This window comes from Phlebotomus papatasi, chromosome 3 (genome assembly GCF_024763615.1).
Source record: "Phlebotomus papatasi isolate M1 chromosome 3, Ppap_2.1, whole genome shotgun sequence".
NCBI classification, from domain to species: Eukaryota; Metazoa; Arthropoda; class Insecta; order Diptera; family Psychodidae; genus Phlebotomus; species Phlebotomus papatasi.
In genome coordinates, this window is record NC_077224.1 from 31,719,099 (window position 1) to 31,854,868 (window position 135,770).

The following is a 135,770-nucleotide window of genomic DNA, read 5'->3' on the forward strand; positions in this document are numbered from 1 at the left end:
CTGAACATGGAGGGTAGTTCGTACATAAGATATATTCCAATAACAAAAAAAATCCCTGAATAAAGCATTCCTTAATCTTTCATTTTTCCCCAAACGCATAGGACTTTTTTCAAAACGGAGGGAGTAGTTATATGAAGCCTTACTATCATTTAACTATAACTTATAACAACACTTAACATTAATTTTGGCTTAATTATGGATTCTTTCAATCATAGCCACTATACTGTGATATACGTGATATAGCACGTCCAGGATAAAATTGTTCCCAAGAAAAATGTTTCAAAAACAAAAACTAAGCCCGCTTCGTAATCCGGATGACGGATGATAATCCGTCTCGAATATATAAATACAAGGTTTTTTTTCTAGAATTAGAATAAAAGTTTTAAAGAAGTTTAAAAAGACATATTAAAAAATTTTTATGCTATTATACTTCATTTATTAAACAAAAACATCACAGGATAATTCATTTTCATTGCTGAATACTCGTGCATACAAAACCTCAAAATGATTTTAAATGTAACCGTCGATAATTCGTCCGGATTACGGCGATCCGGATTAGAGAGCGGGCACTGTATATTATTTGAAAAAAAAGGAAAGAAAAATATTTTTTAAAATGTTATAGATTACTTATTTATTTATTCAAGTTTGATTTATTTATTCAAGTTTTAATTAACCATATTTAGCAACTTATTCTTGATTCCTCCCATCAAGATTTCAGAAGATCATCACCGCTGTCTTCGTCGACTATTTTGTTCCACATTTTCTTGAAGTCTTTCAAAAAATTAGCAGAAGAGCAATATTACACCACAAAGTCTCGTATTAGATGTGACAAAAAGTAGGGATTCAAAAACTATGACAAGTTTACAAAAATAAAATCATAGTTTGGATGGCGATTTGCCCATTGTGACATCAAATCAAAGTGTTCATCATGCAAGAAATAATGATCTCGTCTATTTACATCAACGAGTGCCTCCAAAAATGCCTGTTTACCGTTTACTGGTTCTCAACAACTTTGAATCGTTTTATAAATCACTTAAAATATACTATAGTAGACTCTCTCAAATTCGGATATTTGGGACCGAAATGTCACCAGAATTAGAGAGAAATTCGGGCATCAAATAGTTTGAAATGCACCGATTTTTTGTTCACCTGCGTACTCATATTAAATGTACATGCTCATATTAACTGTAAATTTCACGAAAGCCCCTTAATAATGCAAAATAACATCACAACTGAGATAAAGCATGGCAAATTTGAACATATTTGCTTCATTCGATAATCATAATCGAACTTTAAAAATGTCAACAAACTTTTTTGAAATTTAACTGCTGCCCGAATTAAAAAGTAGCCCTATGTTAAAGGAGCCGAATTAGCGACAGTCTAATGTAATAAAATTTAAGAGTAATACAATTCATTTTCGGAAAAAATTGCTCGTGGGTTCGTTACCAGTTCATAACCAATTGGAACCGGTTCAGACTTGTCAAAAATTCCAAAACCTTTCCAACGAGTCCAAACGCGATAACACTCAGTTGAGTAATACGCTCTCTTACAAAATATTGTAATACCAAAAAAAAAAATTCACTTTAAGATATATCGCGTAATACGTGTTTGTTTGTAAAAATGAACTTTTAGCATCAACTTCATCAACTTTCAGACAATTTATTGAAAAGACGCTTAATACTGTTGGAAGAGTTGCAATAAATAATTTTTTTAATTGAAAATGATTTCCAATAAAATCACAAAAACTTTACGAAAATTTACTGTCCTGCAAGCGCTATTTCTTCACTTAAGCGAATCACTTTTAAAGTGAATCTTGAAGTGAATAATTCGTCTAAACGACAGAAGTGCCAACCGGGTTAAAACTGTACAACTACACAGGCATATGCATAAACACATACACAAGCACGGCACATGCGTTGCATGTTGCATGAACATAACACAGACGTTTTGTAACCTCATTAGCAATTTGACAGTCAGACAACTAAAAGCAAAAATTGTTTAAAAATGGACAAGAAAAGTTACGAAATTAGAAAGAGAGTAATCGCAGCTGTGCGTCGACGTCGTGCAATTTACGATACACGAGTGAAGGAGCATAAAATTGTCCATCTGAAGGAGAAAGCATGGGCTGATGCAGCTCAAGAAGTCAACATGTCAAGTACTACATATCTATGTTACTTAAGAGAATTCACATAAACAAAACATATGATTTTTAGCCAGAATATTGATTCATATTCTATATTTTCTTGCAGTAAATGACACAAAAATCACCTTCCAAAGTCTCCGACAAAGATATTCAAGAGAGCTGAGGAAAGTGAGGCATGGAGTTGCACCAGAAGACATTGATAAAATGTGGCCATTCTATAAACATTTGGGTTTCCTCTATGAATTTGTTAAACCGAGAAAACGTGGATGTCCAAATATTGAAAATTATACGAACATGAGCTCATATGACGATTCTATTGATTCTCCACAAGAATCATCACAAAATATGTCACATGACGATCCTCTGGATGATGATACTGACTATCTCAAAGATGCTATTATAATGGAATCAGATGCTTCAAATGTGTCCGCAGATTCTTATGAAGAGAAACCCGTAATCCAGGCAGGAACTCCGGAAGCATCAAGCATTGAAGCTAAGACTGAGCAAATATCCTGGAAAACCAACACAAATAAATCAAACCGGCCAGTGGATACTGCACCTCAAGATGACTCAACTCCTGACCGCACTGATGTTATTACATATTACACTAAAATTATTGAACAAAAATTGCGAGCTATGCCACAGTATAAAGCAGAATCCTTGGTTCTCAAATTTATTGTTGACCTAAATTCTGAAATTAAGAAAGTTGAGTAATTTTTTCTTAACTTTCTTAACTTCCAAATTTATTTCATGGTATTATTTCCAAAATTACTAATAAAGAATTACTCTAATGAAATTGAACTAAAAATATGTCTTTTATTATTCAATGGTTCATATAATGTTAAAAATAAAGAATCCTAAAAAGTTTCATTTTCATGCAATTTTATAAAATCAATTGCACAAATTAATAATTTTTGTGAACATAGGGCTTAGCTCTTTCGTCTCCTTTGGGACTCTGGGTAACCCATGGAAAAAAGAATTTTTTTAGACTATTTAGAATAGATAAAATTCCGATTCTTCTGGATAATTACAAACTATAAGGATGTCCAAATCTAGGATATTTTTTGCAGGATCCCAATTAACTCCTGAGCTAAGATATTCTTGGTCAAAAATCGTGAATTTTCGATTTTCTGCTTCCTTGCAGATATTGTGACTTTTTTGATATTTCTAGACCCGAATAAGGAAAAACCTCTCGGGGCCAATAAGTATGATAACTAACAATTACAGATTACATAAATTCGAAAAACAATTTTTTCATAAATTTTCAAAAAACTTGTTCAAAGTTGATGGGTACTCTCGTCCCCAAAAATCTAGAGGTCAAATATAAGGTTATCCCGCCAATGTCCGCCATTTGCTTTTTGACACCAACCTTGTAAGAAAATTCAAGCGGGAACGAAATTTTTGTCAATATAGCCGATAATTTTGACATTTGGCAGCGAAGGAGATTGCTTTCGGGGAAGTTTTTCCTATTCTTCCAGATTTTGGTGAATTCTGATTGTCCAGGAAGTGTTTTTTTGGCTTTTGAGAAAGCTTAATGTGTCTGCAATAATATCCTGTTGAGAGAAATGTGTGTTAAAGTGTTATTCTGTGAAATATTTTGAGGAATCTGTTGGCAAGCAGGAGCTGGGTGTCCTTTTTAGCACTTCCTGGACATCACAGAAGATACTGGTCAATAATTCTTCTTGTTTTAGTGATCAATATTGTAAAGGAGTCATTTGACACGCAAAAATAATTCACAACATTGATATTATTGACTTTTGGAAAATTGAAGTTTGTCCAAGTTTGTATCGTTTGCTTTCTTTAGGGGACGAGAGTTCCCATGAGTTTTCCAATTTCCCAGAGGCGGAGAAAATTCTTTCTCTATAAAAGTATCATATTTGACCACTAAGACTTACAATAAAGTGAGTTTTACTGAAATTCGTTCGCTGGATATGTTGTGGTCCGGAAAGAGTTAGGGTACTGCTTTAATAACATAAAGATTTTATCCCCCGGATAAAAAAAATATGCAAAAATTGAAACTACCCCTTCCTCCCCTATTACATTCACAAAATTTTTTCAACAATATTTTGTAATTTTAATTTGATGAAAAATTCTAAAAATTAACACATTAATTGATTAATTAAAAATTTGATTATTGTTTTGTTACACTATAGTGTAAGTAAAACATTATGTCAAAGTTGTTGAAAAAATTTTGAATTTAAATTTAAACCTTCAAGGATGAGAGGATCAAAAACCGGAGGTCAGAAAATTAATTTCTTGTGACTTTGTTTATAGAGCAAAACACAATTTTAGATGTCCATAGGAAAAATTGAATTTTTAGTTTACCGGTGACTGAATTTCCCTTAAAGGGTTAAGATTTTAAAACGTATATAAGTTATTAAGACGGATGAACGGACGGGAAGGCCACGAAAATTGATTTTTAGTGCATATCCGTCATCTCTAAGTAAGTGTCAAAACATATGTATGTATATACAAAGTTTGGGCGCGATCTGACAAGGTCGCATTTCACCTTAAACTACAAAAGCTGAGATTGCAAAGAACCTCAGATAAAAAGCGGATTATAATAACACTACTCTTTAGAGCAGTAGGGGAGACCCTGGAGATTTGGGACACTTTTTCATGTTTTGACTTTGAGACAGTATTCCAAAAAATTACGATTATGTATTACAATTTCACGCGGTCTATAGGATACTTATGGGTATTGACTTTATAAATAGTACTCGATAGAACTTGGAAAACAACTGAATTTATTGGAGAAGATAAATCATTTAACTTGACGCTTTGTCCCATACCTGCCCGTTCTGGGGCAGTATGGGTCGCAAAAGGGGATGTTTGGGACGCATTTTTTCTCACATAATTTGCATTATTGGAGCATGTCAATTAATTTTAAATACTAGATTAAAAATATTTCTAACAAAAATAAAAATGTTTAATCTTTTATTTTATACAGTAGACTCTCGCTTATCCGTGAGAGCGGGACCAAAATGTCATACGGATTTTGAGAGTGATATTCAAATTCGGGCGACAAACTTTTTGAAATTCAACGATTTTTTATTCATCTGCATACATATATTGCTATTATATGCTCATTGCTATTATAAATTTCATGGAAACCTCTTAATAGTGCAAAATCACATCAAAGCTAAGACCAATCATGACAAATTTGCATCATTTGATAATTATAATCGAACTTGAAAATTGACAACATACTGTTTTCCAATTTAACTGCCACCTGAATTATAAAGTAGCCCGATCTTAAAAGAGCCGAATTAGCGAGAGTCTACTGTAGTTTAGGTAATTAAAAAAACCTTTAAGTAAAAAACAAGAGTATATGATCACGGAAACTTTTATAAAAATATGTTTCCGGATTACACTGCTAGCTAATGAGATAGAAAAGTTTTGATTATATATATAGCTGATATAAAATACAAAGAGGAAAACTGAAACGTCAAAATATACTATTTTTATCAATTTAAAAAATATGTTCGAATAGAATTTAAGCAATAGAACTGAAGATATCCATTCTTTTAGTCAAGATACATCTTATGTTGCCTACGATTGAGTAGTGGTTAAATCCCATTTATTTCAATAAATTAATGAAAAAATCGCCTCGTCCCATACTACCTTTGTCCGAAACCTCCCCGGTCTCCCCTATAAATGCAAAACCTGATACATTGAAGAATCTGCAATTTTTTCAATTCCCCCTCATTCATTTTTTTTTCTAAAAGTATGCTGTCGTGACTTTTAAAATGCCTTATCAGTATTGATTTTGCATTTTGTCATTTCGCTCTTTGAAGTTCTCCTTTTTCACTTCAGTTCTTGGACAACCACAAAAATAATTGGTACTGTTTTTGTTTCTTACTGAACTTTTTATTCTAAAAATTTTAATTATTCTAATTAGAAAACATTATCTAATCTAGCACATGAATATAATAAAATGTTTTGCTTAAATTCTAATTAAAGAGATACGCGCGTAAACTAAATAATATTCACAGTGCCAGTCTAACTATAGCAATGATGGAGTCAAGTCAACCAAGCCTTGATTACATTGACTATGTGTTGTTCATTCTTGTGCTTTTAATATCATTCCTAATCGGACTGTACTATGGAATGTTGTCCAAAGTTAAACAAGACACCCCAGAAGAATATTTTTTGGGAAATAGAAATATGGGTGTATTTCCAGTATCCATATCCCTCCTAGTGACCTTTATATCTGGTGCAAGTATTATTGGATTAACAGTTGATGTTTATGCCCATGGAACTCATCAATGGCAATATGTATTTACGTGTTTTATAATGCTTATTGCAACGTGGTACATATTTTTACCTATCTTCTATGAGCTACAATTGCCATCGACCTTTGCATATTTGAAACTTCGCTTTGGTCGACAGACTCAACTACTAGCAAGCTTTATGTTCTTCTGTGTAGCGACTCTTTCTGCATCAATCTGCATCTACATCCCAGCTTTAGTCCTTAACCAAACCTCCGGAATATCTCCAGCAATTACAATGATTATTTTAGGTTTAGTTTGTATTTTCTATACGGCCATTGGAGGTTTTAGAGCTGTAATTTGGGTGGACTTATTCCAATCCAGTTTAATAGTTGCATGTTGCATTGCCATAATTGTCATAGGACTTAAGCTCGTAGGAGGAGTTAATGAAGTTTGGGAAGCTTCCAAACGCGGGGAAAGACTGATTCTTTTCAAGTAAGTTGTGTTTAAGAAAAGTGTAAACCAAAAACTAATTGAAATATTTTTTTCCATTCTGCTTCACAGTTTCAATCCAGATCCAACAATTCGTCTTACAACATGGATCATAATTTTCGGTCATTCTTTTCAAATGATCCAATTTGGATTTTCCCAAATGACCATCCAGCGTCTTCTTAGTATACCAAGTTTAACCAAAGCACGTGGCGTTATGTTTATATTCTGCATAGGATTTTTATGCAGCATAGGTTTCTCATTAGCCATAGCTTTAATATTATATACATATTACGAACAATGTGATCCTTTTAAATCAGGATTGATATCAAATATCGATCAACTGGTGACTCATTTCGTAACCGAAATTCATGAACATTTTCCCGGTTTACCAGGAATCTTTATTGCCGGAATCGTAGCAGGAAGTCTATCTACCATATCCTCATTTCTCAATAGTATAACTTTGTGCCTATTCGAGGATTTCATTCTACCATTTCTCCCAGAAATGTCACATAAGAAAACCTGTAACATCATTAAACTCCTAGCATTTATCCTAGGAAGCATACAAATTGCTCTGGCTTTCGTTATCGGGAAGATAGGAACAATTTTTGTCATTGTTCAGACTGTATTGGGGTTGACTGGAGGAGCTTTAATTGGACTGTTCACTATGGGAATGTTGCTTCCTAAGGCAAATCAAATAGTAAGTGTATCAGATAATCAAAAATCGAGTAGAGTGGCGCCATTACTTATGGCCACTGTCTTTATTTATTGCCTCCTCGCAAAAAAAAACTTTATAATGTCATAAAACGATTTCGAACAACCTAAAAGTTAAAAATATTTTATGAGTTCTGCTAACATATCACTTTTTTGGTTTTCGAAATCATTTTCTGGCAAAAATTGCAACAAAAAGGAAACATAGGCCACCCTATATATTGATGATACTTTAATAAACTTTTAGGGAGGAATTGCTGGAGCGATATCATCTTTGATTGGAGTTGGAATAATCATATTTGGCAGTCTGTCAAAGAAAGCTCAAGCTTCACTTCCAATGCGAACTGATGGATGCCTTCATAACATTACCAATTTTGTGAATAGAGCTTTACCTACCGAAATTAATGATACTGAAGATGATGTTCCTTGGATCTTTCGCATTAGTTTCATGTACTATTCTACGATTGGATGCGTTCTGGTATATCTTATTGGATATCCTGTAAGTTTGCTGACAGGAGGCATCAATGTTAAAGATCAACGTCTTTTAGCACCTTTTATAAGAAAAAAGGCCTCCAACAAATTACCTCAAAATGTTGAAGAACTCCGCCCAATATCAGATCAAATTTAGAAGATTACTCAAAATTCTTTTGTATTCATTTAAAAATTTCATTGAAACTTAAATTTTACGAAAAATAAAACTGCGTATGTCATATCTATACTACATGTTCACTGATTGTAAGTCAAAGTAAAACTTTTATGAAAAAAAAACACATTGTTTTAGAAAATATTTTAAGAAAACCCAAAACATGTGTTGAATATAAATTCTTCATTTTGTCCATTTTGTTTTAACAAATTCTAATATCTAAAAATATCGCAAAAAAAACATATTTTAATTGACCAAATTTATACAATTATCTAAAAACAGAAACGGATTTTTTTCTATGAGGACTCCAATGTACTAAGAAATGCGCTGGAGGGATCGACACCGTGCAAAATTCCACACCAAAATAAAAGGAACAGATAATCCTAACCGGCTTATGTAGGTGAGATTCTTAACGTGAGCAAACTCGGAATGCATGCAAATTCGATTTAGAGCTGAAGTTGGGGGATGTCATAGTTATCTTGAATCAAATTCGTGAAATTATACAAATTTTGTATTTAAACCAAAATATGAAGGATTTGGATGGACTGACAGAAAAGTGATATGTGGGTGAAAATGATGTATGGACGAAATATAGAGACAAATGTCCTCTACAATTATGTCGAAGTAATCATCAAAATCGGTTCATCGACAGTCGAGATAATTGAGGTTACGTGATATTGAAATTAGTTTTTCGATTGTGGCGCCCTTGGTGTTGGTCCCACGAAGTTCAAATGTTCTACAAAGTTTGTGAGATCTTTCATTTGAGCCCTAACTCATCAAAATCGGTCAAATAAAACCGGAGATATGACGTTTTGCATTTCATAAACTTTGACCCCTCACTGAAGAAGATCCACACACCCAGGACCGAAAGCTCTGGGAAAGATTGAAAAAGTGTTTTTCTTTGTGCAGTGACTTCAAATGCACTGGCCACCACCGGAGAGTCCCCTATCAATTTGACCCCTCTTATCTCCGATTCTATTGTAACCACAGCGAACCCACAGCACTTTTTGTAAACTTCATAGACTAGACTACAACACTCTAAAATTTTAATTAACTTGCTCAATGACGTTTTTGAGAAAAATGAGTTTGAATTTTGATGAATTTTGATGCTATAGTAGCACCACCTGTGGTGACTTTTTGAACTTCCATCTGAAAGTGCTCATCGAAACGAAACCAAAAACCCAAAATTTAGGTCAAAATGTTAATTAGAACCGGAGATAGAGGCTGGTCAATTTTCGAAATTTGACCCCTTATAGCTCGGGTCAGGGGTTATCGATTGACTTAAGTATTTTTTGTTTGATAGGTATAATCAGCGGCTAAAACATACTAAAATTTCAGTCCGATGCATAAAGGAATTTTTGAGTTATTATTTAACTTAAAAAATTGAAAAATCTTCTTTGTAATAATTGCGCCCCTAGCGGTGGTTTTATGAACTTGCGATGTTAGAAAGGGAAGTGACATTTCACAAGAGCTTTCCAAAACGCCATCACTTTTTAAATTCTGACAATTAGAACAGGAATTATAGCCGAAAGCTCTAAAGGGCGAAGCTATTAATAAAACAAAAAATGGGGGTATTCAAAATGGCGGAAAGAGGGGTGGGGAGCGGGGGATCAATGCACCAAGTTGCAATTTTCATCCGATATATAACCTTTGCCGAAACTGGAAGTCGATATCTTTCTTCTACAGAAAGTGCAGTATACAAAATCTCTCGATTTTGAGTTATATATTCATATTTCGATTTCTTACCTTCTCTAAAGAGTCATATTTTGGTAAAATTTTGGAAATCTGAATCATGCTCAAACGGTTAAATTTGGGGACTTGGGATATGTCGACCCTGAAGCAATTTCTCCTCTAATTCCCCCACTCCTTTCTACCCTCCAAAACCATATTTTTTGGAATTGCTCGAAAACGCATCGTGTGCTTTTTTTCATTTTTGGATATATTCTAAAGGTTATCCAGGCTGACATTTCGGTCCTCATACGAAAACACCGTTTAATCATTCCTTATAACGGTTTTAAAGGGCAATTGGATACAAAGGCTCTAGAGAGCGTATAACGCAACCGAATGGTATCATGTTTAAGCTTGTTGGAAAGGTCTTGGAATTTTTAATCAATTTGAATCATTTTGACTATTCCTTATCTATTTTAGGAGTTCTTCTGAATAATTTATCAGTCGGTTTAAATTGGTTGAGAACATTGGTTTGAGTGAACCGCGAACATTCATTAAAGATTGATTTTTTGATCATAATTACGTTAAGCCGTCTCTCGGCTTAAGTCGTAATTGTGTCTTCTAGGGCATAAAGGTCTCATGTTGAAGATGTCAAAGGGTGATTCTATATATAATTATAAAGCTGACAAATATAAAGCTGACATTTTTGGCAAAAATAGTAAAATTGTACAAGGATTTATACGTTTACAAGTTGGGAACAAATAGATGAGTAAAGATGCGCGTAATAATCAAATTCCTCCAAGTTTTGGGCTCATTTAATAAAAACCCTTACCAAATTTCATTCCAATTCTCCGATTTCTTTGTCTTGCAAAACTTTCCTTTTTAATTTTCTTTTAGACAATGAATTTTATAAGAGTATATAATTTTTCAAAATAATTGTTCTTTTGATTAAAAAAGGCCCTTAAATTAAATTAGACTGTATTTTAATATGTTCTCGGAGAGGTTTTGATTAGAAAGAAACATATTGAAATGATTGAATGTCTGTAGGATTACTCCAAGAACTAATTCTTTATTCCTATAAAGTTTTAAAACCCATGGATTGGCCTTACAATTTTGACTTCAACCCGTAATTTCATTTTTCCTAAGGGCCGTTTTTCCGCACGCTTTAGCAATGGAATTGCTTTCGGAATCGGAAGTCCTTTTGGTCTGGAATAATTTGGACCAAATTGTACTCTTAACATTCTTCCAATGAAATGACATTGAGATGGGACCACCCGATGGGTACGAGGAATGAAACTGGGATAAGCTATGTGAATATGTTAATGAGCGTGATTAGCAAGCAATGTCGTTTTCTCAGCTGATTTAACGAGCTTTCGCTGGGATTTATTGTATCTCACTCCTAGCAAATGATTTTTCGCTATAGAACACTTACTTTTAGGATGAGAGAAAATCTGTAACCCACCCACTACATAGGCCATTTTTTCTTCATCCCCTTGTCATATCCTCTCGTAGGCATGGTTGAAAGCTTATAATATGATACTATCACAGAGTAAAAAAAAACATATTCAACAATGAATAATACATGGGGCATTGATTGCAAATGTATCTGTTGCACTTTTTGTCATTTTGATGGATACTTCCGGTACCACCTACTGTTCTTCCAAAAATCTCATCAATCTCTGTCACCCCGTATTTAACAAGCCAAAGGATATCTCTTGGCCAGAAAAACAATATTCTTGATATATTTCCCTCCCAGATAAATTGGTGGCATTTACTATCTTATTTTCGTAAGCTTTACACCATTCCGACATAGTATCTTATGGGACGTGAGAAACGTGACTTCTTTAGTTGATGCTAATTGTTTCTGCAGAAACGCTCTCTTAATACTTTCTCCACTAAAGAAAATTTCAATTAGGTGTTGAATTGATGTGTAAATTAGTTTTTGAAAAGACATAAATTATTTTACAAGAGAATATCTTGAATGTCTGTCTTCTGTTCTTCTTATCGAAAGAATTGAATTTACTGTTTCTGGTAATTGTTAGAATATTTATCGATTATTTGAGTATACTTTTAAGACTGAAAATTTTCAAGAAAGTCTTATGTCAATTTAAATTATGTGAAAGAACTGAAAAGCATAGCTATATATCGTCAAACCCTGAATTATGTTGTAAGAGTAATGTAAGGATTGTGGGACCATATGTTGCCAATTTACAACATATTGATAACTCAGTTCACTATCTCAGTTTTGGGATACTCCTCTTATCAATATTACTTTTGGCTGATTTTTGTGTGAATACGGCATACTGTGAAATTCATAACAGTAATAAAACCAAGTAACAAAAAATTATTTAAATAATTAAATAAAAATTCAATGTCCTAATGAAAATTCTACTACTTTTTTATAATTTCAAGATTATTAAAGTAAAATAATTTATGAGTTAAAATCGATAAAAAATTTGTAGAGAGACCGGATATTTTTTTCTAAATGGATAGGGGGAGGTGGGGCTACTTTGAGTAGCGAGGCTACATTGAAATACGATTTTTTATATATTTTCAAAGGACGTTGGGCCTTATCATAATTTAATTTAGATACAGTATTGTCTTCTATCTAAATTAAATTATGGTAAGGCCCATAATTTGGCCTTACTTGAATTGACATTTTAAAATTAAACTATTTATATTATTTTTAACCCTTTAACGACGAGACACTTTTTACGGGCTAAAAATCAACAATAAAAATTAAACTGAGAAACATAATCAATGATAAGTCTTACATCTAACCTTGGAAAGTCCAACAGAGTCCAACAGTGTCTGATTTGGTGTATTTTGTGCTTCTACGAACGATAGGGACGAAAGTAATTTTTCTGACAATACCAATGAATAATATTTTTCGCTTTAATGAAAAATATTACGTATGAGTATTGTAGTTTTTAATGCCAAAAGGGTTTTGCTTAAAAAAAATTGGAAGTATAAAAAATTAAAAAAATCAATTATGAATTTGAGAATTTAAAAATTCGCCATTTTTGAACTTAAATATTTACTGCATAACAAATAGCTAGAGACTTGCAAAAAATATTCTAGATTCCTTAAACCTTCTACTTTACAATTATGTACAGGCATAAGAAAGAAATAACTTTATGTAGTCAGGAAAAATTATTTTCTTTATGGGACACCGGTGTTGCAATCGTCCTTAAAGGGTTAATTAGATAATACACAAGTTTTGTAAATCGGATTTAATTTAATTTATTATTTATTTTATTTGTTATTAGGTTTAATTTATTTTGAAAAGTGAGCATGAAAAAACGTTTAAATTTCTCAAATATCTCGAGTTTCTCATATACGCTCCCATGCTCAAAAAACAAGGACATGTTATCATCAAAGAGTTCAAACTCAAATTGATTTTACCCAGAGTAGATATTTCAATATACTTAATTGTATTTCAAAAAGCTTGAAAAATTATTAGAAATAAAACTCGTAAGTATCTTTCGATGCAAATCTTAGAATAACAATCACAATTTCTGTGTGATTCCTGAAATCGAAATCAAAAAGATCTAGCTTCACAAAAATCTTTTTAAATTGGTTATTTGAATCTTCTTCAGTAATCCAGTGATTGCATTAGTATGCAACAAATTGAAATATTTCTACTCGAGTTTATAATCAATGATAAAAAGGGAAATGTAGGATATGAGAAGAGAATGCACAACTTAAAATATTAATTGAATATACATAAATACAAATACGATAAATATAGAAGACATATACAGAAATAGTCAACAATAAATGTCTAAAAAAATAAAATAAAAAAAGAAAGAAAGTAAATTTCTCTTACTTGTAAAATGTTACAAATTGATATCCTTACATGAAAAATTTGTTTCACAAACTACCACTTCTACCAACCAACAAGACCTGTTCAATTACATTTTTAGTTGAGATTACAATTTCAGCTTTAGTGGTTCTAGGTGAAATCCTACCTCGTCAGATTGGACACAAATTTTGGATTTACACGTTTTGACACTCGTAGATCACGAACCATATACACCAAAAATCGATTTTCGTGGCCGTCCCGTCCAATCCACCCGCCCTGTCCCTTCCGTTCCTCATATAACCGGTTTTGGCGAGTAAACGGAAATAGATATCGACAAACGGTTTTACGTTAAGATGTCGATGTGTGGCTCTAAGTTGGGGATGTCAAATCCACCCCTTACCCCCTTCCGCCATTTTGGAACACCTATAAATTTTGTTTTTTTAATAACCTAGCCCCTATTTCACAGGGGTCTTACATACGTTATAGCTGGTTTCTAAAGGCTTCCGAGTAGAAAAAAACGTAAGGCCGATTGCAATAAGCTTTCTTTTTTTTTGATAGCATGATAGCATTCTCCGTGTACTCAAACTAAATAAAATAGAAAATGACCGATGATGAGCTTATGGTAGCTGAAATTTTTTACAGGCGACTGTCGACTCCGGCCGTACGGAGGGTTGATCAAAAAACAGAGAGATGATATGAAATAAAAAATAATAATAATTCAATTTATATTCGAATTTTCACGCAGTTGCGAAGAAAGAATATAAAGAATCTCCGATACCATTAGCTTATATGGACTTATCACTAGTTTTCTTTTGTTTTAACACTATTAATGTGTCTTTTTATAGTAAAAAAGAAATAAATTTATTTCGTGGAATCAGGAATTTCAGTCAGGAAGCTCTACTTCTGGTTTCACAATAAAACTCAGGAATATATATACATTATATATTTATGTGAATGAGAGAAATTTTAGTATCGTAATCTTTTGGGACGACTTTGCCACCTTATAGGAGTTGTCGTCGACATTCCAGGAAACGCAAGAGTAAACTTTCAATTTGCATAAATTGCTCCCTTTCAGTTTTCTGCTAAATCTCTGGCTAGGATCTACGTGAAAATTAATTATCCACATGCTCGCTCGGGGAAATTTCGATGATGCATACAATCCATTTAGAAAACATTTTCTCTAGCAGAAGGAAAATTTTCGCCGTGTATTTTCTGTGTTCGTCTCCACGCTGCTGTGAAAATGTTTTGAAAGCAGAAATTATTCCTCGTAGCTGACGAATTATTCAACAAAAAGTACATGTAACTCTATGTAAGAAAATAACTTGTTTTTTTTTCTGATATGCAATTATTTCTCAAACTTATTCCTAGAATTTAAAAAAAAAAGTTGCACAATATGTTTTCCTTAACTTTTGCAAGAAAAACGGATTCAAAATTGTATTTATTTATGTTTGATAATACAATCAACTTCATTCGTACCAATGTGATTATAATTAGGTTATTAGGTGTTTGTCATCTAACGCAGAAATATATATTTCGTTATGTGTAGATACACATTTTATGGCATTCTGTTAACTCTTTCGCGTCCATAGGGTCATATATGACCCGGGGAAAAAAGTTTCTTTTTGGCTATTTACATTAATTGAAATCTAACTGGAGTCTTGAGAAAATGAGCCAAGAATCTTACATCCTTCTATTATGATGTCGTGCACGAACAGATAGATTTCAATTAATGTAAATACCCAAAAAAAACTTTTTTCCCCGAGTCATGACATTACCCTATGGACGCGAAAGAGTTAATATTAAAGGAGAGAAACAGGAAGATGTGATATGTGGAATCGTTGCATCATCGCTTAAGATATCCCAAGATGACATTCTAACAGCAAGATAGTAAATTTTACTAGCTTAGATAGTAATTTTAATCCAAATTACTGTCCACCGTTAAATTTGACTGTTGATATCTATTATCCGGCTAATAAAATTTACTATCCGGATTTTAAAATATAGGAAAGGCTTGAGTTTAAATCGAAAGGAGGATATAGAATTTACCATCCGGCTATTAGCATCTAATATTCATAGGATAGTAAATTCTTAATATTCAAGATAGTGAATTTTAAAGGAAAATGTCTATAGAGGATGGTGTTTTATACTAATCTTTTGTCGCAGTAGAATCAAAAAAATACAATTTGTAGATAATACTGATAATAATAAAATAAATAAATAATGGTTGATTTCTTTTATAAAATACATTGTAATTTTTATTGCCAAAAATCTCAAATATTTGACATCTGCCAATGCTACATGGCCATGTCACGGTTGCAGAATCACTTTTTCAAAGAAGCTTTCCTGAGATTTGAAAGATTTTTTTTGCAATAATAACATTGCCAGAATGGTACAGAATTCCCTACTGGATAGCTTTGAGTTCCCCCATGTGTATTAGTAGGAAAGCCGAGATTAAATGAGGGCTGTTTAGATGATTATCACGTAATTTATAAAAATTAAGCACATCTCGTAGAATATTCATTGCATGTGAAGTATCTTTCTTACGCAGAAGACCCCTTTTTCATGCAAGAGATTTAATGAGAAATCAATTCACTCGATTTTCCTGATTTTCCCCCGATAATTCAATTTAATTTTATTTCGTTCGCATTTACCTTATCTCGATAATTCAAACAGGTGGTAGGAAAGTACCACGGGAATAAAAGATAGGGTGGAAAACAGTTATCAACAATATACATGTATATAAAAGAATATTCACACGAATCTTTTCATATATTGAAAAACCTTAAAATATACAAGAGGGAATCTTTTTCCATTACCCCCGACTTCTCATTCTCATTCACAGTTTTTTTTTAACTCTTCGCTGGATACAAGAACTTATAGCATTGGAAAATTTTCTCTCGAGTATCCAGATGTGCTAATCTCACGGCAAAAAAATATTAAAATTTAATTAATTTCATCAACAAAAGCCCAGACAGTTTTGCAGTCTAAAAATAAATTGAATGAGAAAGCTTAGTTTTTTGGAATGAAAAAGCTCACATAGGAATATCTTCAGTGCTCGCGATTAAATAGATGAAAGAAATTTTAATTAATCCAATCCCGAGAATAATACCCCTGTCGAGAATAGCCACTCATAAGTACTTAGCACTTGCCCCCAATATTTTCTAGCATACTAGAAAAGGTGTGCTCCACATCTATGATATGACTTTCAAATATGGGTGGGAAGATGAACAATCCAAAGATAGGCAAAAGTTAACTTCCCCATTTTGCCATGATTCTCATGCATATGTATGGTATGGAGGCATGGTACAACTTATAGTTGCTCCTCCGGAAATTCAATGGAAATTCCAAATGGAACAATAATAGATTTGGCGCTAGAGAGAACTACAATAAAACTACCTGTCAGAATGAGGTGAAAGCAGGTGAGACGTTGTTTGAAAATGATTAAAATATATCCTTCCGATTGCAATCATTTCAAACTCAAGTGCTTTGCAGACAAAGAGTGTGTTTCCCAGAAGGAAATGTTCAACCAATTGGAAATTCGACATCATCCTGATAAGTTTTGTGCTAACTTTACCGTGATTTATTCGCTCCTGAGAAAGAAGACATTCCACTTAAGGAAAAAGTTGATAGAAGTTTCACGTATAGTTTAACTTTGTCAGACGAGAAGAAATATTTAAAGAATGCAATGTAGAAGTGTTTTTAATTATTAAAAACTTCAATTCGGTTTTTCGTAAGAAAAAGAAGAAAATAAGTGAAGTTTCAAGTCGAATAGTTTGTATAACTGTACTGTACTATAATTCTATTTGTAAAAAGTAAAATTAACAAATAGTTTTTTTTTAAATATTAAACTTAAACATATTTACTAAACTTTTTTTGTTACAAATTTCACTTATGTATCCCAACATCCAGATTTTCTTTGGACCTTTAGTCTTCAAACTGTAAGACAAAGTAACTTAGATCCTATATGAATATCCTATACAAATCGATTTAAAGGTTTATATGTGGGTCAAAACAGACAAAAAACAGTACACTTTTTTCTAGGGGCCTCTCAACATTTCATTTTTCCATACGTTTTTGCATGGAGACACTGAAGACTATTGGCAAGTGTTTTCCTAAAGAGAATTGACTTATAAGTCTGATATATTTCGAAATCGTGCACTAAAAGCCATCTAAAAATACGTATTTCATAATGTTCGCCGAAATAATACAAAGAACTACTAGCAAATTTGTTTAAGTCGCAGTGCAATAGCTGCAAAATTTTTACAAGGGAATTTAAAAAATATCTTCACTTTTTATTAGGCTTGATGGGCCCCTGCTTTTTTCTATTTTTTAACTTATTGAAATAATTATTTAATTCAAGCTCTTAAACATAAAAGCACAATATTAGAAATATATTCTCTGAAATTTTTATTTAAAATTTTTAAAATTTCAGCCTCAGGAACTTGATTTTCGCAGACCTTTCAGATAAAAAAAACCATAATTCTCAGTGTGCAAGGTTACTTCGGAACTGGTTCATCTGAAAACCAAAAACCAAATATTTCCTGTTGGATGGTGAGTTAAACTAGTCCTTGAACGAAAAATCTAAAAAAAAATAAAATTTCAATTTTGAGAAAAAATGGATATAATTTTTGACACATATCAGTTTCGTCTTGTAGAATAAGTTGTGATCAAGTAAATATAAAATTTTTCCTTTAACCCTTTAAGGACGTTTGGGTCACCGGTGACCCAAAAATGAAACTTTTTCTACAGCCTCATAAAGTTGTATTTTGCTCTAAAAAGTTAGAAAAATGATTTTTCTGATCTTCAATTTTTGACCTTCTCGTCCATAAAGGGAAGGACTAGTTTAACTCATTAGCTAACAGGAAATATTTGATTTTTGGTTTTCAGATGAACCAATTCCGAGTAATCTTGCCCACTGAAAACTATGCTTTTTTTTTAAAGAAAAAAATCTTTAAAACTCAGATTAAATTTTTAAAATTTTTAAATGAAAATTTCAGAAAATATAGTTTAAATGTTGTCCATTTATATTTATATGCCTAAAAACTTGTAGTGGAATATAGGCATGGTTCTTACAGAGCGAACCTTCAAAAAATGTGAATCTTCTCTTTGTTTGCAAAGAACTGACTTACCATTTCTCATCGTGTCTCATGAGCTTAATAATTATCCATCTTATGGCTAAGAAATGACGAACTATCTTTGTATCTCTCTCGAACTACAAAAAGAAAATTTGCGTTGTTTAAAGGTTCACTCTGTGCGAACCATGCCAACATTCACCTATTAAATAAATTTTTTATTACGCTAAAAAAATTAGAAGAATTATTATGTTTGTTATGACGTCAGTCGAATAACTCCGATCATAATATTAGTTCATATCTGTAGTGTACCTGTAAACTGTAAATAATGCTAAAGAACTTTGGAGGTATAGGATATACGAGCTTGAGCATTTTTCAAATTATGGGACGCTTTGCCAACCCTTTTTATTTAAAGAGGCCTCTCATTAAATGCAAAGTTATCTTCACACCCCTTCCGTTGTGTGATGATAGATTGTGAAAGTTTACTTGGAATTTTGGGCAATATCCAAAGACTGTGCATGATATAACTCGCGTAAGGTATTTGGAAATGTGGAAAATCACTTTCATTGAACAAAAGAGTGGCAAAGTGATCTGGACTTAAAATAATTCTTGAATTCACATATCGACACTTAACTTTGAAAATTAGATTTGTATTATATTAAATGTAAAAAAACGTTTTATACATACCGTCGTTGCGGGTGACTTTGCACGTTTTTTCGCTATTTTTCAACTTTGCTCTCTAAAAGTGAATAGTTAAAGTGAAGGGAGGGGGGTTTTTGAGTAAAATTATTTGTATTCAGTTTTTAATGAATGGATTTTGTGCCACTAGCATTAATTTTATAAAATTATACTATGTTTAAAAAAATCAAGAAAAAAGGCTTGCAGGGGATAAGGTGCGGGTGACTTTGCACTTTTTAATAAATACTAAAAAATCAACAATTTCTGATAATAAACGACAATGAAGATCTTTACATCTAAGGGTAATATGCACGAGATCTACAAGATGACATGATCGCCATCTTGATTTGACGTTTCTGCCCGCCATTTTGAATAACTGTCAAAACCTAAAACTGGTCCGTTTGAGTTGAAATTTTAGTATGTTATAGCTGATGTCAAGACCTTTTCAGAACGTATCTATGTCCCAGTCTACGTCAAGTATTTACCTAGATACAGAGGCTCAAATTTTAAAATTTTGAAATCATCATATTTTGGTGATCTTTATTTACTAATCCTTAATTTTAAAATCTAAATGAAATGCCTCAGTAACCATTAAAAATGGTTGAGGCTTTTATTTTATATATTTATTTACTCTTACATAATTAAAAAAAATAAATGAAAAGTGCATTTATTAATTCTTTTATTTTTTCATTTTTTCATTTTTGCAAAAACAGTTTTTCAGATCTTCAAATAATATGCTGTTATAAAGAAAAACATTACTTTTCTTTTTGTTTGTTATTTAGATCTCATCGCCTAACGATAGCACTGCCTTTTTTGTGATGGTTTCGATAAAAGAAGCTCTCCGTAGTTCTGTATTCATGAAAATGTCAAAATTTTGAACTTGGAGCTCCTGTATCCAGGCAATCGCTTGACCTAGGTCGGATGTTATATATGTTCTGAAAAGGTTTTGACATCAGCTATAACATACTAAAATTTCAGCTCAATCGGACCAGTTTTAGGTTTTGACAGTTATTCAAAATGGCGGACAGAAACGCCAAACCAAGATGGCGACCACACCATCTTGTAGATCTCGGTCACTTTATCTTAAATTATCAAAAAATTGGATAATTTTTAGCCAAATACTTTTATAATAAAGCTTTAGAAAGACCATTACATGCAATTTTATAACATAAATCATGCGTTCTTAGAAAGATAATAGGGAAAAAAAATATTTTAATAAAAATAATCAACAAAATCGAAGTGGATTATTCTAGCCAGATAAATTTAGAATAGATTTGGGCAATTTACTACTCTGAAATCGATTTTGAAATTGCACCTTCAGATAACTTTTTCACGGAGCAGTTTTTTGACAAAATACCTATATTAGCATTTCATTGACTATTACTGAAACTACAAGAATCCTTTTGGGGATCATTGTACCTTACTTGGTACATAATATATCCCTATATACTTTGTCATGGTAGACCGGATCGGCGAAGACTATCAATAAGTGCTAGAATTGTTCAAAGTCTCACGAACAGCAGAGTTGCAAAGTCACCCCCCGAGTGCAAAGTCACCCGCAACGACGGTATATTAAAGATGATTGACCTATTAGGCTCTCAAAAAGCAATAAAATTGCTCGCTGTTTAGAATTTTGAGATCTTCGGAAACTGGGCTACACCTCTAGTCTGAAGACCCTTATACTTTACGTGTGGTTCAAAAATACACTAATTTAGATAATTGGTTTTATATTCGGAATGACATAGTCTAATTAGTAAGTTACATATTTTATAAATACTTAACAACTCATTTTGATGATACGAGGAGTGCTTTGGGCGTTAATTCAGCTCAATTGGATTACATGAACTAGTAAATGGCTCCCTCTATTTATTTATTAATAATATGAGGCCGTGTTACGTGCAATAGTCAATTAAATTAATTTTTACATGTGATAGTCTATTATATTCTTTCTCTTTCCCTTGAAACTCTTCTGAAAAAGAAAATAAGTCTGTTGATTCAACAATTTTGTCAATGAATTTCTCATATTAGTTGACTTTTTTCTCGTTTCAATGAAATTTAATTGTAAATTGTGTTTCGATCTCAATACTTCAGAATAGTAAAGTCGTATCAATTAAAAGTATCAACTTCATCAATTGTAAAGTATCAACTGAAAATTATTAGGTAAGTTAAAATGTTGAATGCAAAATGCAACTGAATGCATAAGAAACGTTCAACACGTTTTTTATAAATGGCTTTATAAAATTCAAATACAGGTTAAAAAAAAATACTTTTTACTACTATAATCTCTGGAAACGTTATTATATACATTATGTATTATTGGAGTGTTTTAAGCATATGTTTAACTTAGTTTGTAAACCCAAAGTATTTTGTTATTGGTTTCTGTCATTATATACAGATTTTTAACAGTGTAGGAAGAGGTATTGACTATTATTATTATTAATCGTATCGGAATATTTGTTACAATGTAATCATGTTATATGTTACGGTTGTTCCATCCTGTGTTGGCAAAATCTACTAGTTCGTTTGTAGACTCACCCAGTGGATGCTTCTTCCAAGAATATTGGCTTAGGTCTAAAGTTTTATATTTAAAGCTTATACTTCAGGAGGGTAACGCATATAGCTCTATCTATACAGCTTGTGAACTAAGGGGAGTATTACAGGAGAGATATTCACCAGCTTACCTTGAAGAAACATCATTCCACACAAAAATAAGTTTAGAAATATGACTCCAATAATATCACAAATACATTTCCTGCCCAATTAATATTGCTATAGATTCAATAGAACTATTCGAGTTAAAAAATAAATTCAATAAAATGGACAATTTTAAGAGAGAAGCCTCGTACTAGATAATTAATAGTTTCAACATAATAACAAAATATAATTCAATTACCACATAAATTCTATTTAGGGATCAGTTATAAAACGCTATGTACTATGTATACTTTTATTTGGATCAAAGTAAAAAAAAAGACAGAAATTCAATACCATTGAGTTTCGATTTGATTTTGATTCAAAAGCTTATGGCATTGTGCAAATGCAGTAAAAAATTAATTTTATCTGAACAAAATTTAATATTTTATTTTAAAACCACATTCAATTTTTCATTGCTTATTTTTTTTTTCAATTCAAAGTAGAATGGTCAAATCATGGGCGCTGTTCATGGAATCGCCACTAACGATAGTCGGCACTTTTTGTAGATACTGATATAAGATTAAGAAATTGCTGGGAGCCTGGACGATAAACGCTGGAAGTCCTTGTAAAAAAAAGCCTTTATCCTTCAGAAAAATCGCTGTTTTGATAATGAATTGTGCAAGAATGGGTGAAGTGATCTTTACGAAATTCGGTATAGGGTCAGTGTACAAGTCTCAAGTGTACTTGAGATGATATTTATGTAATAATTTTTTGCATCGGAGGGAAATTATTTTCACAGTGGCGGAAAATTCGCAAGTATTACACTGTGTGTGGTTTCAAACACTGAATGTGTGAGCGTTCGCACATCCATCAGACAACTCCAGATTGAAAATCATAACCTCACTAAATCGCTGTTTTAATAACGAATTGTGCAAAAATAGGTGAAGTGATCTTTACGTAATTCTGTATAAGGTCAGTGTATAAGTTAAACTTTTTATTTATGCATACCACCCCTTTCCTCAACACTTAATTCTGGTAGTTCTCATACAAAATGAAAGCATTTTACCTTATGACTTCTTCCTGACTAAGAAATAGTTTTTATGTTCTAGAACTTCTTCTCCATAGTTTAGAACATTGGTCCCAGAATAAAAGTTGTTACCTATACCAATGTCTATTCATTAACATAGGTCCCGTTTCTGGCGATTCCGGGCCCGGATTTGACCATTCTCCTTTTGTGTGACATTCTTTAAATGAATTTTAAAGAAAGTTAAACTTTCTAAATGAAAAATAAAACTTCTTAAATTAAATTTACAACTTTAGAAGCTTCTTTAGAGCTTGTGTTGTTTGGTTAACAGGAATTCTCTCAAAACCTACAAATTTCCTCCTAGCCTATGTCTTGTCCTTCTAATTGTTCAACTTGTATATATCTCATCTTAACTTAAACATACATTTCTATTAAATATTAATTAGCTTATCATCAATTGATTGATAAGTATGAGTCTTTTAAGAAAAGTAAAAGAAAATTCACATTATTCGAAGGCATGTACGTTCGAAGGGAGAGTACTTTCCCCTACCTTCGAATTTAAAAATTCTTTGTCCGGGTTTTAGAAATATAGGTTAATAGTTTGGCGGTTTTTTTACAAAAAAAAGTCTAAAACTGAGTAAACAGAACCATTCTGTGATTTTTTTTTCATTTCACCACCTTTTTCCTGAGCATTCCTGAACGTGCATAATTGATGGAACTGATGTGAGTTTAAATGAAGTTTCAAACTCAAACACTGTCGACACAGAACATCCCATTTCATGTTCTTGGGACACAAAATAATGGAACTGGTTTAGCATATACAATACATAAACTATAAGCATTTATGTGATTGAGCATGATGCATTCAGATAGAACATTGCGATATATAGAATATCTGGGTGAGTACAACTTGAACGACTTAAACTCAATATGGATGAAATCATATATGCAAATTGTGAATATGATCCGAATATAGTGCTTCGCTATTCAATTTATTTTAATGTGTATTGAACCAATAAGATACAGTGTGCGCTATTCGAATTATCTAATAAAAATCACAGTCAAGTAAGAAAAAATAACTTTCCTGAATGTTGCATAGCACCTTATGAGTCCAAATGTGTCCAAAAAAAGATTTGACAATTTTTTTAGAATTTTCTTTAAAAAAAATGTGTATAAAAATGTTTCAATGACAAGAACCATGAATTAATCCCAACTAGTTTTTGAAGGTAAAATACTAATCAACTAGAGAGCGTATTTCTAAACCAATTGAAGTATCTCAATCTATCTGAATCCGCTTTAACGGGTAATTTACCGATAATAATTCTTTATCCCAAATTCAATTGTATTACTTCTATGGATTTTTGGAGAAAATTAGAAACTATCTAGAATATCAGTTTAAATCGATTGTAACTTTGGAACGATGCTTGCAAAAATCTTCCACCACTTCTTAGTACAGCTCATCATACACAAGAGTTCAAGCATTCTTCAAAGCTGGCACGCTTAGTAATTTTATTTTTTAAATATTCATGTATCATTTATAATAAAATACTTATGGCATTTAATTTAAAATGAAAATCCACCCTTTTGTCTTTTTATGCCAAATTGGATAAATCTATTAAATCTTAAATTGTGGTAAATTATGTATAGGGCCTTTATAGGCAACATTTCATTAAAATGGATGTGAAATTTTAATTTATTATGCATGATAAACGTTATGCAATATTTTGTGAACGTCTAACTTTAGGTATCACAATAAAAATGTGTCATATTAAAATTTAATTACTCAGTTGTGCATATTTGTATCCGGATCATAAGCATATTACCACAAAAGCTGGTACAACGTTATGAGGGAATTATTGGTATCATACACCAAACGAATTTATTAAATTTAAATCACAGTGTCGCATTAACAGGGAATTATCTTATAATTAACCATCCATGAGAGATTATTACCAGTTAAATTAACTCGGCATAACTAAATGAGAATAATAGTAATTATTGAAAGAGACATGATTGAAAATTAATATTAAATTACTTTAAAATAAATACACAAATAAAACATGGAAAAATTTAAAATGAAAATCTGTATATTAATTTTATTTTCATTTGAGCTCTATGTCAGACTGCAAATTTATGCATTTTGTTGTGTTGAAGATCTATGTCCCTTTATTGCTTAAAAATTGGCTCAATCAGTAAAACCTGTCGTCCATTAGATGATTAATGGACAACCCAATTGACTTTGAATGGTTCTAGCTGGTTCACACCCTTTATTCGCGAATGCCCTCATAGTCCTCATAGTGTTTCATGCAGATTTTACTGGATTTGGTGGCTGTCGTCAACTTTTATCGATTTCTTCAGCCCCAAAAATAGATGATGAGGAAGAGATGGATGAGCGGACAGTAATGCTGGACACCCAAATGTACACGACATCATAGGGGATAGAGGCGATCAATCAATCTCATTTAATACACACTTTGTATATTTGCAGAGCGGATACATGCTAGAAGAAAATCTACTTAAAAAGCCGGAAAATAAATGGGTTCTCAAATTTCCAAAGTCCTCTTATATGAGTCCACCAAATGTAAGGAATATTTGCCGAAAAAAAATGGGGAGGAAAAGATATATTAGTCTAAACCTTATTAGTGGTTGTGTTTTCAACATATGGTGTAAGAAAATGATATACTTTTGAATAACATGGACACAATAAAAACGCAAGTATTGCATGTTTTAAGCCAATTTTCAAGCTTCTCATGGCACTTATCCCATTAAAATGGGTGCAACATTTTAATAGACTTTATGGAAAATTTATTTACATGATGAGTTTAAGACCAACTGAGCATATAGAATTTCCATTTCGTATTTCATAAATAATTCGCATCGATATCGATTTAATTTAATATTAAATTCCGCAATATATTTAGTTCAATTTTTGATTGACCGAAAATGGCAAAAAAGCAATATGTAATTACCCAATTACCCAATTACACAATAACCCAATATAAAGCTAAGTTAATTTTTTAGAGTCTCGCTATAGGCCATCGCTCTATAGTCCACAATTTATCGACCGTTGATTTCAAAACACTGATTTTAAGTTAGGTTATGTTTTTTAGTATGCGACATGCATAATTATTTTAATATTTTTGGCAAACTTTATTAAGTAGTTGTGATAATTGTGATCCACAATGAACAGAGCAAGGACAAGTACCACAATCGCAAAGAAAGTGGAAGCCGTCGAGCAATTTCAATACTAAAAATCGTTGATAATTTTAAAAAATTACATGGACTATACCCGGCTGACACCAGCTGCTAAGTCTCTCAGCATGCTGATACACTGAGCACATGATCAGCAATACTTTCAGCTAGAAATAATGCTATTCTCAGCTCAATTGTATAGTGCTGATAATCGAGCTTAATTCAGCGCTTTTCTCAGCACACATTCCAATACAAGACACTAGCGGTCGTAGCGGCTGTTACAAAAATTACAAACCGGTATTCCTAAGGTGTGAAACGAATGTCTTCTTCTTCTTTATTTTATTTTTACGGCTGTCGGATAAAACGAATGTCAAAAAGTGCAAAGAAAATTGTGTGGTGTGCACAAAAAAGTGTTTCTTTTTAGGAAAAGCAAGCAATCTAGGTAAGATGACTTCATATTACATAAATTTCATTTGGAGGATGGCGAAAATAGAGCTTATTCTGGTCATGGGAAAATAGTTTTTTTATCCAAGAAAAGTTCTCCATTTCAGTACAATTTTTGTCATTTTTCACTAGAATTTTCCGTCCAGAAGTGAAAATTTGTCTAAAATGCACAACTTTGTGGCTGATAGATTAGTTTAAGATTGAATATTAGGACTCTCCTGGCCAGCGGAAGAATTTTTTTGTCATTTAAGGCAAGTTCCCCCAAGAATCGCTTTACAGCAAAATTTTAGGTATTTTTCTCTAGAATTTCCCGTCCGGGAGTGAAAATTTGTGGAAAATGTACAACTTTATAAGCTGAGGGATGAGTTTATGATCGAATGTTAGGAATTCCCTGGTCTGAGAAAGAGATTTTTGTCACTCCAGAAAAGTCCGGAAGCAAATATATTTAATAATATTACTTTTTGTATTAACATTTTCAGTACGATGTCTAAACTAATTTTCAGAAAAGATAGCATCAAATTTAACCCTTCTAAGCTTCATGGGCGATGACTTGGTCATGAAACTCAAGCTTGAGCGTAGGCCCAGAACCAACAGCAGTACTAAATGTTCCAGTCTATGGAAAGGTATGTATCACAAATAATTTTCTTTTATGATGAGACTATCTTATAAATCCTTATTATTCTATATAAAAAGGACATTGCAGTCCTAATTGAATTTTTGTTTATTCTTTTCAGACGCATCAACAGCTTAGAGAAATTGACTTTTGTAAAACTCAATAAAAACGTCAGATTCCAGCAGCATAATCCCAAAAATCTTCTGCAAAATATTTGGTAAATATAAGTCAGAGAAAAAGACTGCAGAATTAAAAGAAAAGCAAGAGAAGCAGTCATCTAGGACATCATGAGAGTCCCCAATGCCGAAGAAGATTAAATATCTGGTCTGGTACACTTTGTTTCATTTTTGTAAAAATTTTAAAAGAAATAAAATATTCTGAATTCAAATAATTTCTCTTTTTCATTCTAAAAATGTCTATAATTTTGCTGAAAATATCTGCTGAGAACGAGCTAAAAACTCAGCAGCTAGTTCGGGTGATCGACCACCATGAGCGCTGACCCGTAACATTTTCATATATTGCCTCAGCACTAATTTCATACAATCCTGCTGAGTTTTTAGCTCAGTAATCAGCAGCTTTCAGCGCTGAACTCAGCTAACGGTGTCAGCCGGGTAGTGCGACCCAAGTGTCAAATTTGAAACCAAATATGGACTATAGCGAGATTCAAAAAGTGACCGAAAGGCTATACAAGCCATTGTGAGTAGGCGTCGACCTCGAGGCTGACCTATGACAATGTGGTTGAATCAAATTCAGAATCTTGCCTTGAAACGCCTTGGGATCGAACCCGAACGTCTTCCTGAAGTGGCGGAGGATCGACAAACGTAGGCTGCTAGTTTGGATATCATGGACCCGTGACCCCAACAGGGATAAGCGGTTGAAAATGATAATGAGGATGAACGCCCGAAGTATGAACTGATGGACCTGAAAGTTTTTAGCCCCAATTTAAGGTGGCATCAAGTGCTCGATCAAATGGCATTAACCCCTTAATGACGAGACACTTTTTACGGACTGAAAATCAACAATAAAAATTAAATTGCGAAACATAATCAATGATAAGTCTTACATCTAACCTTGGAAAGTCCAACAGAATCGGATTCGGTATATTTTGCGCCTCTATGAACGATAGGGACAAAAATAGCTAAAAAAAATTTAAGTAATTTTTCTGACAATACCAATGAATAATATATTTAGCTATAATGAAAAATATTACGTATGAGTATTGTAGTTTTTATTACCAAAAGGGTTTTGCTTAAAAAAAATTGGAAGTATAAAAAATAAATAAAGTCAGTTATAAATTTCAGATTTTAAAAATTCGCTCTTTTTGAGCTTAAATATTAACTACATTGGAAATAGTTAGAGACTTGCAAAAAATATTCTAGATTCCTTCAATCTTCTATTTTGCAATTACGTACAAACATAAGGAAAAAGTAACTCAGGTAAAAGTAACTTAAGGAAAGTTAAAGTTACTATTTACTACTAAGTTACTACTTAAAGTTAACATAAGGAAAAAGTAACTTAGGTAGTCAGGAAAAAATATTTACTTTATGGGACACCGGTGTTCCAATCGTCCTTAACGGGTTAAGGAATCACAAGAGATATAAACGTGATATCAGCCGGGAAATTCCAACGGTTGTTGAACTGTTTAAATTTCAAATTTGGTCTAAACAAAATTTTGGTTCTTGTACTAACCGCTCCAGCTGCCTACCCGGAGCGCTAGTTGTTTTGTTTTGATAAAATATTTACGTGTTCATTCATATGCTCAGAAATTATTAAAGTTTTTTCTAATAATGGCTGGAGATAAATATTCAATTCTCCTGCCCACGTACAATGAGAAAGACAATCTGCCCATAATCATTTGGCTCATTGTGAAACACATGAGTTTAAGGTGGGTAAAAAGCAAAATAATTAAAAGATTGTTCAATGGACACGTCTTCCTTTGCAGTGGTTTTGACTACGAGATAATTGTAATTGATGACGGAAGTCCTGACGGAACTCTTGAAATTGCCAAGGATCTGCAAAAGGTCTACGGGGACAAGAAAATAGTGCTGCGTCCACGAGAGAAAAAGCTGGGCTTGGGAACTGCATATATTCATGGGATTAAACACGCAACTGGAAATTTTGTATTGATCCTTGATGCTGATTTAAGTCATCATCCCAAGTACATTCCCCAATTCATTGAGCTACAAAAACGTGAGAATCTGGATATTGTGTCCGGGACGAGATATCGAGGAGACGGAGGTGTCTATGGATGGGATTTCAAGAGGAAGTTGATTTCTCGAGGAGCAAACTATCTCTCGCAGATTCTTCTGCGTCCCGGAGCCTCTGATCTTACAGGTTCCTTCCGACTCTACCGAAAGGATGTGCTGGCAAAGTTAATCTCACAATGTGTCTCCAAAGGCTACGTCTTCCAGATGGAGATGCTCGTCCGGGCACGTCAGAACAACTACACAATTGGAGAAGTGCCCATCACGTTCGTGGATCGAGTATACGGACAATCTAAACTAGGTGGAACGGAGATCTTTCAGTTTGCCAAGAATCTCCTCTATCTCTTTGCCACAACGTAAAAATGTAGCTTATTTGAGAACAATAAAAGGCATTGGAACTTCCTTCTAACCCTGTTTTTCTCTCAAATTCCTGTGGAAAAAATCACAGCTCTTGCGAACAATTAAAAAATGCTTTTGCGAGTTAATGACTAGCCAAAATTTTTTTAAGTTCCATATTTTGCAGGAAAATAGTATTGGGCCTTCCTGAGCAAATTCCATTCGTAATAATTTTAGACCACGCCCCTTCAGGACTAGCTAATTTTTTTGTGAAAAATCAATACTTAAAAATCAGAACCTTTAGTATCGCTAAAGAAAAAGATCATAATAAGTTCAATTTTAGGGGAAACTCGAAGAATCCACTCACCAAAATATACGCCACGCCTTCTATACAAGTCTTATACTTTATATAAAATAGAAATATGATTGCAAATTTCATAATTAATTTTTGAAAACTTAGTTTCTTTCAAGCACCTGTATGAGCTTTATAGAAAAGTGCAAGGCCGTTTGGGTTTGACTGATATCAAATTAAATTTACACTTGATACTATTTATTTGATTCTACATTATTGTATTAGGCGTAGTGGGCGTAGTGTACTTATAAAAAAAATATGACCATTAAGCTCCTATCCAAAATTAAATTTATGGAAATTACTCATTCATGATGGTAGCATACTAGAAAAAATACGAATTTTACTGACTGTGAACTATTTAATGGGCGTGGCCTAAATTTCTGATAGAGCTTACACAGAAACGCTATTAAAACTCTTCTATAAAACATAGCATTTAAAAAGCAATATGATATTTCCACAGAAATCTTGTTCATTAACAAATGAGCGCAACAGAATGGACAGTATTTTGGCGCAGATGGTACATATAATAAAAATTCAAATTTGGTTAGGGTAAGTGTGCCAAATTTCGGCATAGTTGCATGCAAGCGTCAAAATATTAAGTTTGAAATGTAATATTTTAAATACAAATTGATTTTTTTATTCTTTCTTTTGTAAGAGTGTTGCTTGGAACCTTGTAAAGAGTTTATCGTCTTTATTTACTCTAAAATAATTCTTAATACATTTTAAAATGAATAAAAATGTAGACATAGCTTTGGTGCCCTATTTCGGCCACCTTCATTCTCATAGTTCCTTGCCCTTCGGGAATTCTTCCAATATCTTTTTCACGTCATCTCGTTTGTCGAAGCTACATTTTTTGTTATTCTTTTGCATTGTATAATCTCTAGAGTACGTAAAATCTAAAATTTCATGGAAATTCGAGGAACAAAAAAGGTGGCCGAAATTGCAAGCTGGCCGGAATTTGGCACACTTACCCCATAACAAGTAAAATAAGATCCGAAATAAATTGAAAGTGATCAATTATTAAATCTAAATTAGGTGTAGATAATTACTTAGTTAGGTTTTGTCAGTAAAATCATAAATTTTGGTCAGTAAAAAATCGTTCTTGCTCAGTAAAAATCGATTTTGATTAGCAAAAATATCTCATTTGCAAGGGGGAGATATTAGGGTCAGAAGTGGTGTACAACTGAAAATGAAGTGCTTGGAAGTCTTTGGAAGTGGGAGTGTCCGAAAATAAAGTCATCTCTGTCTAATTCCGAATTTTGCAGACTGTACGATACTTTCAGCTCAGATTTTAAATTCGATTGGCCGAAAAAGTTTTTTTTACATTTTATAAGTTTGGTTATGATAATAATTCGGAGTAAACGCTAAAATATATTATAGCTTAAGTAGTAGCTATTATAGCTTATACTTAAGGAGTATCCCGTAGGTTTCCTCCAGCATTTAGGTTTACTTTTTTGCTTTTACTGGTAAGATTATATTGCCTTTTGTAAAATAAGTAAGGAACGAAAAGGTACCTTTGTAGTATTTAATGTTAGTCGAATTTTGGGAAGGCCTAAGTGATGGACTTCCACAAAAAAGCATTTTGGGGGTTTATTTAGATCGTGTTTAAATGATTGAAAAATGGCTTTAGAAAATTTCGATATAAGGATATAATTATTGAAAAGATCAACTTTACTTTAAACGGTCTCTAACATTGATGGCAATATTGTGAGTATTCGAGTGGAAAAAAAATTATCGAATTGAGAAGATTATCAAGTTTTTGAAAACAATAATTCGATAGTATTTCGCTATTTAGAAAAGCTTGGATGTATTTAAAAGCTCGATACATGAATGCCACATTTTTTCACTGAAAGGAATAAGGAGAACTGGTATGAACTGTATGAATTTACGAGTTATTGTGGTACTTCTTGCTCGTAACCTTTTAAGCAAAGACCTCTCTATCCAATTCCGGAATACACGATTTGCTGGATCCCGTGCTGTGTTTACACGGGTTTGAAGTCCTTGGAGATAACGGCAATTAAGTAACCTTACGGCCTCTACACATTGGGAGCAATTTCTGTCAAAAATTGCTTTTTTGAAGGAAATTCCCTGCAGCGTTGTAGGGGGAAACGTCAAATTTCTGTCAAAAACGCAATTTTTGACGAAAATTGCTCCCAATGTGTAGACGCCTTTAGAGACATCTCACTGATCTGACTGCTAACCTGTCGGATGATTTAATTTTCAGAGTAACTTGAGTAATTTTTTCAAATATAACAAGAAACTTTTAGCCGATAAAAAATGGTCAATTTTTGGAAAACAATTATTTTTGATACAATATTAAATAAATTTGTTTTTGAAATGCATGAATAATATTTATGGATTACAGGCATGAAAAAATAAAAATTTGAAGGATGATTTTCAATTTGATTTTTAATTTGAAGAATATCTGCTGCAAGAAATTCAAAATATAAGCAAAATATTAAAAAATACATATATATACGTAAAAATAAATTTCTTGAGAATTTTTTAAATAGATTTTTCATAATATTAAATAAATTATTGATTACTAAGTATGAGAATTGCATGAAGTGTAAGAAGTGCCGGAAGTATTGCAGCTTTTTCGAGAGTTTTCCGAAATGCTGGAAGTGTGAAGAGCTCTTCCATATAAATTGTGGAAGTGTCTGTAAGTGGTGTACACATTTTCACCCCAATATCTCCCCCTTGCTCATTTGTTTAAAAAAAATCAGAATGGTCAGTTGTTTATACAAAATGAACTCGGTCAGTAAAAATTTAATTTGATCAGTAAATAAATCAATTTTTGTAAGTAAGAAAATTGCTTTTGGTTACTGAAAAATCTATTTTAATCTGTTAATAAATTTTGCCCAAAAGAAACCTATTTTATTTAGTAAGGCAGTGCAGTATATTTTGTAAAGTAAAAATAGTATTTGCTCAGTATAAACCAATTTCTCTCAATTAAGGTCACTAAAAGTCATTTTTTTTCGTTTAAAAAATCTAATTTGCTTAGTAAGAAATTCAGATTTTTCTGTTGTTCTTTCAAAATAAAGGTGTGAAAATTCAGTAAGTATTAGATTAGTAAATCCGATTTTGGTCCAGTTCGAATTTGGTCTATTAGCTCCGGTACACTTTTTAGAGCAGCAAAAATTTCATCAAATAGAAATTCAAGTAACCTTTCGTTCCTAAACTTTTTACATAAGTCTATGCCAATTTTTCACATTCTTTTTCGTCTTTTTAGCATCACACCAAATGAAATTTTGTCCAATCTAATTTTGAGAGCGAAAGGGTGAGACAAACATATGCAAAATGTTTAAGAATGAAAGGGATAGTGAATTTTGATTTCATGAAATTATCTTGGTCTAAAAGGTGTGCGGGAGCCACAATTAAAATTAATTTGAATTTCTGCCGATCCTGGTCAGTAAGAAAATTATTTTTGATTAGTATAATATAGATTTTATTCAGAAATTGAATTTTGACCAGAAAAAAAATCTATTTTGGTCAATAATAAACACTGAACACTTTTTTTTATTTTTAACAAGTTTTTAGTAATTTTAATTTATTTCTCCAAATAATTTTAATTCTTCTTATAGCCAGCATTAAAAATGCGAGTTTTGTGTTTGAAGAAATTACACTAAATTATTTTCCTTGTTTTATTTATTTATTTAATTTTTTTTTTGCATAGAGTGTTTTGCCAATAAACGCATATAAAAATCTCAAATCGCACAAGCTCCAAAAAACTGATGAATAAGGAAAAGACCGCTAAAGCGCAGACTCATCTCAGCCTGTGGACAGGACTCCATCCCTCCGATGAGTCGGAATCGATAAAATAGATCTTCGTGCACTTGACACGCACTGTGGAAATTTTCAATCATCTTCTTGTGCTAATAGTCCAGGAAGTTATCCCTATTTCATGCAGTCCTTTGTACTCTGTTCTGTGATTTAGTAATAGATGTAGGGAATTATGGCCAAGAAGATACCTTTTAGTGTGATTTTTGCCACAGGTAAGAGTAGAAAAAATAGGTTTCGTCATAAACGAGCCTCCTTGCCAAATTCACATTTCTCGGTCAGATGAAGATCCAGCTTTTCCGGCCAGTGAATTAAACAGCCACGGACCGACAGTTCAGGGATGGCGTACCAGTGCCAACTCCAGTGTCCAACCACAGGAACTTATCCTCAAGTTCCACTATCCCGCGAGAGTGTGTCGTATCCAAGTGCTGGGCCATCAATTTATGATACGTGAGTTCTTAATTGAACCCTCAATTGCCCTTTAGAGTTTTTTCATTGAATTATCTTTCTAGCTGATCGGATTGAATTGTGGCTGCACAATGCCCCAAAAGACTCTCCAACTACACCTTCAAGTCAGAATTTTGAGTACCTAGGCTTCATTGTTCTCTCAGACAATTCCACGTCCCAATATAAATCTCGAGAACTTCAGAGTGTCACTGTGACTCCAAGGATGGGAAGTCACTTGAAACTGCGAATGGGAGCACCCTATGTAAATGATTTCAATGACGCCCACCAAGTTGCTCTAATTGGCATCAATGTCCTGGGAATGGATCCTGTTGACGATACAGGAGGACCACTTGTGGCCCCTGAGACTCTGGCTTCCATCTGTGACTGTCTCTCCTTCTCAATGTACGTGGAGGAGACAATTTGCGACGTGGTAAAGGAATTGGAGGCAAAAAAACATCGTGCTGTGATTGGTGAGTTCTTTTATGAAATCTTGGAATTATTGTGAAATGAAAGCCATAAAAATACCTTTCTTTATTGTTCGCATTCCATATAAAAGACAATGTGTAAAACTCCTCGATTTTTCTATATAAATACATTTTTCCGTCTCCCATGTCCACCCCCAATATTTGGCATAATTTTATGATTCACAAGAATCTGAAGTTGCAAAAAATACTATCACCTGTTCATCCAATAAATCTATGTCACACATATAGCCTCTTTATAGGTAAAGCGGTGGGAGATAGAGATACCCAGGCCTTAGGGGACCCCTAAAAAATTGAACCTTAAAATTACTTTGATTTTCGTTCAACCTTTTGCATTTTATCCAAATATATACGTTTTCTAATTCTCGGACACGTTTTTTTTTACAATGATTTTCCAGGAATTTCTAAATACTAACACTGATAGGGGAAAGTGGGGCACCTTTGAAAGCGGGGCACCCTTGAAATTGGGATTTTTCACCTATTTTTAAACAAAATTGAGCCTTATCGTGATATGATTTAGGTGCACAAACATATTGAGAAGCTAAATTACATTATAATATGGCTTAATTACACTTAGGGGGAAGTGGGGCACATTTGATGGTGGGGCACCTTTGAAAATTAGGATTTTTCATCTCTGTTTACGTGCAAATGAGCCATATCATAATGTAATTTAGCTTCGCAATCTGTTTGTGCAGTTAAATTATATCACGATAAGGCTCAATTTTGTTTAAAAATAGGTGAAAAATCCCAATTTCAAAAGTGCCCCGCTTTCAAAGGTGCTCCACTTTCCCCTAAACATAGGAAAAAATCCCAATTTCAAAGGTACCCCACTTTCAAATGTGCCCCATTTCCCTCTACAAAACTAACTATTTAACAGTTTTTCATGTTAAGAACTGAAAAAGCTGTGGAAAATGTAACTTATTTCCTAACCAAGATCAAAAAGATCCCTTAACCGGATTCAAGCGGATAAAGGACGAATTAGAAGACGATAATTGATTTCTTTTAAAAATCTGTTATTCATTAGTAAAATTTTACACAGATTATAAAATTATGGGGAAGTGGGGCACTTTTAAAAATGAGGCACCCTTGAAATTGGGATTTTTCACCTATTTTTAGATAAAATTCAGGCCTATCGTGATATAATTTAGCCGCACAAGCTGATTGAGAAGCTAAATTATATTTTGATATGGCTCAGTTCCACTTAAAAATAGAATAAAAATTTCAATTTCAAAGGTGCCCCACTTCCCCTATTTTAAATCTGTTCAAATAAATCTGTAAAAACTGCAAAATGCTAGGTATAATAAGCACTTGACATTATTTCATGAAATAAAACATAAAATAACATAATTATTTAACCACTTCATTTTCATTTCAACATTTTTTTTTTTTGCGAAATTTGATTTTCAATAAAAACATCACACTCATAAGTTTGCGTATTCCACGAAGTCATTTCACTTTTTATCTCTTATTATTTATTGTTACCGCTTTTGCCAAAGAAAAATCAATACCTACCTTACATTATGTTCATTAAATCTTGCAAAGCTTTGGACTATTTTTGGAACCTTCTGTTTGGAAATCATTGGAACATTCATGAGCCATTCCAATTCTTAAGAATTTTTATGCAATCATCAAGATAAAAAACTGAAAGAGTATTTCATAAACTTAATTTTGTATTATTGGCTTGAACTCAAAGAAAAAAAACCGTTTTAATAGAAGCTTTTGCAAAAAGCTTTATTTGAAACTAGGGGAGACTGGGGCAAAAAGTCACAATTCGAAAATATTAAAATTCAGTATCTTCCAAGATAAATAAGATAGCTGGTTAAATTTTTTCCATAGATAGCTTCCATAGGTCTTCTTCAATATCGTAAGTTTGTTAGAATTCGAACAAGGAATTTAGAAAATAAAAAATATCGAAATTTTTAGCCATATTTTTCAAATATTTTCCATGCAAAAGATAACAATTATTACCTACTTATTATTTTAAATTTAATGCACTGGTGAATATTTCCCAAATTATCTGGATATTCTTTGAATACGAATCCGCTATCTATTTAAGAATTTTACAATGATTCTTTTCTCCAGAAATCCTTTTATTAAAAACGACCACTTGGGGTAAAAAGTAACAAAAGCTATGGAGCAAAAAGTAACAAAAACCGAAACAATTTCTAATGTCCTACGGTGAAAAGAAACGTCAATGCTATGTGTCGCCGCTTGTTGTTTGCATTGGTCAAACGATTTGCAGTCTTTTGTAGTTTTTTGTAAAAGGGACAGATAATCCTAACCGGCTTATGTAGGTGAGATTCTTAACGTGAGCTAACTCGGAGTGCATGCAAATTCGATTTGATGCTGAAGTAGGGAGTCGCCATTCAGTTATCTTGAATCAAATTCGTGAAATTATACAAATTTTGTATTTAAACCAAAATATCAAGGATTGGGATGAACTGGCACAAAAGTGATATATGGGTGAAATGTAGACCAGAATGTTCTCTATAATTTTGCCGTAGAACTTGAACTCATCGATTACTCAGAAGCCAAGATAAGCGAGGTTTTTTGTTTCTTAACTCGTTTTTTCATCCAGAGTGCCCCAAGTAGTCATTTGTTGAACTTCAACTATATCAAAGAATTGTTGTATTTTGCGGGACTTTCCATTTAAACCCCTATTTTAAGTGTCTTGCTCGAGTAGAGGCAGTCAAATTGGCATCTGAGTGATTTCAAAGCGTTATTATTGGGAAAATCAATTTTTTCACACTTAAACGGCAAAATCGGAGTGATAGCGTAGTCTGAGTGGAAAATGATGTATGGACGAAATGTAGAGACAAATGTGCTCTACAATTATGTCGAAGTAATCATCAAAATCGGTTCAGCGACAGTCGAGATAATTGAGGTTATGTGATATTGAAATTGGTTTTTCGACAACATACTAACACTACAACATACTAAAATTTCATTAACTTGCACAATGCCGTTTTTGAGAAAAGTGACTTTGAATTTCGATGAATTTTGACGCTATCACAGCGCCACCTATGGTGACTTTTTGAACTTCCATCTGAAAGTGCTCATCGAGACGAAACCAAAAAGGTAAAATTTAGGTCGCTATGTTAATTAGAACCGGAGATAGAGGCCGGTCAATGTTCGAACTTTGACCCCTTATAGCTCGGGTCAGGGGTTTTAGATCGACTTAAGGTTTTTTTTTGTTTGATAGGTATAATCAACGGCTACAACATACTAAATTTTCAGCCCGATGCACAATGGAATTTTTGAGTTATTTAACTTTTAAGATTTAAAAATTTTCTTTTTAAAAAAAGCGCCCCTAGCGGTGGTTTTATGAACTTGCGATGTTAGAAGGGGAAGTGGCATTTCACGAGAGCTTTCCAAAAAGCCCTCACTTTTTAAATTCTGACAATTAGAACCGGAGTAATGGCCATTTTAAGAAATTTTTTTTGGACCCTTATAGCTCGGGTCAGGGGGGTCGGGGGACCTTAAGTTTGGTATTGATGGAAAGCTCTAAGGCCCAGCTATAACATACTAAAATTTGAGTCCGCTGAATGCCATAGGGGCGGAGCTATTGAGAAAACAAAAAAAGGGGGGTCTTCAAAATGGCGGAAGGAGGGGTGGGGGGTGGGGGGTCTATGCACCAAGTTGCAATTTTCACCCGATATATAACCTTTGCCGAAAACCGCAAGTCGATATCTTTTTTAGTTTAGGAACTATTAAGCGCCAAAGAGCGGCCGGCCGGCCGGCCGGCCGGGAACGTAACTTAGCCACATATATATTCGGAATCAGGAAGTGGCGAAACACATTTTGGCCAAATTTGAGGTCGATCGGACGACATGAAATTTTGTTAGGATTATAGTAGGTGAGATTGTTAAGAATCTCACCTAATACAGCTTTAATATTTCAATCAGATGTAAAAGTGTTGCATCACTTAATTATAGCCTTAATGTTAAAGTATATTCCCCAATAAATTGAGTATATACGATAGATATAAAAAATTAATAAACCCATTCCTAAATTGTGAATAGAAGTAGACTGCTTTAATACTTTAATCTGATGTTGTTGAATTATAGCCTTAGTACAGAATCACATTGACAACCAAATGCTCACCGTCACCGTCAAAGCCTCACCGTTTTTTCTTAATTGTAGAGCTCAGAGGCAAAATGACACATATCCTATGGCTAAAGCATAGGATATGTGTCATTTTGCCTCTGAGCTCCACAATTTATGCATTGTGTAAAAATTGCAATAAAAATGCATAAATTAAGGAAAAACGGTGAGGCTTTGACGGTAACGGTGAGCATTTGGTTTTGAATTTCAATATATTTCTACCCTTAATCTAAAATTATTTCGCTATTACATATATATATCTATAGGGTAAATGTGCCAAATTCCGGCCAGCTTGCAATTTCGGCCACCTTTTTTGTTCATCGAATTTCCATGAATTTTTAGTTTTTATATACTCTAGAGATTATACAATTGCAAAAGAATAACAAAAAATGTAACTTCGACAAACGAGATGACGTGAAAAAGATATTGGAAGAATTCCCGAAGGGCAAGGAACTATGAGAATGAAGGTGGCCGAAATAGGGCACCAAAGCTATATCTACATTTTTGTTCATTTTAAAATGTATTAAGAATGATTTTAGAGTAAATAGAGACGATAACTGTCTACAAAGTTCTAAGCAACACTCCTTAAGTAGAAGGAATAAAAAAAATCAATTTCTATTAAAGATATTACATTTCGATCTTGAAACTTTGGCGCTTGCATGCGACTATGCCGAAATTTGGCACACTTACCCTAGATCCGGCTATTATTGAAATATAAAAAATTCTGAAAATAAAAAATCTCTTCCTAAACTTTCAGTAGGTAAAGAGCTTTAATATTTAAATCAGAAGTAAAAGTGTTGCATTACCGAATTAGGCTCAACGCCTTTGGCTTAGATTTAACAGATTTAACATTAAGGCTATAATTCGGTAATGTAACACTTTTACATAAATATATTTGCCTTGAATTACTTCTTTCAGAAGAGAGATTCGAGTATGCACGCAAGCTGAAATTGTGCATGACTGCTCTTAGAAGTGCTGGGGAACGCCTGGGACGATATGCTCTGGCCAAAAGACAAGCTGTCACCCAGGAAGATTTCGCCACAGCACGTCTTCGAAAGGAACAAATTGAAATCTATCGCAATGCCGTCTTCTCCCAATTGGAAGTGGAAAAGTTGCTTGAAAAAAATGGTCAGGTGCCTGAGAATGATCTCATATCACCTGTCTATGTAGCCAAACCAGTCCTTCCATCCCCACTGAGTCTCCAGGAAGTGGCTATACTACTTCTGCATGATCCCAAAGAGCAGCACAGCCCTAAGCCACCTAGCGTTAAGACCAGTGAGCCAGGAAAACAAGATGAACCCTATTTCTCTCCACAACTTAGCAAAATTGGACGAAGTCCTAGTCGCAATTCACCCACAAATACCGGATCTCTCAGGCGCAGGAATAAGAGTGCTCCGAGAAATAGCTATGAGGACTATGAGGAGCGAACTCTGCCCACGCTGAGAACGTAAGAATTTTGTGCAATTTGTGTCTTTCGATGTGATGCCATTTGTCTCCTAAAATGTTAAATTTCAGTTCACAAACTAATGAATTTTTAAGGGAATGCCAATCTACCGCGGAAGTAGAGGCGAACACTCGTGGCAAGTTCAAGGTGATGAATGACCGAGAGAAGAGACAGGCTGCACTACCACTCCTTGTCTTTGGAACAGAACTGGTGTGAAAAAAAACGAAGCAGAAGTGTTCTTGCAAAATTTTACCAAAAAAACAATTTTTTTTCTTCAGGTGGAACTCTTCTATTCGAAGCAATTCCAGGACCGAGAAGAAGGACTCACACGTCTGAGGAACATTCTCAGGAATCCCACTGTGATTGAGGGCACAATTGGGCCCAACAAAGTGGCCAGGAGCTCAACATTGCTCCTATACCGTGCCGTTCGTGACGCTGTCTTTTCCGTCTTCAGCCAAGCTGCTGAGACAGTGAGAGCATTGTTTGTGGACTTCATCCCACAACGCATCTCAGCAAACGAGGTCTCACGCTGTGTGGATCGTCTGTTGCCCGAGCTATTGGCCAAAAGTGGTGATCCCTCTCCCCGAATTCACACTCTGGCGCAGCATACGATTCTTAGCATTGCTTCGTGTACTGAAGTACGCCAGCAAAATCTCGTTGCACCCGCATTGTCTCGTCCCGTGGGCTCTGGCACCCATCCTCGACTGGCACTCAGTCGTATCCAGATGTTGGAACAACTGGTGCTGAGTCAGGGTATCAGCACGGATAAACAAAGTGGACTTACATGCCGATCTCTGACCGAATGTGGCTGCTCAGGCATTCACCATCCGTCGGAACCAGTGCGAAAAGTAGCTGAACGAGTACTTCTACTCGTCTACCGCATCAATCCGCGTCTCATCAGGAAGCAATTACCCCCAGATGATGACATTACCCGACGCAATCTTCTCTACCGTCAACTCTTTACCGAATTCGACAAGATCGACAAAGCTAGACGCAGTGAAATGATGGAATCCCTGCGAGATGAGCAAGCAGAAGAGGAAGAGGGAGCAGCCTTTGGGGAATCATGGGATGTTGAAGAACTAAAAGTATCGCTGCCAAATATGGCTAATGGAGACAAGAACGGATGCAAAGAGACTGTGTAAGTGTATCAAATGAACTTTAAAATTTATTTCCCCAGGAAATTCTTTAAATAAATGCTGCAAAAAAATTAATACATATTCCTCAGTAAAGGGTCACGCCTTTCGCCCCATTATTGTCTTCTTTTTAATAGATATGAAAATATGCGAGATAAATTCTATATGATATCAAAGACACACCCAATACAATTTGCCAACACCCAGTTGCCCCAATTACATATTCTGCTCAAACATTTTTCAGGTTTAAGCATTGCCTACAACAAGTGATTAACATTTTTTAATTCAGTACCACCGCGTATTCTGATTGGCTAGAGCTTGAATGCAATCGATGCATTCACAATATTCATAGCTTAAACCAATGAGAGAACATGATTGGACTAAAATTATTTTATGGAATTAAATATCGAATCAAATCCCGGTGGTCTAAATCAATTTTGATTGGGAAAAAATCAATTTCGATCAATATAAATTCAAATTTGGTCAGTGTAAAAGCAAATTTGTTCAGTAGCTCAATTTTAATTTCGATGGCTCTGGTACACCTTTTAGATCAGGAAAATTTCTAGAAATCAAAATTCGCGTTCCTTTTTTTTCGTAAGATTTGCATTAGTCTATCCAATTCTTTCGGACTTAAAATTGGATTGAATTCAATTTAGTTTAATGTGATATTCAAAAGAAGAATGCGGAAGAATAAGATAGTCAAATACAGCAAATACAAAACTTTTAAGAAAGAAAGGAATGCGAATTTTGATTTTATAAAATCTTCCTGATCTAAAAGGTGTGCTGCATCCACATTTTACCTCTTTCAAACACCAATAAGATATAAATGTCTCTTACCGTCCTTACTGTCAAACGAAAATGAAAATTGAAAATTAAATTGAAACTTCAATTTTTATTTTGTCAGAATTATCAACTGAAAATGAAAATTTAAATTCAAAAAGATATTAAAATTTAAATTTTTATTTGACGGACAGACACAATTATATCTCGATTATTCTTAGATTAAGTAAGGAGTAAAATTTCTATTTATTAAATTTTATTTGACTAAATTGAAAAGCTGTGCCAGCGCCATATGAAATCAAAATTCACATTCTTTCTTTTTTAAACTTTTAGCATAAGTCTATTTCACTTTTTGGTCTGAATTGAAGTGACCCAAATTGAATTTCTTAATATTTAAAATAAGAAGAAGAGTACTTCGAAATAAAGAGTGAGACAGACATATGCAAAACGTTGAGAAAAATAGACGTCAATTTTGATTTCGTGGAATTCTTCACTGAGAAAAAAAAGAGGGTGCGATTAACATTTTTTTCTCATAACATTAACACTTTTTAGGTGTAAAAATATATGAACATTTTTTAATGTTAATTATACACCTTTTTAAGGGTAAAACGGGTAAAATTAACATGAAAAAAGGATAACTTTAACCCCTAATACACCTAAAAAAGGTATTATTTACCCCGATTTCGGATCAATACTGCAGGGTAAAATTAACATTTTCGGAATGTTATTTTAACTTTTTCGGATTTCTCTCAGTGTTCTGATCTAAGAATGTGCTGTAGCGTTTATTGATAAAATTCGATTATAATGGCTCCGGCACACCTTTTAGATCAGTAAAATTTCATGTAATCGAAATTCACACATCTTTCTTTCTCAAACGTTTTGCATATGTCGTCGGTTGCGTCTACCTCTGTCGTATCTGCATTTCTTTTGTGTCAGCATTTGACGCAAGAGGGGACGTCTGTATTGTAGCTTGCACCAAATGCAGATACAAAAGAAATGCAGATACGACAGAGGTAGACGCAACCGACGATGTCTATCCCACACTTTCGGACTCTTCTTCTTCGTTTAAACATCAGACCAATTTAAATTTAGTTCAATTTATTTTCAAGCGCGAAAGAATGAGATAGATATATGCAAAACGCGTGAGAAGGAAAGTGATGTGAATTTTGATTTCATGAAATTTCCCTGATCTAAAAGGTGTGGTGGAGCCATAAAATTCGATAAATTGGCCAAAATTGATTTTTCTATTAAAACCGGATTTTATCTGAACAAAATCATTTTTTTTATGTCTCTGGCATACCTTTTAGATCAGGGAAAATTCAAGAAATCAAAATTCACACTTCTTTCTTGCTTATTAAAATTGCATATGTCTATCCCACTCTTTCGCTCTCTCTTCTTTGTTTAAACATCACACCAAATTCAAATTTAGTTCAATCTAATTTGAGGTAGACGTACTCAAGATGTATGAGAAAGAAAAGGATCTGAAATTTGATTTCATGAAATTTTCCTAATCTAAAAGTTATGCCTGAGCTAATACTGACCAAATTCGATATTTTACTGCCCAAAGCTGTTTATTTCAAATCTCAGTTTTCGTAACCAAGTTCAATTTTATAATGAGCAAAATTTTATTGTTTTCTCAGCATTTCAATACAGTAGACTCTCGCTAATTCAGCTCTTTTAAGATTGGACTACTTTTTAATTCGAGTGGCAGTTAAATTCGAAAATAGATTTCAAGTTCGATAATGATTATCAAATGAAGCAAAAATGTTCAAATTTGTCATGATTTGTCTTAGTTTTGATGTGATTTTGCATTATTAAGTGGTTTTCATGCAATTTATAATAGCAATGAGCATGTAAACTCAATATGAGTATGCAAATGAACAAAAAATCGTTACATTTCAAACAACTTGACACCCGAATTTCTCTCTAATTCGGTTGACATTTCGGTCCCAAATGCCCGAATTTGAGAGAGTGTACTGTACTTTTTTAACAATTTTTACTTAGCGTTGGCAACCACCCTTATTTAAAAAAAAACAGGTTTTTCAATTTTTAACGCTACCGTAGTTTATTTTTAATTCTTTTGCTTGCTTTTGAAAAATGTTCAGTTTAATGCCCAGCACACAATAACTTTTATTTGTAAACATGTTTTCAAAATTTTATATGAGAGTGAGCAAGATGACTAGATCTAGATCTCACTCTCTCTTATTGAAATGTCAAAAATATGTTTACAAAACAAACGTTATTGTGCGTTGGGCATAATGCCCAACGCACAATAACTTTTGTTTTGTAAACATGTTTTCAAGACTGCCTATAAGAGTGAGCGAGATGACTAGATCTAGATCTCTCTCTCTCACACACACAGAAAGCTCTGAAAACATTGTTTACAAACAAAAGTTATTAAAAATTAAAAATTTTTAATAACTGGGCATTAAAAATTAAATAATAAATAAATAAATAAATAAACAGACCATAAAATCTGGAAGGGCGTTGTCTAAAATTATTTTTGGGAGGAGCTTAAATCAGGAAGTAAATTTCACAAATCGTTCCTAGTTTGAATACAATTCCTGACTTTCAGGCAATGTTCCTTCTGTGATTGGACATGTGAGAAAGACGGAGCGCAATTGGACAAACACTACTGGAAAACTTGCCCGATCCTCATGAAATGCCCTCAGTGCCAGTGTGTCCTAGAAGTATCTGCCTATTCGCATCATTTAACAAGTAATAAGCTCTAAAATGATTTCTTAAAGACCCATTTCAAAAAAATAAATAAATAAATGAACTTTACGTTTCAGACGAATGCGAAGCTAAGGAAAGCTACGTAATCTGCAAAAGATGCACAGAGGCCGTCCACATGGAGCTCTATCAGTTGCATCTCCTCGAAGAATACTGCAGAGAATTGCCCACGGGCAAAGTGAGGTGCCCACTGTGCCATGAGAACATCCCAGAAAACGGTTGGAAAAAACATTTTCTCGAACCCACGCACTTCTGTCGCGGAAATTCCCGACGACGCAACGGTAAAAAGTAGATTCTGAGCTTCGAACACATTTCAAATTAACAAACACCTCTAATTCCAAATCAATTTAAATTTATATTATTGTATGTAAAACTGCTTTTGACATTATTAAAAAAAAAAGGGAAAAACTCACTATTAAAAATAATTACAAAAATTATTCGGTGTTTTTTCTCGACCCCTTCTAGAAAAAAAGTACAAAATTGGACGGCTGGGGTTACATTTGAGATTCTCATGGAAAAGTGAGATAATGCAAGGCACTATTTTTGTCTTTTAGAAAATACTTTTAGAAGCACTGTAGTTCTTTTGCAGAGGGTGCTCTCGGTTAATACACGAACACAGTTGCAGATGGCACTGTATGACCATTATATCAGAGACACAATCTTGAAACTGACAATACTAACATTACGAATACTTAGGGCCAATTTTTGAAATTTTCCACTCGCATCCGTGAGCTTTTTAGTGACCGAGAGAAATCCACTCGCACACCTCGCAGATTCAAATCCTTCCGTAAAGACTCCTTTATAACATAAAGTACTCGTTGCACGTAGTCAAGAATCTGCGGGGTGTGCGAGTGGATTTCTCTCATCCACTAAAGAGCTGACGAGTACGAGTGAGTTTCAAAAATTGGCCCTATGATTTGATCATTTCTGCACTCAAAAGGGCAACTAACAAATAAAAGAATCTTTGGAATGCTCTAATTCATGAATTTGATAATTTGCATTAGAAGTTCATTTCTCGAAAACAGAGGGCCTACACGAAATTCCGTTTTAACCCATTCAGTCAATGTACCAGAAATACTTGAGATAGAATTTTCATATTTTGGGATTAGTTTCCTACAGGTTAATAGATGATTTTTTTGAAAAGCAATAATTTTTATCCATTATGGGGCGCGGGGAGCCGCCCTCAAACACGCGTCGTAACGGTCACTGAATTTTAAATTCAGTTCATCAATTTATTACAAACTCTATTGATTTAGATAGAGTAACTATCCAAGAAAACACATTGGCAACCAGAATTCAAATCAGGAAAGAGGATGAAGGTCAATTTTAACAAATTCGACGAGATGTCGCATTTTCCGTCCTCCATTTTGAGCAAAATTTTTGCATGACTTCACGTGAAGCGAAAAAAGAACAATAAAATCGCTCCTTGGAAATTACAAGGGGCCAACTCAATCTGAGCCATTTTTCAGGAGACAGCATGAAAGATTCAACTTTGTATAAATAATTATCTCAATTAAGTATGTTAATAAAAACAAATTAATTCTTTTCTATTTGTATGAGCATTATTATAAACATCGAAACATACATATTTTTATCTTTCAAAATATGTTTTTTTATGAGTTAGCTCTTTGTCATTCTAAATGATGCGCAAATTTTCATGAAAAATTAGAATGACACGGGATCAACTTGCTTGAGTTAGTCCCTTGTTTCACAAAAATTTGAACGATAAATCTATTTTGTGCCCCTTGACTTCAAACAAAACCGCGCAAGCAATCATAAATAGTAAAATTTTGAAAAACTTTTCTAATAACGAAATTTATTGACTCATATCATCTGAAATTTTATTAAATTCTCTGTCTGAGTGCATTAAAATCTCAAAATTGCCAAAAAGTGAGTTGGCCCCTTATAATTTCCAAGGAACGAAATGTATTCCCATCTCTCTCGGGCTATTTTTTCCAAGTAATTGAAGGACTAAAGTAACTAAAAATTCATTCCCGACAGAAACTCGAATATCAATTGCCCTGGAATAAATCATCTAAAATCACTCAATTTGCGTATGATGTATAATATCATGGTAAGGAATGGGTTAACTGACATTTTCGGTACGGAAAAAAGCCCTCGATTTCACTGATACACAGAAAAAATTGCAAAATAGTTTGAATTAAGACATAAAATAGTAGCTTGAAAAGCCGATCACAAAAATTTTCTATAAGAGCGTTCTGATTGAAAATCATCTCTCTGGTATTTCATGAATGAAATTATGAAAAAATAAAATTGGTTTCGTGCGTCTCGGTTTATATTGCGCCAGGCTCTCCTGTTCAAAATTTCAGAATGGAAATTTTCCTTTTTCTTCGCACTTAAATATTTTTTTTTATTTTAAATTTAAAATTTCGATTTTAAAGTTTTAATCAGGGGGGTGACATTACCTCTGAAAAATGCGACCGGTTTTAGTGTAATTTTTTCCCTGTTTTCGTACGCATTTCACGAGATATCTCCAAAACTACGCAGGTTGCCAATTTAGGGTTTTCGGTTACCTCTTCGTTATTAATTTGGCGTTTATCTTGTATTAGTATTTTTTGCTAATTCATTCTACAATGACAGAAAACAGCTAATAAACTCAAAAGTTTTTTCGGCTCGCTAGAAACATATGGGAAATATAGGAAATGTCATGCCCCTGGTTTTAATCATAATCAATTTTAAGCAATAAGCGAAACAAGGAGGGATAATGAATTTCTGTTTTCGAGATAGCCTTCAAAAGACGTAACTTGAGATTTATGACCATTTTCGATTTTTTTTATAGGTTAATAAATTGAATCTATTTAATGTATTTTTATGACCTTGAATTATTCCTCATTATCGAGCTTTCGAGGTCAAAAGTTTAATACCTCTAGTGAGTGTACTTCTCAGCCCATTTAACTAAAATGGGATATTTTTGAAGAGCCTTTGAATTCACTACAAACGTGAACTGGTTCAAAAATCTATGAATCGATAATTATGTTTTCGAATATTTATTTCTTAGCTTTATAAATTACTAAGATTCCGCGAATAAAAAAGAAGATTTGAGGATAAGAAAAAATAAGAAATAAGGATTATGAGGATATCCATTTTCTAAAGATTCTCGAATATAGGTCAAATACTCTTATTTCGTAAATTCTATTATACTCTTTAAGGACCGTTGGGTTTTATAAAATAAAATAACAATCGAATTACACCTGATTCTTATTTATGCACTTTAAAAATAGTAAAAATACTCTTTTATAAAAAAAAAATATTAGAAAAAATGTCTATCTCAAAATTTCAAAATTCTGAGTTCGAAAGTGTCTTTGCTAAAAGTGTATGGACTAATTGTTTCCTCGAGAGCACCCTATTTCTAAACAGTGAATAATGTGATATTTTTTTGTAAAAATTTTACCCTAATTTCCAGGTGAGAAGTGGCATGAAGATCGCAAATATCCCTAAGGATACCTTTAGCGATGGTACACTGGCTGTGTTGCATCCATCTTTACTGTTGCAAGTACAATACTCGAGGAAGATGTTGTAGGTGCCCGTTCTCATGAGGCAAAACCTCTCATCACCCTCAATTCCAGGTTCTCCCATGTAAGCACAGCTTCTGAAGTACCTCCACGCTCCGTGAGCTGCAACAAGAGAGCAGAAAATATTGCAGGAAATATACAAAATACGTAAACTTTTGTTATTACCCTTCTGACGAATTTTCCTGCACATTGTTGCTTTGACTCCAGGCAAATGCTCCAATTGTGGAGACTGAGCACAATCGGTGATTGAGAGTGTACTATTGTCAAACGGATCACCGCATTTTGGATCCTCATCCGATCTGCATTCCCAGCACTTTATAGAAAGGCCTGAAAAGACGGGAAAATGCAGCATATTGTTTACCAACTTCCGGTGATACATTTCCACCCAAACCGCCCCTGCTCCACCCAATATTTCTTAGCCTTATCATGACGCTCTCCTACCTTGTTGCACGCACACGGCAAGTAATATCGATGAACAAATAATCAGCAAACTACTTTTTGAAGGCATTTTGTGTTTGTGGCACGAAAAATCAGAGAAAATACAAAAAAATTCTAAGCAGAACGCAAAACACAAACACTAATGACAACTCCCGTCGTGACACGCCCTGACAGGTCGATTCGTCGAAAAACTGGTCTAATACCCGGCTGTTAATCTGATTAACAAAACTATTTATTATTTCTCCTAAGAGCAAATTCATTTCGTAAGCCTTTATTGTCAGGTCAGAAAGGGCATTATGTGTAACAATATGACAATGTCATATGACATTGGTGGAAAATACGAGAGCATCAGAACAGCATAAAAGTCTATTGAACAACAAATAATTATGATTCCCGAGCGAGGAAAACAGAATTTGGAAATAAGAAGACGTTTCCCTTCTTTCGATGTCCACTTTATTCTCTCCTTATTTCTTTTGATACATGATACTATTTATATCATTGCTCTCCCTTCGATCTTCTTTGTTTATTATCAGATATCTATTTTTATAATTTTATAATCTTATGACGATTTGAATTTCGCAAGAAGTATATTCCTATTCAAGGTAATATAAACATTGTGATTTTTTGTCAATTAAACATCAAAGAGTGATCCATATAATCCGAAACTTTGAAAGATAAACATTCTCAGAAAAATGAATTCTCAGAAAAAATAATATGAACATTTCCACATTCTTATGTCACGTCGATTCAAAAATGAAGAAACGTAATATATCATTTGTGATCGTGAGAACTAACTAAATGGAAAAAGATGTGTGAAGCTCGCAGTAATTGACACATATAAATCATATTTTCGAATAGTTTTCTGGAATTTGCCTACAAAATTTTAAATTACCTTCCGTTCTGGAAGCATCCATACAAAATGAGAGCATTTTACCCTTTTTTCTGAGAAGAAGTATTTGCTTCGTAAAAGAATGAAAAAAAATTAAATAACTAATAACGTTAACAATCATTTTCTAGATTTTTAGGTGCATTTATAGACAGCTTTTTTATATTTTATTTTTCGCCTCGTTAAGATCTGTTAGTACCTGAAAGAAAGAGACATATCCCCATAGTATAATCTAAAAAATGGCATTGTGATTTTTTTGATATTGTGTTTTTGGAGTTGCTTTTCTATTTATGTCTACAGAAGTTCTACTTAAAATGTAATTCAGTGCATTAATAACAATTTGTGCGAAGGGATTCATTTTATACTAGAGGAACAGACTATCAGATGGTGGGTGGGGGTGGGGGTCTTATGCATATTTAAAGAGTATTCCCTAAGCATGTCGAATTACAGCTTTCTGCCTGCGCTAAGAAAGGAGTTATAAGATAAAATGTTTTCATTTTATATGGAAGCTACCAGAAGGTGTGATGGACAAAGGGTTTGGTATGTATTGTTTAAAAGTCTTCTTTAAGCCTTGTTCACATGCCGTATTTCAGCTCTTTAGAGGCCGAGAGAAATCCCCTCGCACACCCGGCAGATTCAAATCCTTATGTAATTACTTCTTTATAATATAAAGTACTTGCTGCACGTACTCAAGAATCTGCGGGGTGTGCGAGTGGATTTCTTTCGTCCACTGAAGAGCTGACAGGTGCGAGTACGATTTCAATAATTTGCCCTGAGTTTTCTATCTTAGAAAGGAGTTATAAGGTCAAATGGTCTCATTTTGTATAGGGACTACCAGAAGGGGTGATGGAGGAAGAGTTTGGGAAGTATAGTTAAAAAGCCTTCTTTACCCCTTTAAGGACGAGAAGGTTTAAAAATGGGTGTCAGAAAAAATGATTTTTTCCACCTTTTTTTAGAACGAAATATGACTTGACATGGCCGTAGGAAAAATTTAATTTTTGGGTCACCGGTGACCCAATCGTCATTAAAGGGTTAAGCCTTGTTCACATTCTAGCTTTGTACCACCTCTTCAGAAAAAGGTAGAGTTTTAAAGTAAAGTAAAATGGGGGCTTCCAGAACGGAGGGTGGGGCGAAGGTGTGGTATGCATGAATTGAAAGTTTAAGTAATACACTGACCCTATACCGAATTTTATCAAGATCGCTTTAGCCGTTCTTGTGTAATTCCTTGTCAAAACAGCGATTTATCGGAAGGATAAATTCCTTTTTACAGGGACTCCCAGCGTTTATCGTCCTGGGTCCCGGCAGTCTTTTAATCTCATATCAATATCTACAAAATAAGCCTACTCTCGTTTGTGGCGATTCTGGGACCAGAGTGTCCATATAGTTTTCACCATTCTCCTTTTTTGTTATTACGTACCAAGCGAACAGAAGTCTGTCCAATCACTTTCACACTAATAGTCCCTTAAGTCCTTTGAATGCCGATTATTAATTTCTTTAATATATTTTTTTAATTTTTATTCCCTTTAAGGCAGTCTACATTAAAAAAAAAATTATTATATTGAATATAGAAAATAAATTCTACTAAAACAATTCTTTCTTAGTGCTTACGCTACGCTTAGCGAAACAGGAAAATTATTTGGGAGAATAAACTCGGGTTTTACAGCTGGGTTGTTTATTTGACTTAGCTTTTGGCAGTTATGGATCGCATTTGGCAACACCATAATGAAATTTTATCGCTGATTTGTGCAATTTCATTCTCCTGAAGTGGTGATAAAAACAGCAAAAAAAATAGTAATTGTCGAACAAAGCGCATAGCAAAAACACGTGTGAGGGATAGTGGACTGATTTAGTAGCCGGATTGAATAAAAAGTTCCTGACAAATCCGTGTATTTACGTGATTATTGCGTCTCAAAAATTTTGACAGATTTCACAGTGGAAACGTAAACAAAAAAGCCCGGAAGCAAAAAGAACTCCGTTGCTAATAGAATTACAGTGAAAAGTGGGAGTTTCTCATAGTTATTCCTTCAGGACGGTCGGATAGATGAGATCTGGAATAAAATAATTGTTCCCGACCAGGCACAAATTGTGAAAAAAATGAATGAAAATTTGTATAAGAAGTGAATGATCGCGTGTCCTTCAAGTTTTTGGAGCAGATTTCTCTTATCTTCCGGGAAGTTTTGGCTTGAAACTGACCCAGTGAGACAAGAAAAAGACCTAAGCTAAGTGATTAATTGTGGAGAAGCACATGAAAATTTGGGGCTAATGCTCGTCATTCCTCATTGTGGCTGCTCAGTCAATTGACAACTTGACTCACTTTGATGACGAAAGTTCTACGCAAATTAAAAGCTTCAGTAAAATGTGAAAATAAGCATGAAGTATCCATTTTCTAGTTTGTCGTGCAAATTTGTGATAGCAGCTTTAACATTTAGGTGAGTTCTTTTGGACACGTCCAAATGGGAAGCCCTAGAAAGACGTTAAGTAAATCATATGCCTTGCAGTTTCTTGGTCTTCTGTGCCGCTTCAAAGTCGACTCCTTCTCTGACCAAGTGGACAAAGGCAAACAAATCCAGTGAATTAGTCTCAAAGTACGGCTCTCAGTCAAAGAGTATCTTCCGAGATGCATCGAGTATAAAGGAGTTGTTATTTTTAGAGAGACCTTCACAAGACAGAAAATTCATCTCAGAAGGGTGAGCAGAATAGATCTTTCTCTTACATAAACCCGAAATACCAGTCGCTTTTGCGTGGACAAAAAGTCTTCATCATTAGTGTAATGTTACGAATGTTAGTAAAATTCAACCTCTATGACACTGTGGACAGTTTTGTCTTTAAATAATTCATAGACTCAAAGCGAAAAATCAATATTCTTGACCGTTCTTGAGCTACAATAATACGAAAATAAATAAAAGAAAATATTATATGTCACCGGAGAAAAAAAAACAGGGCGCTAATCCGATTAATTATTGAAATATGACCCCGAAAAACGCCTCTTAGAATTTCAATACAAATAATATCGATTGTTCAATTTTCTCTTGTTGATTTTGTGTTCACGGTAAAATCTTCTGCATGCGGTGATTTTTTTTTCTCAAGATCTTATTTGCCTATTTCATATAATTATTCCAAACATTCAATGACGAAAGAGCCACAGAAAATTGTTCAATAAATGTGTTTACCATATGCTTGGGTTGGAGTAGAGCAATAAATAGCCACGTGCTCGTTTCTGATAGGCGAGAATCATCAGCAGAATTATCAGTGGGAATTTCTAAAACTCATTCCAAATATGCTGGGAATCACCTGAAAATGTTGGGATTGTTAGATAACTGAGCTTAAAAGGGATGACGAAGCGCATAAGATTTTGTAGATTGCTTGATTTCGAGAACTATTCATACAATTTTCTATTTAATAAAAATTGAGACTTCAATACTTCGCTGTATTTTTTATTATCTAATTTTTTAACAATAATATTATTTCAAATCTGAAATCCTTCCAATATTTTTTTCCAGATCAAGCATCCTTGAATATAGCAAACGATTTTTTTTCTAATTTTCATTTTTAATAGGGTAAGTGTGCCAAATTCCGGCCAGCTTGCAATTCCGGCCACCTTTTTTGTTCCTCAAATTTCCATGAAATTTTAGTTTTTATATACTCTAGAGATTATACAATGCAAGAGAATAACAAAAAATGTAGCTTCGACAAACGAGATGACGCGAAAAAGATATTGGAAGAATTCCCGAAGGGCAAGGAACTATGAGAATGAAGGTGGCCGAAATAGGGCACCAAAGCTATATCTACATTTTTATTCATTTTAAAATTATTAAGAATGATTTTAGAGTAAATAAAGACGGTAATGTCTTTACAAGGTTCCAAGCATCACTCTTACAAAAGAAAGAATAAAAAAATCAATTTGTATTTAAAATATTACACTTTAATGAGACTTTGACGCTTGCGACTATGCCGAAATTTGGCACACTTACCCTATAGCTTTCCTTAATGGATAAAAGTCTTTAAAACTTTCTCAAAATATCAATAATGAAAGTGTTTCTTTTTTTTATTTTTTTATTTTATTTTTTTTTGTGGAAATGTGTAATGAGAGAAGCTATTAGTAACTCGGGTAGTTTAATTACTCTTACTAAGTTCTAACTCGTCGTGAGCATGATTCTTTTTTCATGTAGATTACAGCATCGAGGTCATGAATAAGTACAAATATTCTGCAAAACTTGGTCACTTTGCACCTTTTTACTGCACGAACTCCACAGAGAGCGCAGTATATAATCCCTATATTTTTTCTCCCCTCAAAATTTCCACCTTCTAACCTCCAGAGACCAATTTTTTTCAACATTAGCGTTACAGAAGATTTCTGAGAAATTGTCCGTTTGTCCGTCTGTTCTGTCTGATCTGTCTGATCCGACTGTCGCCAGCTGTAGAGACGAAAGGGTTGGAGTTAGAGATTTGGGACCTTCGGGAAAGCCCCTATAAATCAGCCCAAAGATCGTTAATGCCCCTCATTTTTCCTTCGTTTTTTGGGATTGCTCGAAGTTGTTGTGGAGGTTACCGGGTTACCCAAGTGGGAATTTCATCCATATTCGAAAATACTGTTGAATCATGCCTAAATTTTTTTCAAAGTCAAATGCTAAAAAGGCCCTAGAGAGCGCATTTCTCAACTAAATGATATCATGTTTGGGCTCTTTGGAAAGGTCTTGGAATTCTTGACAAGACTGAATCGTTTCTAATCGGTAATGAACCGGTTCATAACTAATTTTTTATCCGTCCTAAAGTGTATTTTAGGCAATATTTTGAGTAATTTATAAATCTGTTGTAAACCGGTTATGTCCCGGTAAGTAATTTTCGTAGTAATTATTACTGTTTAAACTATTTTGGAAGATCTTTTGAGTGATTTATGAATTGGTTTAAATTGGTAAATGGCAAATGTGGCGAAAGTAGTTTTGAGATATAGAACCTAAGTCAAGAGTTAGATCATTTCGCAAAGTATTGGACGCATTGCCATCCCTTTTAAGTTAACCATAAAATATGGAATTCTGCGTAATAAAGGTTATTTGTTGTTTTTAAAGTTATAAAGAACACTTAGGGTAAGTGTGCCAAATTCCGGCCAGCTTGCAATTCCGGCCACCTATTTTGTTCCTCGAATTTTCATGAATTTTTAGTTTTTACATACTCCAGCAAAAGAAAAACAGAAAATGTAATTTCGACAAACGAGATGACGTGAAAAAGATATTTGAGGAACTATCGAAGGGCAAGGAACTATGAGAATGAAGGTGGCCGAAATAGGGCACCAAAGTTACGTCTACATTTTTATTCATTTTAAAATGTATTAAGAATGATTTTAAAGTAAATAAAGACGATAAACTCTCTACAAGGTTCTAACCAACACTCTTTAAGTAGAAGGAATGAAAAAATCAATTTCTTTTAAATATATTACATTTCAAACATGAGACTTTGGCGTTTGCATGCAACTATGCCGAAATTTGGCACACTTACCCTAAGGTGTTTTTTTTTTATTTGTTGATAACAAATATTACGGAAGCTGTGACTTCTACAAGAATAAGAGCAAAAAAAAATATACCAAGAACTTTTCCGATAACTCTCGTGTACACAAAAATTTTAAATTATATTTCCAATATACATGTTCTGTTTATATTGATATAAATTTTGCAAAAATTCAGCAATTTCAAGTGACTCTTGCAAATAACACACCAACGTGTTTCTTTCATCTTTGTGAAAACTCGATCCTCAAAAGCTATCCGATGACTTTGTGTGTTGAAAACGAGTCAAAAAATACTTTGTATTGCAGAGATATATTAATTTCGCTCTTGTTGTCGGGCTATTGAGAGTGAGTCGCAGAATGAATGGAATTCATAAGAAAGTGCGTAGTGATTTGCAAGTGTATTAGCTTTTGCAAAAATAATTTTGTTGTTGGAAAATGATGATATAAATATAACTTTTATTTTTTAAGTTTTTACTCAACACATTCGATAGTTATAATGTGAAAAAAACACAAAACAAAGAAACTGAGTGCAATAAACAACATTGAAGGGTATTTAGAACATCTTTCAAAGTAAAAAAAAAGAAGTTGTGTGTGCTGTAATTTTTTTTTCTAGTTTTATACTTTAGTGGAATACAGCATTGAACAAGTGCGACAGTATTAATTCACTATTTGTCTGATAAAGATCGTGCATTGCTGGTACTGTTTCTAAATGTCGGTTGTATCACTCCTCGAGCAGCTAATTATTCTTTCCATTCTATGGTAAATAGCTTTGCTTGTTTTTTACATTCACACTTCCGAAAAAAAACAATCATCTAACTTTTAAAACACTCTGCACTCTGCAGTCAAAACCGATTATATATATTTTTTAAAATGATAAAGAAAAGCGGTATTTTGTGGAGAATTGAATCAAGAGAGAAATGTAGCTTATTGGTTCATTTAATTGCTCGAACTCAAAGAGAAAACAATATTGATTCTGTATTATGAAGATTATTTAATTAATCCACCACCGAAAAAAAATTTCACTTCGATATTCGTCCTTAATCTGGTTACCAAATGCAGGGAGCAAACCATAGATCCTGTCGACTATCTTTAAAATTGCTCTTACGATAATTTTTACCGGATGTCGCAATATAATCCAATCTCTAAACTAAGCAATTGATTAGATCAAATACTTTTTATTTTAAAAGATTTTAAAAATTAGGAAAAGGTTGAAATTCAATTGTAATTTTTTAGGAACCGGTAGGATTTTAAACCGGTATAAAAAATCATTAAAATTTTGCAAATTGCTCAATTTTTTCTGATTTCAAGCTCTATGAATTTTCCATTGTTTTTATAAGTGCATAATAAATTATTTGAGAGGTTTCTCAGAAAAAAAATCACGCAACGTAAAAGTTCAATCTGAGAATATCCATTGAAAATCGATTTATTTTCAATCTGATACTGATGTTATGAAATGTTGTATGGAAACTATAATTTCCGGCACGATATAAAATATTTTCTATTCACAAGCAATTCATCTATAATATTGATAATTATTATTTTTAGTTTTCATGAAATTACAAATTTTTAATTTTTTTTCTTAATCCATTAGAAAAAAATCTAAATATTAGAGATAGAATATTCTAATTTTGGAACTAGCTCTTTACAAATTAATAGATGATTATATGGAAAAAATTATAGTCAACTATTAGGGGCGAAGGGAGTTGCTATCAAACATATGACTTAGCAGTCTCTTAATTTAATTCTTCACATATTAAACCATTGAAAACACTATTTGTTGATGTAGTGTGACTATCTAAGATAGGAATTTCCTATGCAAAAAAAATATTAAAATCGACGCTATGTCTAATTTTCCGAGCGTAAAGAAAAATGCTTTAAAACCCAAAAATGAAAGAGTAGAGGAACCATATAATGCCATATGCGTCACTGGATGCCACTCCTATAAATTAGTATTTTCTTAATTTATTTGGATTTTAGTATATTTTTAAGTACTAATCAATTACTTTGATTTTGCAATGTTAATGTTCCAAAATATTGAAAAGATATTTTTGATTCACTCGTACTAAAAGGGTAAAAGATTAATGACGATAATTTTAATTTCAGTAGGGTAAGTTGCATAAATTGGAACAATTTCCAGAGGCTCGAACTTTGATACAAGATTAAAGACATTATAAATACATTTTTCCCTGATGACATACATAAATTTGCTCCTTGATTCTTCTAGAATATTACCGTTTCATGGAAATTCTTGAAAAACAGTTTGAAAAGTTCTTAAATACAAGAAAAATACGTGAGTGCAAAACAATATAATTTGGACAGGGTGGGACAAGTTGGACGTGGGAATTTGGACAATGCGTAGGGGAAGGTTGTGCAAGTTTCAAGATTTTTTACTGAATGCCATACACACTGAATCAATTGTACCACTAGGGTAAAGTGTATAATTAAAAAGTAAAAAACATTAAGGCTTAGATATATATTATTTATTAAATCTTTTTCTTGGATATTTTAATTTTCTTGCTTTGCTCCTTTTCTTTTATTTTGAACCTTTCTTCCTGTTTCTGAAGTCTAATTCTTTTTTTTTCTTGCATAGCCTCTTCTTTTAGTTTTCTTTAATCATACGAATTGTCACAAAGAACTTCAAACATGAATTTAAAAACTCCATAGAATAATAATAGATACCTGTCCACCTTTGGGCGAAAGCATTACACCCGTTTCGTCAAGATTAAAGACGCGATCAGGAGGAAGTTCCAGAAGATCTTTGGATTTTAAATATTCATGAGTTTTCTCAAACCACTCAGTGGTAATACCAGCTCTTTGGGTTGTGTATGCTTCTGGTGTACGAAGTCTCAATTCTGTGTATCTGTTCAAAAAGCTCTTGAACCAAGAGTATCCTGGCCTTCCATCGGTGAACTCGTTGACAATCTTGAACTTCTTACAAATAATTTGCACAGTGTTGAGGACTTGATCTTTTGTTATAGGATGCCACTTGTCACTGCATCCTAAAATCCATTCAACGAGCTCATCTTCTATATCTTTTGGCAGCGTAGGAGGCCTTCCCCCAGAGCATTCTTCCGGACATTTCCCGGTCAGCTTATTAAAAAGTGTTGTCCTTGGCACCCCAAATAATACTGACACCTGACTTAGTGACTTTCCTTGACGAAAAGCTTCCAGTGCTTTGTTCACTTGGTCTTGAGTATAGGATTTGTACTTTTTCAATTTATTTGCCTTTTTACCCATCTGAAATAAAAAGAAAACCCCTGCAATACAATCGTATCTCCGGATGTCCAACTTGTCACTTTTGCTCACGCTTCAAATAAGCACTTTTTCTTCATACAGTTAGTAATTATATCAAATAAAACCATTACGTACCGTTAACTATCGAGATTAAACACTTTATTCCACTAAAATTTGCCAGAAATATTGAGAAATGTCAACAGAACCGAAAAACCAAAGTCACTCTTCTTGTGTTTTTATTAGGAAAAAATGGCCGATCGATGTATTTTTTCGACGGTGAAAAGTTACACTGTCAATTGAGGTGAGAATTTTATACGTTAAATCTTATTCATATGAATGGATTTTCACTTTATTTGCAGCACAAGGAACCAAATAATTAAACTATAACATAGAAAAATATACAAATTAAAATTTAGTACTGTATTTATCAAGAAAAAATTGCCTGTCCAACTTGTCCCAGCGAAATTTTCCAACTTTTGCCATTGTCCAACTTATACCAATTTACCCTATTGTTAAAAAGATTCACTCGACTAGTTTTAAGATTAAAGGCAACTTAAACATGTTTGACATTTTCAATTCTTCTTTTTATTGTAATGTTTGATACGATTTAGTAAAAAGAATTAAAAGAATTCGACATTTTAACAATTAAAGGTCGTTATCGGAGTATGCGATTCAGCTTTTAAGAGCCATTTTAAAGATTTACCCCTTAATCCTTATCGATTAATCCTTAGAGGAGCAGCCAATCACCGATCTTGAATCACCCGTTACACACTCGTTTGCGAAGGTTTAAAGTTAAGTAATTAAATGATTGAGCTGTCTTTATCGCAGAAGCAAGGGTTATTCTCACTAATTGGTTTTTACCATTTTTTAAACAACGTATAGTTTAAAGGGAACAGAAGTCTAAAGAATATGTACGTTTAAATTCGTAGGGATCTATAAGTAAAATGATAAGGTGGCAAAAAATCTCACAAAAACTTCACCTTTTGTCATCAAATGATTTCGAAAAACCCGAAAATTAAAAATATTTCATGTGTTATGATAGCTTATCACATTTTATTTCTAACAAAAATTGCGACGAAGCTATAAGTAAAGACAGGCCACGAGTAAGGCCACCACCTTATAGAACGCAGGTTGTCCTTAAATACAAATCCTAGATGAGATTGCAATTAAAAAAAAAGACAAAGAACAGCTTATTTCTCCATTTTTTTTTCAACTTAAAAAAAATATAATTCAATTTCTTAAGCTTATAAAAGTATACGATATTTGAATTATATTTTATAAAATTTTACCTTGAAAAAATCAAATAATCAGCAATTGGAATTTGATTTATGGAAATCTTTTTGAAAAAAAATTACTTTGCGATCGACAAGATTACTCAGAATAGACTTATCTGAAGTGAAAAATCAAAATTTGTCCTGTTACCAGATAAGTTAAACTGAACGAAAGAATTTTTGTTCCCTTGATCACAGCTTATTTTACAAGATAAAACGTTGTGAAAAATACGTCGAAAATGATAATTTTTCTATAAAATTCTTCCAAAAATTCAAATTCAATATAATCCTTTGTTCAAGTTAGAATTTAGCGTATTTGCTGAAAGGAAATATTTAGATAAACTTCTAAACCATCACGGTTTTTTAAAGGATTCCGGAAATTATGTCCAACCGTTCAAACCGTTCAAACCACTGAAATTTTAAAATTTTTAAATCAAAATTTCAGAAAATATAGTTTCAATATTGTACTTTTATGTGTTTGAGAGCTTGAAATAAATAACTTTATTTTATTATTTTGAAAAGAAAAACAAAAATTACTGCAAACATGCTGTTTTTAGTTTTCCTGACCCACGTAATTCTCGACGTTACTCCTCAACTCTTTTGTATCTTTTGGAATACCCAAAGTAAGTTTTTTGAGTACCGAAAGTAAAATACGGATATTCTGGGAAAAAAAAAATCATATTTCCAGGGTTTCCTATTAAAGCATTTGCAGACACTTCAAAAAAACCCTTTTAGTTCACGAAATAGGTAATTATTTCATTTGAACACTTTACGTACCGTTAACAATAAAGACTGGCAATTAATTTAACTAAAATTGGCCAGAAATAAGACATAGATGTTAAACTAAACGAATAAACAACAGTCACCTCATTGTGTTTTCATTGGAAAACCTGGTCGATCGATGAAAAATTCTATGGTAACTTTAAGCAAAATTAACTAAATAATGAAACTGAGGTATAGAAAATATATAAATATAATAATTTAGTACTGTATTTATCTTGAAAACAATGACGTTTCCATTTGGAGTAACGAAAAAATTCCATTTGGAGCAGGTTTTGAATTAGCTTAATTTACCCTACCTGAATTTATTTTTTTCTTATGTTTGTACGTAATTGCAAAGTACAATAGACTCTCTCTCAATTGGGCATTTGGGGCGAAATGTTATCCGGTTTATCGATAGATTTGGGCGTCAAAGCCTTTGTAAATTCCACAAAAAGCGCTTAATTATAAAGAAACACGATAAAATAGGAAGAACTACGGCGAATTTGAGCAAATTAGCTTCATAAATTAAACGTGAAAATTGTCAACAAGATTTTTCGCTCGATTGAAAAAGAGCCGATTGAGCGAGAGTCTACTGTAGAAGGTTGAAGGAATCTAGGATATTTTTTAAGTCACCAGCTATGTGCTATTATAGTAAATATTTAAACTTAAAAATGACGAATTTTTAAATTCTCATATTGAAAAATTATTATAATTATTTTTTATATTTCCATTTTTTTAAAGCAAAACCGTTTTGGAAAAAGAAACTACAATACTCATACAAATAATTTTTATTAGACTGAAAATTATTATTCATTGATATTTACACCGCCGCATTAGATTGGGATTGAACTGTTCCAAAATTGGATTTCAGATAATTAAGTCTAAATTTACGGCCGCAATCTAAACGGTTTCATAGACGTCATTTAGATTGTCGCATTAGATTCAGACTGAATTATCCCAAAATCCGATTTTGGGACAGTTCAATCTCAATCCAATGCGGCGGTGTAAAGAGCCTCATTGATTTTCTTTATCGGTTAAATTTTAATTGTTGATTTTCGGTCCGTAAGAAGTGTCTCGTCGTTAAAGGGTTAAGGCATATTTCGAAAATGATTTCACAAATTGACTCCCAGTGGTAGCGGTAGGCAAACATGCATAATCCCTATGAGCATAATCCCGAAACCTAATGTATAAGAATATCTAAATCTAGGATATTTTTTGCAGAAGTCTGATTAATTTCCGAGCTAACATATTTTTGAACAAAAAATAAATCGTTAAATTTTCTCGCTGTATATTTTAGGTAAGGGTTAGGTTAGTCAAGAGCAATTAATTTACAAAAATTTTTCATATAAAAGATATATAGTACTTTATAGATAAGCATGTTGATATTCGAATAACCTTTCAAAATTCTTTGCAATTGCGGTAGTTGTCATTTTAATAAAGCTGATAAAAATGAATAGTAATAAGAAAGTTCAACGACGGGTTTTTGTTGAGAGAGTTATTTGCTAAAAGCAATGATGGCGGAATTATGGAAAAAATACTTCTAAGAAATCACAAAAAATTTTTTTAAGGAAAATTTTGCGGTATTGAGTAGAGATTCATAGTTGAATGACTTTTATTGTATAGTTTTATATATTTTTAAAGTTTTATAAAAATATTTCACTTATTAAAATATTGTTTTAAATTAAATTGATCAATTATTGAGCCAAACATAACCATCAGCGGGAAAATGATGACGTAAGTTATGCTAATGCTTTTAAGGGTCAATTTTTGGGGTGTAAAAATGTGGCTATCATTAGCCTTTTAACCTCTGACAGCGGCATATATTTATGGTTAAAAGGAAGCACGAATAATTTTATTTTAATTTTAATACAATAATATTTTTCAATATTTAAGCAATTTATTGAATGAATTTAAATTAATTTTGAGGCGTGCGCTCTAAGGAAAAGATTATAACTTCAAGAAAATGTAAAATGCAAATTTTGTTCGTATAAAAAACATGCAGAAGACTAAGTTGATATGGTCATTTCTGGTTTTAGAGGGCAATTATATAAATTCTCCGGGCAAAGTGTTTGTAAATAACAAGTTTGCAGAACTTAGGTACGCGGTCAAAAACTTGCACCAATTTGTCCTCAATTGTAACAAAATTGCGATTAATTTCTAATCGTTTTATGTATATATATATGTATCTATGCCTTTTGCAGTAATTCATCGACAGATTCATCATCATTTTATGGCCAAAAGCCAGATGTTGTTGAATTGGATTTTGATAAAAAATATGAAAATACAATAGAATTGCATCTTAGTGAAGATGATGAGAGAAATGTGACTGAAGATGGGATTGAAGAGAAGCATGAAGATGACAATGGGAGTACTTTATTGGACGTTAGTCCAGGAGAAGATGATGGTAGTTTGATAGTAAATGTGAATCTTAAATCAACAATTGGAATAACACCAACACAGCCATTTGAATTGCCAGATATTAATGGCATTGAGGAGAATATAATTCCTGTGTTCTCAGAATGGACACAGAAGCAAATGGAGGAGGCTGAGAAGAAGTTGGAAAAGGAAGCGACAAATTCGTCAGCAATGAAGAAAAATTCAACGGATCAGGGTCCGTCAATTAAGGTGAAAGTACGTGCCAAAAATTATGCATCACCTGATTGTGGTGCAAAGATCATAATTGCCAATCCGGAGGCTGAGAGTTCGAGTTCTGTACTATCAGCATCTAAGGATGAGTACCTGTTGAGTCCGTGTACTAGCAAAATATGGTTTGTGGTGGAATTGTGTGAGCCAATAAGGGCAGAAAAGATTGAATTGGCCAATTTTGAGTTGTATTCTTCATCACCAAAAGATTTTAGTATTTCTGTGAGTAATCGCTTTCCCACACGTGAATGGCTCAATGTGGGTCAATTTATGGCTAAGGATGAGCGTAATGTACAAAAGTACAATCTCAATCCGTTAGTTTTTGGAAAATTTATACGTGTTGAGGTGAATTCGCATTATAGTAAGGAACACTTTTGTCCAATATCACTTTTTCGTGTCTATGGTACATCGGAATTTGAGGCATTTGAAACGGAAAATCATCCAGAGATTATTGAAGGGGATCTCTTGGATGATGATGGTGACATTGAGATGGGTGACAATAGAAAAAATAATGCAAAAAATAATATTTTTAAATCTGCCAGTGATGCTGTTTTGTCAATTGTAAAGAAGGCAGCTGAAGTATTGGGAAAGGGTGATGCTGCAGCAGATACTAATGCCACAGCAGATACTCAAATGCTCAATTCATCTACAGAAAATTGCTTTACATTTGCCTATTTAGTTAACTGTGTCAATTGTTCCAGGGATTTTGTGGCACAAGTTACACATTTGTTGAATTGTAAGCACTCTTTTATGCTCAAACTCCTCCAAATGCCACAAATTCATGAGATTATTTACAAATCAGGTGAATGCAAGAGGTTTATTGATGTTGATCTCATGGAAATGCCACAAATTAATTTGCAGAAATTTATATACTATTCCCACCTACTTCCACGTACATACATGATAGCATTGTGCAATTTGGCGGCAGCTGTGGAAAATTACATTGGATTCAATCCCAATCTCAATATTTGGAATGATTCTGTGACAAATGCCATTCCGGAAAATGAAAAATTTCTCACGGGATTGGAGAAATTTGACAAAGATGTGGACAAAATTAAAATGATTCCCCTTGAAGATGATAAAATGTACACTCATAACACCTCAAAAAATGATATAAAGCCACAGGTTGATGATAAACCGGCTAAAGATGCCCAAAAGCCACGAAATGATGGGAAAAAGCAGAATAGTAGGGATACGACGATGACAAAAGAGGGCAAAAAGCCCAATAAAAAAGAATCTCAGGGGAATAGTGAAGGAGCAAGGGGACAACAGCATCATCATTCTGCACAAGAACATGCTCAATCTAATGGAAATGGGAATCACAATGGTAAAAAAGTTGTGGAAGAAGCCCAGAAAGATGCCACAAATGGTGATGGAAATCTAGTCGAAAGTGAGCCAACTGAGGTGAATTTGTCACAACAAACTCATGTGAACAACACGGAAAATCGTTTGGATGAGAATGAACAAGTAGATCATAAGGTAATTCCATCTCAGATGCCACAACAGCACGATAGTAGCACAAAAGACAGCCCCAATGGAGCAACCCAAGACAGTCATATGAACAACGAAGTTCCCAACAATCTCCCAGCACAGCAATCGTCTGCCCACAGTGAGAGTGTCTTCCTCCGGCTCTCCAATCGCATTAAGGTAGGCTTCCCAATTTAATTGCATGGGGATGTAAAAACTCACCTCTTAACCCATTCCTTACCATGGTATTATACATCATACGCAAATTGAGTGATTTTAGATGATTTATTCCAGAGCAATTGATATTCGAGTTTCTGTCGGAAATGGATTTTGTGTTACTTTAGTCCTTCAATTACTTGGAAAAAATATCCCAACAGAGATGGGAATACATTTTGTTATTCTTTTCTCGCTTCACGTGAAGTCATGCAAAAATTTTACTCAAAATGGCGGACGGAAAATGCGACATCCCGTGGAATTTGTCAAAATTGACCTTCATCCTCTTTCCTGATTTGAATTCTGGTTGCCAATGTGTTTTCTTGGATAGTTGCTCTATCTAAATCAATAGAGTTTGTAATAAATTAATGAACTGAATTTAAAATTCAGTGACCGTTAAGACGCGTGTTTGAGGGCGGCTCCCCGCGCCCCCATAATGGATAAAAATTATTTCTTTCCAAAAAAAATCATCTATTAACCTGTAGGAAACTAATCCCAAAATATGAACATTCTATCTCAAGTATTTCTGGTACATTGACTGAATGGGTTAAAATACTCAATTATTGAGTTAAGTTCGAGCATTTCAATTCACCGCTCGTTTCTAAATTATCTGGATCTCAAGAAATTTTAACGAATGCTTAAAATGCATAGAAATAATAACAGTGTTACGAGTTTAAGACTGGAGATTTAACCTAATTCCCGAAAGTCTCGAAATCCTTATTAAGCAATTTTAATTAAGCATTTGCCTTAATATCCATTCTTAATATCCAATTTCAAGTCAAATTTTTTTTTAAAAAATCTTGTCACACAAGCAACGATAAAAGATAAGCCTAATATAAGATGAGCCTAAAGTGGTCTTCAGACTAGACGTTTAACCCTCTAACGTGTAAGACCGCATCCAGGCGGTCATTCTATAAATCGCATTTAAATCGCATCGAAATTGATAAAGAAGCAGACTTCAACAGTGATAATGAATTCCCTAATTCGTCCTTTAATGCCTCAGATCGTGAAATAAAACCAGAAGATAAGCAATGTATTTCAAAGGACCTTCGAATTATACAAGAAGATGACGTTTTCATAGCCGATCTGTGACCTATTCGGTAAAAATCAGTTTCATTGAAACACCTTGAACTTCATTAACGTCTAATTATAAAAATTATAAACGTTTTTTTCCTAAAAATTATTATTTCTTAGATAATCATACAACATTCATCCATAAAAAACGTTTAAAATTCATTTATTTTACTATTTGTCCACTATTTTTCAATAAAAAGGGACAGATAATCCTAACCGGCTTATGTAGGTGAGATTCTTAACGTGAGCTAACTCGGAGTGCATGCAAATTCGATTTGATGCTGAAGTAGGGAGACGCCATTCAGTTATCTTGAATCAAATTCGTGAAATTATACAAGTTTTGTATTTGAAGCAAAATGTCAAGGATTTGGATGAACTGACAGAAAAGTGTTATATGGGTGAAATGTAGACCAGAATGTTCTCTATAATTTTCCCATAAAACATGATCTCATCGATTACTCAGAAGTCAAGATAAGCGAGGTTTTTTGTTTCTTAACTTAACTCGTTTTTTCATCCAGAGTGCCCCAAGTGTTCATTTGTTGAACTTCAACTAAATCAAAGAATTGTTGTATTTTGCGGGACTTTCCATTTAAACCCCTATTTTAAGTGTCTTGGTGGAGTAGAGGCAGTCAAATTGGCATCTGAGTGATTTCAAAGCGTTATTATTGGAAAAATCAATTTTTTCACACTTAAACGGCAAAATCGGAGTGATAGCGTAGTCTGAGCGGAAAATGATGTATGGACGAAATGTAGAGACAAATGTGCTCTACAATTATGTTGAAGTAATCATCAAAATCGGTTCAGCGACAGTCGAGATAATTGAGGTTATGTGATATTTAAATTGGTTTTTCGACTGTGGCGCCCCTGGTGTTGGTCCCACGAAGTTCAAATATTCTAGAAAGTTGTAGCATTTGGTGAGATCTTTCGTTTAAGCCCTCATTCATCAAAATCGGTCACATAGAACCGGAGATATGATTTTTTGAATTTCGTGAACTTTGACCCCTCATATCTCCGGTTCTATTGAAACCACAGCGCACATACGCACCATTTTGGAAACGTCCTAGACTGGACTACAACATACTAAAATTTTATTAACTTGCACAATGCCGTTTTTGAGAAAAGTGACTTTGAATTTCGATGAATTTTGACGCTATCACAGCGCCACCTGTGGTGACTTTTTGAACTTCCATCTGAAAGTGCTCATCGAGACGAAACCAAAAAGGTAAAATTTAGGTCGCTATGTTAATTAGAACCGGAGATAGAGGCCGGTCAATGTTCGAACTTTGACCCCTTATAGCTCGGGTCAGGGGTTATGGATCGACTTAAGGTTTTTTTTGTTTGATAGGTATAATCAACGGCTACAATATACTAAAATTTCAGCCCGATTGCATAAGGAATTTTTGAGTTATTTAACTTTTAAGATTTAAAAATTTTCTTTTTAAAAAAAGCGCCCCTAGCGGTGGTTTTATGAACTTGCGATGTTAGAAGGAGAAGTGGCATTTCACGAGAGCTTTCCAAAAAGCCCTCACTTTTTAAATTCTGACAATTAGAACCGGAGTTATGGCCATTTTAAGAAATTTTTTTTGGACCCTTATAGCTCGGGTCAGGGGGGTCGGGGACCTTAAGTTTGGTATTGATGGAAAGCCCTAAGGCCCAGCTATAACATACTAAAATTTTAGTCCGCTGAATGCCATAGGGGCGGAGCTATTGAGAAAACAATAAAAGGGGGGTCTTCAAAATGGCGGAAGGAGGGGTGGGGGGTGGGGGGGTCTATGCACCAAGTTGCAATTTTCACCCGATATATAACCTTTGCCGAAAACCGCAAGTCGATATCTTTTTTAGTTTAGGAGCTATTAAGCTCCAAAGAGCGGCCGGCCGGCCGGCCGGGAACGTAACTTAGCCACATATATATTCGGAATCAGGAAGTGGCGAAACACATTTTGGCCAAATTTGAGGTCGATCGGACGACATGAAATTTTGTTAGGATTATAGGGGAAAGTGACCATGCTTGATACGATCCAATCTTGATAATAACTATTTTTTTCCTATGTTAATCAATAGTTATGACTCATCGCAATATATTTCAATAGCTGGTGCTAAGCCTCACATTTCCTAAAAAAATTAGGATCCTAGCTCTTTTTTCCTAGTTTCAGGAAGCAAAAATCAAAAATAGGCCCAAAACTGTAATTTCGATACATGACATTTCATAAGTATTTCTTAATTAATGTCGCTATTCAGGAAAACTATTATCATAGGCACATAGAGGGTTCATCAGTACTAATATTTATGTAAAAATATTTTTAATTGGTGGACACTGTTTTTGTGGGTGGTAATAAATTCATAAATTCTACTTGTGTCCATCCTATATTCTAAGAAGGGTCCATGAATGATAATTTTAATGTGGCAACTATATCATTAGATGTGGTTATTTCATAATTACACATATTGCAATCCGCCAATTTTATCGACAATTGACATAATCTTCAACCCTGTTGCCTTAATTTTAAGGTTGCAGAATGACATTTTCATGGACTCAAAGTGAAAAAATGGTTTTCGCTAGCGCCCTAATGTCATAAAAACATGGTTTAGAAAAATTACATAAAAGTGATTTTAAAACTAATAACCAGTCATATAAACGATTTAAACAGATAGATTAGAGTTCCGTTTAAATATTGATGTGCAATTTTTTGTATCCGGTGAATTTTTTGCAGTGAAAATGGGCCTCCGAATTGTCGAATCAATTATTATACAGGAAGGCCCCTGACCCAACTTGTATAAAAATCACCACTGAATATCCATTTTCTTCTTGAGGAAAATCTAAGGATTTCCAGGAACTATTTGAGGTGGGATTATGAACCTAATAAGTGAGACATTTTTTTAACACAGTGGAAGAATCGCTTCGGTTTGTGTGTTAATCAGAAAATAATCACAAACCTTGGACATCATTTTACAGTATCAAGCATGGTCACTTTCCCCTAGTAGGTGAGATTGTGAAGAATCTCACCTAATATTTCAGTCTTTTTATGCCTTAAACGGATATGACTGCCTGGAGGCGGTCTTTACCTTTTCTCACCTGGCGCCCAAGAGGAAAGAGATAATGAAGAATGGATGGTATTTTTGAGTTCAGCGGACCATTAATTACCCTAGACAAAATTATTTAACTACTTTTTTTTAGATATTAAAGAAAACACCGTTAGAGGGTTAACCCAATTCCTGAAGATTTCAAAATCCTAAATAGTAACCAATTTTATTGTTTTTTTAATCTAATAGGTCACTTGTCCTTAATAATTCAATTCTAAGTTAATTCTTTCGGAAAAAAATTTGATTGATAAGAATTTAGAGCAATTAAGCCATATGGTGCAGTCTTAGGTCTGAAGCCCGTATAAGATACAGTGGCGACAGTATAAATAGTACAGTCTCGGACACTGTAATATATGCTTTGTTTTTTCAAAAATTATGCTATTGAAGAACGAAAGTAATAATAATAAATGAACTTGTATATAAATACATTTTGAATATGAAGAGAAAACCTGAAAGTTCTATCAAGAAATTTAGTACGATCAAAAAATTCTTGAAATGGCACATATTAAGAAGACAATATAAATAGCACACCCCTTAAGAAGTGATAGTTTTCGATTTCTACTGCAATTAACAACTTACGAATTCTATTTGAAAATTAAATTTGGATTAATTAGTATACTTAGTTAAGTAACTTTTCCAAAGAATGAACGCTTGACAACGAAAGATCATTAAAGAAATCAGGATTTGACACTATTCTAATGTTATTGTATTTCATGTAGTATGGATATCTACTTAAAATTATTCCAAATTAGTCACATTCGAGAGATTTATCTTATGGTCAATCTTGTCCTTAAAATTCAACAGGATTGAGGTCCTTAGACCATCCCGGCCATTCCAGAAGGTCAATTTTGTTCTTATTGAACCACTTTTAAAAACTCTTGGCAGTGTGTTTGGGATCATTAGCTTGATTAAAACTTAAAAACCAAAAGCAAGTCCTTTTCGATTTTGAAGTACATGTCTTGTCCAAAGATATCCTTGTAAACAAATTGGTTTATATTGCCTGATATTCCATATACAGGCCATAAGTCAGTTCACAAAAAGTAACCCCATATTAAAAAATTACCACCGCTAAGTTTTACATTCTTAGTTATGTATCAAGGACAAAATTCTTGACTTTTGGGACATTTAATATTTTATTATGTCATATTCTGTGATATTAAACAGGAATGCATCGGTTCAACGAATATTATTTCAGAATTACAGTTCCTTCTCCATATGCTCTTTAATAAAAATCAAACAACAAGTACGGTTTCGTTTGAATACTAACTCTGTATGTTTGGCAACACTTCTAAACTGGGTATTTTTACATAATTGGCTTTGAGTATCAGTAGTGCTCACATCAGTTACTTTATCAAATTTTGTTCAATTTGTTCCTTTATTTTTGGAACGGCGGCAAATAAATGCAGGTTTACTATAAGAAGAATGGCAGAATCTTCTCTAGCAATTGAAATTTTTTCTCGAAACTTTCATGTTTTTGTGTGATTTGTAAGTTAGATCTTAAAAAATTATTGAATTCATGGTTATCTTCCTTGAACAATATAATTTGCAAAAAAAAAATTGTTAGTTATCCTAAACTCTTTTACGTAAAGCCTATAAATCTGCGCCAAAGGCTTTATTTACATGATTTTTTAGTTGTCATAATTTTATTTTACGAAATCTTGTGGCATTAATGCCTATAAATGATCAAAAATAAATAAATATCATGAATTTTAAATTAAAAGTGAATTTCAAGTAATATTTTCAGAGAAAATGAAAGTGTGCTATTTAAATTGTCCACACGAATTATACCTAGATTCATAAAATGACAAAAACAGATAGTTCTATAACAGATACAAATATTAAATAATTATCATTTTTATTCATAATATGCATTGTATTTTCTAAAAAATAAAGCATGATCAGGTATAAAGATAGATATTGTATCATAAACATCAAAATAGGAAAATCCCTGAAGGTGTGCTATTTATCTTGTTGCCACTGTATGACTCTAAACCTTTAATTTGAACCTCGTATAACAATTAACACAGAGAAATATTTTTTGCAGTAAAAATAAAAACTGCAACAGATTGGGCAATATCAGTATAAATCAGTCAGTTTCAATAAAATTCATTCGGTAAATAAATGAAATTAAAATCCACAAACCAGTGATAAGCCCAGATAAGCTTATGATAGTTGAGATTCTTTATAGGCGACTTCGAACTGGGTGCTACTCGGAGTGCTTGCAACTCGAAACACTTGAAAATACGATTGTGAGTTGAATTTTGGGGGTAAAGAATCGCGTCCTCCGTGTTGCACGCATTCCGAGGTTGCCTCAGAATCTCAGCTACCATAAGCTTATCTGGGCTTATCAATGGTCATTTTCTACAGTGCTGTCTCTCTATATGCACAGCTTTTGTGTCGGTTGCATTCAAAATTAATTTTGAATCAAATCAAAATCAATATTGACAAAGTAATAAAGAAAATTATTTTCTTGGTAACTAATTTTTCCTGTTTTTAATTTTCCTAATTTTATTTTTTCTGTCTCATATTATATATATTTAAAATAACACGGGAAATTCTAGAACAATAAAAAAATGATAATTTATTAAAAGAAAGAAAAAAACCGTTGGGAATTTCAAAAAAAGTTGTGCATATTCAGAGAGAGAACTGTCAAAAAAACTACCCAAACTGTGCATATAGAGAGACAGCACTGTATATCAAATAGTCTGAGTACGGAAACCCAACAAGAGAAAGGGGTGGCAAAGCGTCCGAGGCTTTGCGAGCTGCTCGAACTCCCGAGAAGGAGCTCTGCCTTATATTACTTTTCGTAAATTTCTCTGGTCTTATTGTAGAATTAAATTTGTCTATAAATTACCTCAAAACCTATTTTTTGACCAATTTTTGGGGGATAGGGAACGAATGAAAGGGGAAGGGGAGAAAATAAAGAGGTCACGTTTGAGATAATGTCATTTGAGGACGGGTCATCGAAGACCAGAAGTTGATATCTCTTACAGTTTGAATTTTATATGGGTTAAAAGACTGAAAAAGTACGAAAACTTCACACAGAAAAATTTTGACTCAAAATTTAAGAATATATAAGATCCTGGGAACTTAAATTGGACGTGAATCCCCGAGGCGTAAGCTCTGAGCGAAAGAAATGAGCTAGAATCCCTAGCTCTTTCAAATGAAGAGATCGGGAACTTAAGTTCACCAATAGCTGGAAAATGAAAAATGTCTACAGATTTGCAACTAAAACTAAATGTTCAAGGATTTAGAATTAGGGCATTGGCATTCATTGGATGGGATTTGAATTTAAATTCCTGGGTGTTTCTGTTTAAGAATTTTCCATTTTTCTGTGTGTTCTCTCTTACTTAGAGTTCGAGCAGTTAAAAAAATCATTGAAATCGGTTATTAAACTTTAGAGATAGAGTCCGGTCAATTTGGATATAGTAAGGGTCGGGACGGGATACGGTATTATTACATTTCTATTGAAATACAAAATTGTAAAATTTCATTGAAATCGCTTCATAATGGCTCCGGCACACCTTTTAGATCAGGAAAATTTCATGAAGTCGAAATTCGGATCCCCTTCTTTCTTTCTCATTCTTTCGCATACCAAATTCGATTGAGCTAAATTGAATTTGAAGTGATGTTTAAGAGAAGAAGAAGAGTGCGAGAGAATGAAATAGACATATTCAAAAGATGTGAGAAAGAAAGGGATCCGAATTTCGACTTCATGAAATTTTCCTGATCTAAAAGGTGTGTCTGAGGCATAAATAACGAAAATGAAGTCCGGTCAAGATATTTTTGATTGTTGCTCAGATCAGAGAGCATCGAGAGAAAAGTGCGACCCACTGTTATAAAGCTCTTGACCTCTATTTAAAATTTCATCAAAATTGAAAATGGAAGTCATTCCTCTACAAAAGCTTGAAGAGAACGGATGTCAAAAATTTAAAGATGAGAAAAATTCAATCTAAACAGTTAAATAAACTTAAATTCAGTGAAAATATTACACAAAAGTGTTTAAAATCAAGTGATTATTTGAATATTTCGAGATTCAAAATATCTATTGTGAAATAATTGACAATTCGAAGAGTTTGATGGCGTAATGCCTAAAAACAAGAAAATCAAGAATAAAAGAGTGAATTCAGTGCAAAATAGATACCAGAAGTCAAAATATCAGCGCAGTGAAGAGATTGATAAACAGAGATTTCATCAGTGTGAAGAAAAATCCACGATGAGTGATAGAGAAATGGATGAAGATGGAATACTGGTTCCTGACGACGACATGCGGCAAGGAAGAAATCAGCAAATCAAAATGGCGGATGATATCACCATCTCTTCTGCTCAGTTAGAGGATATAATTGGTGTTTCTTCTCCCAGCCAACAGATGACGCCAAACGATCCAAAGTCAAAAACTGAGTCTCCACTCAAATATCAGTTGAACGACAAAGGACCATTCTTCATAATAATGAAACACGAAGAACTGCGTTATACTGAGATTGCTAAAATCGTAGTGATCAGCGTTGGGAGACCTAAAATTGACCAAATCATCAAACTCGATGATCACAGTGTGAAGGTAAAACTAAAGGACGCTGATTCTGCAAACAAGATTCTCAAAAGTCAGAGTTTGGCCAGACTTCAAAATGTGAATGTTTCTATCCCACCAATGTACCTAAATTCAATTGGTATAATTGACAACGTGGCTATAACACACACAACAGAGGAAATTCTTGAAGCCTTGGACAGTGACAACCAAATCACAAAGATTGAAAGAATGACTAAGTGGGATCCAGTTTACAAAAAAGCAACACCGATGGAACAAATCAAAATTCACTTCAGGTGTTTTACACTTCCCAGAACAGTGAAGCTATTCATGATCAACTTCAGGGTAAGATTTTTCTTTCCCAGGCCAACTTATTGTGTCAAATGCTTAAGTTATGGTCACTACAAAAAAATTTGCCGACAAAAGCCAAAATGTGCTATTTGCACAAAGGAAACTGAAGGACAACATGAATGTGAGCAATTCTGTAAGTTTTGCGAAACCACGGATCACCAAACAAATGACAGAACCTGCAAAGAAAGAATCAGACAAGCGGAACTAACCAAAATCATGATCAAGGAGAAGATGACCTACAAGGAAGCAGTTCAAGCTTTAAAAGAAGGAGAGAAGAATACAACAGCGTTTCCCAGACTCCCAAGGATTGACTTGAGTGAAGAATACGCAAAATTGAAGGAATTATCACAAAAAACGGCAGATTTGCAGACCCAATTGGACAACATGAAGCTGCAAAATGACAAAGTGAAACAGGTGCTCCGAGAGATCTGTACCCTGGCTACTGCAGAGGAGAGCCAAAAAAATCATACACTCATGATGAGAAGGTTGCTGACAATTCTTGAAGAAAATCAAGATATTTTGGATTAATGATGATTAAGTTATGTCAGATCCAGAATTCTTTTTGGATCTCCTGCTTTTTTTGACCACTCTAAAACTGAATACAACAGTTACATCAAAAACCCTCTTCAAATAATTGCAAACCAGTCGTTGAGAACAATAATGGGTTACACGAAATCGACACCCGTAAATGCTATTTTAGCAGAAACAGGACAGCTTCCCATACAATTAGACATTGAACAAACAACAGCAAAATACATCTCCAAAAAAACATCAATCAACATGGATGCAGCAAATCTACCACAAATAAATACAGTGAAATCTAACCATTCTTATTTAAAAAACATTGCACCAATATTAAAAAATGAGACCAATCCTAAAAATTTAAAAGTGCTTCCGTCATTAAATGGCATTGATAAAAAAAATGAAATAAATAATATAATGATTAAACAAATAGTGAATGAAGAACTTATAAGACAAAGTGATTATGAACAGATATTTACTGATGGATCAATACAAGGAGAATCAAGAGGTGTCGGAATATATTTTAAAAAATCAGAAGAAATAATGCAATTTAAACTTTTACAAAAAGTGTCTATAAAAGAAACTGAACTAATAGCGATTTACTTAGCTGTATACTTAAGTGTAAAAATGAAAAAATCTAAAATAATAGTGTTAACAGACTCAAGAAGTGCGTGTTTATCAATACTAAATAAAAGTGAAAAGTTCTATGAAAATAAAATCAAAAACTTAATAAACAACAGTGATATTAATGTGATAATTCAATGGATACCGGGACATTGTGGATTAGCAGGAAACGAAGAAGCTGATAGAGCAGCAAAAAGTGCAACAAACTCTAATAATGAAGTCAATAATTTAATTACTATACATGAATCTCATAAAATTAGAAAAGAAATTATGTTGAATAAATGGAAAAGAGAATATGAAAAAGTGTCTAATGAAAAAGGAAAATTCAATTTTGAAGTTAGAAATGGAGAAATTAGTCAAAAAATTTGGTTTAAAGAAAAAAATATTAATGTTAACAATTTAAAAATAATATCACGAATAAGAACAGGACATTGCCTAGATAAAAGATTCCTTCACTTAATAAAATTAAAAGATAATAATTTATGTGAAATATGTAACATAATTGAAGATTGTGAACATTTAATTTTGAAATGTAAAAAATTTGACAATATCAGATGTAATTTCAAAAATTTAACACAAAATAATAATGATCTCAAAACAATTTTAAAATCGACAAATAACGAAATTTACAAAGAAATTTTAAAATTCTTAAAAATGGCTAAAATCAATATTTAAAAAAATATAAATAAATAAATAAAGAAAGAAAAATACTTTGTTAAAACAAGATTATAAACTATTGAAATCATTCCTTGACTTTATTTAGGTCTGCGATTTCAGAGATGAAAGGGAAATGTGCGATCCTATTAATACGCATTTACTGTGATAACAATAACAAATGTAAAACAAAAGAACAATAACTTGTAACAAACAATGTATAAAAGGAAAACCACAAACAAAAACACAACAAAACTGTAAATATGACCGTTGGCTATATGGATCTAAATTGAATCCGACAGCCGTAAAAATAAAATAAAGAAGAAGAAGAAGAAGAAGAAAATGGAAGTTCCGAGATATTCAACGTCGAATTTTCAAAAATCTATTTTTCGATTAATCGGACCTTCGATTAAATCGGATGCAAATGAGATGCTCAAATGGATCCCGAACGCCAAAATCCAGTATTCTTAAACAAATTGAGGGAAAAAAGTATTCTTAAAAATGTCATAGCTACACCCATGATTGCACCCGCGCTTGATGTAGGCAAAGGGAAATTTTCTCTCAGGAAATTATTCTACATATTATCCTCCATATAGTTTCATCCCTTTTAGGATTTATGATAATTTTTTGACAGCGCAACATCTTTCTTAAATTTGCATTGAGAGAATATCAATTTTACACGTTTTTGATCGTATAACTATACGATAATGTCAATAAATTCTTTTGTAATATTATTAGACGAGACAATTTTTATGCAAATCATTAAAATTAGTAATTCCAGCGTTTTATGAAGTATTTCAAGAATGCGATTGGGCAAACTATTGATTAAATTTTCGATGAACTTATCTTCAGGCTTATTCCAGGCTCCAACATTGCAGATTTTAACTCCAAAACGTATGTGTACCCATTGGCAAACATCGGCGTAAATATGGCAAACAAGAATTCCCCAAATATTTTCAATTGGATTGAGGTCAGGAGTTCAAGAGAGCAGGTGGTCAAGTCAAGATATTGATATTCAGAGCTCGAATTAAATCTAAAGCTTTTGCGCTCACATGGATTCGAGTGTATTTAATAGAAATGTGTAAGAAAAAAAAACATATAATTCGAAAGGTTCGAAAGCATGAACGTTCGAAGGGAGAGTACTTTTCCTTACAATAATTACAGTAGACTGTAGCACCAAAGCAAACCAATATTGGTTTTTTTTAACAATTTAAGCAAAAAATCGTGATAAAGATCATGATTCTAGCGAAAAAAGATTATTTTTACCAATATAAAGACCCGTTCTCAAAGACAGACGTTCTAACTACTTATATCAAAATTAGGAGATTCGAAATACGAATTTTTTGACCATCTATTTGTCTGTTTGCTTAATTTGACTACCAGCGACTGCTGTTAGTCCCGAAGCCTGAAGCCTCCATCGAGAGCATTTTTTGATGAATGATGATACTGCAGTTACTTGAAACTTATTCAACAATACTTTCGGAAATTTGCTTACACAATGGAATAGAATTGTTAGAGGGTCATTGAGCTAAGTGCATTGAAGTCATGGGAGACTACTTAATAGAATAAAATTAATGTTAGATAAGTAATTGTGTTTTTCACGTCCGGCCTCAGAATTTTTAACCCGATCCGTGGATCTTCTCGACCAGGCTATCACGTTTATGTTCCATTATGGGTAAAAAAAATTAACATAATGCGTTGTAAATTTAATCTATCCGAGTTTTAAAAAAGTGCAATAATTAACAAAATATTAATTTTAGTCTAGTACTACATAAGACAAATAGGTGACTCATTGAGTAATTTCCATCTTTAAAGTAATGTCAAACTCATTCGAGAGTTGTTTAACTAAACGTGATATTCCTCTATTGGTTAGAGAAATTATTAATGTTCTTGAGTTTAATGCCTTTTACTATGAAATTACATTTCTTTTTTCAAATTGTTATCGCATTAGAAACTAAATTATTTTCCACACAGTTCTCCGGGTGTTCTTATCAATTTATGCCAGAGAGCACAATTTCTATTAATAGCTGGTAAAAGAGAGTTATTTCTTCTGATAGTAGAAATTTTATTACTATGCTCAAAAACAACGTGGAATCAGATTGATTGTTTGGGAAAAAACAGACTTCAATCAATTCTTGTAAAAATTTCTCACTAATATAATTTTCATTTGTTTGAACACGTGAGGTATGCTCAATTTTTGCTTTATCAAAAAAAAAATAACATTCCATTATTAATTTGATTAGGGATAACAAATTTGCGACTTATCGTCTGGGAAAATTTTCATATCCACGCTGTGAGATTTCATTGGGCAGCTAGAAATTTATGATGATCTCTTATCATGTCTCTTTGTTTATTATCACTTGAGATTGCCATTATTTTTTGTGATAAATATGTACATTGTGGGAGTTCCGTCTTGTTACCTATATATATTTCATTTTAATCTCAAGGGGTTTAATGATGTTTAATTGGTGAGCAAATTGCTTTATAATACACAGCTCTGAATGATCTATGATGCCGATTGAAAGCTCCAAGGGAATATAGTTCAGTAATATACTAATTTATAGATGTCACTGATATCATTCAAGATAAAGTTCAAGTAATAGAGCATTTTTAAGAGCAAAAAAACATCCCTATAAGAGAGATTAATACGCAAAAACAAACCATTGCTATTCTCTAAAATTAGAGGCCATAGAGTAAGATGGGGGCGGGGTAAGATGGTGTCTATTTTGGGGTCTTAAATCATGCTTGATGAGGGTTTAACATGGAGGGATCATACTATTAATATGATTGTGTCTGTGGTGACATTTTGAACTTCCATCTGAAAGTGCTCATCGAGACGAAACCAAAAACACTAAATTTAGCTCAAAATGTTAATTAGAACCGGAGATAGAGGCCGGTCAATATTCGAACTTTGACCCTTTACAGCTCGGGTCATGGGTTATGGGTCGACTTAAGTTTTTTTTTTTGTTTGATAGGTATAATCTGTAGCTATAACATACTAAAATTTCAGCCCGATGCACAATGGAATTTTTGAGTTATGTATTTAACTTAGAAAATTGAAAAATCTTCTTTTTAAAAATAACGCCCCTAGAGATGGTTTTATGAAATTGTGATGTTAGAAGGGGAAGTGGCATTTCACGAGGGGTTTCCAAAATATCCCCACTTTTTAAATTCTGACAATTAGAACCGGAGTTATGGCCATTTTAAGAAAATTTTTTTGGACCCTTATAGCAGGGGCCTCCCAACATTTCATTTTTCCATACATTTTTGCATAGAGGCACTGAAGACTATTGGCAAGTCTTTTCCTAAAGAGAATTGACTAATAAGTCTGATATATTTCGAAATCGTCCATTAAAAGCTATCTAAAAATACATATTTCATAATGTTCGCCAGAATAATACAAGAACTATGAGCAAATTTGTTTAAGGCGCAGTGCAATATCTGCAAAATTTTTAAAAGGAAAAATGAAAAATAGATTCACTTTTTATTAGGCTTGATGGACCCCTGCTTATAGGTCGGGTCAGGGGATCAGGTCAGGAGACCTTATGTTTGGTATTAATCTAAAGATGTAAGGCCCAGCTATAACATACTAAAATTTGATTCCGATTGAGCCATAAGGGCGGAGCTATTGAGAAAACAAAAAAGGAGGGTATTCAAAATGGCGGATGGAGGGGTGGAGGGTGGGGGGTCAATGCACCAAGTTGCAATTTTCATCCGATATATAACTTTTGCCGAAAACCGCAAGTCGATATCTCTTAGTTTAGCAGCTATTAAGCTCCAAAGAGCGGCCGGCCGGCCGGCCGGGAACGTAAAATAGCCACATATATATTCGTGATCAGGAAGTGGCGAAACACATTTTGGCCAAGTTTGAGCTCGATCGGAGGACATGAAATTTTGTTAGGATTATAGTAGGTGAGATTATTAAGAATCTCAGCAAATAGATCATCTGAACTAACACGCACGACACAAAACATAATCTTCAATGATCAAAAACTTTTAATTGGAAGAAATTATCGTATTCAGCTGGCAGGATGGGGTCATATGACTAAAAGATCTTTTCCAAAGCATATCTTGATGTCGATTTCTTGGACTCAATACTTCTAACGAGGCTATAGGGGAGACCGGGGTATAATTAGCCAGGGGTAGAATTAGACAGTGGATTTTTCTCGTTTCCCTTAAAATGTACATTGAGCAAAGTATTTTTTAATGAAAGCAGGAATATATCCCCATATTCCCAGAAATATTTGTAAGTCTGATCTTGTTATCCTACAATTTAGAAGCATTTTTATAAAATGGGTATAAAATAAAATTGTAATTTTGATGGTACAGTTTTTGGACCAGCATTTGGTTTTCTGAGTTTCTAGTCAAGATTTCATAGTTTTACCTCGTTTCTGATTTAATAAACCTAATTAAAAAATATTTTTCACTTGGATAATAATTATCCAATTTTTTATATAAGATGATAAACACTGAAACAGCCCTCGGGGCAGTTGTAGCCACTCTTCCGTGGCGGGCTAAAACTATCAATGATTTTTCACTAATACATGGATAATTGTTAGATGAAAAAGTACTGTTGATATTCCAAGCAATATTGCCATTCGGAAGAACAATTTGTGAAATAGATTTTTTAGGATGTTTTTATCAATTTTGCCGCAATTAGAAAAATGTCATAAAAAGTCGGCTAAAGCCTTTTTCTTTAGGTTTAAATGACATATTTAGCATCAGTGGGCTTCAGTGTATCAAGCGAAACAATATTTGGTATCTCCAATTTGAAATTTCGTCTGGAAAACTGGTGGCAATTAGGGTAAATGGTGGAAAGCGAGACACTTAAGAAAAAATTCAATTTCAAATCCATTTTTAGACTGAATAAATAATTATTTTTTACCATTTTTTTGTATCATGGGATTCTTTGACAAATATTTTAACAGAATCTTAACAGTTGTTATTAAATATTGCAACCGAATAATCGGAAAATTCACGGAAATTAAAAAAAAAACACATTTTGAAAGATGGACAAAATTTTGGAAAGTTGGACATAGTGATATTAATGACAAAATATCATACAAAATATGTATATAATCAAATGTTGACGGTTTTCTCTGTATACTTGCACATTTGATGGTTATGCTAATCCCTCCTTTATGTCCGGGTAACAGTTGAGGAACGCTAATTACCAAGAACTACCCGGACGTCCAACCAAAAAGAGGTTCTGTAAATTTCACAGACGCCTCGCGCTGTCCAGCAGTTATAACTCTAAAGCGGATGCAATTTTTAGAACATTTCAATTTCCCATCCGCCCAAGTCCTTTTCCACTTGCTTTGGGAGCTCTGTAGAGGCTCCTCTTTGTCTTTCTCCAGGAGTTTTTGCGATATTTACTATACATATTGTCAGAAAAAGTGGTCTTCGGAATCTGGAAATCCTTGCAGCCTTTTCCAGGAGATTTTCTCCTTATCAGCTGCTAATTGCTGTTGCAACTATTTCTCCGGATACTTAAGGATGTTTGTCGTTCTTGTTAACATGATTTCACTGCACAAAACCACCAAACTTGTCCAAGATTTCATTAAACTTGTTTTGAATGCAACACGAAATTAAATCACTTTTCTATCCTTTTTAAATGTAATATTTCACAAATATTTTTTATTCACCTTTTAAATGGATGTGTGTCCTTCGATTTTCACTGCGGACTTAATAATATTTCACAAATTATGCCGAAAAATCAAACAAAACACTTTGATATTTTCCTAGCAACTTCCCTAAGAAACAGAGAAAATGACAACTACCGTGTGAAGGTTATGAATATCACGCATGCAATACACTTTTTAAATTCTTCATGCAAGTCATTCTTTGATTGTTTTATAACGATTTTTGCATTTTTAACTTCTCGAGTAATCATAAAAATAGGTTTAATAATCTTTTTATCGAAATTTGAAATATTTAATTGATTTATTATCAAGTTTTTAAGGAGGTGTCTCACATTCCACACTGCTTTGTCCAACTTTCCAAACTGTCTCGCTTTAGGCCAATTACCCTATAGAGAAAAATTATCTTCGACAAAGTTGTAGAGGAATAAATTTCCTATAAAAATATGTCTATTTGATATTTTTAACATTTTTGCGAGAGTAAAACGTCACAAATTATCCGAAGACTGACAACATTTGCCCCAGCAATTTTGAGAATCTCCACAAAATCGACTTTTAGAAAATGATTCGAAAATCACATTTCTTTCGAGATAGAGGAAAATAGTCTTCTGCAATGTTGTAGAGCTGTAAATTTCCTATAAGAATATGCTCATTATAAGACGTATAAGCTTTCTCAGAGCTCGTGAAAGAATTAAATATGCGTTTTGACAAGTTTTGCCCCAGTCTCCCCTATATTTATATGGCATTAAGAAAACCATCGTTCGCCATAATACATAATATAGCAATAACCCCAATTGTTTTGCTTTTAGGGGAGTAGTAAATTTTCAAATATAATAATCAGTTTAAGCAATTTTAGTTCATCTCCTTCCCAATCTTAGCAAGCATTGGAATTCTTTCGGTCACACGAAAATATGTTGACCTCCCGAAGTATAGGCTTAAGTGTAAAACTTTATATTCAAGCCAATACTCTCACGATATCATGCCATATACTGTCATGTGGAGGCTTATAAAATTAAACTAAATTTCCACACTTTTTCCATTTAATCATAAGAAAATATATATTTATATGGCATTAAGAAAACCATCGTTCGCCATAATACATAATATAGCAATAACCCCAATTGTTTTGCTTTTAGGGGAGTAGTAAATTTTCAAATATAATAATCAGTTTAAGCAATATTAGTTCATCTCCTTCCCAATCTTAGCAAGCATTGGAATTCTTTCGGTCACACGAAAATATGTTGACCTCCCGAAGTATAGGCTTAAGTGTAAAACTTTATATTCAAGCCAATACTCTCACGATATCATGCCATATACTGTCATGTGGAGGCTTATAAAATTAAACTAAATTTCCACACTTTTTCCATTTAATCATAAGAAAATATATATTTATATGGCATTAAGAAAACCATCGTTCGCCATAATACATAATATAGCAATAACCCCAATTGTTTTGCTTTTAGGGGAGTAGTAAATTTTCAAATATAATAATCAGTTTAAGCAATATTAGTTCATCTCCTTCCCAATCTTAGCAAGCATTGGAATTCTTTCGGTCACACGAAAATATGTTGACCTCCCGAAGTATAGGCTTAAGTGTAAAACTTTATATTCAAGCCAATACTCTCACGATATCATGCCATATACTGTCATGTGAAGGCTATGAGGACCCGAGGGTGTTTTATGAAGGTTCTGGGGAGGTTGTCAGGTATAATTAACTAACCCCAAGGGGATTTTGGATTATTCTGCAGGCTCTCGAACGCAACATGTCTCTCTCGGGGCAGTACCTGGAGGAGTTGTCCAAGAGATACAAGAAGCAAGTGGAGGAGTTGCAGTCATCATTTGCAAAGGCCTTGCTGTCGATTGAGGAGCAGAGTCGACGGTTCGACGAGAAGAAGGAATTCATGCTGCTGCAGCACGAATCGCTGCGGATTCAGTGTGAAGATATTATGGACAAAATCTGCAAATTTTGCTTTGTGTTTGGCGTGAGCTTCACATGCCTGCAGATCCTCATTATCTACTTGTATTCTAGGGCTTATCAGCGGATAAGTCGAAGATGTAAGATGCTCATGGACTGTGTTAAACGGTCGCAGGCACATGCGGAGGAGGAGTGTGTTGAAGCTAAGGAGATCAATTGTGATGGGGTGTCACTGAATTCGTCAAAATCGAGTGAGGGTGGTGAGAAAGTGGGAAGGATGACAGTGACTGATATCAAAGAGGAGGATGAGAGTGTCCAAAATGTCGATAATAATGGTGAGGTGAGTGGATCAAATGCCAGTGGATTGAGTACAAGGATGAGTGAAGATGATATCCCGATTGAGGATTTGAATAGCAGTGAATTGGAATTGAGTGTGGAGAGTAGAAAATCAGTCAAGATTGGTTCAAATCATGTGGAATCCCAATCACCGGGTAGTGAGAAGAGTAGAAGTAGTTTCCCACTCAGAGAAACTATTGCAAGGCGTCTCTCGTCGCCAGTTCTCTTTAAGGCATCGCGAAAGAAGAGTCAACATTCCAATTTAGCGCCCAAATCCAAAGATACCAAACAAAATTCCAACAGCAATCACAAAGTCAATCCAAAATCCAATTCATTCAGTCCACAACTTCTCGCAAGGGCGTCTGGCGGTGATGCAGGAATTCCAGATTTACCGGATAGTCCAAATAATTTGGCACGACAAGTAGATGAGCCACTTATTAAAAAGACAGGTAGTTTCCGGCGGATACTAAAGAAGGTATTTTAATAATAACAATGCGCTTTTAAATACTCAAAAATTCAAAAAAAAATTATTGTTGAAAATGTTTTTGAGGCAAAAATTGTGGAAAGAAAAACTGTTTTTTTTAAGGCTGCATCTTTTAAATTATGTTTTTGCAAAAAGAAAACCAAATCACATCATGCGTGTTTTTCTTTGGTATTTAATGGCTAAGTAAACTTCTTTGTCCTTGTTAAAATCATCTCAATGTTCCCATAAAATAATCTCATTGGAAATTCTTTCACTTCTCCTGCAAGAAGTGACAAGAATGTGTTCATTTTTTTGTGACTGAGAGAATATAATATTGTATGAAAAAAAATTATTTATTTAGCAAAAACTCGCGTAAATGTTATAAGCTTTTTGTTTTTCAAATTATTAATTGTAAGTTTATTTAATCTAGTCTTACAGTTAATTGTAATATTTGTAAAAGAAAAATGAGAAATAGTACTTTTTTCGTAAAATGCCAATAAAAAGAAGAAAAAATTAACTGAGTTTTTTTTATTTGAAATTTCAAGGATTATAGAGGAGACTGGGGTAAAAAGTCACAAATTGAAATTTTGAAAATTCAATATCTTCCAAGATAAGTTTCTTGGAATTCGAACAAGGAATTCAGAAAATAAAAAATATTGAAATTTTTAACCCTATTTTTGAAATGTTTTCCTTGCAACAGATATCAATTTTTACCTATTTATTTTCCAAAATTGACTGGTAAGTATTTCCTAAATCAGAGAAGTGCAAGAACCGTTGTAACCGAATAAACGTCAAATGAAACACGTACGTCAATGGTCAAAACGCTACTTGAGCAAACTTATTTTGACGTTAATTCGGTTTCAACGGTTTTTTGCACACCTGTGTCCTAAATGATTTGGATTCTTTGAATACGAAACCACTATCTATTTTTAGAATTCTACAAAGATTCTTTTCTCCAGCAATCCTTATATTAAAAACGACCACTTCGGGTAAAAAGTAACAAAAGGTATGGAGCAAAAAGGAGCAAAGGCCGAAGCAATTTCTGACGTTTCACGGCAGAAGAAACATCATTTCCGCATCTCACCGCTTTTTGTTTGCATTGGTCAAACGATTAGCAGTCTCTTGTGTGTTTTTTTTTCTAAAATAGCTTAAAAAGCACTTTTCTCGTTCAGATAGAGAAAACTGTGTTTTAAAAAGGTGTAGAGGAATAAATTTCCTATGAAAATATGTGACCAGATATTTTTTTTAAATTTACGAAAGCTCGTAAGAAAGGGGAAAAAAAATAAATGGTCAGTAAAAAGTCAAAAGTTATCAGCAAAAAATTAAATTAGATCACTAAATAATTCGAAATAATCAGTAAAAAAATTCAATTTTGTCAGTAACAAGTTAAATTTGGTCAGTAAAATCTTTGAATTGATGATCAGTAGATGTATTCGAATTGATCAGTAAAAAATTAAAAAGTAATCAGTAAAAAAATAAAAATGGTCAGTAAACAGAAAATATGGTCAGTAAAAAATTAAAAATGAGCAGTGAAAATATTCGAGTTGATCAGCAAAAAAATTAAAAATGAGCAGCAAAAAAAAAATTAAAAATGCAATAAAAAATTAAAAATGAGCAGTAAAAAATAAAAAATAGTCAGCAAAAAATTAAAAATGATTAGTAGAAATGTTCATATTGATCAGTGAAAAATTAATTTTATTTTTAACTGATCAATTTTTATTTTTTGCTGACCACATTTTATTTTTTACTGATTATTTTTTATTTTTTACTGACTACTTTTTATTTTCTACGGCTCACTTTTAATTTTTTGCTCACCATTTTTTTTATTTTTTATTGCTCTTTTTCAATTTTTGGCTGATCAATTTTTATTTTTCACTGATCACTTTGTATTTTTTACTGACCATTTTTTTATTTTTTACTGCTCATTTTTAATTCTTTGCTGATCACTTTTTAATATTATATTTCTACTGCTCGTTTTTAATATTTTGCTGACCACTTTTTATTTTTTATTGACCAATTTTTATTTTTTACTGCTGATTTTTAATTTTTTGCTGATCACTTTTTTATTTCTCACTGATCAACTCGAATATTCCTACTGTTCATTTTTAATTTTTTGCTGACCACTTTTTATTTTTTACTGCTCATTTTTAATTTTTTACTGATCATCTTTTACTTTTTACTGATCATGTTTTATTTTTTACTGACCACTTTATTTTTTACTGATCGTGTTTCATTTTTTGCTTAGCACTTTTTCTTTTTTAACTGACCGTTTTTAATAAAGTACTGCTCCTTTTTAATTTTTTACTGCCCTTTTTTAACTTTTTACTGCCCTTTTTTATTTTTTACTGACCATTTTTTTTTACTGATCTTTCGAATTTTTTGCTGACCAAATTTGACTTTTTACCGCTCGTTTATTCAATGCCGTTATAAAGCAAATCAAAATGTGTTAATATCCCATACCTTGTACTATTTGCCCCAGCATTTTTGAGAATGATCACAAAATTACCTTTTAGAAAACAGCTCGATAAATGTATTTCCTAGCAAAATAGAGAAAAATGACTTTCACAGAGTTGTAGATTTCCTATAAAACTGTGCTAATTAGAAATTTTGGAGGTGCCCGGGTAGCTTGTAAAAAAAATAAAATATCCGTTTTGTTACTTTTTGCCCCAGTCTCCCCTAATGTTTATCAAAAGACCCTAATGTCTTGGGGCAGTTGCATGGGGCAGTTGCAGTTGGATGATGATTTAAATGGGTCCCACAACTGTTCTGAATTATTCTAAATGTTTTATAATTTTAAATTTCCGAAAGTTATGCATGCCTAAAATTGCCCCAGACTGCTTCAAATAAAGTATATTTTTCAAGGAATGCATCAGATAAAATGGAAGGCTCTCAGATACAATTCCCAAGATCAAATTTACTAGATCAGCTTATGGTAAGGTGAGATTCTTAAAATGAACACAGTTAGAGTGCATGCAAGTTTGATCTGGGAGATGTCAATTTCCTGAAACAAATGCATTTTTTTTAATTTGAATCAGAACATCTATGATTTTGATGAACTGACAGAAGATGGTATTTCATTTTGCTCAAAAACTTGAACATTATCACTTGTTCTGGAGCTGAGATAATTCTTTGCTTTGGAACACGTTTTTGACCAAACCGTCCCTTGTCCTTGTGTCCATGTGACGAACTGCAACAATACATTATTGAATTTTGAATTCTTTTAAATCTTATTTTAAAAAACACGGTCGAGTAAAAGCGTACCTGCGTACTTCCATAGCAGCACTATTAGAAAAGAAATATTTTTAACGGTTAAACTCCATAGTCGGGCAGATGGCATAGTGTGAACAAAAAAAAAATTATGTTTGGACGAAATTATCTATAATTATCTACAATTTATGTTGAAGTAATCATCAAAATCGGTTAACCCTTTAATAAATTTTTAAAACGAGACATTTTTTACTGACCGATATTTAACAATAAAAATGAAATCGATGAACAAAATGGCTAAACATTTGTGGTAAGTATTTTGGTAAAAACGGTAAGTAAAGTATTCACTTGGTAAGTAAAATAGCAAAATTGGTAAGTAAAAAAATCAATTTTGGTAAGTAAAAGACTGATAAAAAAGTAAAAGTAAGTAAAAGTAAAAGACTGAGACGCGTCTTCCTCAGTGGTCAAATTTGTGATTTGTTTCTGAAATTTTGTCCGCACTGTCTGTCTACTACTCCAAATGAGGATTTACATTTTCCGATTTTTCCTGTATTTTCCGATTTTCCCTGTAAATCCTCATTTGGAGTAGTAGACAGACAGTGCGGACAAAATTTCAGAGACAAATCACAGATTTGACCACTGAGGAAGACACGTTGAAGCGTCGAAAGCTTTGGCAAGGAATTTTGTGTTTCCCTGTCCTGAAAGGATTGCACCCCCTGACGCATCCGGAGGGAGTTCATCTCCTTGACCTTCTTATACGAATTGCCGTCAGTAATCTACCGAAAAAGAAATAGTTTTCGAAATAGTGGAAAAGGCATATGCAAAACAAAAATAATTTTTTGTCGGTAAATACTTACAAAAAAGGACCTATAAATAATGAATTTTAAAATGTTTGCAATTACAATCATAACTTCTTCATTTTCCATTTGCCAAAATTTACATGAAAGTTTCACAGCTTTTAATATTCTAAATTGATTTTTTTGGCTTTTCGCTCAAATTTAATTTTCCATTGACTAAATTTTATTTTACTGCTAATTTTTGCAATGGCTGAATTGATTATCCGAGATTTAAAAAAAATCGGAGTTCTTTATAACGAGTGGCTTCCCCACCATCCCCTAAAAATACTTAGGTTTGGATTATAGTAATAAATATCGAAATATGAAAATATCGACAGCTCAGAATGTAAAACGAATAACTCGCGAATGGTCAATTTTGCAGGAGAGCGTTTTCAAGTTGAGATTTTTCATGCTGAATATAGGATTTTTAAGATTTGATACCCCTATAACTTTGGGAACTTTCCGCTGTAATATTTACAGGGTAGAACCCAAAGCACAAGTTTGCAAGGGTTAAATAAATTATTATTATTATTATTACAGGGTAGATGTCAAGGAGTACCAGAAAAGCAAAAAAAAAAAACAAAATTTGCAAAAAATCAGCTTATTCGACTTATATTCTGACAAGTCGATATCGTTTATTAAGAGGTAAAAAAAATGTGCCTGCAGAAAAAATGATCGCAGCGCCATGGATACAATACAGAAAATTGAGTCTTTACGGTACTATTTACATCCAAATACAATGATATTAAATGAAGAAATTACAGAGACATTATACAAAGAATTCGGCCTGCTTTGCCGGTATGTTCAAGAAATAATTTATTAAAAAAAATCCAAAATCCCCTTGGGGTTAGTTAATTAGTCCTGACAACCTCCCCAGAACCTTCATAAAGCACCCTCGGGTCCTCATAGCCTCCACATGACAGTATATGGCTTGATATCGTGAGAGTATTGGCTTGAATATAAAGTTTTACACTTAAGCCTATACTTCGGGAGGTCAACATATTTTCGTGTGACCGAAAGAATTCCAATGCTTGCTAAGATTGGGAAGGAGATGAACTAATATTGCTTAAACTGATTATTATATTTGAAAATTTACTACTCCCCTAAAAGCAAACAATTGGGGTTATTGCTATAATATGTATTATGGCGAACGATGGTTTTCTTAATGCCATATAAATATATATTTTCTTATGATTAAATGGAAAAAGTGTGGAAATTTAGTTTAATTTTATAAGCCTCCACATGACAGTATATGGCATGATATCGTGAGAGTATTGGCTTGAATATAAAGTTTTACACTTAAGCCTATACTTCGGGAGGTCAACATATTTTCGTGTGACCGAAAGAATTCCAACGCTTGCTAAGATTGGGAAGGAGATGAACTAAAATTGCTTACAGCATTTCGGTTGTTTTTTTCGATATTTGTGGAGAATTTAAACAAAAGCATAAGACCTAAATTATAAAACTGAACTTACTTTTAATTCTTTTTTTAATCGGCGTATGCGTTTATTAAACTCGCAAGTACTCAAAAAATTCTTATTTAAACATGAGTTGTCTTTGTAACGTTTCATGAAGATTTAAAAAACCAAAAATTTGTATTAGCCTAACTCCATTAAAAAAAAATCAAACTTCAAACTGCATAATTTGAAGGATATGAAATTCTTTATTCATAAGAACGTAAATCAAAACTGGAAAATTTCAAAAGATAGGCCAAGCAGGCCAAGCAATTTAGAAAAGCTTCTTTAACTTATTTGCCAAAATATTCGAGGTGGAATTCACTACCAAATATATCCATTCCATTAATCTAGAAGGAACCTCACGGATTTTGGAGTCTTTGGAGTCTTGGCATTTGAGTCTTCCTCCCTGAGGAGTTGTGTCATCTGTCCCACAATATTGTCCATATGATCGATCAGAGTGAGAAACTGTCGACTTCTGCTGGACACTCGATCATCGTGACAGAGATTTCTCAGGCAATTTGTGGCTACATTGAGATCCCTGAGGAAGGGTCTGGCTGCACTGACAAAATCTCCAGGAGTCTGCAAACGTTCACTGAGGGGAGAAATGTTTTCATTAGGGCTCTCAGCAAAGAGTTTCTTCTGTACTGACGAATGGAATGCCCTTAGAGCTGGCTTGACATTTGCCGTCTTTCGGGATGGTGGAGTTCTATTGCCCATACGACCACTCAAATTCAATGAAATCCTCTTTCCAGAATTAATGGATTCATTGAGAGCATTCTCATTGGTTTCATCCAAAGGCTTCCAATCCATCTCCATACAGTCAAATACTTTTGCTGGCTCCATTTCAGCCTCTCTCATCATATTCAGCCACACTTCAAGACGCGCCGGTGGCCATTCAGCCACTTGACGCTTTCCTCTATCCACAATATTCACCACAGCCCTAAATAATCCCAATTCATCGCAAACCTGACTCTGTCGGAATTCATAGTCCATCAGTCCAATGTCCCGACATCTCTGTGTTGCCTCCTTCACGTGCAACTGAATCTTGTGGAGGGAATCCTCACTGGGACGTGTCATGATATTCTGCAGATCATCCAGCAGATTGGACTTATACCGACTGGGTACAACTTCCTCTTCAGGCATCTCCGTATAAACCTTGAGAATCTCCAATTCAGCCTCCACAAATTCCTTTCGACTCTTCAATCTCTCCACTTCACGCTGCAACGTATCCAATTCCTCCTGCATCTCCTTCTCAGCACTCCGCTTTACCGCATTCACCTCCTCACGCAGACGTCTCTCCTGTGTCTCCTGGATCTCCTGGTGAGCTTGATGGAAGTCAAATGAAACACCAGCAGAAATCCCTTCACTAGGATTTGAGACACGAAAATAGTGCGATCCTCCAATGACCACCCGATCGCCGTGATGCAGTTCTATCTGCTCAACAATCAACTGACCATTCACAAAAGTCTCAAATTCCAGGGACGAAGGTGTTAAGAAGAGGATTCCATGGGTGTTCTCGATGGAACTTGAAAAAAAAAACGTAAGGGAGATTGCTAAGCTTACTTTGCTAAGATGCCGCAATAAATTTAAACAATTCCTCAATTTTTACTCAACAAAATTATTGTTTGCCCCTGTAAGATAGGCAAAATGCTCTTTTATCATTTTTCGGGGCACTTTAATGTTCGTCACTTCAATTCCACCATTGTCTTTGGATCCAAAGACAATGATTCTACTCAACCGATCTTACTTATCAATGAGGCAAATTAAAGGTATTTGCATGGCCCAAAACTCTCCAGAAGAAGAAATCAAGATATTACAACAAGAAATGCAATATTCTTGCAAATTGAGATGGTTCTTTCGGTAAAGAAGAACATAGAATTTGTTAGGTGAAAAAGAAAAATGTAAAAATTGGATAGATTTTGACAAAATAAATCAGATATAAATATTAGAGCAGAAATCTTGCTAGATTCTTCTCTTTTGCTAATATGAAATGTAGTCAATGTAGTGCTTTTGTTGCAGAAAATTGTATCTACTATTTGATTACGATCGTTAAGATCATTGCTTTAGTACCGTCGTTGCGGGTGACTTTGCACTTTTTAATAAATACCAAAAAATCAACAATTTCTGATAGTAAACGACAATGAAGATCTTTACATCTAAGGGTAAGATGCACGAGATCTACAAGTTGAGGTGGTCGCCATCTTGATTTGACGTTTCTGTCCGCCATTTTGAATAACTGTCAAAACCTAAAACTGGTCCAATTGGATTGGAATTTTAGTATGTTGTGGTTGATATTAAGGCCTTTTCAGAATATATCTATGTTACAGTCTATGTTAAGCATTTACCTAGATATAGAGGCTCAAAGTTTGAAATTTTGAAATATTCATATTTGTGCGATCATTGTTTCCTAATTCTGAATTTTAAAGCCTAAACAAAGCCTCAGTAACCATTGAAAATGTAAATTGTTAAAAATGTCGATAAAATCATAAGATTAGTCTCAGAAAGAAGCTATAGTGCCATACGAATTGTCGCAAAAGAACCTTTTGAAACGAATTGATGTCTATCATTCTGCGATAAAACGCAACGCAATCGACACATTTTTGAAATAGATGAAAGCGGTGCAACATGGGTCATATACGAGAACAACAATCGAAAAAAAATCTGGACCAAGCGTGATGAGCCGGCTTAAATGATCGTCAAGTCTAGATTAAGGGCCAAAGAGATTTTGCTGTGTATTTGGTGGAATTCGTTCACCAATACAATCAGCAATTCAGCCAATACATCTCAATAAGTTTGTGTCAAAATTGAATTATCTTATAATAAGGGTTCAAAAGTTGTAATCAAATTAATTTCACATTTTCCTAAAAGTGGCGATAAGTGGTTACTCCACCCTATCCGAAAATTATTAGAAAAGCTTGGGCCAATTTTGAGAAAAACAAAAAAGGGGGGTGGATGGAAAAGAAAAAAACGTTTAGAGATATTGCTTTCTTTTTATTGGGGGTCATCGAAGACTGAAAGTTGATATCTTTTACCGTTTAACCTTCAGGATGGTGGCGAGTTAAAAAAAAGAAGACGTTTATATAACTGCTTTCTCTTTGAGTTCAAGCAATAAGAAACGGGAAATCGATATAAATGATCAAATACCGCAATAATTTGTATTTCCGCAGTTATTTGTTTGTCTTTTGTGCTAAAGAGACAATGCGTTCAATTATTCCGATACTCAATCGATTATGGTTAATTGAAAATGAAGGTAAGATCTTTCAATTAATCTTCACACTTCCCATGAGCTACATAAGAAATAATAAATGAAGAGTTTCTTTTAGAGATGATAATAAAAAAAAAACAGTTCATGACCACAAATTCACGTGACTTTTCTGGTTCAAAGCAGTTCAATTTTGGTAAAAATTGAAAGATTCAACCATGTTGAAAAATTATTTACTGTTATATTGATTATATACGATTTACACAAAAATATATAATTTTCTCTAAAAAAAAAATACTATAAGAAATGATGCAAAATACTCACGCAATGTATTGGGACAAAATAGCAAATGTACTAAAAACCAAATTTGTTATTGGCCTCCACGTGATTATTTACTCAAATTCCACAACTGCTAAAAACCCTTACCTCTGTAAGTTTTTTTTTCTTGCAATTAGAGATGTTTATTTGAAATATAATTTGACCCTTACCAATTTGCTAGTGGAAATTTTATGAACATCTTCATAAATTTTACTTGCTAAATGTTTCACGGCAGAATATAAACTAAAATCTAGCGTACAATAAAGTATCTCTTCTTATATATATTTAACGCATGATTATCTGTTATATGGATTATTATGAATTTGATATCAGTGAACTCGTTCTTTATTTATAGAAGACAAAAACTCCAATACGATTCTTATAGGATTCAAAGAATTGAATGCGAAAGTTAATTGTTTTATCGCTTTTGCTCTATCAGATAATTTATTGATGTTCTTTATCAAAGATGGCACAATAGACCTAATAAAAAATATGATCTCAATTTGAGGAATCGTTATTTTTTTTGTTGCGAGCACTATTCTTTTCTTTGAAAACAAACAAAAAAACTTACCAATGATTGAATGCAACCAAAGGGCCCTCCAAGATGATATCTGGTTGATCCTTGGATGTTGGATGATGCCTGCCTATTTTAACAAGACCAAGCGGAAGGGGATAAACGAGAGTTCCCGAAAGAATATGATCCGGATCCAAGTTTACAAGGCACGGTTCTTTGCGAGATCTATCTGTATTCAGTGTAAGTCCTTTTCGCTTTAGCATTTCCATCTCACTCTTTCGAATGCTTTCAGCCTCGTTCAGTCGATCCATCCAGGATCTCTGTGCTTTGGCTAATTCCTGTTTAGACTGCTGCAATTCCCTCCGTAGCCTCTCCAATTCTTGCTCATCCACTGCACTTGATGTCTCAATCACAATATGCCTAACTGTTCCAGCGTCTGCCACTGTTTGTCTCTGTCGTTGACGTTCATAGTCCTGCTGTAGCACTTGCAACCGTTCCACTTCTGCCCTCAATTCCCTGATGATCTTATCATGTGGATCTTCATTCACCTTAACGCGGTTAACAATAGCCCGAGCCTGGCAGGCATATCGTAATGTGGCAAGAGTCTCCTCCAAATGAATGCTAGCCGGTGAAATCGTGGCTAACATCACGGTCTTGGAATTGCCACCCAAATTCTCCTGTAAGATCCAAAAATTCGATAAAAAAATATATAAATCAAGCTAATCATTTTTTTTAATGACCCCACTGTAAATTGCTTAGTACAAAGTTCTATAATTTTCTAATTTTATATTGCTTTTCAATTTACAAACACATCAATTCCAACCTTTTCCCCGTATCTTATCAAAATCTTTATATCATTTTTTTTTTGGGCGACGTGGAAGTTTCTCTTTTACCTTATCAAAAGTCTTATTACGTTCTTTTAATCATAAGAAAAAACAGACAAAGCGTATGCAATCAGGAAGAAAAAATTTGTTAAAGACGTCAGAACATTCAAGAAAAATAACAAAAAAAACGTTCTATTTTTGCCCAAAAAATGGTAAAATAAACTATTAATTTTTTAGTAAAATATTATGGATTTCACAAACAGCATGACGAATATTTCTGCTTTATGGTCAATATTATATTAACGTAAAATCATCAAATGATTTACGTACAATTTAGCACAAAAATTCACATTTTTCCCCAAAGAATCATTCTTTCTTTGGTCTAATTCTGTTTTCTCACAAGAAAATACTGTAAACAACTTTTTATTTGTGGAACTTTGATCTCTTTTCTATATTGCATAGACACAAAAGAATTTCAGAAATATAAGGGAAAGGAAGGCTATTAAAAACATCTAAAATTTTTCGTCGATTTTTAAAACTGTATTTAATAGTTTTTGGTTTTTGGGTGCATACTGGTTTACTACTGATTAAAATGATTCATAAAATTTAAAAAAAAAACACTCTGAAATAAAAAAAAAATGCTTAAGAAAAGCACATTTTAGAATATTTTAGCATGAGTACAGTGGACTTTCATTCAATTGGACTCTTTCTCAATTGGGTGAAAAATGTTGTTAACAACTTTCACATTTAATTTTGAAGCAAATTTGCTCAAATTCGCTATAATTACTCTTATTTTATCATGATTTTTTATAATTGAGCGCTTTTTGTGGAATTTACAATGACTTTGACGCCTAAATTTCTCAATCTGACATTTGGCCCCAAATGTCCAATTGAGAGAGAGTCTACTGTAACAAGCATACAGACAGATAAAAAAGTAAATTCGAGAAAGTAATATCATTTACGGGTAATTTATCGATTAATTATCGATTGTGACCGATGCATCCGGGCTGGAAATTTCAAGATCTTTCAAAAAAATCAAAATTTAAATAAATCGGTTGAAAAATAGGCATGGTTTTAAAGGAGAAGGAGGGGGCGATGGGACAAAGGAATAAAGCCGCTCCTAGATACTATTGACATATGGGGTGGGGGGGGGGCGTGTAAGACCGGAACACGATATCTCTTACCGTTTGGCCACTAGTAGTGTCACAAGTTGAAAAACAAGTGGATTATACAACAACTGTTCTCTTTTGAGTTCGAGCACTAAAATGAGGTGCTTAATTATAACTGTCTGTAAGAAATTCGAATGTACCCAATAATGGTGATGAATGATGATACACCTTTTAGATTAGGAAAATATCGTGAAATCAAATTTCACATTCCTTTCTCAGACGTTTTGCCTTACTTATGACCAGCGCACAATAACTTTTGTTTGTAAACATGTTTTCAAAATTTCCCATTAGAATGAGCGAGATGACTAGATCTATGTTTCATTCACTCTCATTGAAATGTCAAAAACATGTTTACTAAACAAAAATTATTATGCGTTGTGCATTAACCCACTCTGTTTCCAATTCATCTTCACCTTTGGAACATCACACTAAATTCAATTCAGCTAAATACAATTTTGAGAGAAAAGAAGAAACTGAGACAACTTTTGTTGTCGTGAAAAACCATTTCAGTCAGTAAAATAAAAAGTTTGATCATTAAAAAATTCTAAATTCAATAGACTCTTATTTTTTAAAACTGAAATTATATACATTTGCCTCTCTCTGCCAAATAAAAATTGAAATTACAATTGAATTTTCAATTTTAATTTTCATTTGACAGAAAGAGACTATTAAATTTAGTTTGAAAGAGGAAGAGTTACAATTTCAATCGATCAAATTTCATTAAACGGAATATGTGTGCCAGCGCTGCTATCGCCACAAAAGGAAACAATCACTTTTGGTTAGTAAATAAATTCAATTTGATCAGTAAATAAATCAGTTTGATCAGTAAACTACTTAAATCTACAAAATAAATGAGTTTAAACAATTAGAATCCCTTAGCACGAGGATAATTTATACAATTAGCACCTAAGATGGTACGAGAGATAGCAAAACACCAAAACACTCTTTATTCTTCCTTTACTAAAGCTTTCGTGATTATGTTACTGTTTTCAAAGTTATAAAGAGCAAAATTTGCTCTTAACATTTAACCCTTTAACGACGAGACACTTTTTACGGACTGTAAAACAACAATAACAATTAAGCTGAGAAACATAATCAATTATAAGCCTTACATCTAACCTTGGAAAGTCCAACAGAGTCTGATTCGGTGTATTTTGTGCTTCTTATGAACGATAGGGACAAAAATAGCCCAAAAATTTAAATAATTTTTCTGACAATACCAATGAATAATAATTTTCGCTTTAATTAAAAATATTACATATGAGTATTGTAGTTTTTATTGCCAAAGGGGACTTGCCTAAAAAAAATGGAAGTATAAAAAATAAATATAATCAAGAGAATTTAAAAATTCACCATTTTTGAGCTTAAATATTTACTATATAGCAAATAACTGGAGATTTTCAAAAAATATCCTAGATTCCTTCAACCTTCTACTTTGCAATTACATACAAACATAAGAAAAATAACAATAACAATAGGCAAGAAAAATTATTTTCATTATGGGACACCGGTGTTCCAATCGTCCTTAAAGGGTTAATGTTAATTTTAATGCCCTCGCTCATCTTTTAGATTAAGGAAAATTTCATGAAGTGGAAATTCGAATCTCTTTTCTTCTCACACGCTATGCATATGTGTATCTCGTTCTTTCGTAATCTTCTTCTTCTTTTAAACATCACAACAAATTCAATTTAGCTCAATTGAATTTGGAGCGTGAAAGAATGAGATATTAGTAAGCCTTTATGGTTCTGGCAGACGTTTTAGATCAGAAAAATTTCATGAAGTCGAAGTTCGCATCCCTGTCTCACATGTATTGCATATGACTATCTCATTCTTTCGCATACCAAATTCGATTGAGCTAAATTGAATTTGGTGTGATAAAAGAAGAAGAGTGTGAGAAAATGAGATAGACATACCAATGCGAAGCATGTGAAAAAGAAAGGGATTCGAATTTTGACTTCATGGAATTTTGCTGACCAAAATTCAATTTTTAACGGGTCAAAATCGTTCAATTTTTGACTAAAATCGACTATTTTACTGACACAATACAATTCTTTCTGATCCATTTTTTTTATGGCGTTGGTATACTTTTTAGATCATGCAAATTTCATAAAATCAAAATTGTTTGCATAAGTCAATCTTATTCTTTTGCACTCTTCTTCTTCTTCTTTTGAACATAACACCAAATTTAATTTAGTTCAATCTAATTTTGAGTGGGAAAAAATGAGATGGACCTATGCAAAGTGTTTGAGAGTAACAAAGATGTGAATTTTAATTTTACGAATTTTTCCAGATCTAAAAGTTGTGCTGTAGCCATTATTGAATGAAATCCCCTTTTTTACTGGCTAAAATAGATTGTTTTACTGACCATAACATTTCTTTTTTGGTTCGCTGATCAAAGCAACTTCTTATAACTGACTAAATTGACTATTGTACTGTTTGGATAATTATTATGACCAGCTTGATTTTTTTAACCTTGCAATTTTTATTGACCAAATTTAATTTTTTTATGGCTTCGGAACACCTTTTAGATCAGGAAAATTTCATGAAGTCGAAATTCGCATCCTTTTCTTTCTCACATGCTTTGAATATGTCTATCTCATTCTATTGTACTCTTCTTCTTCTTTTAAACATCACACCAAATTCAATTTAGCTCAATCGAATTTGCTGTGCGAAAGAATGAGATAGTCATATGGAAAACATGTGAGAAAGAAAAGGATTCGAATTTCGACTTCATGAAATTTTCCTGATCTAAAATGTGTGCCGGAGTCATTACTGACAATTTTCACCGAAAGACTACCCAATTTTGCCACAGTCAAATTACAAAATTATGTACTTAACTAAAAAAAATGCACTATAAAAACGACAAAAACAAAGCCTAATAAACAGGAAATTTGTTGAGAAGTCTCTATAACGTTCATTGAGCCACCACGAGATAAAAACTGCAATACAAATTCACGTTGTAAAATTTTATTATGGAGAAACATTTTTAGTAGCATTGCATACACATACAGCAATACACCGCGGATGAAGATGGTAGTGTAAATGGTAATCTCAAGTCTACTAACACTACATGGCAAACGGCCTCGTTCCTGCTCTCTTTGGGCTTTTATATGTTAATTTCAGTTTCACATCAAACGTGAAAGAGTCAAGTTGTGACTGGTAGCACGTAAACCAAATTTGTAAATTCAAGAATTTCCTTTTTGATTCTTGTGAATTTATCTACTATTTTTTTTAATAAAATATTTTAATATTTTATATTTTCATCGTTCGATTTTGGGTCAATAGACTCTGGGTTCAATCAAAGAGACGCCAGACTAAATTCAATTCGATTAACCATTTGTGAGAATTGTATGAAACTAAAATAGTGTGTAAAAAGACAAAGTATTTAGTTGAGAAAAATTGAAATAAGATACTTGTAAACAAAATTTCTGAAAACGCAAAAGCAGAAATGGTTCTGGTTTAGCAACAAACGACGTCAAAAATACCAGATAAATACCAAAAAAAGCATCAAAAAGCGAGCAACAACGCCATTGAACAACAACAAAAAAAAACTGTGACCAAGTGGGAGTAAAAACAGAAGAAACGAAGAAAAAATGGATGTCTACAATGTATATTTGGGCGATTGCATGAGCTACTCCTCAATGCGTAATCCAGTCTACAGGGATTTTGAGAAATTTCCCTATGGCACCCTCGAGTCTTCCTTTAAGCCCTCCGCCAATGCATCGTCCTCAGCTGCCAACTCCTATTACAATCAAGGTGAACATACAATCAAGTTATATGGCATTTGGTGCCTTTCCCTTTTTTTTTTAAATCCATATAATATCATCTCTTTGTGCGACAACATTGTATTAATTCTACCTTGTAATATGATACAAAAGTGGATAAAAAAAATAGTATTAAAAATAGCCCATTGCGACACGATAAAGTGCATTGTACTTTCTTTATATATAATGCAGCAAAAATACTTTTATGGGAGTAGTTTAGTTCTTCAGGCGTGGCACGAGCATTGCTACACCGTAAAAAAAACCGAACGTGAGGATAAGAAAGTAAAATAGAAGAGAAGCTAAAGGAGAAGCATACGCAACTTTCAATAAACATAGTGCGTAGAAGAATAAAAACTACAATCATTCGGAACTTTATCGTACAACATTCGGATATTTCATGGTTTTGATTACAGTTTTGTGTGCAAGTATTGATGTAATAATACTACAAACCATCTTCTCTGTGTATTATTCTCTCAGAGAATTTTCTCTTCAAAATATTTTCATTCAGTTATACATAGTTTACTATATACATAATAAAAAAAAATACAACCTGAAGCAACGTGCTTAGCAAATAGCAGAAATTGCGTAGTTTTAGATGTGGCACATACAGATAGATGTATGCAATTAATTAAATAACATTCAATCTCGCAGCTCTGCAAAAAATGCTGATAAGAGAAAGTACTCATTATTTTATCAAGTCGTCTTAAGTTTCTTTTCTTATCATCCTTCTTCACAGAAAATTTTATTAACATTTTATCGGTTTTATTGAATCCACAATGTTTGTTTTTATGTTCAGTTTTTTCTTACACTTCATCCCCTTCCTTCAATATTCGTCATATTTTTCACAATTATTTAACCACGAAACAAAGTACAATATAACAAGTATCTCAAAAATAGCGGAGATTGGGGCAAAAAGTCACAAATCGAAAAATTCAAAATTCAATATCTTCCAAGGTAAAAAAGATATCGGCTCAATTTTTTTATAGATAGCCTCCATTGACCTTCTTCAATGTCTTTCTTAGAATTCGATCAAGGAATTTAGAAAATAAAAAATATCAAAATTTTTAGCCTTATTTTTGAAATATTTTCCTTGCAGAAGATAACAATTATTACCTACTTATTTTCCAAAATTGATGCACTGGTGAATATTTTCTAAATAATTTGGATTCTTTGAATACGAATTCGCTATCCATTTTAGAATTTCACAAAGGTTCCTTTCCTCAGAAATCCTTTTATTAAAAATGCCCACTTGGGGTAAAAAGTAACAAAAGGTATAGAGCAAAAAGTAACAAAAAAGCGAAGCAATTTCTGATGTCTCACGGTGAAAAGAAACGTCATTATCATGTGTCGCCGCTTGTTGTTTGCATTGGTCAAACGATTTGCAGTCTTTTGTGTGTTTTTTTTTTCTAAAATAGCTTGAAAAACCCTTTTCTCGTTTTCTCACATTTCTCGCAGAGGAAACGGTGTTTTACAAAGATGTAGATGAATAAATTTTCTATGAAAATATGTCCTCTAAGTATTTTTTCAAATTTACGGAAGCCTGTAATGAAGCGTATCAAAATATGATAATACCCAATGTCTGGTACTATTTGCCCCAGCATTTTTAAGAATAGTCACAAAATTAGCTTTTTGAAATTGGCTCGATAAACGTATTTCCTTACAAAATAGAGGAAAATTACTTTCACAAAGTTGTAGAGCGGTAAATTTCCTATAAAACTGTGCTAATACGAAATTTTGGAGGTGCTCGGGTAGCTTGTAAAAAAAATAAAATATCCGTTTTGTGATTTTTTGCCCCAGTCTCCCTTACTTTCACATCATTTTCCATTTACCTATTCACCATTGATTTCAACACATTCATAAATCTCTCAAAAGATTGGCAAAATTAGTTTTAAGAGTAATAAAATTGATTTTCGGACAAAAATTATTTATCTGTTCATAACCAGTTCATTACTGATTTATAAATCGTGTAAATCACTCAAAATATTTCCCAAAATATCTTAGGAGTAATATAATTGAATTTCGGATTAAAATTAATTATTGGTTATGAACTGATTCATAACCAATTGGAATTGGCTCAAGCTTGTCAGGAATTCCAAGACCTTTCCAAGGGACCTAAACACGATACCATTCAAATGAAAAATGCGTTCTCTAGAACCTTTCTAACTTATGATCTTGAAAAACCCGGTATTAGGAATGCTTCAACGGAATTTTCGTATAAGTACGATTTGTCCGCTTGGGTAATCTGAAAAGAAAAAAAACCGGAGGCAGCTAAAAGCCCGAAAGCCAAAATTCCGAACGCTAAAATCCCAAAAGCTAAAATCCCGAATGTTCAAAATCTTTAAAGGGATGAAATTATATAAAATAGAGGATGTGTAGAATAATTTTCCAAGACACAGAAAATTTCCCTTTGCCTCCAGCAAGAGTTTGTGCAATGGGAGTAGCTATAACATCTTTAAGAATTCGGGATTTTGGCCTTCGGGATTTTGGCCTTCGGGATTTTGGCTTTCGAGATTTTGGCTTTCGGGATTTTGACTTTCGGGATTTTGACTGCGACCCCTAGAAAACATATCCAATAATGAAAAAAAATCGCACCATTCCGAACAATCCCAAAGAACATGGTTTTGAAGGGGAAGGAGAGGGTGGGGGAGAAATGAGGGGCATGATAACGATCCTTAGGTCGATTTATTGGAGGATACTTCAGACGGGTCCCGGTCAAAATCCCGAAAGCCAAAATCCCGAAAGCCAAAATCCCGAACGCCAAAATCTCGAAAGCCAAAATCCCGAATGGGCCAAAATCCCGAAAGCCAAAATCCCGAATTCTTAAAAGGGTCATAGCTACTCCCACGATTTCACTCGCGCTTGCTGGAGGCAAAGGGAAATCTTCTGTGTCTTGGAAAATTATTCTAAACATTTTCCTCCATATAATTTCATCCCTTTCAGAATTTTAAAAATTCGGGATTTTGGATTTCGGGATTTTGGCTTTCGGGATTTTGGCCTTTTCGGGATTTTGGCTTTCGGGATTTTGGCTTTCGGGATTATGGATGCCACCGCTTCAGACATGTCTTTGAAATCACCTGAAACGTGAATATGTTGAGAAAAGTGGTCCACGGGGGGTGGGGGGGGGGGGGGTGTAAAATGGAAATTTTGGAGGGTGAAAAAATTGAGGAATTAATTTATACAGCTTTCTCTATGGAGTTCGAGCAGTAAAATAATAGAATATAAATTTATGTAAATAGAAATTTATAGAAATATATGCATTTTCTTTATGAAGTCATTAAGGCTTTTTATTAAAAAAAAAAGAAATTAGACACTATTACTTTGAAAAATTAAATAAAATTTCATTTACTCAATAATGTAGGGTTACTAAAAATTAAATCTTAACATGTTAGATCACAACCAAATTAAACGTAAAAATTTTACCAACATCAATAAAGCTTTATCGCTTGCCTGATCGTTTCTTCTTAATTTTTTAACCATATTCACCACGATGACCACGATTAAAATCGGAGATATTACGACTGCCTGCCACAGCCACATATCTTAAAATACTCAAATAAAATGTGACAAAATGCGTTTATTTTTTCACAACTACTAAGATTCCTAAAAAAAACAAATTTCCTAAATTTTAGGAAATTTATTACTGCACAAAATTTACTAAAAGTTGAAGCTGGAAGCCTTATCTATTCAATTATTTAATAACATTCTAATTAAAATGTCTGAGACCGAATCTAATAAGAAACTAATAAGAATCTAATAAAAGAATCTAATAAAAAATTCCCAATGAGATTTCCACATTTTCATTCTTCGTGTTTACCGCTTCACTTATGACTAACCGATTCTTAATTAGTTAAAAACTTTTTTAAAATAGTGTAAAAGTTATGGAATTTAATTGCTGAAAGATTATCCCTTGTTTAAAAATTATACGAAATAAGTGAGGAATTCGAAGGCCTTTCCATTAAATCAAAATATACTTTAATTGGTTAACCATTGCATTCCACGGGATCTTTTTAACCTCTTACTTTGAGAAAATTACAATAAAATTAGCATGAAAATATAAATCGTCTATCTGAAAAGTCTTTACTTTATAAAAACGGCTTAATTAGTGGCAAACTGGTAGGAATTTCCTCAAAACATTACTTTGATTATAATTACATTAAGCCGTCTCTCGGCTAAAGTCGTAATTGTGTCTAGGGCATTAAGATTAGACAGTAGGACGTCATGGATAACCTTTTAAAGGAAGAAAAGTACTGGTATATTTAGAGAATTTAGAGTAAATACCTTCCTCCCTATTTAGGGTAAGTGTGACAAATTTCGGCATAGTTGCATGCAAGGGTCAAAGTCTCAAGTTTGAAATGTAATATTTTAAATTCAAATTGATTTTTTTTATTCTTTGTTTTGTAAGACTGTTGCTTGGAACCTTGTAAAAGAGTTTACCGTCTTTATTTACTCTAAAATCATTCTTAATACATTTTAAAATGAATAAAAATATAGACGTAGCTTTGGTGCCATATTTCGACCACCTTCATTCTCATAGTTCCTTGTTCTTCAGGAATTCTTCCAATATCTCTTTCACGTCATCTCGTTTGTCGAAGCTACATTTTTTGTTATTCTTTTGCATTGTATAATCTCTAGAGTACGTAAAATCTAAAAGTTCACGGAAATTCGAGGAACCAAAAAGGTGGCTGAAATTGCAAGCTGGCCGGAATTTGGCACACTTACCCTATTGAAAATATTTATTAATATGTTAAAAATATTTGCTTATCTTTTAAAGTATACGCAAGAAACAATTATTTGTTGGCTAATGTTGCCCAGGTCTTCCTTGCAACTACACCATTTTTTTTTTATTTTACTTCATTTTTTTTTTACTTTCTAACGAAATTCTATCTCTTTGAACCATTTCAACAATTTTGAAAATCTGAAAATAAAAGATCAATATCTAATGCATCTATTGTCAATCGCAAAACTTGTAGAATTTGCTTTCATCTTTGACGTTCAGTTAGGCGTAATTACATAATTAGAACGCCCAGAAACGAAATTTTTGGATTGGGAATAGGAAGAATAGGAAGGATTTTCTATGTTCTCGATTGACTGATAAAAATATAAGAAATGGGTCCATGTGGTGATTACAATGGAAAACGTGTCGCATTGTAAGCTTATTGTAGAATCTTATTGAAATAAGGTTTAGAGAACATGGTCATATCTCCATGTACTTTTAGATAGTGTGTCAAGTGATTTCTACCACACGAAGTAAAAACAATTAGCCTTATCAACTTAACTAAAAACTTAAAAGCAGTATTTCTTCACTTTTTGTAAAATATGACAGCTGTCAGATTGATAAGATCTGCCAATTTTATCTGTCAAAGTTTAAATTAAATAATGAGCTTAAAGGGAAATATCATGCAATATTTCAATCAAGAACAAATCAAGGACCTTACTAAAAAGACCGGAAAATATTTATTTATTATAAAAACAAGGCATTTCCCAAATTACAACCGTATTTTTAGATCGGCAAATGTTCTCAAATTACTAATTTATTTTAGAACAAAGTGCAAAAACACCAATTGTAAAGTATATAGCAAATAGTAAAAATAGTTTATTCTGTGTGTAACACATCATACTCATTTACATTATTTATAAGTTACGTTATAATAGGAAAAACTATGAAAACCAGTTAAAATGATTAAAAATAGAGCAATTGTGTAATAAATTTATCTATGAATAGCCAGATAAAAACTTAAGTGTTTATTGAAGGAAATAATTACGTGATTGTTACTTAAGAACCTGCTAGATAAGTTGAATGGCGTTGTTTGAAATACCACACAAGATATACTTAATGATCTTCTCAGTTTTTCATTTCTACCCTTAACCACAATAATAAATCTCTAAAAATTGCTTTTCTTCCAATATTGATTGAGTTGATAACTAAATGGATATGAATCGTTATCTAACTGGTATTTTTTTTTATTGATTGCAGGTGGCAATAAAAGTGCTGCTAATAAAGGAGTGGTGGATAAGGTGCGCAAAGAATCTTGTCCCTTTTGCAAAGAGCAAAAGAAACGTCCACTAATTGCTTACATTCGTAAGCGTGAGAATCGGCAGCAGAAGGAGTCCATCTGCGAAGCCGATGAACATGAAGAATAATTCTTTTACTATGTCTCTCATATTTTGTTTGATACAAAATTCTTTTTGTCTTTAATGCAAAAAAAATTATTTCTTTTGGCTCATTATACTGTGTATAAGAGAGATTAAAATTACTATATAATATTTACACAAAAACACAAATAAAAATTTGTATAGATGTAAAGAAGAAAAACAAAAATAATAGAAATATTTATATGAAATTTTATATATACAATTTATACTTAAAATATTGTTTAATATAACAAACATTTTATTAATGTTAATGTAAAGAATAAAAAAATAACGATTTATTAAAAGTTTAAATACAAAAAAAAAAAACAGAATAAACTTTCCGGGAAAATAAAATGCCTTTATTAAAGACTGAATGTATGAGAAAACAAAAGGAAAATTGTCTGGAAATACTAAAAAAAAAAATACAAAAAAAAAAACAGGAAAAAATCTTGTACTTAACAATGTTTAACTTTTTGTCTTTTAACAATAGAAATAAATAAAAATATGGGGATTAAAATACCGTCTATTTTTTCAACATTGTGACTCTGACTCTCAGCATTACTTCATCATGGCAAATTTCACTTAATATAAAACTTCGATAAGGAAGCCAGTCTGGTCATACAGATGATAACGAACTTTGAAGAAAACCTCAACTTTGACTATCATTTGCATTGGGGGAAACCACAACCATTATCAATACAGGAATCCACTTAAAAAAAAAATATTATACAGCATAAACAATTTTGAAAGCAAATATCTTTTTCATTCTTTCGTTGACTTTGAGTGAAAACAGAAATATTGTTGGAGAAAATGTTTAAAATTTTCAAGAAAACCCAAAGTCCTTCAAGTGAAAGCAATAACCAACCAAGTACAGGTGAGCAGTGAATCTTTACCAAAAAAGGAAACGCTTAAAAACAAATCCCCTTTTTAGACTTCACAAGGACAAGCAACAGGAAGAGATGTGGATGCAAGTGCCTTCAAGAATGCAAATGCAAACATCATAAATCCATCACAACATCATCAAGGATGAATTTTCTATCTGAGACATTGAATTAATTCAACCGAAATAGACATATGTATAAATTGAAGATCATATTCCTTATCAGTTTTTGATGTTTTGCAACAAATAAAATCATCTTAAAAAAAATATTCACAAACCATTGAATTAAAACAACAATTTCAACAAGTGCTCAAAAACTGTCTCAAAGGGGCAACAATAAGAGCGTAAAACTGTTTTTCCAGAGTTGGAAAAAAATCATCTAATCTTTTTGGCAATTGTGGCTCTCAAAATAAATAAAACCTCCAGATTTGATATGGTAAATTAGCGTGGCTTTGGAAATTCCAGTCTGTTTTATAACATGAACTCATTTACTGAGTTGAATGATAATTTCGGTAACATTAATTAAGAATTTTAATGTTTTAAAAAAAAAACTTAAATATACATATATTTTCATTCCTAAGCTTTTGTTAACAATTTTACATATCGTAGCTTCCATCAGCAAAGTATCGTGTAACTGCATCCTCTTTTTACTATTTTAGTAAATAGAAATTTTATACGGTCCAAGCAGACTTAAGCCCGTGTGTTAGATCAAATTTATTTTAGTAAATACAAAGTGAGAATTTTCGTTTGTTAAGAAATTAGAACAGTTAAGCCATTTAGGGGGAAATTTAGGGGTCTACTGATTCCGTAGGCAATATAAAAATAGTGTTTATTTTAGACTTGGGCAGCCTTAAATTTTCATATTAAAAAAAAAAAAAAAAAAACGTTGAAAATATTCCTAGGAAATATTACACGGAATGGGCACTATAATAAAAAGTCCAAAGTCCGAAGCTAATTTTTATTAATACAGTAGACTCTCTCAAATTCGGGCACATGGGACCGAAATGTCAGCCGAATTAAACAGAAATTCGGGCAACAAACTTTTTGAAATACAACGATTTTTATTCATGTGCATATAGATATTGAGTTTACACACTCATATTATAACGTAAATTGCTTGAAAATCCCTCAATAATGCAAAATCACATCAAAACTAAGACAAACCATGCCAAATTTGAGCATATTTGATTCATTTAATAATCATAATCAAACTTGAAAAATGACAACAAACTTTTTTCAAATGTAACCGCTGCCCGTATTAAAAAGTAGCCCGATCTTAAAAGAATATGTTTTTTAAGGAGTTCTCAAGTGCTTCTACTTAATTGGCTTTTCTTTTTGTATTGATTCCTGTCACGATTGTTTTGTGGTTTTAGAACACGTTGAGGACTAGGGAAAACAGTCGAGGCACGAACCAACTAAAAATAAGTTGATTAAGGTAAGGGCTAGGGTGTTTCAACAAGGAAAAAAAATTTGACACTATTCTCACGGTGCTGTATTTGATGAGACAAGAAAGTTTTTCTTCGACGACCATATGATCAGACGCTGTTTAGAGGTGGCTGAACGACCCTCTCTGTAGTGTAAAATCACAAAAATGTTCTACAGAGAAGGTCAATCAGCCACCTCTGAACAGCGTCTGATTCTATGGTCGTCGAAGAAAAACTTTCTTGTCTCATCAAATACAGCACCGTGAGAATAGTGCCAAAATTTTTTTTTCCTTCTTGAAACACCCTAGTAAGGGCTCATAATTTTGGACAGTCTGCTTATAAGCATCGATGTTCCAAGTTTGAAGTGCGATTTTTTCAATACTAATTGACTTTTTTTTGTTACTCTCTTTTCAGAAGGGTTGTTTAGAAACTTGGCAAGCTATTTATCGTCTTATTTTTACTAAAATTAGTTTTAATACGTTTAAAAATGAATTGATATGTAGAGATGAATTTGACTCTTATTTTGGACAGCTTGGTATTTATTTGGACAAGTTAGCTGTAAATTTGGACAGCTAATCCGCCTCAACAGGATGCCCATTGTTCTTCATTTCATGAACCAATCTTACCAAGTCCTCCTTCTGTTCTTGTAAGGCGATTTAGGAAAACTTTTTCAAAGAGTTTACCTAAAGAACTTAACAAACTGATTGGTCTATAACTAGTTGGATTTGAAAGATCCTTCCCAGGCTTTGGGATAGGTACAACCCGAGCTTCTTTCTATGCTACTGGAAAATATCCCAATAAAATGCAGGAATAGAAAATTGAAGTTAGGAAATTTATGGCATATTCAAAGGTAGATTTTTGATCATTTTGGGAAAAATACTGTCTGGACCTGGAGCTTTTCTGGGTTTAAGTTCCTTTATAAGTTCACGGAGCTCATTGGTGGTAGGTATGTCAATTTCGGATGGATCAGATTTTATAAAATCTATCATTTTAGCATTCGCTTGGACCATATTTTCGAGCCTAGGATCAGTTTTGGTATTTGATGTTAAATTGTGTGCACTGGCTAACTGTTTACCTAAAATTTTGGCTTTATCTGCATCATCTAAAATGATTCAACTTTTAATGGCGCAATTTGAGAGTCCCGGTTCTTAAGAGATTTGGTAATTTTCCAGAAATCATTGCTGTTGTTTTTAAGTTTCAACAATCGGTGGTTCCATTGCTTATTTCTATGTTCTTTACCATCATTTTTGATAAAACAATTCCATTGATTTAATTGCTGATTAAGAAAAGGATCACGAGTTCTTTGCCAACGAACACGTAAAGAATTTTTGTAAGAAATGTAATTTAAAATATGATTCGGCAAGAGTGAATAAATTGATTTACTATTATTAACTAAAGGAATGGTTTCTTTAGAAGCTGACAGGACAGGACTATATCAGTGAACGAATTAATTTTAAGGTTTATATCATTTTGACACGCTTAACTTGAGAACAATCAAGTGCTAAGAAAAATGTTCAAGAGAAAGATTTCCCATTCATATTTTTTTCATAGAATAGCACCATATTATCCTCTTTCTTTTGCGGAAAATATTTTTTCTTGATAACCCAAAAGCGACAGGTATAAAAAAAAAACGAAAATTAGGATTATTAATCAGAAGTCACAGATTTCAATTTTTAACTTTTGATGAAAAAATATTTTTTCACCCACTAGCACAGTATAATTTGTAAAAAATGTTTGTATCAGGAAATATTTCAAGGAATAGGAAAAGAAGTATTTACTTAGAATAAATAATGAATTTTATGAGCTGTGAGCCACATGGCTTAACTGTTCTAATTTCTTATTGGTCAAGATTCTTTAGAAAAAAATAACTTAGAATTGAATAATTGAGTGCAAACATTGTCTTTGGATCTAAAGACAATGGTGCAAATCATCAATCATCTATGATACGGGAAAATAAATAAAATTGGTTGTTATTTACGGGTCAGAGACCTTCGGGAATTACACCTGAAACTTCGGGCTAACCCTCAAGTCTCAAGACCGTTCTTCTCAATATTCCTTATAAGGCAAACTTTTACATACCACTATCCCCACTATCTAATTAATTCTATCCGTGGCGAATTCTGCACCGGTTCTTATTCATCTTCTTTTTTTCTTTTTTTTTTTGCCAAAAAGTTCCTTCTGTCCTGAATAAATTATAATAAAATTTTCTTTACTTTAGAAATTTTACTTTAGAACATTAAACAAAGAACAGGAATTAAGAAAATTTTATTTAATTTCAAAGCTCTGAGCCACTTCAATGATTTCCTTGGAAAAATGTTACACTTGCCCTTTCCGTAGTATTTTTTCCTAGGATTTATTTTAATTTTCGTATTTTCGTCCTATTTAATTTTCAGAGCTAAACTGTTTATTCGGCGAAATTCCGTCAAGTCACAGACGCTTTCCGCTTCGAAAGGAAAAACATTGGAAGAGTAATAAATTAAAGGGAGAAGAAATATTTAGTCGTTTTATAAATCCTTATCACAATTTCTTCTAAGAATCAGAGAAAAAATACGTTTTACGATTACGAACCTTTGTCTGATTGCAAAAATATTCCATAATATTCAGAAGATTTAACTTTAGAAAATTGAAAATTTATCAGTATTTATTAGTCAAACTATTTCTACACTGTGAGAAAAAAGCGAGGCTGCGATTAACTTCTTTTCGTCATAACTTTAACACTTTTTGGGTGTAAAAATATATCAACATTTTTAATGTTAATTTTACACCTTTTAAGGGTAAAATCAACATGAAAGAAGGGTAAATTTAACCCATAATATACCTAAAAAGGGTAATATTTACACCGTTTTCAGATCAATACTGCAGGGTAAAATTAACATTTCCGGCAAGTTATTTTGACTTTTTCGGATTTCTTTCAGTGTATTAACTACTTTATTGTAATTACTTAAATTACTTACTCGTGCGAGAACTATATGAAGAAAAGCTCTAGACTTTAATTAAATAATCCCTATGAGTAATTTCTCTCGTTCAAAGTAATTTCTCCAGAAAACTGTAATAATTTATGTAAATAAAAAAGTTTGCACTGACCTTAAGAAGCCATGTGAGAATTGACTCCCGGTAAGGAATATGCCCTAGTGTTCCCTTCTTCGACGATGCCAGTGCAGCTATGACCTTTCCTAGTGTCAGGAGGCTTCTGTTGATACTAATGCCCTCCTTTAGGCGATCCCCACTTGCACACGTAGGATTCATCCGTTCACTCCCTGCCAAATCCACAAGACTGATTTTGCTGCGTCGTGTCTGCTGACGCTTATCATCTCCGCGTTCCCAGAAATTCAGGACAATATTGAAAATTGAGTGAGATCTCGAACTCTTGTCATTCATCCCAGTTGTTGCTGTAGCCCTCTGACTATTGCCCAGAATCATCCAATTCTTCAAGGCTGCATATGAATCCACAGGATGAGCTGATAAGTCAACCACATAGGGACCCCAGAGGGCATGTTCTCGCACCTTAAGAGCACTTTTCTTGCCACTACTGGGAGTGGTATTGAGGCACGATGTGACACTCAAGAGATCATGAATTTTCTCATTGTAAATCTCAAAATAGCTCACTTCAACTTCAGCCAAAGTTGAATTCTTCATGCTTTCAATACGCCTAAAGAGTTCATGGCAGAAGCGCGGAATAATTCCAGCTTCTGAATTTGGTGCAATTGTGTCGGTATTATCTGTAAAAAAAAAAAAGGTGGAAAAAATCCAAGAAATTTGGCATAAAAAAACCATAAAAAATACAAAAAGGATAAAAAGGAAGTCGTACGGTATGGTAAAAAGATTATGGTATGATTCTATTGATCGGGCTGGTACTGGGAGCTCACTCCGGGGCGCGATCCCACTACTGCTGACCACGGGGACTTTTGGCTGCTGGTTTTCACCCCTGGCCCGGTGCGCCCCTCCTTAGCCAACCTGAACGCCTCGGCCTCCGCCATGGCGCCCATATTGATGGTGAGCTTAGTGCGGACGCCCCGTCAACATGACCCGTCCAGTACACAGGACCCCCAACCTCAAATCAATCCATAATCCAACCTCCGAGTAGCACGGATTACAAGAGCTGCCAGACTCTCGGTTGAAATCACCTACTTCGAATCGCACTTTTGAGCTGTGGTCTCCCTAGATTCAAACCCACATTGCATTTAGAATGGTCACTGTCCCATATGTGATTGTAAAACACTCCTTCCCATTCTAAGTTCCATTAGTAACGACACCAAGCAAATTATGACAATAGATGTCGTTCACAAAGGGGCTGATAAGTTCACTAAATAAAGTCCATAGATATTATTAAATTGATTTTACATAATTTATAGCACAAAATAATTACAATTATAGCCAATATAGTCATTTTCATTGATAAACCTTCCTGATGTATTTTGAAATAATCTTTTAATAAAAAAAATAGATAGGAAGTTTTTAATTTTGGTCAGTAATTACCGTATTTACACTAAAAATTAAAAAAAAAAACCTTAATTAATTTTCTCTTTGCAAAAACTCACTTAATATTTTTACTGTTTAATAAGTCTAATACTTTTATTATAATCAATGCAAAGTCAAAAAATGCATATTTTATTATTAATATTATTATCGCTTTTACGTGACTTAAGGATTTTGTGTATTTTTAGAAAGTAAATAAAAATTTTGTAAAATAAATTTTCAATTTATCTAAATTTTAAACACAAGCAAAATCAATCAATGATCATTTTTTCAATTTTTTTTAAGCGTAAAATTTGGAAATACTTTTGCTTCTCCTATTACCGTGCAAACAGACGGAATTCCCACGGGAATTCCCACGAGCAAATGGTAAATTTGCTATACAAGCGCCCTCTGCAAAAGTGCACGAAACTGCAAGAATGTCTTGAAATATTTTGAATTTCAAATGGAAATTTTCCGTTGGAGGGTGAAATATTCAATTTTCTAAAATGGAAAAAAGCTATCTCGCTCGAGATAGCTTTTTGCTTCCGGAGAATTCCGAAAATTTAATTTGGAGTGTTTTTAAGCAAATAATATATGAAAAAACATGTAAAATCTCCTGTAGTGATCAAAACATTGATTTTAAAAGCAAATTTGAAATCGAATAATAATACTATAATAATTTTGAAAGGATTAGTGTTTCTGGATTAAATTAAATATTCATCAATAACATTTCAGAAGAGGTTTAAATGATTGAAAAGGCAGATTCAAAATTTATCTTTTTCAATAAATCCCATTATTAAAAAATGTAAAGAATATAATAATGTAGATAAGGAAATACAAAGAATAGTAAGAACTGTCGAAGTTCACTGATGAAAATTATAGCCAGAAACCAAATAAACTGCATTTTCGGATATAAAATATTACTTCAATATTTTTTATTGTTTACTTTTTTTTTGGAAATAAAATTTTGAAATATTATACAGTCTTCTTGTTTTTTTTAAACAATTTGTATTCAATTATTATACAATTAACTAATTTTTGTAAACATCTCTGTTCCGAATGAATTGACTGCTTGATCACCCAGGGATATTTTATACATTTTCTTCCAACACTTTATAAAATTTTAAATTATCAGCACTACAATTAAACGAAAATTAATCAATAGGTCCTATCAGCAAAGATATCCAAAGCCTGTCGTTGATTTATCCACTTTAATTGGGGGTTTTTGACAAGATATTTACGCTATAACAACGTTTCTAATCATTTCTCGAGAAATTTTAAAAGATTTTCCATGAAATGTATTAATAGATAATATTGCTAATATCCTTGTGGTATAATAAAGCCACTTTAATAAAATAAAGTACGTAAAATATCTTCTAAATACACATTCCGTTATTTATATTCGGAAAAAACAAAATTTGAAATTCAAATCTTCGGAGCATTTTTGTGTTGCGCTTGAAGTCCACCAGAGGCGCATAGAGCAGATGGTAAAAATTTGACAGAGTTCAATATCCCAGCAACGATGGAGTTCCCTGTTCGACATGCCGCGACGGTAGCGGCCTCCCAAATGTTCAGAAAGTGGTGGCCGTCATAGAGAACTATTGCTTCAACCGCGTTCGCTTTTTCCCAGCCCGTAAGGATTCACATTGGACCGAACCCCGTTCCGAACGCGTTTGCTGAACGTTGTTGAAACAGGGAACTTTCGTTGCTGGGATGGGAACCATCCGGAATTCCCATCCGGAATGGAAAATCTCATGGGAATTCCCGTGGGAATTCCGTCTGTTTGCACGGTTATGTATACAAAAGAAAAATCTTCAACATTTAAAGGATTTTACTTTGGAAAATCAAAATTTTATCAGTTTTTTTTGTCATTTTTTTATCATTCATATAGATATATTCGTTTTTCCCAAAACGCAAAATGAACTTTAATAGGAGTGTAGATACAGTGCCCGCTTTGTAAATTGTAATCCGGATGATTGGGAGACAATTTGACAAATGTACGCTTCGTAATCCAGAAGGATTTTTTGAAATTGTTCAACGTCTCGAAAATATAATACAAGTTTTTTTTTGTGTAGAATTAGAATAAGTTTTTAAGAAGCTTAAAGACATAATTAGAGAATTCTATGCTATTATACTTTATTTATCAAACAAAAACATCACAGGATAATTTATTTTCATTGCTGAACACACATGCATGCATAACCTCAAAAATATTTTAAATGCAACCGTCAACAACTCGTCCGGATTAAGCCGATTCGGATTAGAGAGCGGGCGCTGTATGTATAAATGTCAATTATAGAAGCAAAAACTTTTTTTTTCAAATTTTAAGATTTTTTTCCATAACACTTTTAGTATTTTTTTCAAACTAAACAAGAAATAATTTGAAATAAGGATTAATAGCTTCTTCAAACTAGAGAAATTTATGTCCATATTTGACGGTTATGGGCGAGGGGTTACTCATTGGAGAAACACAAGCCATTTGGCCGAGAAACGGTTTCAGAAACGAGGAAACATTACTGGAAACAAGAGAAACATGCTTGGAAACGGGGAAACGTAGCTGGAAACACAAAAATGTTTCTGGAAACGCGGAAACACAAAATCCCCCGTAAGAAATTGAAACTTGGATAGAAACATGAATAGAAACACGGAAACATGGATAGAAACACGGAAACATGGAGAGAAACAAGGAAACGCGGATAGAAACATGGAAACGTAAATTTTCAATTTGAGAGTGTTAAACGTTAACTATTTGAAATTCAAAAATTACCCGGTTTGTCAGCAGTATAGCTGTAAGTTTCTTTTTACTATGTAGACCCTATAAAAATATTATACTGCTATTTTTTTGCAATATTACAAAATTATTTATGTATTTAAGGTAAAGTATCCTCGAGTCGACCACCCTGAGTTCCTCAAGTCGACCGGTGGAAATATTTATTCAATTTATTGACATTTACAATAATATTTATCGAAGGGTTTAACATCATAGGGTCAATTATTTCATAATTAATTCAAATCTCTGAAAATATCATAGAAATTGACCATAAAACACTGAAAAATCATAAAAAGACGGAGCGTTAAGGCATTTCTTAAAGAAAAATTCACAATTTTTCATTAAATTACAGTATACTTTTTGATATTCTTGACTTTTTTCTTAAGGATTTCAATTATTATCCTCACAGATTACTTGAGTATTCCAATTTTGAGTCTAATCGCAAGTTGAGGACTTAATCTTTATCACTTGTGCAAAAATTTTAGTACCATGACTAAGTTAAAGATTAATTTTATTGTTGGATAATGAGCTGGCGTGATGGATATTCTGTGGGGACACTAGACATGAGCAAGACAGAAAATTTGTTTTTCTTGAGGTGAAATGAATTTCCACTGGCGATTACCGGAAGTGTCCCCACAGAAGGATTAATTTTATGTATTAAAATTGAAAGTGCATTTCAAATAAATTGTTCCTCAATTCGACCGGTCGACGAATCATAGCAACTGAAGCTTTTTTCACTTGAATGTTGTTCTATACTTCTGAATGAATTCATAAAAGTGAGTTTCCCTATTTATTTTAATGATTAACTAAATTTTAAGTGCTAATCATAATGTGTTAAACAAGCCAAAGTTAAATCCGTGGCTTTTAAGTTTTGTAATATGTTTAATTTTAAGAAAAAATGGGTGGCCGAGTAAAGGAACCCCAGGCGGTCGAGTAGAGGTACACCGATATTGAAGTAGTCGAGTAGAGGAACACTTCACATTTTTGAAGCATTTTAATTTTTTTATAATTTTAAATTATATAATGACTAAATGAAGTTCACAATTAGATAGACAAGGATCTATTCTATAGTTTTAGGCAAAAACCCTATCAAAAAACACAAATTATAACTGTTTTTTCATAGTTTTTCACAAAATCTATCCTTAACTCTTTCACGTCATTAGGGTCATATACGACGCAGGGAAATTTTTTTTTGACTATTTACATTAATTGAAATCTATCTGTTTGTGCACGACATCATAATAGATGGATGTAAGATTCTTGGCTAATTTTCTCAAAACTCCAGATATTCAGGAAAAGAAAATATTTGAGATCAAAAATCACGAATTTCGAACTTTGTGAAATGATTTTTATTTCAAAATTTTTTATATTCATTTATTTTTTTTAGCAAAAAGTTCTTTAGAAACACAAAATAGAAAATCCAAAGATTGTATATTACATATTTTGATATAATAAACTACTCTCAATTTTCCAGAAAAGCGCGTAGAATTTTCCGGATGATATACAACCCTATTGTCGGCAATGATAAAAGTTTATGAAAGTGTTTTCGTGTCAACAATGTAGTTGGGACAGTTGGGACATTGTTTTTCTTTGTGAAATCCAGAAGGAAAATATCTTGCTCCTGGGCATATCATCTTATATCTGATGAATTATAACATATTTTGCAATATTTTAGAGTATTCTGCAAGCGTCCCATATTGTGCAGTTGTATTGTGTGTGGATAAATATGTAGATAAGTTTATTTTTGCCAAATACCACTCAAAATATTGTGACAGAGACTGTTCAAAGGGATTACCAGGAAGATTCCTTGAACACCAAGAGTACAGTGTTCATCAAAACTATCCAGTTTGCCATGCTTTTTCCAAAATAATAACTTCAAGCAAAAAAACTCTTAGAAAGCCCGTGATATAGATTTTGAAAATGGTATGTATACTTCCCTTGCCGACAATAGGGTCATATATGACCCGGAGTTTTTCCGAGTTTTCGCGAAATGGATTTTTTTTTCCTTTCACAACTATTATATTTGAACATAAAGCATTAGAAAAAACTCAATTTCACATGAATTCACTAGCTAAATAAAAGTGTGACGCGAAAGAGTTAAGTGGTCGACATAGGATACTTTACCTTATACTAGAAAACTAGCAGATTTTCTTAATTACGTTCTTTGAACTAAATTTTATGTAACAGATTGTGTTTTGAACTAAAATTAAATAACAATATTCTACTCATATAAAGCATAAGATTAAATGTGGAGCTCAGAGTGACAATGCTTAATATCCTATGCTTTAGCCATTTTCGCTCTGAGCTCCACATATAAAGTTCTAACTTTCAAGGTAAATTCTTAATAATAAGTTAATAATAATAAGTTTCTAGTCCACCAAATTAACCAAAGATTTGATATTATTGAAACACAAATGTGAGGCTTTTTCTTTACAAGTCTTAATGTAGGGGGAGGTGTGGCCACTTGGAGCTAGATATGGTAAATTTCAAGAAATTTCATGAATTTTCGCCTAAAGTAGATAGAGATTGCCGTGAAATTTCTGAAATTGTACCATCTTTACTTGGAGCAGTAGGGTTACATTGATATACGATTTTTTCGTGTATCTGAAGGAAAATGGGCTTTAACGTAATGTAATTTAGACAGATGAAACAATTATGGATCTAAATAAAATAATTATAAGGCTCTGCTTCCTTTAGTATGCGAAAAAGTCGTATATAAATGTAGCCCCACCTCCCTCTACATTAAGACATCTAGAGTTCTAGAGCAAAAGCTTCAGTTTCTGAAACCAATAAATTTTTACGAGAATTTTATTTGTCTTATATTTATTACTCCCTCCGTTTCGAAAAAAGTCGTACGAAACACGCTTTGACACTTCTAGATCACGAATATGTGTGCCAAAAATCAATTTTTCGTGGACATCCCGTACGTTCGTCGTATAAGCACTTCTGGAGAGAAAACGGAGACAGATATCGACAAGCGGTTTTCGGAAAAGGTTAAATGTCTATGGGTGGCTAGAAGTGGGTGATGTCAGATTAACCCCTCCCCCACACCCCTCCACCATTTTCGAACACCACCAAATTTTTTTTTCTATAATTCAGCCCCTCTATGGCATCGATCAATCTCAAATTATAGCTGGGCCTAAGAGCTTTCGATCAGTATCAAACTTAAGCCCGATCCCCCTGAACTGAACTAGAAGGGGTTAAAAATTCAATTTTTAAATGGCCATACCTCCGGTTCTAGTTGCCAGAATTTGAAAACTTTTGGTGTTTTGGAAAGCTCTCGTAGAGTACTACAACCCTTATGACACCCCGATTTCTTTCGATTTAATCTAAGGTCCAATTAATCGAAAAATAGATTTTCGAAATTTCAATTTCGCATATTTCGAATTTTTTTCTTAAATTTTAGTATGCTGTAGCTGAAGTCGTGACCTTTTCAACGGTGGGTCGCACTCCTCCCTGGATATTCCCCAACTTGAGCTATAAACGAAAATGTCTTGACCGGATCCTATTTTCAGTATTTATGAAGCGATTTCGATGAAATTTTAGTATATATTTATATCTGTGATTGATATCTTTCTAACGATTGGTCCCATTCGTCTTTACACCAACCCACTGTACCCCGACCCTTACTATATTCAAATGGAGTAGACTCTATCTCAATGCTTATTAATCGATTTGAGCGATCTTTTTAGCCGAGATTCTTTACAATCTCAGCTTTTGTGGTCACAGGTGAAATGCGACCTTGTCAGATCGGGCCCAAATTTTGGATTTACGCATTTGAACACTCATAGATCACGAATATCATATGCGCTAAAAATCGATTTTCGTGAACGTCCCGTTCCATCCTGTCCATTGTATAACCGCTACTAGGAAGAGAACGGAAAGAGATATCAACAAGCGGTTTTCGGAAAAGGTTAAATGTCAATGGGTGACTAGAAATAGGTGATGTTAGATTAAAAATACGCTTAAAAATACTCAGAGCTCAATCAAAAAACGGTTAAGAATGCGCCTAAAACCACGCACAGCTCAATCATAAAATGGTTTAGATTACACTTAAAAACACGCACAGATGAATCACTAAACGTTTAAGATAGCGCTTAAATTGCCTTAAAATCATGCGCAGCTCAATCATAAAACGGTAAATGTGCTTAAAATTACGCACTGCTGAATCACAAAATGGTAAATGCGCTTAAAATCACGTACAGCTCACCCACAAAACAGTAGATGCACTTAAAATTACACACAGATCAATCACAAAACAGTTAATACGCTTAAAATCACGCACAGCTCAATCACAAATTGGAAAATGCGCTTAAAATCACGCACAGCTCAGTCACAAAACGGTAAATGCACTTAAAATCACATACAGATCAATCATAAAATGGTTAATACTGAGCTTCAAATTACGAATAGCTCAATCATAAAACTGTAAATGCGTTTAAAATCACGCATAGCTCAATCATAAAATGGTAAATGCGCTTAAAATCACGCGCAGCTCAATCACAAAATGATAAATGCGCTTAAAATCACATACAGCTCAATCATAAAACGGCAAATGCACCTAAAATAACACACAGCTCAATCATAAAATCGTAAATGTTCTTAAAATCACACACAGCTGAATCATAAAACGGTAAATGCGCTTAAAATCACGTACAGCTGAATCACAAAACAGTTAAGATTGCGTTTAAAAACACGTACAGCTCAATCAAAAAACGGTGAGTGATTTTAAATGCATTTCCCGTTTCATGATTGAGCTGTGCGTGATTTTAAGTGCATTTACCGTTTTAGGATTGAGCTGTTCCTGATTTTAAGCGGTTTTACCGTTTTATGATTGATCTGTGTGTGATTTTAAGCGCATTTACCGTTTTATGATTGAGCTATTCGTGATTTTAAGCTCAATATTAACCATTTTATGATTCAGCTGTGTGTGATTTGAAGTGCATTTACCGTTTTATGATTGAGCTGTGCATGATTTTAAACGCTTTTACCGTTTTATTTTTAACCTGTGCGTGGTTTTAAGCGCATTTACCGTTTTGTGATTGAACTGTGCGTGATTTTAAATGCATTTACCGTTTATAAGTCAGCTCTGCGTAATTTTAAGAGCATTTACCGTGATTTTAAATGCATTTAAACTTCTAGTATATATCAAAAAATTCTTAAAATTAAGTGTTCTTCTAAGATATATCTCATAACTTCTAAAATCAACTCCAAATTACATCTTTCCCTAGACTTTATTTCTAAACTATATTTTGAAACATTACAAAAGACACATTTTTCCTTCGTTGAGTGTCCTGCATTATATAAAGGAGGTCTATATTTTCTCCACAGACGGTCAACGTCGTGCTCTTTGTACACAACAAGTATAAAAAATACATATTGAATTCTATAAGGCACTCTGGTGCATATAAAACAAAGGAAAAGCCTTCTATAAGGTACTTTTCGCTCAAAAACTTGTATTCTTTTTGCTTTAATTTAAAATTGGATAACCGCCGCCAAAAGTTATCTCGGGTCCGATCTCTGCGAGTTCCCTCCAGAAACGTTTTTCCACTTATCTCAAAATTGATCCTGCGATTTCGTTTAATTTTGGACATGTTTTGAAGGTAATCCAGCTGAAAATTTTGTCTTGCGATGCTTTTCACCGAACATCCTTGACTTTGACCTTGAATTCTTCAAGGTCCAAAATTCAACCTCTTTGTAGAGCCTAATTTTCAACGGATTTAAACTTAACGGATTTAAAACCAAACATTTAGCCACGAATATAATTTTTTTGAAAGGTCTTAATTCTGAACCCGACTGCATTAGTCGAAATCGGTGATGAATCGGTAAAGTAGCGGTAACAGCTCTCTTTTAAAAATACAGTTTTTCGCGTTTTTTCTATCTTCTGACCCATATAAAATTCAGACGATTCAAACTGTAAGTGATATAGACTTTCGCTCTTCGATGACCCCTCCTCAAATGATAATATTTCGAAGCTAATCTCTTTATTTTCCCCCTTCCCCCTTATACGTTCCCTATCCCCCTAAAATATATCAAAACTTAGGTTTTTCTAATATTTAAAAATAAATAAATTTAATTTTGAGGTGACTCCAATCCTATACAGACGATTGCCGGAACATCTTCAAATAAACTCATTAGAATAAATGTCCTAATTCACAATCATTTCCAGAGAATTATATAAATTTGCTCCTTGACTCTACTAGAATGTTACAGTTTAGTGAAAATTCTTTAGATATAATTTGAAAACTTCTTAAATACAAGAAAAATACGCCAACGTAAAATGCTTCTATTGAAAACACATTAATCCAAATGGAGACAAGGGAAAGTTTTTAATTGGAGACAAGCAGTGTAAGTGAAACCGCGACGAAAAGCTTCCAAAACCTTTTTGAATTGCTCTTGAGTGCAGGATTTGTTCTTATTCCAGGGCTTTACTCCTTTCCCATCTATAACAATAGGTAAATCTCTCCAAAAAAAAATCATATTTCCAGGGTTTCCTCTTGAAGCATTTGCAGACATTTCAGAAAAACTCTTTGTTTACGAAATAGATAATTATTTCATTTGAAAACTTCAAGAAACGTTACCAATAAAGATTAGCACATAATTTAACTAAAATTATCCAGAAATGTGACATTAAATGTTAAATAAAACGAATAAACAACAGTTCCATTTTGTTTTTCATTGGAAAACATGGTCGATCGATGAAAAATTCGATGGTGAAAAGGTACACTTTTAATTTTTCTGAGAAATTAACAAATTAAAATTTGTGAATATAAATGGATTTTCGCTTTATTTGAAGCAAAATTAACTAAATAATGAAACTGTTGTATAGAAAATTATATAAATATAATAATTTTGTACTGTAATTATCGTGAAAACAATGATGTTTCCATTTGTAGTAGCCATAGTAGCAAAAAATTTCCATTTGGAGCAGATTTTGAATTAACTTAATTTACCCTACGCCATCGCCAGTCTAAATTTCTAATAAAATTATTTTAGACATAGATAAATAATTCTTTATAAAAAGCATGCCAAATTGAGCTAACATAACATTTGATGCGACACAAATTCCACAATGTACATGCGTTTAGTCGGGCACTTTTCTGCATTGGGAAGAAAAAATCCGATAAAACTATTCAAATTTGAAAGAAAGTTACGGATTTTAAATGTCTGGATAAAAATTTGGATAGAAACAAATTAGAAACAAGGAAATATGCATGGAAACGCAGAAACACAACTAGAAACGCGAGAAACACGACTGGAAACGAGGAAACACAACTAGAAACAAGGAAACACAACTAGAAACAAGGAAACATGGTTAGAAACGGAGAAACATAACTGGAAACATGCTGGAAACGAGGAAACACACCAAGAAACGAGGGAAACACAATTTTTTTAGCGATAGAAACAGAAACGGAGAAACAGAAACAGAAACGGAGAAACATTTCTGGTGTTTCTGGAAACGGGAAACGCAAGCCAATTTATTTTCTTATGAGTAACCCCTCGGTTATGGGGTCCGTGGTGCGACTGATAAGAGCGTTCGGCACGTGAGCGGTGTGACCCCCGGCTCGACTGTCACAGTTGTGAGTTCGAGTCCCGCCCGGTGCAAATGACTAAAGGGTCAGAATGGACATTTTTCGCGAAACGTTGTAAAAACTGTATAATAAATTTGTAAACTGAACAATGCACAGAATGGCTGAAATGGCCCAGTACATTAAAATAAATATAAATAAAAATATTTGACGGTTTTTTCTACACAAACGTAAGCAATATAATTTTTTTTTTTAAATTGATAAATATATCTTTAAATAAATTTTTGACATAAATTTCTCTAGTGTGTAGGGGCCATAAGGGCGTAAACAATTTGCTTCAATATTTTAAATATTTCCAATAAGTTCTAGTTGTGAGAAATTTTCGTCAAAATGAAGCATTTTGAAGTAAATCGTATAATGACACTAAATCATGTCAAAATGGCCCATATTGACGAAAATATCTCACAACCCAACGAGCACAAAATGCTAATCGATTTCAATTCAGCTGATATCATATGTATTTTCAGCTGAATTCTGCTAACCTTAAAATGACATTCGAGAGGCAGTGCCATTTCCATATTCCTCACTAGCACTTTTTGTTCTAGAACTGCTGACAAACTTGGGGCAAAATGTGGCTACTCAAAAAATTTTCGATAACTTTCGAGATAACAAATAAACCGGTTTCAAATTCTTGCTGCGATAAAACCTCCTAAATTGTACAAAAATTTCGGAGATTCAAGCAAGAAATATATATGGAAAATTACAAACATTTACGTTATAGGTCCTTTTATCATTTACTTGCCATAATGTCCTCTTTATATTGTGAGTTTTCGTCGAAATTGAGCGTCTTGAGATTATTATTATTATTATTTTTATTAAAGGGTCGCCACACATACTTCAGACGCTCTCGCATCCATTTCAGCATCGTGTGGACGATCCTATATCACAGTGTCTTGAGATGATTTACGTCCATAAGTTCTCAAACGATGCCCACCCTTTAAAATGCCATTTTGACGAAAATTTCTCTCAAAATCTAGAGATCATTACAGGGGATGTAGATTTTGACTAACTTATTTTTCAAAACATATGCATAATGTAATGCTTCTTAGACGATTTTTTTTTTTTAATTTCTTCCTTGATTTGCCTCTTTTGCCTCATAAAAAAAAACCTTGTAAAAACCTTTTGAAAATAATAAATAAATAAAAAGCATTGCTCATTAAGGCTTCTATACAGAAGAGAAATTTATGTCCATATTTGACGGTTTTTCTTACAAAAAAAACGTAGTAAATTTGCTTCAATATAGACATAATTTTCTCTGTAGTGTCTAGAGGCAATTATGGCTTCTACACACTAGACAAAATTATGCCCATATTGAAGTAAATTCCGTACACTTGTGTAGGAAAATCACTTCAATATGGACATATTTTTCTCTAGTATGCCGAAGCCAATGATAAAGAAAAAGAGTTTCAGACAAAATTATAGATTAAATTTTCCTATAAAAATATTTTAACTGTGTATTAAAGCCTGACTTGGCTGATTTTCCATGAGAATTCTTGAATAGAATTTTCCGAAAAGAGAACAAATAAATCACGTGAGTTTCCCAGGACTTCTCAATTTTTTTTTATAGGTTAAAATTTCCCTAATTTACAGACTGCAAAACGACAAACGAGATGACGTGAAAAAGATATTGGAAGAATTCCCGAAGGGCAAGGAACTATGAGAATGAAGGTGGCCGAAATAGGGCACCAAAGCTATGTCTACATTTTTATTCATTTTAAAATGTATTAAGAATGATTTCAGAGTAAATAAAGACGATAAACTGTCTACAAGGTTCTAAGCAACACTCCTTAAGTAGAAGGAATAAAAAAAAATCAATTTCTATTAAAGATATTACCGATATTACGAGATGCACACTTACCCTATGCATGTAAAATATTTTGCAGTGTTTAAATAAATTTTAATTTTTTGCATTTTTCCAATAGAATTTTTTTTGAGTATTCTACCCTACCGAGGTTTGCCATTTGACCGAAAAACGCCTAAAAACGGTCGGTAGGTTTAGTGTTAATCCCGAGGTTAATCCCAGTGACGTGCCGAAACGTTTTCAAGATGTGCAAAGGACTTTCAATGAGATAAAAAATTCTTAGGAAATCTCCTGAATCTAGAACTATACAAGGTTTCTAATTGAACGAAAATTTAATTGGGGGCGTGGTCAAATTTTTCAGTGCTCGATGAATTTTTACTGCGGGCACATTGATAATGGGATTGAGCTGAGTAGAATAAATTCTGAAACAGATTTTATGACGTTTAGATTTTCAAATTCAAAGAACTCTTAAATTTTTTTTTTTAAAATTATTTAATTCTTTTGATAAAAATGAGGAAATAGTTTTCAAAATTAGATAAATTCTAAATTATGAATATTCTATAAGCCTTATTAGAAACTTTCATAAATTGTACCTTCCCCAAAAAGTTTCTTACTCACCTGCATCGATGCCCATCATGCTGTAGCTCTTCCCGGATGATGTTTGTCCGTAGGCAAAGAGACAAACATTGTATCCTTCGAATGCCTTATCCACGAGTGGCATTCCTATACTTTCGAAAATCACCTTTTGATCTGCGTATTCTTGATGCTGAGAATTGCACGACCAGAAGGCGCAGTCGTAGGCGAATTCCCGTGTGATTCCAGCTGAACTATCAGCAGATGAGCCCGCCAGTACAGTGACCTCATTGTTTTTCACATGGATAATATTGCTTATTGATGGTACTGTCAGCTCACGCTTATTCATTGGACGCACTCTCACAGCAACTGTGAGATTGCTGACTTCAGGCTCCTGTTCCTGTGCAGCTGGTGTTTTCCTGGCTGATCTCACGGATGCATCCAATGAGACATTTGCAAAACATTCGGGCGTGAAGTAGTATCGGGGATTCTCCCTTTTCGGGGTGGTAGTTGGTGTTTGAAAAGGATCATTTGATGGGGGATTTGCCCTCTTCCTGGCACTCCTACTCTCCAAACTGAAGGCAGTATTGAGGAATTTTCCTGTGCTTCCGGCTTCATTTGAAACTTCGCGTTTTCTCGGCGGCTTGTTTGAAGACTTCGGCGTTGCACATTTTAAGGGATTTTTTGGTGTACGTGGGGTATTTCGGCAAGACATTTCACAAGGCAATTGGAGGAAAACACTTTATAAACACTTTTCATGCAATTTTGTATTATTTTTTTTGCAATAAATTGAAGAAAATTGTAAAAGATCCTGAGCTTCGGGTGAAAACGACCGTTGGTTCATGCTCAAAGTCGCGGCCGACTAGATCGAACTGTCACGCTCATGTCAAAGAAGGAGGGACTTTTTGGCAAAATTGTTGTTTTAGAAAAAAGGGATATTTTGGTCAATTGTGTGAAAAATTCCTGGTGAAAATTATCTTAAATCGTTGGCAGGACATCCTAAGAATCAGAAAAAGCCACAAAGGTGGTTAGTATGGCATGTTTTTAGGGTGAAAAATATCAATTGATTTTTCATGTCTTGACAGGCAAAAACATCATTTATTTTTGGGTGAAAAAGATTCCGAGACATGGATGGAGGAGACTCAAGCTTGAAAAGATGTTCCAGTGCTCCTCTCATTAACAACATCACAGCTGGTATACAAACTATGACATCCTCTCAAGCCACCAGCACGTCTTCCAGGTAAAATTTCCCGTTCGCTGTCTGGCAATTTGTCCTCTTAATGGAAAATTTTTCTCTTTTTTTTTGTCCTCTGTACCCAGCAGGGATATCTCACCATCTCCAGCCATTAATATCTTTGCACGCACCCGTCGCTATTCAGCCAGTTACAGCCCATTGGCGGGTAGTACTATGAGTCCCGGTCCCCGACTCACCCCTCGCGTCTCCCAGTTGCGCCAGGAGGAGTGCATTGACGTCAACAGTCGCGAAGTTAATCATGAACGCGAGGTCCATTGCGCCATGCAGATGTCTCAGAGCTGCGAGGATCTCCGGATAGTCACTGAGGGATGGTCCTTCAAGAGTAGAGATGTGAGTTAAATCAGCAATTTCATCATGTCCAATGGATTTAACTAACTTCTTTTTTTTTTGCTCTTTGGGGGCGGCGAATCTATTTCAGAACGATGATCTAACAAATCCCCTTCATGTCAACCTACCCTCCGGCGGTCCCCTCAGCTGTTCCAGCCCCTCACCGACAAGTCGCAGCGGCGGACTGCGGTACCAGGTGATGTCGCCCAGTCCCACCCGAAAAACCTTTGCAACGCGACGCTCCATGTCGCCCAATGCCATGCGGCCCAGCACCTTGTGCCCCGTGAAGCGCAAATTCGACCTCGACGACAACAGCTCCACGTGCTCGCCGCCCCCCTACAAGAAGATGTTCCTCGAGAGTCGCGGCTCATCGCCCATCTGCCAGACCCCATCACCCATCTGTCCCAGTCCCGATTCCGGCACCTACGAGGGACGCATCACACCAAAGTTCTTCGTCTCCAAACTCTGCACTACCTCGTCCGTGTCATCACCCTCCTCGGCCGCCCATTCGCCAGCCACCAACAGCAACAGCGGCGCCAGCGTCGCTTCAGCATCCAGCGGAGTCACCGTTGATGAAACCATGACCCTCATCGCTGACCACGAAGGTATGATGTGAAAGACGAACCAAGACTCTTGTGAACTATCCAATAATCCTTCCTCCCTCATCTCTTCGCGTGTAGTCAAAGACTACGATCCCACAGCCACGAAGCAGGACATCACAGACGAGGAGTGTGCCTCCATCACAGGGATGTCAGCCAATCTCGATCGCGTTGCCGAACGTCTTGAGGTACTCAAGGACGAACGCATCCCAATCCCACCTTCATCCCCAGCAATATGAATCATCTCTTCGCAATTATTTACTTGCGGCGCTATCAATTCTACACCATCATCATACTCTATCGCCCCTTCCCCCTCTCTTAATAAGACATACATACTTATACATATTAAGTTTTTTTTTCTCTTATTCTTTATTATGTGTATAAAATGATACCCGTTGATTAAACATTATTTATTCACCCGAAATTGGGTGCATAAATTCAAAATTGAAAAAAAAATCTTATTATTTTTTTCTAAATGGTGGTTTTAGGTGTGATTCCTTCTAATCACACCTATTGTAATCCTCTGATTTTCTAAAAGTGCTCCGATCGAGCTGAAATTCACAGGGTATATGTTTTGAACATCCCTGATGCCGAAAATAATAAGCCGGTAATTTCAGGTCCGGCTGCCATCCGGCCGTCCGTAGTACGCAATATCTCTGGATTGGATAGAGATAGGGTGGAATCACCAGTTCTCGCCAGTGCCCCACTTCTCGCCACTTACATTGAAATCGCTATTTTTCGCAATTTATGAAATAAATGAGTCGCAATTTTTTTGTATTGTTTCTGCTTCTACGCATAGAATCGAAAAATAATAATTATTCGTTTTGGATTCACGATTTTGATCACTTTTTAGAGCAATATTTTAAGCAAGTGCATCGAATCCAACATCTCTTACCAAATGTACTAAGTGTCGTCAAATTTTCATCAGGCTAAAAATACCTATTCGGGTAAATAATTTGTCTATTGAATATTTTATTGCACTTGTGGAATACATAAAATTTGTATTTAGTCAATTAATATTTCATTTTATCTTATTTTTGTATAAAAATGAGGCATGGCGAGAAGTGGTAATATTCTGGAATTGATTTTACCACCTGTCGCCATATCTTTTCAATAGGCAACGCTAACTTCACTTCGTACATTCTCAGTTGTCAAATCTGCATTGTTTACTTTCTGCAAAAGCCCCATAATTTGATTTCTCAAATAAAAGTGAAGAAAAATCATTTAAAGAGAGTAATAATAAAGTGATCACAAGGAAAGAGAAATGGTGAATGTATTCTTTTCATAGCATTGCCTAAAATAACCGAGTGTGGTTCTTTTCAAGTGGGTGGCGAGAAGTGGTTACAAATTTTACAAAACTGGCGAAAAGTGGTAAAAAGTGGCGACGAAATGGTTATTTTTGCATTATTAATAAAAATCAGTTTTTTAAGTAGTCCAGCGTTATGTTCTAGGATTATTGTTTTCACGTATCTAGAGCCAATACATCTAAGTAACTTTGTGTCAAATTTGACTTATCTTGTAACAAGGATTCAAAAGTTATGATTAAATGAATTTAATTTTTTCCTAAACATGCCGATAGCCAGTAATTCCACCCTATCTTCATAATTTTTTTTTAAATATATCTACGCGCGCGTACGACGATTTCTGTCCTATTAGTTTTTTGAAAAACCGGTTCTAAACCGGTTAAAAATCACGTTTTGTTGTTTATCTCGAAATCCTATTATGCAATTTTGAATTTTTTATGTTTATGTTGTAGCCCAGAAAATTTAGACCAATTAAAAAAAATTTAAGGACATTCGTCTAGCGGTTCTCGAGATATTTCATTTTGAAGATTTCAATTTTAAGAAAATTTGCTATTAGCGTCAGGCGGGAAAAAAAGCGGGAGAAGCGACGTCGGACAAGTTTTCCCCATAGCACTATCTCACTCTCCCTTTCTCTCTCTCCCCCTCTCAACATGGTGAGTCTATATCCGAAGATTTGAAAGGTGGCATATACAATTCGCGATGTCTTTTGCGGATCTTCGCGAGGTGCGAATTCTCTCGCGGACTTTCGCGGGACGCGAAATTTTTCGCGGATTTACGCGGGTCGCGAAATTTTTCGCGAATTTTCGCAGGTCGCGAAATTTTTCGCGGATTTACGCAGGGTCGCGAAATTTTTCGCGGATTTTCGTGAATCGCGAAATTTTTCGCGGATTTTCGCGAATCGAGAAATATTTCGCGAAATTTTTCGCGTATTTTGGCGGATCGCGAAATTTTTCGCGAATCCCGAAATTTTTCGCGGATTTTCGCGGGCTGCGAAATGTTTCGCGGATTTTCGCGGGTCGTAAAATTTTTCGTGGATTTTCGCGGGTTGCGAAAGTTTACGAAATTTCAGACACTTTTATGCATTTCTCGTCCAATTTTCTTAATTTTCCAGTGAAATTTTGCACATATCAAGCCTGAAAGAGGCTCTAAATGGATGTAAAGTTTGAGGCCTCTATCTCTCATAGTTTCCGAGATAATCAACTTTAAAGACACTTTTATGCATTTCTCATACAATTTTATGTATAAATATCGTTCGAGTTTGCCACAATCCGATTTTGCAACGAAGGAATCACACCTCTATAAGCTGAGCTAGGCTTATCACTGGCTTTTTCTTGTGGTCAGCAAAATATTTTATTGGTCAGTAAACAATGTAAAATTAATCAGAACTTAAAGCGGTCGCCAGGCTAGTGGTTTAGCTCAGTTTTAGAAGGTCCAAAAATCCTGTGAAGTGAGCAATTTTATAGATTTATTTAGAATTAACTCTTTCCGGACCGCAGCATATGCTGCAAGCCAATTTCACAATTTTTAATCAAAAATATCTAAGCTCAGGAATTAATTGAGGTCCTGCAAAAAATATCTTACATTTGGACATCCTTATCGTTTGTAATCATCCACAAGAATCGGATTTTTATCAACTCTGAATAATTAAAAAACATTGTTTTTCATAGAAAATGCATATGCTTCTTTGGGTAGGGTAAAGTGTATAATTTGGAATTAGTGTTACAAGTTGGACAATTCGCCGGTACAAGTTGGACATGGCTTTTTTCTTGATAAATACAGTACAAAATTTGTTTTTAAGCACTAGAAACCAAATTATAAAACTAAAGCATTAAAAATATACAAATAAAAATGCAGTACTAAATTTATTAAGATAAAAAACCCTGTCCAAATTGTACCATTGTCCAACTTGTACCACTGTCCAACTTGTACCACTTTACCCTACTAGAGTCCCAAAAGAGACGAAAGAGTTAAGGAAGATTGGAACACCGGTGTCCCATAAAGATAATTATGACTACCTAAATTATTTTTTCCTTATGTTTGTACATAATTGTAAAGTAGAAGGTTCAAGGAATCTAGGATATTATTGCAAGTCTCCAGCTATTTGCTAGTATATATTAATAATGATAATGGTGATACAACATTCTAAATTTTTGAACAAAAAAATCAATAAAATGACGAATTTTAAAATTCTCATATTGAAAATCGATTTTAATTATTTTTTATACTACCAATTTTTTTTTATGCAAAACCGTTTTGGAAAAAGAAACTACAATACTCAAACACTGAGAAAAAAAGAGGTTGCGATTAACTTTTTTTCGTCATAACTTTAACACTTTTTGGGTGTAAAAATATATCAACATTTTTTAATGTTAATTTTACACCCTTTAAGGGTAAAATCAACATGAAAGAAGGGTAACTTTAACCCATAATACACCTAAAAAGGGTAATATTTACACAGTTTTCGGATCAATACTGCAGGGTAAAATTAACATTTCCGGAATGTTGTTTTAACTTTTTCGGATTTCTCTCAGTGAACGACACAAACATAATATTTTTCAATAGAGTGAAAATTATCATTCACTGGTATTGTCAAAAAAAAATTATACTTACATTTTTAGGCTATTTTTGTTCCTATCGCTCATAGAGGTAAAAAATACATCGAATCAGACTCTGTTGGATTTTCTAAGGCTAGATGTAAAACCTTTTACTGATTTTGTTTATCGGTTTCAGTTTTATTGATGATTTTCGGTCCGCGAAAACTGTCTCGTCGTTAAAGGCTTAAAATCCCAAACGCCAAAATCCCGAATGTGTCGAAATCCCGAATATGGGCCAAATCCTGAATTTTAGTCAGAATCCCGAACGCCAAAATCCTGAAAGTTAAAATTCCGAAGAGCCAAAATCCCGAACGCTAAACCCTTGAATGAGTTAAGATACTGAACACCAATATCCTGAAAGTCAAAATCCAGAATATGTTGAAATCTCGAATGGGTCAAAATCCCCAAAAGGCAAAATCCCAATGGCTCGGGCACACCTTTTAGATCAAGAAAATTTCATGAAATCGAATTTCGGATCCCTTTATCCCTTTCTTTCTCACTTTGCATAGTGTCTATCTCATTCTCTCGCACTCTTCTTCTTCTCTTAAACATCACACCAAATTCAATTTAGCTTAATCGAATTTGGTATGCGAAAGAATGAGATAGTCATATGCAAAACATGTGAGAAAGAAAGGGTTTCGAATATCGACTTCATGAAATTTTCCTGATCTAAAAGGCGTGCCGGAGCCATAACTTCAAAATCCGAAAAGCCAAAATTTCGAATGTATCGAAATCCCGAATGGGTCAAATCCTGAATTGGTCGAAATCCCGAACGCCAAAATCCCGAAAGGGTTAAAATCCCGAACGCCAAAATCTTGAATTGGTCTAAAATCCTGAAAAGCCAAAATCCCGAAAAATCAAATGGGTCAATATCTAGAATAAGTCAACTCTCGAAAAACCAAAATCCAGAATTTTTAGTGTCACAGGTCCTTGATTTCTTTTTCTCAATTTCTTCAATTTGCAACAGTGATAACATCATTTTCAACCGCTTAAAGCTGTCTTCAGACTAGAGGTTTAGCCTAGTTCCAGAGAGTCTCAAAATCCTAAATAGCGAGAAATTCTATTGCTTCCTGAGAACCTAATAGGTTATTTATCTTTAATAATCCAATCCTAAAATGAATTTTTCCAAAAAATCTTGATTGATAAGAAATTAGAGCAGTTAACTCTTTCGTCTCTTTTGGGACTCTGAGTGCCCAAAGCAGCTTATGAATATTCTGTGAAAAACGGTGTTTTTTAATTATTTAGAACTGATAAAAATCCTATTCTTGTGGATGATTTCAAACTATAAGGATGTCCAAATGTATGATATTTCTTGTAGGAGCTCAATTAATTCCTGAGCTTAGATATTTTTGATTAAAAAATGATGAAATTGGCTTGCAGCATATGCTGCGGTCCGGAAAGAGTTAACTCTTTCCGGACCTTATAAGTCCTATTGCTTATAAGCAGACTGGTCAAAATTATGAGCCCTTACCCTACCTTTTGTTACTTTTTACCCCAAGTGGCCATTTTTAATAAAAGGATTTCTGGAGAAAAGAATTTTTGTAAAATTGTAAAATAGATAGCGGATTCGTATTAAAAAAAAACCAAATTATTTAGAAAATATTCACCAGTGCATCAATTTTGGAAAATAAGTAGGTAATAATTGTTATCTTCTGGAAGGAAAATATTTCAAAAATAGGGCTAAAAATTTCATTATTTTTTATTTTCTAAATTCCTTGTTCGAATTCTAAGAAACTTACGACATTGAAGAAGGTCTCTGGAGGCTATTTATAGAAAAAAATTGAGCCGCTATCTTTTTTACCTTGGAAAATATTCAATTTTTCGATTTGTGACTTTTTGCCCCAGTCTCCCCTACTTTTTGGTCAGAGTTCTTTAATAAATTGATAAAATGTTCATAAAACTTAATAAAAGAAATTAAAGTTTTATTATGAAGAAGAAGCACAGCGTTTGCAAATTTTCCGTGCCGTAAAATAGTATACATTCAGGCGTATTTCAAAAATGATTTCATAAATTGACTCCCAATGGTAGGCAAAATTGCATAATTGTATGCATGATCCCGTCATGTGCATAATGCCGAAATGCATACATAATGTCAGGGACTGAGTAACAATTTATTTAAATACGAAATAGACCGGCTTATGGACGAAAAAACTGGGTGAGCCCCAGACTGTCCGCGAGGAGCTATTCCTAAAAACTTCTGCACTATACGACAGTCCACTAAGGAAACAGAGTTCTCCTTTTTTTCTAATCGCATACCTATTCGTTACTGGTCCTATAAGATACTCACTTGACAGTCGTCTTCACCACTCTGAAAGGTTATGGTCCTGGGAAGGAAACTATATTGACTCGAATGAACGGAAATTTTGCCAAAGCAGTGTCTTTTGTTGCTCATGGTGGGTTTTATTGCTTCTACATATGGAAATACCATAGAATCATTCCTAATAACGGTTTTTCAAGGTTAAATATTAAAAACGCTCTAGAGAGCGTATTTCTCACCCGAACAGAGCCCGGCGCGAGACGCCTTTCGGCGGCGGCGGCTAAATTTCGTTTTACAGTCAGCGGCGGCTGGCGCGCCGGCGCGCCAGCCAAAGCTCTTGGCGGCGACGGCGCCAGGCGCGCCGGTTGTTTTTTCTTCGAATTGCATGCAGAAATTTAAACAAAATCTGCTGTTCTCAAATATTCTGGATTTTTCTCAAGAAAAACCGTTTGTGAAAGCTCTATAAATTATCGCTTTGGGTTTTTTTAAAAAATTGTTTGACAATTATTTGACAAAGGAAATAATTCTATGAGCTGAAGTGAAGCCTTTATGTAGTTTCAGAAAAATAACAATACTCCAACCGTCTTGGAATTCGTCCAGTTATTCATTTTACCGATCGAACTCCACAGACAGAGCGTGACGCTTTGATACTTCTTTTATAATAATTAATGGCCTCTACACATTGGGAGCAATTTTTGTCAAAAATTGCTTTTTGAAGGAAATTTCCTGCAGCGTTGTAGGGGGAAACGTCAAATTTCTATCAAAAACGCAATTTTTGACGAAAATTGCTCCCAATGTGTAGACACCTTAAGGGATTGTATGGGTCAGAATGGCAAAAACAACACATTTTGCTTACATTTTTGTCAAAAGTATATTTTTTTTTTGAAAAGTATGAATTAAACTCTTAAGCCTCTTAAGCATATAAAAATGTAACTGTTGTACTATATCCCTTGAAATTTTCTTTTAAAAATTTTAAAGATTTAGCCGTTCGGAGTTGGGACCTTGTTTTCGGAGACCTTTTTGAAAAAAGATTTTTTCGGAAGACAAAATTACCGTGACAAGGAAAGTACTCGGGCCATCGGAAGAAATTTCTTTATGAAACTTTGCATCAAATACGATAGTGCAATTTATTGTGTAACCCGTTAGAGCAAACAGGGTCAGGCAACGGTCTTTTTTTGAAATGGCGCTGTTTTCATGCGGTGAATGAGGACACTACATCAAGTCATTAATTTGAATGTACTGTTTTTACACTGTTAATTTTTCGGGACAAAGTGACAGCCAAATATGCTGAAAAATGAGTAAATTTTTGATAAAATTTACTTATTTGTCCCTTTTCTTTAGTCATTTTATGTAAAAACTTGAATAGTTGTGCGTAAAAGTGTGAAAATGTAGAAAAATGCAGATTTTTTTATTCCCGGACGCAATTCTGTGATTGTGAGGTTATGTCTTATTGTTTACATTTGATTTCTGTGAAGAACGTGTTTTTTAAATGTTAATTCTTGAGTTAATTGTGGTTGATAGTGAAATATTTGTGTGGTAGATTCATCACAGGACTGTATTTTATCAGAAAAACAGATATCCAATGTCCTGTGATGTTTATGTAATGTTATTTGTGACTGACTTCTTCGGGCTTTGGTGATGCTCTTTTAGCCCACAAAGTATGAATAAAGTGAATCCGGGAGACCCTCAAAATGATTTAAAAGCTGGTTCATCATATTTGGCAACTCGTGGATGCATAATTTCGGGAAATTGTGAGTTTTTCAAAACGAAAAAAATGTCCGGAAAGCTTCTAATTTAATTGGGTCTCTGTCTTTTAGATTCCACAGGTACTATCATCTTCAGATGCCTACAAATCGACAGGAATGATCAAAATTCTTCAGTAGCGTTGAGCTCTCAGGATGATGCAATTTTGATGGTTTCCCGGATGCATCTCGTTCATACAACGAGGGAGAAGAATTATTGCCTACTGGGCACAAGTTATATTTAAGCCCACCTAAGAGAAAAGCACGTGAGAGTTCAGGAGGTATTGAGGAATAAGACTACCCCAAAATCGACCTATATGAAGTCTCCCTGCTCATGATCCTGTGGGTGAACCTATCAATATAAGATGTTGGTGGGGCGGAATATTGGATAAACCTGTCTTATGGATATAATAGGTAATGTCCTGAATTTTAACGTTAATTGTGGTTCCCAGAAAAAGAATAGTATGTAGTATATTTTTTTTTTAATTTACAGCAGCACCTCTTCCGGCACCTTTAAAATGCTT

General features: G+C 33.6%; 9 protein-coding genes across 16 annotated transcripts; 7 read left to right on the forward strand and 2 right to left on the reverse strand.

Moving 5' to 3' along the window:
• The first annotated feature begins 1,914 nt into the window (after positions 1 to 1,914).
• LOC129805286 (uncharacterized) lies at positions 1,915 to 2,951 on the forward strand. Its single transcript, XM_055853105.1, has 2 exons — positions 1,915 to 2,155; positions 2,250 to 2,951. Exons 1-2 carry the CDS (start codon positions 2,005 to 2,007, stop codon positions 2,855 to 2,857), a joined length of 759 nt encoding a protein of 252 aa, XP_055709080.1. The 5' UTR covers positions 1,915 to 2,004; the 3' UTR covers positions 2,858 to 2,951.
• Positions 2,952 to 5,919: 2,968 nt separating this feature from the next.
• LOC129805274 (sodium-coupled monocarboxylate transporter 1-like) lies at positions 5,920 to 8,322 on the forward strand. The gene is made up of 3 exons (XM_055853076.1): positions 5,920 to 6,849; positions 6,919 to 7,543; positions 7,802 to 8,322. Exons 1-3 carry the CDS (start codon positions 6,158 to 6,160, stop codon positions 8,180 to 8,182), a joined length of 1,698 nt encoding a protein of 565 aa, XP_055709051.1. The 5' UTR covers positions 5,920 to 6,157; the 3' UTR covers positions 8,183 to 8,322.
• A 20,707-nt stretch (positions 8,323 to 29,029) lies between these two features.
• LOC129805287 (dolichol-phosphate mannosyltransferase subunit 1) lies at positions 29,030 to 29,940 on the forward strand. The gene is made up of 2 exons (XM_055853106.1): positions 29,030 to 29,212; positions 29,270 to 29,940. The coding sequence occupies exons 1-2, from the start codon at positions 29,115 to 29,117 to the stop codon at positions 29,889 to 29,891; spliced, it is 720 nt and encodes a 239-aa protein (XP_055709081.1). The 5' UTR covers positions 29,030 to 29,114; the 3' UTR covers positions 29,892 to 29,940.
• A 3,976-nt stretch (positions 29,941 to 33,916) lies between these two features.
• Positions 33,917 to 45,556, forward strand: LOC129805271 (centrosomal protein of 104 kDa). 2 transcript variants are annotated; one of them, XM_055853071.1, is made up of 8 exons: positions 33,917 to 34,214; positions 34,282 to 34,449; positions 34,512 to 34,916; positions 39,951 to 40,479; positions 40,548 to 40,686; positions 40,755 to 41,614; positions 44,965 to 45,107; positions 45,182 to 45,556. In XM_055853071.1, the coding sequence occupies exons 1-8, from the start codon at positions 34,175 to 34,177 to the stop codon at positions 45,412 to 45,414; spliced, it is 2,517 nt and encodes an 838-aa protein (XP_055709046.1). In that variant the 5' UTR covers positions 33,917 to 34,174; the 3' UTR covers positions 45,415 to 45,556. The 2 variants fall into 2 exon arrangements, with proteins under 2 accessions (XP_055709046.1, XP_055709047.1); XM_055853072.1 differs by having other exon boundaries at positions 40,572 to 40,686.
• LOC129805291 (uncharacterized) lies at positions 45,458 to 49,264 on the reverse strand. Of its 3 annotated transcripts, none has more exons than XM_055853111.1 (4): positions 49,097 to 49,264; positions 48,821 to 48,982; positions 48,535 to 48,757; positions 45,458 to 45,580 (listed from the first exon to the last, which is right to left on the reverse strand). In XM_055853111.1, exons 1-4 carry the CDS (start codon positions 49,161 to 49,163, stop codon positions 45,538 to 45,540), a joined length of 495 nt encoding a protein of 164 aa, XP_055709086.1. In that variant the 5' UTR covers positions 49,164 to 49,264; the 3' UTR covers positions 45,458 to 45,537. The 3 variants fall into 3 exon arrangements, with proteins under 3 accessions (XP_055709086.1, XP_055709085.1, XP_055709087.1); XM_055853110.1 differs by having other exon boundaries at positions 45,458 to 45,583; XM_055853112.1 differs by having other exon boundaries at positions 45,458 to 48,757.
• A 2,403-nt stretch (positions 49,265 to 51,667) lies between these two features.
• Positions 51,668 to 84,620, forward strand: LOC129805267 (SUN domain-containing ossification factor). Of its 2 annotated transcripts, none has more exons than XM_055853066.1 (4): positions 51,668 to 52,408; positions 52,478 to 52,666; positions 62,948 to 65,036; positions 83,288 to 84,620. In XM_055853066.1, the coding sequence occupies exons 1-4, from the start codon at positions 52,350 to 52,352 to the stop codon at positions 84,272 to 84,274; spliced, it is 3,324 nt and encodes a 1,107-aa protein (XP_055709041.1). In that variant the 5' UTR covers positions 51,668 to 52,349; the 3' UTR covers positions 84,275 to 84,620. The 2 variants fall into 2 exon arrangements, with proteins under 2 accessions (XP_055709041.1, XP_055709042.1); XM_055853067.1 differs by lacking the exons at positions 51,668 to 52,408; positions 52,478 to 52,666 and adding exons at positions 55,852 to 56,028; positions 56,093 to 56,238.
• Positions 84,621 to 89,939: 5,319 nt separating this feature from the next.
• On the reverse strand, positions 89,940 to 125,883 carry LOC129805270 (kinesin-like protein KIF14). The gene is made up of 4 exons (XM_055853070.1): positions 125,214 to 125,883; positions 111,065 to 111,699; positions 93,845 to 94,464; positions 89,940 to 91,278 (listed from the first exon to the last, which is right to left on the reverse strand). The coding sequence occupies exons 1-4, from the start codon at positions 125,881 to 125,883 to the stop codon at positions 90,096 to 90,098; spliced, it is 3,108 nt and encodes a 1,035-aa protein (XP_055709045.1). The 3' UTR covers positions 89,940 to 90,095.
• On the forward strand, positions 98,889 to 106,193 carry LOC129805294 (uncharacterized). Its single transcript, XM_055853116.1, has 2 exons — positions 98,889 to 99,536; positions 105,519 to 106,193. The coding sequence occupies exons 1-2, from the start codon at positions 99,374 to 99,376 to the stop codon at positions 105,683 to 105,685; spliced, it is 330 nt and encodes a 109-aa protein (XP_055709091.1). The 5' UTR covers positions 98,889 to 99,373; the 3' UTR covers positions 105,686 to 106,193.
• Positions 125,884 to 126,049: 166 nt separating the features above from the next.
• LOC129805278 (PPP2R1A-PPP2R2A-interacting phosphatase regulator 1) lies at positions 126,050 to 127,745 on the forward strand. 4 transcript variants are annotated; one of them, XM_055853081.1, is made up of 5 exons: positions 126,050 to 126,195; positions 126,254 to 126,408; positions 126,489 to 126,753; positions 126,842 to 127,355; positions 127,431 to 127,745. In XM_055853081.1, the coding sequence occupies exons 2-5, from the start codon at positions 126,296 to 126,298 to the stop codon at positions 127,586 to 127,588; spliced, it is 1,050 nt and encodes a 349-aa protein (XP_055709056.1). In that variant the 5' UTR covers positions 126,050 to 126,195; positions 126,254 to 126,295; the 3' UTR covers positions 127,589 to 127,745. The 4 variants fall into 4 exon arrangements, with proteins under 4 accessions (XP_055709056.1, XP_055709058.1, XP_055709057.1 ...); XM_055853083.1 differs by having other exon boundaries at positions 126,051 to 126,195; positions 126,492 to 126,753; XM_055853082.1 differs by having other exon boundaries at positions 126,129 to 126,192.
• Positions 127,746 to 135,770: the final 8,025 nt, after the last annotated feature.

Coding starts and splice junctions, on each gene's coding strand:
- LOC129805270 (XM_055853070.1), bottom strand. CDS start 125,883: ATGTCTTGCCGAAATACCCCACGTACACCAAAAAATCCCTTAAAATGT. Junction 94,465..111,064: donor TTCTCACATGGCTTCTTAAG/GTCAGTGCAAAC, acceptor TGGATCTTACAG/GAGAATTTGGGTGGCAATTC. Junction 91,279..93,844: donor TTGGTTGCATTCAATCATTG/GTAAGTTTTTTT, acceptor TTTTTTTTCAAG/TTCCATCGAGAACACCCATG.
- LOC129805267 (XM_055853066.1), top strand. CDS start 52,350: ATGAAGTATCCATTTTCTAGTTTGTCGTGCAAATTTGTGATAGCAGCT. Junction 52,667..62,947: donor AGAAAATTCATCTCAGAAGG/GTGAGCAGAATA, acceptor TGCCTTTTGCAG/TAATTCATCGACAGATTCAT. Junction 65,037..83,287: donor GGCTCTCCAATCGCATTAAG/GTAGGCTTCCCA, acceptor ATTATTCTGCAG/GCTCTCGAACGCAACATGTC.
- LOC129805271 (XM_055853071.1), top strand. CDS start 34,175: ATGGCCAAGAAGATACCTTTTAGTGTGATTTTTGCCACAG. Junction 34,215..34,281: donor TAGTGTGATTTTTGCCACAG/GTAAGAGTAGAA, acceptor TTTCTCGGTCAG/ATGAAGATCCAGCTTTTCCG. Junction 40,480..40,547: donor ACTCTGCCCACGCTGAGAAC/GTAAGAATTTTG, acceptor GTTAAATTTCAG/TTCACAAACTAATGAATTTT.
- LOC129805291 (XM_055853110.1), bottom strand. CDS start 49,163: ATGCCTTCAAAAAGTAGTTTGCTGATTATTTGTTCATCGATATTACTT. Junction 48,983..49,096: donor TGCCGTGTGCGTGCAACAAG/GTAGGAGAGCGT, acceptor CCGTCTTTTCAG/GCCTTTCTATAAAGTGCTGG. Junction 48,758..48,820: donor CAGGAAAATTCGTCAGAAGG/GTAATAACAAAA, acceptor CTCTTGTTGCAG/CTCACGGAGCGTGGAGGTAC.
- LOC129805286 (XM_055853105.1), top strand. CDS start 2,005: ATGGACAAGAAAAGTTACGAAATTAGAAAGAGAGTAATCGCAGCTGTG. Junction 2,156..2,249: donor TCAAGAAGTCAACATGTCAA/GTACTACATATC, acceptor ATTTTCTTGCAG/TAAATGACACAAAAATCACC.
- LOC129805274 (XM_055853076.1), top strand. CDS start 6,158: ATGATGGAGTCAAGTCAACCAAGCCTTGATTACATTGACTATGTGTTG. Junction 6,850..6,918: donor GAAAGACTGATTCTTTTCAA/GTAAGTTGTGTT, acceptor TCTGCTTCACAG/TTTCAATCCAGATCCAACAA. Junction 7,544..7,801: donor TTCCTAAGGCAAATCAAATA/GTAAGTGTATCA, acceptor ATAAACTTTTAG/GGAGGAATTGCTGGAGCGAT.
- LOC129805287 (XM_055853106.1), top strand. CDS start 29,115: ATGGCTGGAGATAAATATTCAATTCTCCTGCCCACGTACAATGAGAAA. Junction 29,213..29,269: donor GTGAAACACATGAGTTTAAG/GTGGGTAAAAAG, acceptor CTTCCTTTGCAG/TGGTTTTGACTACGAGATAA.
- LOC129805294 (XM_055853116.1), top strand. CDS start 99,374: ATGGATGTCTACAATGTATATTTGGGCGATTGCATGAGCTACTCCTCA. Junction 99,537..105,518: donor CAACTCCTATTACAATCAAG/GTGAACATACAA, acceptor TATTGATTGCAG/GTGGCAATAAAAGTGCTGCT.
- LOC129805278 (XM_055853081.1), top strand. CDS start 126,296: ATGGATGGAGGAGACTCAAGCTTGAAAAGATGTTCCAGTGCTCCTCTC. Junction 126,754..126,841: donor GGTCCTTCAAGAGTAGAGAT/GTGAGTTAAATC, acceptor AATCTATTTCAG/AACGATGATCTAACAAATCC. Junction 127,356..127,430: donor CCTCATCGCTGACCACGAAG/GTATGATGTGAA, acceptor CTTCGCGTGTAG/TCAAAGACTACGATCCCACA.